The 104,006-nt window shown below is 42.0% G+C and overlaps 1 protein-coding gene across 1 annotated transcript; it reads right to left on the bottom strand.

Annotated features, from left to right (window-relative positions):
• Positions 1–4,100: 4,100 nt before the first annotated feature.
• SYDE2 (synapse defective Rho GTPase homolog 2) lies at positions 4,101–79,634 on the bottom strand. The gene is made up of 7 exons (XM_054981133.1): positions 78,014–79,634; positions 64,268–64,975; positions 41,944–43,040; positions 39,107–39,233; positions 19,082–19,263; positions 13,819–14,050; positions 4,101–8,086 (listed from the first exon to the last, which is right to left on the bottom strand). Exons 1-7 carry the CDS (start codon positions 79,476–79,478, stop codon positions 7,596–7,598), a joined length of 4,302 nt encoding a protein of 1,433 aa, XP_054837108.1. The 5' UTR covers positions 79,479–79,634; the 3' UTR covers positions 4,101–7,595.
• Positions 79,635–104,006: the final 24,372 nt, after the last annotated feature.

The following is a 104,006-nucleotide window of genomic DNA, read 5'->3' as shown; positions in this document are numbered from 1 at the left end:
TGTGTGTGTGTGTGTGTGTGTGTGAACGTCCCCTCCCTCCCTGAGGGGAGGCGGCTCATCGCCGCCTCCCTGTGCCTGCCGGGCCTGGTGGCCGCTGGCACCAACCACAATTCCTATATCGCTGGAAACAGCGGGGCGCCCTCCCGCTTTGGCCTCCCCGATTCCCGATTCTGGATCGGAAACAGGACTTGATCGGTTAGAATCGGTGACCTGGGTTTGGCAGCGGCCTGGATCCATGAACAGCTTGATCGGTATTTTTTGGATCGTGCCCACCTCTAGTCCAGACCTGCTCCCCAAACACACACACACACAGCAGTGCACTAAAGACTCAGGCACCACTACTAGCTATCTTAGGCAATGTAAGTGAATATCCCAGAAGTTTCCACAGTGTCTTGTTGATCAACGCAATGCAGTAGGAGTCATGGGGAGAGTTTTTATTAAGATTACATGGATCAAAGGTGCTTCATTTAGATACCAAGAATCTGCCCTTAAAAAAGAAAAATCCTAGACTTGTCTATTCAAAGATATGCTCATTTTCTTTTTACTCAAGCAAGCTTATTTATTTTGGGCAAATTCTAATCCTATTCTTTAAGAACCTGCCACAAAACTATGCCAGATTTCAGGACGTATATACAATAGATCCTATTATATAAACTGTTACATAAAACAACATAGCACACACGCGTGCACATATATTAGAGACATGACCCTCACACTGACTGGAGGTATAGATACTTTTTAAAGCTTTTCTAAAACCAAAAGAAACTACAAGCTATCGACACACAGTCCATTGCTACAAAAGGAAGTGGAACATTCAGGAATGTGGCCATTTGACATTTAACTATGGAAACCAGTCATAGATTGGTAAAAGGTTGCAGTGCCAGCCGGCTATGGCTGCAGAATGGAAGCTGTGCTATAGCATACACATACTTTTCTGTTGTTCCAAAGTGCAGGTTAATTTTACATGGGATGGAAGATTGTAAGAAGCAAATGAAAACAAAACTGTGTCATCTAAATTTCTCCGCATATAAGTGGCAAGCATGAAGGCATGCCGACAGGATACCTCTAAGTAAGGAAGTAATTAAGCAACTTGGCTAAAATATTTTTGAAGTAGTTTAACACAAGCTACCAAGGTGACTGCATTTTAATGTAACTGATACCTCAGGTAGTGTTTCCTAACCAGGGTTTTGCGAAACCCTGGGGTTCCTCAGGACATTGGTGGGGGTTCCACAAGACACCGTGGAATAAATAAATAAAATGTTTTAAATACCTTGAAAAATTCCAAATATCCCTTGAAATATTGTGGTTACTAAATTTATGTAAGCTGACCATATATATTAATTCCTTTTTGGAATATAGGTACTCATATACACAATTCATAGCTGGATTAAAATTTGTTCATTCCAGCCTTCATATCAAAACACTACAGACTGTATCCAAAAAGAAAAAAGAGAACCGCTCATGAAATAGAATTTTTTTGCCTCCTCTACCTGTGCTGCAGTTCACCTTGCCTCCCTGAATGTTGCCCCAGGGGTTCAGAAACAGTGCGGGGCATGATATTCAGGTCCACAGCAGGAGAAAGGCATTAGCAAAAATCACTTCGTCCTCTGCTGGTAGAGGTACCCTATATAAACAACAAACTTAATGCACTCTGGTTCCACAAAAATGTATAAAAACTTCTAGCATTTAATATCCTAACAGAAGAGTTTTTAAAATTCAGAAATACAGTGAAGTATGCCAACAACAGTAGACAAAAATACTGAGTCATAATAGAGGGAATTCTTGAATCTCTTCATTAAAATGAGCACCAGGAAGGCCCAGTTTAATAATGTGATCCTGCCCCCTCCACATGAAGAAAAGGGAAGACTGTACAAAGAATGCCATCATTTGTGGGTAGCTCATCAAGCTGCTGAAGAAATTACAAAAAAATGTTCATTTGTCTTGGAATTTACTTGGAATTCACATAAGACCAAACTGTCAATTTTTTTATTGTATACTAAAGGACAGTGTAACCCCTATGAGCTAACTGATTTAGCCCAGTAGGGTGGTCAGTAGCTACAGACTGGCAGCTGAGGAAAAAGCTGGTTGCTGGGGAGCTTTATAATAATTAATGTGCTCATCACCTTGAATAAGGTAATCAGAAATGTTGTATGTGAACAATAGTGACTAAAAATGATGTATGCATATTCTGTTTGGTTGGTGTTATTATTGGGACTGTATGGTTCTTGCAGGGCTGTAATTCCCCAAGAAGAGGACAGAAGCCTGGCTTCCAGTTGTTTCATAATTGGAAAGATTGTGACAAAGGACTTTATTAATTGGTGGGATCCAACAAAACATACTTACCTTGAGTTGTTTTCAAAGACGTTGGCTGAAAGTTTCTGTTTTTGTAGCACTTAGGAATTTGGTTAAAGAAAAGACAAAAAAAACCCAGTTGTATTGTTCCCCCCTGCCAGCTGATAATTTAAAGGGGCCTGCCACTTGCAAGCCGCATGAAAAGTTTATATGGCCATTTCCCTGGGGAAATGGCCATTTAAACTGCCCCTTTACGACCCAAACGAACTAGTAGACAAGTTCGTGGAAGTTCGTGGAAATGAGTTTCCATGAACCGGCCTGGTTCGTGTGGTTTTTTGGGTTGTAATTCGATTCGCGTCCATCTCTATTCGTGAGTGGACAGCCATTCTGGGAGTTACTACTACTATTGTACTGGGCATTTTACTATAATATTGTTATCAATCACTGAAAGCCAGTTTGAGTACAGATAAAATCAATGTAGAAAGCTTTTAGACAAATAAATGGTGCAATGGCAACAGATATTGCATTATGTCTTAAAGATGTTGGCTGTCTTGTATTCCCCTGGCTGGATGGGAATCATGATGTAAGTTTCCAAATCTCAACCATATATACATATTCTTATCCTCTCTTCCTCCTTTGATTCTCATTTTGTTAACTGCTGTCAAATATTCGATCATACTCCATTTTGTTAGCAGTCAGTTTATAGATACAAAACCATAAGCTCCCTTCCTCATAAAGGAAAAGTGCAAGGCACTGCTTGGAACAACATGGGTGCCAGCCAGGTAAAAAACTGGAAAAATACTTTAAAAGGAGAATCATAGCAGCTGTCTGACTAAACACCCCCTCCACACCCCGGAGAGATGCATAACTTAGGACAATGAGGCTCCCAGGAAACTCCTGACTCATCTTGTCAACGCCTGACCTCACTTCCCCTCATCCATTTACCCTAATCAAGCAACACCCAAGCTATTCAGCTTTTCCTATCCGGTACTCAAAGGATCATCGAGCATCATTTTCACCTATAGTTCACCTCAGGTAGACACATTAGGAAAGGCTTACTCTCCCAACTCCATTGTCCACCTCCACAGACAGCCATCAAGTTATTGTTTTGTGGCAAAGATATCAACTTGCCCCAGGGACCATTTTGCCCTATAACTGGACTCCCTAGCCATCAGTGTGTGTGTATTCTGGATATGTCTACATGCCCCCAAATTCATTTGGGCCTCTTCTCTTCTTTGTGAAACGCTGGTCATTTTGCTGCTGCCTTCTGCGAGCCCCTATCTTCGAGACTGGTAACTATCGTCTTCCCTGAAACTGCTTTCTCCCCTCTTCCTCCCTGATTTTCTTAGTTAGCCTTATACGTGTGCTGTGTGTGATTACTGTACATTTGCCCTTTTACTACTCTTTTAATTTTTAAAAAAAGTTTCCAGTTGAACATCTGCCTGCTTTATTTCGAGTGTTCTTTAAGAGAATAATCCTTGTAAACATAGGTGGAGAATTCCAGTTACCTCCTCTCACTTGTCTCCTTTAAGCTAATTCCCCCAACTAATTATGAGGCTGCCCATTTGACTAACAATTCAGGGCAGGTACCCCTGCACTCATGGTACTATATAACTGTCACATGCAGCTTTCTTTCTAGTTGTACACTATACTCGAAAAATCTGCAAATATGAAAACAAGCTTTCCAAACTACTTCAAAGCAGAAAGCCACAAGAATTTTGATAAGCCATCAGTACAGATTTTTACTTGCAAAAAGCAAGTGTTTAATATTTTTCAAACATTGGCAACCATTTACAAAATACAATCCATTTTTATTCTTAATTTGGGTTTTATTCAGAATTAACAGTTTAAAAATAATCCATAATTCCTGTACATATACTTTAAAAAACACGCTGATTTATGCATAAATGCTTCAGGTTAAAAGAGAGGTTTTCAAACAGTACCATAGTTATTGTATTGCTGTGATTGTACAGTGTATTTTCCACACTAGTGATAATAATAAATTAATAAAGGATGCTGGATATAATGCTGAGACATTTCTTTAGGGAGAAGAAAGGTGGCAAAAACGTGCACAAATATTCTGTCATCCTATTGTAAATAAATAGCTAAAAACAATCAGACAATATATAGCAGGGCAAGGACAAGTTAAATACCATTTACATCAGGTCCATGGAGGGGGGGCGGGGGAGCTGATAATGGACTAAAACAAGAGAAAATTCAGTCCCACATTATGGAGGCTGCTGAAATCCAGAACATCATTTAGAGATAACTAGCCCCTTCTACACTTAGATTTATAAACAAAAATCCTTTAAAAGTATGACTTGTGTACATTACAAACTTAGTCCTCATCTTTTACGAGGCATCTGACTGCATGACTTTTATTCTTGGACCTTATGGCTAGACAGGCAAGAAGTTCAGTTTTCACTGAGACTTGCATTAGAATAGTGTTTGCTTTGGTTAACTACTAATGTATGAAATGTTTGAGAGTAAATCTAAAGGGTTTATCACATTCACTCTTCTAAGGGCAGAACTGAAGAAGTTGCCATACTCTTTTAAGACAACTGCCAAGAAAAGCTTTAAAATGTATATACTCAACACACAGCTTTAATTTTTTGTGGCAATTAATGAAACAAAAATAAACATATTTGAACAAAAGCTTCAAATGTTCTCAAGCCTTTACATATACATTTTTTTTTAAAAAAAGGTATTCTCCTTGTTCACAGAATTGTCATATTTTTTCCTACACATTTTTTCTGTCTGTATTTCTCTGGACAAGATATAAAAATGGTATGCTATTTAGTACATCATGGAACCCAGCAAGAGACTGAATTGTGGGACACAACATTGCCCTCTTCTATAGACATTTTTATGCAGACCAAGGGACAGTTCAAATACCAACTGGACTGCAGAATCTACATTAATCAGGGCATGAGGGCCTGGGGTATACCTCTCCTCCCATCACCACATGAAGAATGTATGCTCTGATTGCCACTCATCTCTGATTGCACATCCATTTAAGGCATATGGACTGCTTGACTGGGATATGCACATGCAGGACCTTGGTCATTCTACTACATGGACATGGGATAAGAGGCACAAGTTAGGGATAACCTATTTGCACTGCCTATGTACCAAGCTGGTTTATGAGCCTGTCATAATATTCCAGATGACTTCAACCTTCAATATTCGTGTAGCTCTTACCAGCAGATTTGAACTCATGAAGGTAGGCTGCAAATAACCATAAATGTTAATACTACAGTCCTGAGCATACTTACTAAGGCATGGCACTGTATGAACAATGCTTACTTCTGAGTAAACATGCATAAGAGCATGCTGAAGGTAAGTTGCAGAATATGAACACAGTTCCCGCAGTAATGTGTCCTGCTGTTTTCTTCTAGATACAGTGCTTTTGTCTGATCAGGTCATTGCAGTGGTTTCCTTTCACACTCCCTGCAACTCAGTACCTAGTGGCTACTTCTTCCTCAGCAGACAAGAAGGCACTGACCACATTCGCAGTTAAGTCTGACCATCATGTGGTATGACAATACTTCTCCATACAGGAAAAAACATGTAAAGGCAAGATCCAAGTGATGATACTCAATAAGGGGCCTGAATATAGAGTAAACCAACATGTAGTCCCTACCAAACACAGTTTGGTATAGAAATATATGCCCTTGAATTAGCCCAATACATTGAGAATATGGCTTAAAATGCAAACAGACAGTAGCAAGTCAGTCTTTTTTTTTTACACCTTACTTTTGTATGTACATTTTACTATTTTGAACATTTGGCATTAGCAAAATCCCAGGCCCTTGATCATGCAAGAATTAGCACTTGGTCCCCTAACAGAATCTGGCTGATCTTTGGACAGGTTACAAGTATGTATATTTGGGGGAAACACACACTTTAAACAATATAAACACTGGTGAGCAATGTAAAACAACTACTTCTGATCAAGTGATCATTCTCCTCATCTCCAAAATGTGTCTAAAAATTCCTATTTGTGGTCTGTTAGCAGAAATTGCACAAATGGCAAAGTAGCGTGATAAGTATAGTGTGTTATCCAGGCAAGTTATGATTTTGCACATTTTTTAAAAAAGCAAGCTGTAGCCTTCAAGCTCCACAGATGTTCCCCCACTCCCCTCTACTCAGAGTCATCCACCTTTGCTTAGGTAGCCCCTTATTTTGGCATCACAAAAATATAAGCCTCTATTAGAAGTGATACCCTTATTCAAAGCTAATGTGCCACTTTTCAAAACAGCCACATAACAAAGGGCTTAATCCAGGTCTATCAAATGATTTAGTAGATATAGCACCTGTGTGTTGAGGGATTCCCATAGAGCATACAGTATCGAGAACCCTGTCCCCATGCAATGCTTGCATTCCCTGACCTAATGGAAAGAGAAGGCCAAACAGGCTTCCCATTTAACCTAACAGCCCGGCTCCACACCTATGCAATCTCACATCCATGCATCCTTCAGGGGGACGGGGGGGGGGGAAAGATTGCTATACCCTGAAGTGTATCTTCCAAGCATTGGTGTTGCACCTATAGGTGTTGCACCCATGGTGGACTTGATCAAGCCCCATGTTTAATATATAAATATGTACAAAAAAAGTTAGAAAAATATTTCATTTTTGCAGGTTTAAATAATTGCTGGAAAGTGTTAATACAGGAATACATTAATCATTGTACAAAACCTTTTTTCAAATATATATAATATATATAAAGCATTTTTCATAGCAGCTTTTGCATCGCAAGTAAAGAGGTGTCAAAATACGGTAGAACATGATCTACCTACAATTTGTGCTGCAAATTATCACATAAGCAGCAACATTAATCCTCCCTTCTAGGAGAACATCCATACCACGGTTAAAGTTTCAGGAACTTTAGGAACACTATTCCTGTGTAATGTAGACAGAGGGGATGCCTTACATATCTTCCATAAACTGTCCAAATTTCACAAGTGCATATAGTACCTTGAAGAAGGGGAAGGGAAATTTCTAAAGGCATTTTCTTAAATACATGATGACTTTAAACCCAGGAGGGTCAGGCCAATCCCATCTTCAAAACAAGAAGGGGGTGGATGGGAAGAAAAGGACAGAAAGTAACATTGTGTAATTGAAGGCACTAAGTCTATTTGAGGATCATAACCAACGCACAATGCAATTAAAATACCAGCACTCCAATCAAGGTCAGGATCATCCACCCCAAATCCTGGGAAATCTTGGGATGCAGACAAATCTTGGGAAAGAAACAAGGGAAAGGACATACCAACCAAAGTCCGCAGTGCAGGAGACTATTATTAGTAACGGATATTGAGCTTGTTTTTATTGAGTTCCCGTTCCAGGTTTCCTATCAGAGTGTCAATGCTTTCCTGCAGGTCTTTGAGGTTTACTCTGTGGTTTACTGTAGAATCCATTGTTTGCATTGCCAAATAGGCCTGAAATGTATGCTCTTTGGACATGCAATGAGGTTGTTCTATCAGCTTATCTGAACTGTCTACTCTGCTGCCATCATCTTCACTTTCTGCATCTTCTGAAGGAACATCATCATAGTCTGCTTCATTCAGAGACTCTTTGGGGTTTATGAAGTAGTTCTCCCCACAACCACTCCAATCTCCAGCATAGCGGTTACTTGAAGGACTATCCAGTCTGGCTGTTCTGGACCTCAGTATCCCTGATATTTCAGCACTGTTCAAGTTCAGCATTTGAGGTCGTTGCTTCTTCGGTCTCAGATAGTTCACCGAGGACTGCTGCTCAGGCAGTGCAGATTCTTTGGCAGCTGAACGTTGCACTAAAGGGCAGAGAACAGGGATGAACCATAAGACATGAAGAGAAACAAACATGGCAGTGCTGGCCATTATTTCTCTCCACTTTTATGCTTGAAACATGCATTAAAAAGACATGCATATTTGACAGCCAGTACATTCCACTATTTTGGTTTTACCATGGTCCAATAATCTTACATAGGCGGCAATAAGATCCCCATCTCAAAACTATCATGCCTTTAGTCTATGCACAATAGCAGAAGTCTATTAAAAATGAACTACCTTAATTAACTTTGCAAGTTAATCACAATCACAATACTGTTCAAATAAAAGCTGAAACACTTCTATCTTTCACACCTCCCTCACATTCAGCTAGGGAAGAGAAAGCAAGCACAGGAAGTGTTAAAATATTACCACCAATCCAGAAAGCTGCTTTTTGGGATCCAAATGTGTGCAATGCAAGCCAAAGCTTCTCCATTTTTTTCCTAAGCAGCCATTAACTCCAACTTGGAGGGGGGGGAAATACACTCCACACACATTTGGAATTTTTATTACCTGAACTCATGATTCTACAGCACAAGAAACTAAGAGTCTCCTCTTGTTACCGGCTTCCTATGGTAAATAGCACAAATGTTTTATTGACCAATGGTTGGTGTGCCCTTGGCTGAAAACTGGCTTATTTTTTCATGTTTCACTACACAATTTTAATTTCATTCTAACAATGTGCTGGCTGCTGCAGGTTATATGAAAAGAACACCATTCCTGTCCAGAAGGTTTATATCTCTATTTTTGTAGACAGATGAAAGGCAAAAGAAAGGGGCTGGATAAGGGATGGAGACAGGAAAGGACTGAATAGATGATATTGCATGGAATGTCACAGGCTATTTATACAGCTCAAGTGGGGTGGGGGGTACCAGAAAACCAGAGACCAGAAATGGACTTGTATAGCATGGGGACAACAAGAAGGATGCATCATTATTACAGATGGAGTTTGAAACAGAGAATGTGCTCACAGAAACAGACCAATGCAACTGAACCTCTTGAAAGGTATGTGGGCAGCATGTGGTTTGCTGTCAACATGCTAAGAATGCAGAAGGTAATGTAACTTAACAATCTAACCAATAAAGATTCCACTACCACATTACAGGAGGCAGCAGCTCAAAAAACCAAAAACCCTTGTAAAAATATCCTAAACTGTAAGGAATAGGAGGTTGTGAACAAATAGCAAAGTTACCATTAGGAACATATAAAGAGAAGAAAGAAATCTATCTTGGGCTGTAATTGTAAGGATAAAACATCCAAGCCTACAGAGTTCAAGCACTTTCACCTTACCATTGGACACAGGGGTAGAAAAGGGTAAAAGACCCGTATCTGCAGAATTCTATCCAGAAAAGATGCATGCATCCACAATCATGCACAGGAGTCTATTTCTGCAAACCATGGCAAATTCTTATTAAGTATACTTATTTGCTACTTCTCTAATGGAAGTATCCCAGAGCTGTATAATATGAGCAGTGAAATGTTAGAAATTCCAGACAGCACATGACAAATATGCATACCTTGCTTGTCATGAGGTGGGTGGGAGGCAATGCAGACAGGCACTTGCCATGGTTAACAGGTTCCCAGATGATGTGAATGAGCTCCCCAATGTTTCACCTCTCTACAGAAATGAGTCTTATTGTGAAGATGTGTGTCTTATTAACCTTAATGATTCTGCTTTTTTAAAGAACGCCCCCACCCCTGCACATCAACAAAAAGTCTTCTGTTTGGGCTGTGCTCTCTTAAGGCAAAGAGGTCATGGATTAAGCCTTAACTGCCAGCTTTGTTACACTTTTCAACTGAACAAGGACCATGTGTTTTCCATTTATTTAAAAAAATGAGAAGTTAAACTGTGGCATAAACATGGTTATCAAATTTTCCAAATCCATAGGAAGATTAATATTTGAGAGTCCATACTCTGATTTTGGCTACTTCCAAGAAACACAGCTCACTCCACAACATTTAATTAAATTCTTGAAGAGCCAAAGGACACTGCATGATACTGCCATAAACTTCTACCACAGGGTTTAAAATTCTCTTATTCAGTCCACAGTTTGCTGCCTTGTACAACCGTATATACTTTGCACAGAATTTTCTCTATACATTATTTGTAATTTGTCCAAATAATGAGCTATTTCAGCTTTCACTGTGAAAAACAACAGATGTAGAATTTATAGCTGTATTGCAAAACAAGTGTCCTACGCATGAAAGCCAGTATGTTTAAGGTTTCAGTCAAGAACCTGGGAAACAGGGTTCAAATTCCCACTCAGCCTTGAGTGCCCCTGGGCCAGTCATTCTTAATCAGCCTAATCAACTTCATAAAAACACTGCTCAGAAAACTCCTTTCAGCCTCTTCTGCAATGCTAGAATAAAAATAGCAGTAATTGCAACACCTCATGAAACAGCATGTAAAGATGGGATTGGTCAAAGCTTTCAGTAACAAAGATAAAGTATAGTGAAAGGTCCAAAGAACCACTGAGAGATGCTTTCTGATTTGGGTGTACTATTGTTACAAGAAGCACAGTTATGGTATAATATTAACAACCTATCGTTAAATGTGGGCTTCTAGGTGTTTTGAACCTCTCAAGTTTTTCCTTTTTCTGGTATAGCTACACCACCACATTTCTTGGTCAACCAATTCAGTGAAGCTGAATTACAGACCCACACAGCTTCTTGCTTTCTTTGTTAACACACACACATCCAGATAGCTTACACTCACAAAGCAAGTTAAGATCTAGCTACAGCCACATGTGGATCGAGAATCATACATATGAATTGGCAATAGAGGTGCTGTCATTTCATATACTTCACTGTCAGGCAGGCAGTGGAATATCAAGCACCAGTATACCATATTCATGCAATACTAGCTCAAAGACTAGGCTGGCTTCCTGAGTATGATGGATTTCCAACGACAGATGTAGTGTACGGAAATTTTCCAACTTATAATTCTGTTCTCCACACCCCAATTCTACTATTAATGCCAACAGTCTAGTGTGGAATGGGTGGAAGATGAGGAACCTTTCAAAAGGTGGTTCCAGAACTCAACAGAACATGAAGAATCATAGAATCATAGGGTTGGAAGGAACCTCTAAGGTCATCTAGTCTGACCTCCTGCACAGTGCAGGAAATTCATAAATACCTCCCCCTCCCCCCAATTGCCCCAGTGACCCTTGCTCCATGCCCAGAAGATGGAAAAACACCTCCAGGATCCTTAGCCAAACTGGCCTGTGGAAAACTGCCACCTGACCGCAAGGTGGCAATCGGCACCACCCTGGGCATGTAAGAAGGGCCACGAAAACAAAGACCTGTACAATTCAGCCTGTACAAATATTCCATTCACTCTACAAAGCATATCATTGTTTAGAATGCAGCAAACAGGTAGTATAATGGCACTCACCATCTGACCTCAGGAGGATTCAAATAGATAACCTGACCTAGCAACTGATGTGGCAAAGATACCATACAATGCATATGTTTGGTAACATAACTGGGTGTGTGAATGCTTAGATATACAGCAAGTTCTGCTATTTAGTATGTCATGGTTTAGATTTTCCAAGACTTGCCAAACTCCTAGCCTTGACCTGGATAGCCTAGGTGAGTCTGATCTTGCCAGATCTCAGAAGCTAAGCAGGGTCAGCCTTGGTTAGTAATTGAATGGGAAACCTCCAACAAAAACCAGGATTGCAGAGGCAGGCAATGGCAAACCACCTTTGTTAGTCTCTTGCCATGAAAACCCCACCAGGGGTCATCATAAGTCAACTCTGACACAAGGGCACTCTCTACTGCCACCACCACCAAATTCCAAACTTGCCACATTAAGAAATTTGAACTGTAAGAAATTTTGCCCTCCCCTCTCATCCTGCTAAGTCATTAGTGACAGTTTCATCAAATGAGTTACAATATCAGGCTGTTTACATCCACTCCTTGTAGAGTTTTGAGAATGGATTCCCTATTCTCATTGCTATTCTCTGCTGAACTGAAAACAAAGCTGTGAATCTAGAGCTGTTTTTATCTTACACAGAGCCCCAAGGATTTGCTTCAGCAGTCCGGAACAGTTGCTGAGAGAAAGGTACACTGAAGAAAGCAAAGACAAAAGAATGGGCTGAAGACAGTGACAATTACATTTGCCTACTGATTTAAAAAATCTGTTTTAAATAAATATGTTGCCTGCAAAAGGGTATTTAGTACCGATCACACTGCTTCTCTTCGGGTAAAGGTGTTTTAAGATGTTTCAAAATCACCAAAAGTATGTTTGTATAATTTAATACTTTTAAAATAAGAACTATGGGTCAGTTCAGATGATTCACCAGTAGAGGCAGGCACAAAGCAAAATATGAACCAAAGTTTATCATGAACTGGGCTGGTTCGTGGTTCGCAAACCAGTGGTTTGTGGGAGCTCATTTTTCATGAACTGTGGCGAATTTTAGCCCAGCTCATTTGGTTCATATTTTCGGTTTGTCACTGCAGACAGCCTGGCGCCAATCAATTATGTTCATAGGCAATGGGGTGGGTGGGCTCTCTGTAGACCTTCTGCTGACCTGGAACTGACATTTTCACAAACTGAACAAACTGGTTTGCGAACTGGGGCAAGTTCGTGGTTCGTGAAATGTGACGAACCACGAACTGCACGGTTCAGAATTTTCCCGGTTCATGCCCATCTCTATTCACCAGCCCTATACATTATGGGGAAGGGGAATGTGTCTCCACTACTTCCTTATCCATCACACTGATCCCACGTTTGATGCCGTAAGTATCCATGTATGTTGCTGTCCTGTCTGATTCACTGCATGCAACTTCCATACATATAGTTAAACCATAATTTAAATGTACTTTTCAGTGCCACATATGGAACTATGCCAAATTAGTCATACTGATTTGTATACTGTACCGAAACCCATTGGTGTTGGAGGAAGGGTCAGTGCACTGGGTGAGTAAGCCGTATTTCCCACTTTCTTTCTTCACGTGCATAGTATAGCCAGCTTGCTGTCTGAACCAGCTCTAGCAATTGTATTACAATGCCATTTTTTTCCAAAACTGAACAACAGCTCAGTCACATTAAACTAAACAATCTTTTGCCGTAAACCAAGCAAAATACTGCTGGAAGCAGACCTGCTTCTGTGTGGCTCCTTCAGAATATTTCTCAATACAAAAGCCAAAAAATCCTCCACATTTACAAAAATGACCCAGGAAGCAGATAGATTTCCCAGAGTCAATGATTGATTGGCTTTGACAGAAAGAGTAAAGTTGATGATTACAGTTGAACAAGTCCTACAAAGCTGAGCAATTGCCCTTGAAAAGGTACTGGGTTCTCAGTGCCAAATTCTTTGGCTGTGGCTGCCATTCTAATATTTCTCCAAGGGAGCACATTCTTTGTTGAGTAGTAGGTGCAGGGAGAAAAGACAACAAAGCCTCCTCTTGCCTCTGACAATTTTTTTCTGGTGATCAGTGTTTGGAAGTAAGCAAGGGCTGTAGAGGTAATTCCACAATTACATTTTTGCTGGCTTACTTCTCAAAAAGTGACCAGTAGAAAACATCTGAGATCTCCCTGACTAATCCACTACTGTCGTTGCATTCAATATATTGTTAACTTAGCAAATTTTCTAGGTAAATTAACTTTATACCTTTTATTCAGAATATGTTTACCCTACTTTCCCCACAGTAGGTTAGAATAAACTACAAAATGATGGCAGATTTTCTCCCACCTCCTCCAAGACTTTACCTGGCCATAGCTGAAGTAGGTAATGTAGAACTTCTATATGCTTCTTGAAATCCAAGGCACTAGCAAGCTCTTCAGAATCAGTGAATACTCTGTTGTTATGGTTGGTGGTTTCCTGCCGCTGGCTCAACAATACAGGTCCAAAACACACAGCTAGGTTCTGGCATGTCATTCTATTTACTTCATGGTATGAAGCCACCAATTTCAGATGGTCCAACAGCATCCTTAGAGTGGCCTAAATTTTTTTTAAAGAAAGGATAAATTTTGGTTAGCTATGTGCACGAAGATACAGAAGTTATCATCCGGGAGTACTAGTTTTCTTTTTAATGTAGCTACAAAATTGTCATCTATGCATAATGCCAAAAGTCAACAGAAGACAACCTTCTAAAAGAATCCTTTGAGTGTTAAGCATAATAATACAAAGATTTGGTGTTTCTGCAGCTGATTTCTGTTCTTGTAACTCCTCTCTTAAGAAAGCCTGCCAAAGGGCATTATGATATATTGGGTAAATACTCATTGGTAGGCAAGGGATGATTGTAGGTACAGATTCAGAATACTTTAGTCACATGGGTATCTTTAAAATGGCCTGTTTGGACCATTTTGGGCCAGTTTGGTCCCAGATCGGGGCTGAAATGGCCAGGATCAGGCTGGTGCCAGGTGGAGGAGGGTTCCTCCACCCTGCACCAGCCCGATCCTGGCCATTTTGGCCCCAATCCAGGCCGTTTTAGCGCCATTTGGGGCCCAAAATGGACCAGATCGGGGCCGAAATGGCCAGGATCAGGCCGGTGCCGGATGGGAGAGGGCTCCCCTGCCTGGCAGCAGCCTGTTCCAGGTTGTTTGGGCTGCAATCTGGGCTGTTTAGTCACCATTTTGGCCATTTTGGGCCCATCTAGGCGCCCAAACGGCCTGGATCGGGCCAGTGCTGGGCATGGGAGGGTTCCTCCACCTGGCACCAGCCTAATCCTGGCCATTTTGGCCCCAATCTGGGCTGTTTCGGGGCCGTTTTGGCCATTTTGGGCCTCGACTGTCTGTGCGCCTTCTGTGATTGGCCCTGCCAAAGCAAAAGATGGAGCCCACCCTGAACAATGTGCTCTTACTGCCAGATGGCATCACACTCAGAACTGGTACTGCAGCAGGAGGTTGAACAGCTGCTAGAGAAGTTAGTTTCTTCAGAAATGGAAACTGCAGCAAGAAAAACTAGAGGAAACATAGCTTTATCTGTATGCCTGGCTTCCACATGTGCATGGGTTTCTGAACCTTGCTGAAGCTGTAACCAGTTTCTGTTGTGTTAATAATTGCCAGCACATGCAAATGTTTCAGAAGCAAACTTGCAGTCCCACTCATACCAGGCCACCCAATAGCACGTTGCCACTTTTCATGCAGTCGCTTACAAAAATCACAGCATAAGAATATAAGAAGAGCCTGCTGGTTTGGATCATCTAGTCCACCATCCTGCCTAACACACACAGTGCCCAACGAGTTACTCTGGAGGGCCAAGCAAGCTAGGCACAGAGGCCAAGCCCCCCACCCCTTGCTGCCTCCTAGCATTGGTATTTAGAAGTTTGCTTCTTCTGGATATGGAGGCTCCCTTCAGTCACCATGGCTAGTAAATATTGATGAACCTCACCTCCATGAATCTGTCTAACCCACTTTTAAAGCTACCTATACTCGTGGCCATCACTACTTACCCTGGCAGTGAGTTCAACAGTTTAATTACTTGTTGAATAAAGAAGTATTTCCTTTTGTCTGTTCTGAACCTCTTTTCCCAAGTCCTAGTACTATGGAAGAGGGGGAAAAACACTCCTCTCCACTCTTGCCATCACATGCATAATTTAATAAATCTCTATAATCTCCAAGCCCTCTTTTTTCTAGACTGAAAAGTCCCAGTCATCTGGCATAGAAGTCAATTTTAGTGACAAGTTACACAGAAGACCAACAATTTCATATATGTTCTTTAAGACACCTTTGGATGTATGCTATCTGGGCTTGCAGGTTTTAAGTTTGCCTAGTAATCCTAGAACTTCCATTCTTGTCTCCTCAATTTGACTCAGTTCTTCGGACACCTTCCCAAAAACAGTGGCTCGAGTGGGTATGAGCTCAACATTTTCCACAGTAGAAACAGATGCAAAGAATTCGTTCAGTTTCTCTGACATCTCCCCATCTTCCTTTAGCAATCCTTTCATTTCTTTGTCATCCAAAGGCCTAACTGCCTCCCTGGCTGGTTTCCTGTTTCTGGACATTCTTGAATAATTTTTTTGTTTTCTTCAAATTCACTTTTTGCTTGTTTTATTGTCAACTTACATTTATTTTGCCAGAATGTGTACTCCGTTTTGCTTTTTATGATTTCCTTGACAGCCCAAATATAATTCTATACTTTTTTTCTTGAATTCACCCATCTTGGTAGTTCAGTGCAAATTTTAAAATAGATAAATTTAAGTCCAGATTATATCTCAGTTCTAAAGCAATGTGAATAAACTTGGTATTGGTTAAGCCAAGTTAGTCTGGTTCTACAATATATATGTTCAACTCAAAAGTAATATTTTATTCACTTTTACTCAGAAGTCACTCCCACTGACTCCAGTAAAATTTGCTGCCAAGGATGCATGCTTAAGCTTGAAATGAAAGCAACGGAAAAAGGAAAGGGTAAAACATGGAAGAAAAATAAATAGTCCTTTTTGTAAGGCTTCAGTGTTAAGCTTGGAAAAAAGCTACCTCTGTATAGCTGACTGCCTATAAAATAGAACAGTTATTTCATTTCACTGAAGTGCTCTTGGACAGAAGGAGAGAACTCCACATCAGAGTTTAATATGTACCAATTGTATGTGACATTAAGTAAAGCAGTAGTTTTTAGTTATAGGAGCTCAAAAATTATAGTTGTATATAGGTCACTATATACTGGCTTATTAAAAGCAACATAATTATTTATCTAAGACATTCAGAATAAACAACAATTGTTGACTGATTAAATATTCACTGTGTTCTCCTTTGATCTAAAAACAAGCAAAAAAATCAATGGACTTCCATCGGCAAGCCTCTCTTTTACTTTTAGTGACAGACATTTTACAGCTATTGTACCATCTCATCAATTTCACAAGCCTGACTAACATCTTAGCATTTATTACTTGCTATTCAAAATGACAACACAGTATTGGTCAAAGCCTATCTGCCTGACAGGGGCTCAAAAAAGAATGTGCATGCATAGGAGAGATCTGCTCAAACAGCTGGAATTTTGTTTCCTGATTTCAAATGAAAAAGAGCTATGGTTCAGATTAAAATCAGCTTCGCTTGGGAAGTGAGAACAATCATACATTTTCTAAAAGGATCACTAACTGGACAAGGATTGGTGAACTCAGAGAGAGCAGAGATTGCTAACTAGTTTTTGTGAGTGGTTTACTGTAAGTCGGCATTCCTGGCTGGTGGCAATAGCTGTCTTGGCCGGGGGGGGCCGTTATTTGCTCCCCCGGCAGGATGGGAGCAGAATGTGCCTTTCCCAGGCATCTGGGTACGTGTTGGGGGTGGAGCCAGAGGCTTTATATGCTGGCTCTGCCCCTGACCCTTCAATATGCCTCGTGCTCAGCCCACCCACCTGACTCCAATTTAGTGCAAGTCTAGCCGGCTGTCTTTTGCAGGGCCAAGTAGGAATTTTTTCTTCTTTCCCATAATTGGCTTCTTGGGGAGGGAATTTTTCACCTACCTTGCACTGTCACATGGGGAGGTAATTGGCTTGGTGGGTCTTTTTTCACTCTTGGGGACAGGTCGGAAGTTAGGGGAAAATCAGCGTGCCAGTAAGCACCCTTGGCATCTCCCCATTGGTAGGGAATTGGGGTCTGTCAGGAGCGGCTGGCTGCTGTATGGCCCAGTTGCAAAGACAGATGCCCTGGTGGGGAACTCCTGGACAAGCCAGTCTCCCCCCGCAGCTTTACAGCTGGGAGGGGGAGCTTTAAAGGGGTGAACCACTTAGCCTGGCCAGGCCAGGCCCCAGCCATAAGATGGATAGCTCACACCCGGGGCAGCAGGTGATTTGCCCAGACAGGTCAGGGCAGAGGTCCAAGAGTGACCCCAGGGCCTGACCTGTACTTAGGCCCTGGCTGTTGGTGTTGATGTTGTTAATTAAATAAAGTGGCCCTTTAGTCCCAACTCGCATGTCTGCCTCTTCATTCCAACTGGGGGAGCAAATTATCTGTTGCTACTTACTGCTACAGTGACTGTAGATACAGTTTTATTCTGAAATGGGCACCCTGTATTACACTTCATTTATACTATTATCTAGATTTTGTCATTGCCTGCCTCTGTATAGTGATCCTGGACTTCCTTTGTGGTCTCCCATCCAAGTACTTACCAGGGCCGACCTGCTTAGCTTCCAAAGTCAGATGAGATCGGGGTAGCCTACACCACCCAGATCAGAAGATTACAGACAATTAAATGATAACTTCTATACTTGCACTTAACATCAGCATTTGAGGCCATCCAACAAAACTGACTGGCAACAGAAGAAACAGGTCTTCAAGCAACAAGCATATGATTGATAATACTACCTGGGATTTCTGCAGCTTGTTTCCTAGTATGCAAAATGATTGGAACACATCAGCTCTGTAATCATTACAACTACCTGAAAGATAGGCAAGTATTATCAAGCTTGTGGTACCAATAAGGGGGTTGGGATTGAGAAGTGGCTTGCTCATGGCAACTCGGTTTGTAGTTGAACCAATATCTGAACCGGAGACTTCAGCCCATTGCACTTGCTCTTTAACAGCAACAATGCAACAAAGCTAGCCTACCCTACTCTTTGCCACAGACTGTGATGATGGCCACCAGTGTACACAGGATTTAAAAATGATCAGACCTATATTCTAAATGGAATTCTAATAGTTGAAATCATACTCCTGTGTTTAACAGATGCTTGAGACAGCCAGGAACTGACTCCATCATACCAAGCTGTAGCATTTTACTGGCTAAGTATTGCTGCTGTACACACCTCCATCATGGTAATGATGATGTTCTTACGGGAAATACTTTCAAACTAGCACTTTACATGAGATAACATAAATGTGTAGGATAAGGATGTCAGCGAATAACATCTTAGAGAAACTCAGCAACACAGAGATGAAAACAGTATCGAATAAGTCACTGGGCCACTTACATCCCCACCATGCAGCAACTTTTGTAGTCATCCTGGGATGAGAAGATTCATGCACAATTTAATGCCAACTTGCAATTTAAAAAGCCCAAGACATAGTAACTATCCACAGGGGCTAACAGGGCTTACCTTTTCAATGTCTGGCAGGCAATCTAAGAGGGATACTGTATGCTCAGAATCACTAGGGTCATTATCACATCCATTTGCTGCCATTTTCAATGGGTTTTTCACCATGGCATCCAATACTGCATCATAGAGTTGTTTGGTTATCAAGGGGGAAGGCAGTTCTCTTAAATAATCCTTGAGGACACCTTAAAGAGATGCAGAAGAGGTACAATGGATGAACTGCAGAGTTAGCAGACAACTCAGGGTGTACACTGGGGAATATATGTTCAAAGCAGAAAGTCTTCAAATTGTTGAATATACGAACAACCATTTAACACCTCATATCTTAAGCATAATGCTGTTTCTCAAATCTGAAAACAATTCCTCATTCTGATCCTAATCATGTTTCTGAGCATTATATTCAATGTGATCGCCAACATTAAAAATTCATAATTAATGAATTAGGAGCAGTTGTCACAACATTATGACACATTTGGTCTTCAATGCTCATGTTTTATTAGGGTAAACAGCCTACTATATCAATTACCACTACTAATGGGTACAAATTTTCCTTTTCAACAGTTCAAATTTCTCCACCATAAATATCCAGCAAAATTGATTTATTTACTATATTTATAGTCCAATTGTCTCGCTGAGATTCAAAGCAGATTATACAGAGACACCTAATTACCACATTGTAGGTCAATACAACTAATATGAGACATCAAATAGGCAATATACTAAAACTAGGATTGCCAAAATCTGAATGGGTATTGTATATTAGGCATTATGCAAAGTGTGGATATAATGAATGTTATGCCAATAAAAGTATATGATGATGATGATGATGATGATGATGATGATGATGATGATGATGATGATGATGATGATGATGATGATGGATATAATGAAAGAAAACAGTTTTCTATCAGTACAACAGTACAACCATGAACTGCAACAGGGTTATACATGCAGCAAACTGATAATATGTCCTATTATACTGTGTATTTATAGTGGTATAATCTACAGTCCTTTCCCTCTATAATACATCTTCCTGAACTATTCTATTTTAGTACATTCATATTACCTTTACAGAAAAGTTCTCCTGAACAACTCCATTTTGCATAATTTGTGGAATGACAGGAACATGGGAGCCTTCCTGACCTCCTTAGGGAAGCCATTCCACAGGTGGGGGCCACAACAAAGAAAGCACATGTATGGGCAGTGGATAACACCGGCAGAAGGCCTTGAACAGATGAGCAAAGCTGTCATGGTGGAACACAGAAGAGGCAGTCCTGCAGATATGAGGGTCCAAGGGCACGCAGCTTTGTATGTGATAAATCCATACCTTGAATTGAAAACTGTAGCTGATGAGCAGCCAATGGAGTAACTGAGGAAACGTGCATGCCCTGATAATAACTGAGGTGCAGCATTCTGTACCAACTGGAGTCTCCAGGTTGATTTCAAGGGCAGACCCATGTATAGTGCATTACCAGTCTGACCTCAATATTACCATGGCATGGATCCAAGTGGTTAGATTAGCTGAGTCAAGGTAGGGGGCTAAATCATATTCAGTCTAACATATTCAGTCTATTGAATTAAATTACATAGTGACAGAATTCTAGTTACTTTAGAAGTGAACTAGAGTAGAATGCAATTGTTAGGACAACATGCTCTTTTCACATCTCTGCTGATCCTTTCCTCTCTTCTATTATTTGCTGTCTCCTAAACTTTTTGATAATGCAGGACAGATTTCACTCTTATGTCAGGCTTGCCATTCTCCACATTAACAGATCCAGATAGCAAATTTATTGTGCAAATTTCTAGACTCCTTTCAGAAGTAAAAGCACTGGACAACATTATCCAAAGTCACAGAACTCACACCACAAGGAATGAATTCTCTGTAGGTGAAAATAGCTTCTTCATACTATGCTTTAACCCAATAGTTCCTGACCTTTTCGGTATGGCGACTCACAAGTCCAAATTTTCTTGGCATGATGACACACTTAACAAAACAGGGTATGTCCAAATCAGTAAAATTGCAAACACATGCGAACACTTTCACAGGCTTCACAATCAACTTCTGAGTTGGCACCCACAGGTTGAGAACTGCTGCTCAAACCTACAAATTATAGTGAATGCCCCAGGATGTATCCAGGCAAAATATTCCTTGTCAGTGTGAAGAAAGGTTTGGTAACTTGTAGATTAAAAGGGTTTTTAACGGAGGGAGGAGAACAGGAAGAACTGAATCAAGGAGCCATCACTTTCTCCATAGACCATTTCCTCACTAATTGAAAGAACAAGGATAAAGTAATGCTAATTTCTGCTCTACTCAAACTGCATTGTACCATTGAGCCATTACATCCTGGTGTCTTCCTTTGCTACACCCCTCCCATTGTATCTTTACATTCTGGTGGTCTTCCTTGTATCATCTACCCACTTTTGGCTGGGATATGAAGATTCAAGGATCTCTATTCCTACTTGCATCTGAAGAAGGGAGCTCTGACTCGCAAAAGCTCATACTCTGAAAGTCTTGGTCTCCAACATGCCATGGAACTCAAATCCTGCTAGGATAGAGTAAGTAACCCTTGACACGTGTCAGGCCATTTGGCTCAGAACATAGGGCAAATTCTTCACCCAAGCAATAGAAGCAAGCCCCTGAGATGCTGGCAGCCCTGCCGGGGCTATTTGCATAGGGCAATGGCTGTGCATGTCTCTGCCTCCCATTACCTATATTGATACCAGCTGGGTCCATGGCAAAACCCGGAGGTGCTGGCATAGCAGCTGGAGCGCTTCTTGATCCTTATGTGTCTAACCAAGCACAACCCATGTCTCTGCCCCACATCCGCTCCTCATTTTCTTTAGCAGCATGCCAGTATCTTCAAAAGTAGATGGTTTTACACTGCTTCATTTTAGACTGAAGAACCACCTAAATCGGTGCTTCTGAAGTCAACTTTGTTAATAGTCCACCAGTCTGGGTTTTCTGTCTTTTCTAGCATAAAGACAAAACAGCAAATGCATAATAATGACAATACATGCTTATTTCAACACAGTCCATAAAAAATTCCATCAGGATAGATGTATTACAAAACAGGGTCACATGCTTATGAAAGTCTAAGTTAATCACAAATGCTGCCTTTCTTGTTTAACAGTGATTGCAATCTTATCCATTTCAGGCCCAGTAATAGCACACTTGTTTGAAGAAGTTCACATCAAACATCCAAGATGAAAGAAAATAACATATGTCAAGTGCATTGAATAAAGTTTGAAAGTAGCCTGGTTGCAAAAGACTCCATCCTACTAGTTGTAGACTGATTAATTGATTTGATAGACTTATTAGATTTTTAGCCCGCCCTCCCCACAAGCAGGCTCAGGGCGGGTTACAATCATAAATAAATTACACAACGGATAAAAACAATAAAATGAGATTTCAGTATTCCAGATGGGGCACCCTTCCCCCTTTCTCTGCCCACCATACACAAAGGAAAAAAGGGAAGAAAAGGGTGGAGATGTGGGTTGGTGAAACTCTAACTCCCCAAGCATAGAGGGGGGCAGATGGACCATATGGTCCCCCCACTGGTAGGAGGCCAGCAGGGAGGCTAATTAGATGGATCCCGTGCTGGCCTCAACCATACGCCTGGTGGAACAACTCTGTCTTACAGGCCCACTGAAAAGATATGAGATCTTGGTGGGCCCAAGTGTCTTCCGACAGAGAGTTCCACCAGGTTGGGGCCAGGACAGAAAATGCCCTGGCCCTGGTCGAGGTCAGCCGAGCCTCCCTGGGGCCAGGGACCATCAGTAGGTGTTTACTTACAGATCTGAGGTACATACAGGGAGAGGCAGTCCTTCAGGTATGCTGGTTCCAGTCCGTTTAGGGCTTTATAGGTCAGAACCAAAACCTTGAACCTGATCTGGAACTCCACGGGGAGCCAATGCAGCTGCTGCAGAGTTGAAGTCACATGTGCCCTGAAAGAAATTCCTGTCAGGACACAAGCAGCTGCATTTTGGACCCACTGTAGTTTCCGGGTCAGACCCAAGGGAAGCCCTGCATAAAGTGAGTTACAGTAGTCTAATTTGGAAGTGACTGTTGCATGGATCACTGTCATTAGGTCATGGGTTGAGAGATAGGGGGCAAGCTGCTTGGCCTGCCGGAGATGGAAAAAGGCAGTTCGGGCAGCTGCCTTGACCTGGGCCTCCATTGACAAGGAAGAGTCCAGCATCACACCAAGGCTCCTGACTGATGGAGCGGGCACAAGTGGTGCCCCATCAAAGGCCGGGAGCTGGATCCGCAAATCTACCCCCCACGGCCCAAGTACAGGACCTCCGTCTTTGTGGGGTTCAGTCTGCTCTGCTTCACCCATTCAGACACGGCTCCCAATGCTCTAATTAGGGCATCGGGAGCAGAGCCAGGCCAGCCGTCCATCAACAGGTATAACTGGGTGTCATCCACATATTGATGGCAACCCAGTCTGAAACTCCATGCCAGCTGGGCAAGAGGGGGCATGTAGAGATTAAACAACAACGGGGAGAGTAACGTGCCCTGCGGGACTCCGCACACCAATGATTGGTGCGCTGATAACCTCTCTCCCAGTGCCACTCTCTTTCCCCGACCGTGGAGAAAGCCACTGCAAGACAGTCCTTTGAATCCCCACATCAGCAAAGCAGTGGGTCAACAAATCATGGTCGACCATGTTGAAAGCTGCTGAGAGGTCTAGCAACACCAGCAACGCTGACCCACCTCGATCCAGTTGCCTATGGAGATTATCTGTGAGGATGACCAACACTGTCTCAGTTCCGTGGCCCATGCAGAAACCGGACTGGAATGGGTCCTGGATCGATGCATCTTCCAGGAAACCCTGCAGCTACTCCACCACCGCTCGCTCAATCACCTTACCCAGAAATGGGAGATTCAAGACTGGGCAGTAACTGGATGGATTGGTGGGGTCCAAAGTTAACTTTTTCAGGAGAGGCCTCACTACAGCATCCCCTTCCAAACATACTCTCAAATATTTACCAATATTTATACAAAAATACACAAGCTCAAAAATCCAAGCATCTAATTTATAAAACTACTGAAGTCCCAGCTCAGTTAACAATTTTAAAAGCCCGATATTGTTTATGAGCCATTAACCAACTAGATAAGCATGGCCTGCTCTTTAATAAATAGCACCATTTAATGTAGGATGAAAACAAAGAGAGCTGAAAGTATGAAAGCCGAGTTACCAGTTGAAGTATCTGCCAAATAAAGGCCCTGTTAATCCCCGAACCATGACAGAAATACCACTGCTGAGTGTTCTTTAACAAAGCAAGACTTGTTGCAAGACTCAGTGTGCCTACCACAAATCCTGCCCTATGACCCAACTGTAATGTGAACTGTGTTAATTGAAGACTTTGTTAAGAGCAAAATCCTTAAAAGTATTGAGAAGGATTCCATCTTCACTGTTCAATGAAAGGGGGGGGCAGAATGCCCTAAAGACTACATAATTTCAGTGTCAATGAATATTGCAACCAATCAGAATTCAAAGACTTATTATATAAGCATAATGTGCCACTAAAAAGCTCTTAAATGAATTTAAAGAGTAAAAAATACACAGCTACTAAGAGACACAGGAGCCTGTCCAATATTGAATCTGACAATAGTACTGGTACATTAGAAAAATCTGCAGGACAATGACTGGCATTTTGCACACATATTTAGAGTCAAGGGATATTTATAGACCATACATTAACAACCTCAATGAACCAAACTGGCAGAAATTGGTCCCTACATATTATGGGTTTGGGAATATAATGTTGGCAAACAAATGACCTTGGGAAGACTTATTTCACTTTGATGGTTAGAACTGGTTTTAAAGACTAACACCAAATATACAAGTGAGAGGCTTGATATACCTATGACCTATATTTTAAAACATGCAATTCAGAGGCACCACTTGGGACTTCTATTAATAGCATCGGCAACGCAGTCACCTGGCATTTCCTTCTCAAAACACTTTCTCATGCTTAATTCCTGAATGAAATCACTTGCAAGCCCTCTGACCCTTCCCCCCTTTCACTAAACGTAAGAGGTGGCATCTATTTTTATGGACTTGCCTCTCCCAGCAGCTGCATTTTCCTTGACACAACCACTGTGCCCACACAGAATTAACACAGGCAACAAGCAGAAAACACATACTTCCCCCAATGCACTCCATTAATTTCTCATTTTTCTGAGCCACTGAACTGTTAACTCTATGACATGCTTTAGTCCAAGATGATAATTCACAAGGCTGGAAGCAGAAACGATGCAGCAGTATTAGACTAGCCAGCTTTCAAGTCTAGCAGGGCACATTATTCTGAAACACAAACGCACTGAGAGCAGAACCACAAGTGACAAAAGGCACAGATTGGACACTTGTCTGCTTCCCTCAAGTTTTGATGGGAAATGTAGGCATCCTGGTCTTGCAGCTTCGCTCTCTGACTGCTGTCCAATGGACTTTTCAACTGTCACTTGTCCAACATTCCGCCAAGCTGCCTACATTTCCCATCAAAACTTGAGGGAAGCTGACAAGTGTCCAATCTGTGCCTTTTGTCACTTGTGGTTCTGCTCTCATTGCATGTAAGCCAGTGCCAGGCCCTAGGAGCATTTCTAAGTCAAGGTTTAATGATTAAATGCTCATTCTTTGACCAGCCAGAGAGCCTGCCAAGAAGAAAATGCCTTGCGAGTCTCTTGGGGGAAAAAGCAGAGGACAATTCACATTTTTTTTTAAAACCGCCAGCATCAAATAAGTTGCTGTTTTTGAAGAGAGCTCAGATTTATGTTGAGGATTCAGCAAAAATATTTTAAACAAGAAATATGATTATTATACCAGCTTCAGCATTATAAATGCTAAACCCTAAACTGCCCCCCAACACTCACAAAAGAATAGTTGAACAACATTAATTTTACCTCTCTAGCAAGGGTGATTCCTCTCCAAACCAGCAGATGACTGTATCAAATGAGAATTCAGTATTTGATGTCAAATATGACATTCTGGGTGCCACAGTGTTTATTATTTTTCAAGTCTAGCTTTACTTTCATGGATATAACAAATAATTTCAAGCTATTGGTGAAAGCCCCAATATTAAGTTAGAGGGCCTTGTGGAAGTCATAGGTTAGACTTTATTGAGATGTAGAAGTCTTATTTCCATTTTACGACTACTATTCCTTATAGTAGCTTCATCTCCCACTGCCCTCCCCTACAATTAATATATTTTTTATTTTCATGCCTTTGCTAAATTTTTCTTTTTGTCACCCTGGAAGTAGAATCACTGGCATTTCTTCTGAGCGCTAACTTTTGTTCTTTTTTAATTAACTTAGTATTTTTAATGCAGAATTCAACCCCCACCCATGCTGGGAACCTCAACTGACTTGTTTTTTTCTTTAGGTGCTATGTTTTGCCGGGAAGGCTGAAGATCCTTATATGTGGACACAGCATGGTTTTTGGGTGGCCCACCAAGTCAAGAGGATGGCCATCAGGTCCCAGCTTGGGCTAAGTGAGTGGGCCACAGTTGAGTGGCAGGGCTGACAAGGCCTAAGGTAGCCAGGGCTGCTGCCTTTGCTGTTTGAGGGGAGGAGTGGTCCTCCGCCTGACATATTGGTAATGACCTGGGCTTGTAAAGGGTATGGCCCCTTGCTTTGCAGGCGCAGGCTGACTTGCAGTGGATTAGCAAGCAGCGGCCTGGCGTCTTAACTATTTGGTTGGAGATAGTTCAGTTAGCTTGGGGGAATGGGATGGACATTTATCTTCCCCATCTCAGGATTAAGGCCTGCTTGGCCAACCTCTGCCAAGGCAATGGGGGCTACCTTTCGGTGGCGGGCAACAACACACACACATATATATTTAGATGACCTGAGGCAAGGGCTATGGCTTACAGTAAGTCACCTGTGGGGCATGAAGGCCTGAGCAGAGGCTCGGCCTTAGCATTGGCAGGATTTAGTTGGGGGGATGTGAGCAGGACGATGAGTACCCTTGGCACATCCCCATTGGTGGGGATATTAGGGGCCTGTCAGGATTGGCTGGCATGCTTGGTGGTGGCCAGTTGAGAGGGCAGGCTGCCTTGCCGGATCTCCTGGACAAGTCCTTCCCTCATGCTCTGCGGCGGAGGTGCTTGGAGCTTTAAGGGGGAAACCATCCACCAGGCCGTCCGGATCCCAGCCATACATGTGAATGGCTCGCATCTGGGGCAGCAGGTCTCGCCCAGACAGGTCAAGGCGGGGTCCAGGGGAGTGACCCCAGGGCTTGACCTGTGCCGCTGGTTAGGCCCTTGCCAGGGTTTTTTAGTTGTTGCAGTTCATGTTGTTGCCTAAATAAAAGTGGCCCTTTATTACCCAAGCCTTGTGTCTGCCTTTTATTCCGACTGGGGGGGGCGCAATTGCACATAGTATTACTGTGGGATTAGCAAATTTATATTAATCATATAGCTGTGATATTAAGATAGCAAGAAGCTTAGGATGGATTCTTTATGTTTTAAGTAACTGGTCTCTGTCTTTTAGCCACCCCCCCTTTCTCCCTGGTTGCACATGAGAAGAGAAAATCTGGCCTTGGACAGATAACTGAACATTCTTGGGATGCAGAGGCAGAGACAAAGGGAGAATTATAAGTTTCCCCTCCCTCCTTTTGGAGGGAGAGAGTGTGTGTGAAAGTAACGAGTAACTACCATGGAGACAAGGAGGGTAATAAAGCTGTCGCGAGAGTGAGAAATGGAGAATAGCTTATCCATAGGTGTAAAGAGATCAGGTGTCTTATTTTGAATGTGACTTTCGTTTCTCCAAAATGATGTCATGAGCCCTTAAAAGAAGCATGTGCTCCTTTGTTCTCTGGTACATTCTGAGCTCATTATGTAGCTGGTACCCTATATTTGCAAATATACTCTGTTACAACAGCCCTTGTCTGTCTCATCTCTCTTTTGCTCAGAAGACTGGAAGGGGCAAAGGGGAAGAGCACTTTTTTTGTGCAACAAAACTGACAGAAGTTATAGGTAGTCATATTGATTGGTAGCAAAAATCCAACCAAACAAATACTTTATTGGGTCCACTCAACCAGGCCAATCTCTAGCACAAAGAACTCCAAAGCTGGAGCTCACTCTTTTATTATATATTAGTTGGTTTTAAAAAAAACTACTATTATTATTGACAGAGCACTTAGTACTTATTGATTTCATCAAACAACCATGGCCTTATCAAAAGTGCTGCAGAAATCCATTTTTAAAAACTTCTTCAATAGCTGTGTGTGGCCTGATTTCTTTTAATAAAACTTTTAAAAGCTTTGTAGTTCTGTGCCAAGAAAACCCAAGTTATGCACAGAGAATAAATTATGCAAATTTAGTCACACAAAGAGGTAAAGTGCTAAACAGGATGATACAAAACAGTTCTATCTTCTGACCACCAGAAGTCTAGAAGTGTATGAAGCTACCTTACACTGAGCCATACCCAGGGCTTTTTTTCTGAGGAAAGAGGTGGTGGAACTCAGTGGGTTGCCCTTGGAGAAAATGGTCACATGGTTGGTGGCCCCGCCCCCTGATCTCCAGACAGAGGGGAGTTTAGATTGCCCTCCGCGCCGCTGAGCGGTGCAGAGGGCAATCTCAACTCCCCTCTGTCTGGAAATCAGGGGGCGAGGCCACCAACCATGTGACCATTTTCAAGAGGTTCCGGAACTCTATTCCACCGCGTTCCTGCTGGAAAAAAGCCCTGGCCATACCAGTCTACTCTGACTGATCATGGCTTTCCCAGATCTCAGGATGAATCTTTCCCAGTTCTTCTTATCTAACATTCTTTTTATACAGGAGGTGTCAGAAACGGAATTATGATATTTTGCTTACAAAGAATGTGCTTAAGATCTCAGTACTTTCAGTGGTACTACTTAGGTAAATTCACTCCATTATTTGGATGTTTAGAGCTTAAAACTGGTTTTTAAAAGTTGTCATTTCGACAAATAGCAGGCAATGGAGAGGAGTCAATTGCTCCCCTATCTAGTTAATTGCTTTCAAGTGAGGCACTTCATATTTAGTCATGTAAATGCCTCCAGCAAGCTGAGAACAATGGAGCTGGCCAGCAAGTCTGTAGCAATCCCCACCACAATCTAAAGTGACAACATATACCCCAAAATCTCATAAACATTTCTACAAAAAAGCATAGTAAAGAGCACTGGATATCAACGCACAGGTACATCTTATATAGAGAGATTTTCAGGTAGGTAGCTATGTTGGTCTGCAGTAGAACAGCAAGATTTGATTCCAGTCGTACCTTAAACACTTACAAGCTTTCTAGAGTCAAACTCCCTTTGTCAGATACCAAAGAGATATAGAGATATATCACTATCATGCAGCATTTTTTTTTAAAAAATCAAAGACATTCTACAGACTTACTTATATCTTTCTTTCTGTGAGGAGGAAGGGGGAGGTCAAGGTATATCAAGAGAGCAAAGCACAAAGGCAAACAGTGAAAACTGAATGGCTGGAAAGAGCAATAAGTGATCCTGCACTTCCCAAAAAGTGCAAGAAAGCAAACAACCATAGCCAAAAAAAAAAAAAAATCTTTCAGGGCAGAGAAAGAAAAAGGTACCAATGGCTACAAATACATAGAAGAAGCAATGATTGCTCCTTGCCTTCTTAAAGTGACATATCGCTATCAAGTTAAGTATTTTACAAAAAAAAAAACACCTTGAAACTTGAAACTTGACCAACGCAAAGGATAAAAATTCCTTATTACCATGGTGGGGAAAGACTGCAGAGAGTAGAGTTGTCCCACAGCCACAGTCCAGTCCGTGGGAAGAACCAACAAAAGCACGGGAAATGTTTCACACGTGAACAAATGCAACACAAATTCAGTCACTAGAGAAAGATTGAAGCAAAAGTGGTCCCATAAGAATCAGAAAAAAAAACAAGGAAAGGTGTGAGTCAAAAACAAATGGCTCTAGAGAACGTGCAGAAAGCTGGGGATAATTTGAAGCAGTATGGGGCCAGAACCATTACAATAATGATGTGGAGAAAACCCCTAAATTAATAAAACATGCTCTTCAATGTCTGGTGAAGTTATGAAGACCATTTCAGTGACTAATATCTGCATGTTCATTTAAATAAATTCATTCAATATCTGCATGTGGGTGCACACATGCATGCAAACCAAACCACAAAGCTATACTTTAATGTAATATATAATCCATATTACGTCCATTAGCCTAGGTCACTCAAGGATCTTGCCAGCTGATAATTTAAACAGCCCAACCCCCACCCCCAAGCAACCCGAAGCAAGAAACCCGAATATTTTTGGGCTGCGCACCCCTACATTGCACATCTGAGTGTTTGGGTTGGTTCTGCATTAGTTCTAGTGGTTGTTCTATGAAAGCTTCTGTTCTTAACTGTAGTAGCTGTTTTTAAGATCTGTGCTGGAAGTTGTGCTGGAGACCACTTAGAAACCTTTGATTAAAGATTTTTCCTTGGCAAATGTGTTACATATTCTATCAGCTTTTCCTGAGACAGCAGAGCTCCATTTTGGCATAGAAAAGGCTATGACACTCATTTAACCAAAAGCCACATAGAAGGATAGCTAAAGCAAGAAAGGGAAATGGAAGAAATAACTGAAAATGTGGTAGGATTCAAGCCAGTATTCTATCAGCTTTGTCTTACCTATCAACTAAATACCCTTCTAGGACTTGGCCTTTGTGATGCATACCTTAAAGTAATCTCTTTTTTGGACTACTACACTGCACTTCTATTTGGGCCTGACCTGAAGGTGGTTCACAAACTACACTTGTTCAGAATGTGGCAGCTTTATTTGTTTGCTGTGAGTTGCAGAGAACACATTCTAACAGTTCCCTTTACCCTTCACTGGGTGCCCATATGTGTTCAGGTCAGATTCAAGGTGCCAATAAATATGTATGAAATCCTTCATAGCATAGGTCCAAGGTATCTGAAGGACGGCCTTCTCCCATGCATCACTGACCCACACACTAAGATCTGCAGGAGATAACTTGCGGATTCTTCCATCTTGTTGCTGGAGGTCTCCTAGCAGACTGTCAGTTGTGATCCCCCCAGATACAGAACTGACTGCTTATGGGATCAGCTAATTTGGGGACCTTGTATATAAGAGTACCTTGCAGACTCATCTGTTTATTGAGACCTTTTGTATTTAATACATCTACTGCTGATCATGAATGAAATGCAAATGATTTTAAAAATTAAATATAAACTTCTCCTAGGGAAGGAGGTCTTGAGCTGGAGATGGATACTGGCAACAATGGAGGGGGAACCTGGTTGCTTTCCTACCCTCCATCTGATGAACATATCAGCAGTAGCAGCAGATATAAGCTAGAGAGTGGAGGCTCAGAGCTGAGCCTGCAACTGGATCCAGAAAGGGAAGATAAATAAACATTTATTGTTTTATCTGCATACTGTTACAACTCATTGTGCGATAGGCAAATCATAAATATTCTAAAAACAAACACCTCTTCTTTAAAGCCAATCACCAGCATGCATGCCAAACAGTAACGCACCACCATTTTGTTCAGAAGGGCAACTCACTTGATCTACCTGCAAAACAAGGCTGTACTCCAGCTGTGATGGGCTTAGGTTACAACTGATAAGACAAATGGCAAGCTAGAAGCCAGCAGGATCCTGAGAGGTGATCCCTCCTACAGAGCAGCAAGTACTGAGTTAGGATATAGAGTGTGATAGCTCTGAGAGTGGAAGTTGGAGTGTGTAGCCATTCCCCCACTGGTGTCGTGTCCATTAGGATCCTGTTCCCAAAGCATCCTTTAGGACACTACACAGATGCTATCTTCATCCATGGCAATCACATTCCTAAATATGTGTATCACAAGCAAAACCATTGAAGTTTCATACTGATATTTCCAAAAATGAAATATTTTAGTTGCTTGCTTCTATGCAGGAAAAAACCCTCATCTATATGTGCAAAACTACACCTATACAACTATTATTTCCCTCTCACACACAATCCTCCCTTTTGTTTGCTGGCATACCAACGTCTCCATATGTAGACAATGTTTTGGCACTCAGGCCCAAAAGGATTAGGCAAATTCATAAATAATAAGCCTATAGATGGCTATTAGCCATAATAGTTAAAGTTCAGAGATAGCGTACTTCTGAACATCCAATGCTGGGGCCAAACAAAGAAGAGCTGTTGCCCCATGCTTGGGTATTATCGAAGGCATCTGGTTGGCCACTGAGGGAAACAGACTGCTGGACGAGACAGTATAATCCAGCAAGACTCTTCTTAAATTTATTGCATATGCTAAAAAAGCAAAGCCTAAACACACAAATAAAAGCAGCTGCAGCAGCTCAAATTAAGAGGAAAGATTAAAGGAGACATCCAACTCTCAAAACAGCCATAATTCAAATGGTGTTGCTTGAAAATATCCATCCCACAGGAAATTCCACTCTTGAGATTTGTTGTCATCCAAAAATGAAAAAGGAGAGGCAAACAGGAATTTTCTATAAAAAGAAAGCTATGAATGTTTTTATTCAACTGACTGAAAACTGAATCAGAACAAAATGTATCAGATGAATCAAACCAATGCCTCAAAAATCCAGTTTGTATACACCAGAGGTAATTCTCAGATTGCTATCCCTCAGCTTCATATTTTACACTGAGTTAAGAATGTGAGTTTTCTTGGTGTGTATGCGCTGTTAATCTGACTTGGTGAGTAACACCAAAGTCTTCAGAAGGGCCCTCAAAAATACAATGTGAGCCTTGTGAAGAAGAAGAGGGGAAGAAGCTGCCAGGTGGTACCATGGAATAGGGAAATATGAGTAGGGGAAAGGATGGAAGAGGGTCCCCTCCCCACGGCAAAGTTTTAAAGGCATTTGAAAACTGTTGTACATATTGGAAGAAGTGCATAAATTGGCAAGGCGTGTGTGCAGAAGGGTAGTGGCCAATGCCTTTGTGATCTGCTGCTATTAGAAGGCCACAGAAGGGCCATGATGATTCCCTTACAGCTCAGTCTCAGCACAATAACCAAGTAACAGCATGGAAACCCTATAAAATACCTTATAGAAAACTATGCACCAGACAGATGATCTGGCAGTCAGGAAATATCCCAGAGAAATGTATTGTACTAAGCAAACCATTATATACATTAAGTTTATTATACTAAATGTCATTCAATATGTGGTTAGTCTTAAGTTTTTGAACTGGATCCAGAGTATTTACACCAATCAACAAGCTGCAATTTTAGTGACCGCTTCATTTACGAAGAAAATTGAAACAACAAAAGGAACATGTCAGGGATTTCTAATGGGTTCAGGTAGCCGGTTCAAGGTTGACTCAGCCTCCCATCCTTCCGAGGTCGGTAAAATGAGTACCCAGGTTCCTGGGGGTAAAGTGTAGATGACTGCAGAAGGCAATGGCAAACCACCCTGTAAAAAGTCTGCCAAGAAAACGTTGTGATGCGACGTCCCCCCATGGGTCAATGATTCAGTGCTTGCACCTTTACCTTTTACCTACCCAAACTGAACTTCTTATTTCAAATGATCCCAATTTATATCGAACAAAAGGTTCTAAGTGGCAGAAAGTAATAAACGACTTCCTATGGAAAGGGAAGAAACCAAGGATAAGATTTAAAGTATTACAGGACAACAAAAATTTAGGACGACTGGCAGTGCCGAACATAAAACTTCATCACCAAGCAGTGGTGCTAGTTTGGATAACAGACTGGATTATAAATCCAAGTAGTAGGCATATAAAATTGGAGACAGCATATGCCAAAGAAGGCATTCATAATTACTTATGGATAAAGAAATCATGGAAACTCATTCATAAACAGGATGGGACCCATATATTAAGGGAAGGATTGCTTAAAATATGGTTTCAGTGCAGAAATAGATTGAGTCCACTAATCTCCCTACTGATGTCACCAATTAATGCTTACTATGACACACCTATGAGAAATAGAATTGATCAGCTCATGAATCAATAATTCATGAGCCAGACACAACTGGAATCTAGATACAATAAGATAAAATAGTGGGCTTTTACGAAAAGGATGAAAACATTGATGTGATACTATGTGGTACCAATGTTAAAATGATAAAGAAAATATATGCTATACTTATAGAGGCAAAATTACAGGGGGAGGAGGTCAAAGATACTATGATAAAATGGGCCGAGAATGTGGGACACACAATAGATTTAGAGCCATGGTCACAAATGTGGAAAAGTAATTTAAAGATGACAAAATCAGCCTCAATGAAGGAAAATGTATATAAAATGTTTTATAGGTGGCACCTAACCCCAGTTAGGCTAGCTAAATCTTGCCTAAATATGTCAAATAATTGCTGGAAGTGTGTAAAGACACCGGGATCTTATTACCATATGTGGTGGACATGCATTAAAGCAGTGGAGTTCTGGAAGATGGTGCATCCAATGTTACAACAGATACTCATGACTCCACTACCTTTGAAACCAGAACTTTTTTTATTAAACCACATATCGGTCCCGGTCAATAAAGAGCAAAAGCATTTGATGTTGAATATAATTACAACAGCTAGGATTGCATATGCGAGACTTTGGAAGATGACAACTATCCCAACACAAGAAAACCTGGTCGAAAAAATACTTGAGACGGCTGAAATGGACAAATTGTCGAGTTTATTGAAAGAATCGGACATTACAACCTATAACGACATTTGGGAGCCTTTTTACAAATGGATTTAAGATAAGTTTGGAGAAATTTAATTTTCAACCAAGATGTGGTCCTTTATGGACATTATAGAAGATAAATGGAAAAATTTGCAAATAGAGAGCTGATTAGCAGAATACTAAGACATGTATTAGAGTGAATGGTGCAATGTAATAGATATGTAACTTCTTTTTTTTGTTCTTTCTTTTCCTTCCACCCCACCCCTCTACTTCTTATTTCCTATTTTCTATCTTAAAAAAAATAAAATAATAATAATAATAATTGATAAAAAGGAAATGTTAAAACTTGGCAAGAAATCCAAGCTCAAGGCAAAAATATCCTGATATATCACCAAATAGTATCAAGACTAAAGGAACAAACTCTTAAAGAAGGTGGTAGATTGAGAGAAAAAACACAATTTGAACTGGAGATCTGAAGCATCTCTTGGGGAAGATCTATAAAATCTTACTGCAATACCCCACAGAAACAGAGCAAGTAAAAACCTGTATGATAAAATGGACAAAAATTTTGGAGAAACTTTAAGGGAAAATTTATGGACTAAGGACATAACATTTACAGACTGCCAGTTATTGAGAGAGAACTGGTGTAAAATGTTATTCAAAGATATTACAAGAATTCAAAAGATATTACAAGAATTACATGGTGACAGCAGCAAGAGTATTATATACAGCAAAATGGAAAACAGATACTTGTCCTGATGTGTCATAGTGGAGAGATAAGAATGCATCAATGGCTAAATTAACTACTTATCTGCATAATAGACACTTTCTCTATTAAGGCAGAAATTAACACCAATTAAGGTAACTTAGCATAAAGACAAGAAGATAAAACAGAGAATTAAGGAAAGAGAAATAGAAGCTGACAGTGTAGTTTATATAAGTAAAATTAACCAAGGAGAGAGAAGGAGAGTTGTTACACGATTATGTTTAGCTATGGCAAATTTTGAATGTATTCTTTTATTAGTTCAGTGTAATTTTAAATGCAGTGTTTGTATGTTTCAAACTAATTCCAAATGTTCTGTTTATATAAGATTGTATAAGTCTGTAGTTAGTCTTGACTAGAGATGGGCACGATCTGAATTACAATTTCAAAAAAACCCCGATTTTGGCGTTTTCGCCATCGTGACTCAGCTAATCGATTCTGTCCATGGCAACCGATCCAGCTGTCGGGAGTTTGCTTGTTCGGAACTTGATCAGATGGGTCAGTTTCTGTTTGGAACTGCAGACACTCTGGCACTAGTAATTTATTCCCGGAGCAACGGAGTCAGGGGAATGAGCTGTGTTTGCCCTCCTTCTGTCGCCCTCGAAACACGAATGGAAGCCCAGCTTTCTTTGATTAGCAGGCTTCCTTCCCAACCACAGAGCAGCAACCCAGGGGAGGGAGGGGGAAGGGGTGGGCACAAAGGAAAGGCAAAAGGCAGCGTGGGAGGCTGGGAGGCCGCCTGCACCGTTTGCCTTTCCCCAGGACAAGGGGCGTGTGGGCAAGCCGGCCGCCCCTTGTCCTGGGGAAAGGCAAAAGGCAGTGTGGGTGGCTGGGAGGCCGCCTGCGCCATTTGCCTTTCCCCAGGACAAGGGGCGCGTGGGCAAGCCGGCCGCCCCTTGTCCTGGGGAAAGGCAAAAGGCAAAAGACAGTGTGGGTGGCTGGAAGGCCGCCTGCGCTGTTCGCCTTTCCCCAGGACAAGGGGCACGTGGGCAAGCTGGCCGCCCCTTGTCCTGGGGAAAGGCAAAAGGCAAAAGGCAGTACGGGTGGCTGGGAGGCCGCCTGCGCTGTTCGCCTTTCCCAGGACAAGGGGCGCGTGGGCAAGCCGGCCGCCCCTTGTCCTGGGGAAAGGCAAAAGGCAGTGCGGGTGGCTGGGAGGCCACCTGCGCCATTCGCCTTTCCCCAGGACAAGGGGCAGGTGTCTTGCGGGGCAGGTGAATGAAGCGGGCAGCCTCTGAGCCACTCGCGCTCCCGCCAGCTCTGCAGCACACCGGGACAGCCGGCTTGCTGCGTGGGCGGGGGCGACTCAGGAGCGCGCACACACGCGCAAGAGCCTGACTACGGTCGCCCTGAGTGCTGGCCTCCCCGATTCCCGATTGCGTACCGGAAATGAGAGTTGATCGTTTCGAATTGGTGGCCTGCGTTCGACAGCAGCCCAGATCCACGAACGGCTGAATCGGAATTTTTTTTTGGATTGGGCCCATGTCTAGTCTTGACAACACAGTCAACCAGGAAAACACATAACGAACTTGCAACAAATACTTTTCACAAAATAAATTATTATAATAGACAGCTACATAATAAATTACTATTGACTTTTATCTGTCTTCTAAAGTCTTTTCATGTTAGTTCTTTTGTATAACACCCAAAATCTGAAGAAACTGAATACCTTGCAAAGACTATGTTAATTATAGACATAGGGGGATGAAGACTCAAGGACAAGTAAACTAGACATAAATTTTCTATTCTAAAACCCATCTGAAGACTTCCATAAATACATGGCCCCAGGAGCTATCTGGGAGAGTACAATTTTGGACGAATGAACTCCAAATCTGCATTTTTTTGCTTCACACAGAAGCAAGCTAATTCAGTAATACATCATGAGAACAATTCTGTGCTTTAAGTTATATTTTGTATATTGATTCCCTCAAAAAAAACTGTGGTGAAATAATCATAGTCATACCAGACAAATCTCCTAGTCGCTCCAGTGGCTACCCATCAGTTACCGTGTTCAGTTCAAGGTATTAATTATTACATACAAAGTTCTTCATGGCTTTGGTCCGGCATACCTATGGGACCACCTCCCTCCCTATGTTCCTCCATGGCAGCTTCGCACGTTTGAACAGGGTTTCCTGCAGGTGCCAGGCTGCACACAGGTGAAGTCAGCAGCAGCCCGTACACGGGCTTTCTCTGTGGTGGCCCCTATCCTGTGGAATGACCTGCCTGAGGAAGTCAGAACAGCCCCTACTCTCCTGGCTTTTTGTAAACGATGCAAAACTGAACTATTCAAAAAGGCCAAATGGGAGGGCTGTATTGTAGGGAAGAAGCGTCGCTAATGAGTTAGGGACCATAGACTTCATCACTATATTGCCTTACATATCTGCTGCTTTAAATATGTATTCCTATGTACTACCAGTGTTCCATGTTGTCTAATGTTAGTCCTAGAATTGATTATTTTCTGCTTCAGTATTTTTTCTACTCTGTATTGGATTCTTGCTAATACTATGTCTTTTAAACTTGTATCTATTTACCCTATGGTATTGTTTATGAAATGTCCTTGATACTGTATTGAAATGTACTTGATACTGATTGTACTAATCTCATACTGTGTAATCCGCCTTGAGTCTCAGTGACAAAGGCGGACTATAAATAAACAAATAAATAAATAAATAAATAAATAAACCCAAGTCTCACAAACCAACCAAACAATAAAATTCAGCCCTGAACTGAATTGAGATTGTTATTGCTCCCTACTCATCATGACACCAGACAGGAGCTACCTAAGTGGCGCAGCTGGCAGGTTCCTTCATGTTACTAGAATTGAACAGGAAAAGGCCACAAGGAAGCATTAACTGCACTACTGTAGAAAAATGTGAAGTACATGGAAGAGGAGGTCTTTAAGCAGATGAGCACAGATAAGACCACCTGAATTTCAAGAAAGCTCACTGTTTGGGCATTTAGTCAGGGAATCCAAAGTCTTTGTTGCCATCTATCAAGGTGGGAAAAAGCTATACAAAAATATAGAGCACTTGTCATGCTCACAAGAGTGAAAATCTTGTGAAATATCATACAATGAAATTGCATGAATACAACAAAGTCATCTCTTTGGGGAATATTATACACACGCAGAAGCACGCGTGTGCATGCACACTTATCCCCCACCCATGATGTCACAGGGAAGTTGTACTATTGATTTTAAAAGCCGAGGGGGAGACGCCCTAGATTTGCTGAAGAAGGAAGTTTATCATTGTACACAACTTTTAGCCAAAGGCTTGGATCCACTAGAGGATTTCTGTGGACAAAAAAGGGTGTATGAGATTTTTGCTGATTTTCCTCTCCCACTGCAGACCTCAAATCCCACTCCCCCTCTCCACACACACACATGCTCTTCAGGAAATCTGTCTCATAGGATTGTTTTGGGGCTGCAGCTATTAGGGGAGTCGTGCTGTGCAGATGGAAATCCCTTCCGTTGGTGAAAATTACCAGTGAATTCAAGCCAAAAATAGTAATTGTTCAGACTTTTATTTCCTAAGAAGTATTTTCAGGACTTGCCTTCACATTAAAACATCTACGCTCCATCTCAGCCAACCAAAATTAAAAATACTGTTTTTACAGAGACATTCTGTATATTTTAACCATATATTAACCTTTTTCTAAAAAGCAAGTTCATTACCTGTTATCACATTTATATCTGGGTACTGGGTTTCACAGAGAGCAACCGCTTTGCTATCCTTTTCAAAGGCTTCTCGGAGCTCTTTCTTGACAGCTGCTGAGCCACATAAACGGTACAGGCCTACAACCTAAAAGCAAAATCATAAACCTTACCACACAGCCTACAACCTAAAAGCATTTAAGGAGTTTCAAGAAGTTAAATATTACGCATCAATACAATAAGAAGGTCAGGATAGAAGAACAAAAATCCTAAGGAAGTGGGATATGAACAGCCTAGATGGGAAAAGTTTTCACCAGAAAAAAAATCTGTACTGCATTAAATATACTGCAGACACTAAAAGAAAAGTAAATTAAAATAAGATTATGGGTTGGATCCAACCAGCTTTTCTGCAGGTGAAAGGGGGAGCTGATATCTCCTTTAACAACTCAAAAATGTTTTGCTGGGGATCATGAGATGCACAAAAGCTATATGGAATGGGCCTGTAGTAAGCCGTTTCCCCACGTTCTAAAAATACCATGACACTCACCGAACATTGGTGGCTTCTTCGCACGATTTCTGATTTACAAAACAGATGCAGGCAGTTATGATTCCATTTTCATGTTCTGTAAATGGGTGACGTCAGAAATCACGTGAAGAAGCCATCAGCATTCGGTGAGTGTTGCGCTATTTTTAGAAATTGTTTATGAAATGTCCTTGATACTGTATTGAGGAATTTGATGAGATTGAATGAAAAAGCTGGCTAGATTCAGCCCAATATTTCTGTGTAGCTCTGAGTTTCAACAACATCAACTTGTTTCATTGAGGCAATGATAACTAGCCAATAAGTAACCCTCAAGAACACATCTTTAGGCTTTTTCTAGTTCTTCTGGGAAAAAGTCTGAAAGGCTCCTTTGGAACCCCCACCCCAAGGCTATATAAATCAAAGGAACATGTATCTGTGATCCATTGTAGACCAAGCTTATTTTAAAAATGTACAAAATTCTGAGACCTGGGGATGAAAATTTGTCATTATTTTCATAAAAGTAACACAATTCTACTATAAGAGCTTTTTGGATAGCAATGTTTCTTCAAATCTGATTCAGAGCTCTAGCTCTAATCCAAAAGTGGAAAAGAGACAGAGCAAGGAATTAGTATCAATTAGTCTGGAGGCTTCACACAGCAGTTGCACATCTGGATATACCAGTAGCAGGGAGAAAAAGTCTATCCTAGACCTTTGCATGCTGCTCTAGTTTTCTGTTTACAAGGAATTACTAACATAGTGGGACTTTGGAAAAATCTAACCCTTTGCTTGCAATCTGAAGGGGTACAGTCTATTCTACCACCTCAGTATTCTGGCATGTTATTACCACTCATTCTAATGTAGGTGTAGAACAGGCCACAGCCTGAGAATCTTCTACAAGATTCTTCTTTCTCTTTTTCCCTTTAACTTCTGCTAATATTTCACAGCCAAGGATTTAGGGACAGGTTGGAAAGAGCAGCATTAACCATTCTAATAGGCTTCAACATTGTAAACCATTTTAAGCCTTGAGAACAGAGCAAGCATAAATCAAATATAGGCATAGATTGAAGTGCTGGAATACAATAGACTCATTATGAGTGATAATGTAATGTGATAAGAGAAGTTAAACACTGAATTTATCATGTACTGACTAATTCCCACAGAAGCAATATAGCATGCACACTTACTTTATCTACGAACACTATTTACTACAATTTGAGCTTCAACATATAAGTTAGCTTGTTATGCTTCAAGCCAACTCTCCAAAAGCATGTCAACCTCCTCTTCCATTCTAGATGCCAAATCCTGAAGAACATCAAACACTTCATAAAACATAATAGACTTTGGTAACCTCCTGGAAGGTGTGGATTGCTTTCACTCTCCTTCCCTCACACTTTAAAAACATATCACATTCCCACAACAGTGCAATGTGTAAAAGTATGTGTTCACTGTGGTAAGACTCCCATTTCATTTTCTCTTCTTTCTTTATGCCTTCTATTGTTCTGCTCTCTCCTATTCTCTCATTGGTTATGATATGTTCCTTGTTCCTATTTCAATAGTCCTCTTTAGTTTTCACCCTTTCCTGCATCTATAAGTTATCCTTTCTTTCCCTCTGTACCACTTTAAAGGCACACAGCAGTCTTCCCAGGCATCAACCTGAAAACCCCAACTAAGTAAATAATATACAAGATGAAACTGACATGAATCCAATTCCACTCATGCATTCCAGAGAAGTGATTTAAACATGACATCAGGGATGCAGAAGAACCTACCTGTGTGATGATGCATATACCAGCATCTTGTTTAAACTTGACCCCTACACAACATGCAAAGCAATTGTATGTGGAATATTAACACATCAGCACAATGTCCACCAAGCCTACAGGTCTCTACCATGCAAATATTGCACATGTAGCAGCTGGTGGTCACGTTTAACCAGTGGGAGCATTTTTTAAAAAATGCAGCATATTTAAATCCAGCCCCACAGAGGGTACCTTAAGGGAGAAATCGAGATCTGTGTATATTTCAACCGTTTTTGTTGTTGTTGTGCTGCTTATTGTTGCTTTAAAAAATCCCATCTGGGAAAGCATTTACATTAACCCCATTAACCTTGGGCAAATTAGATCTACTGATTAGTCTGAATGTATTGTGTGGTCCTGTTCTTATTACAGGACAGGTGATGGCAAATGATTACCCAAACTAAGGATGCAAAGGGATCTCAGAAGTATTCAATGAAGATGCCACTATACTTTTCCCAGCAAAAAAAAGCCAGCTGCTCCCAGTGTTAAAAATGAAATACAGAAATATTGACACAGGTGAATTTAAAAAAATACTTTACCTGGAAGCCTCTCTTTTCAATCTCCACAATGCACTTCTTCATCAAGAGGGGTACCATCAAGCCTACATTTTCCTTCTCAACAACTTTCCGAACATCGACGCCAAACATTACTGGCTCTCTTTCTCCATCTAGCCCATTAAGAGAGTTCTCCCACTGTTCCATCAGAGTCAGCTTGACATAAATAAGACCTCTAGGTTCCAGCTTCACGGCCAACTGATGAGTCTTTGTCACGCGAAAAAGAGCAGGAAGAACCACTGTCCCATGGCAGCAGACCCGATTTTTCCTTGGCATGGGCTCCCAGCTGAAGACCACTAGTTTTAAGTGCTGGGCATTTTCAATTTCTATGTTGAAAGTGTGGTCCATGTCCAGGAAAGTTGTTCTGCATGTCAGTAAGGCAGTCCTTGCTTTATTAACTGAATCTACCTGAATTGCACAGAAGACATCTTTTGAGTCCATCCGTGGTGGTTTTAAATCCTCAGCTCCATAGAAGTGAATGCTCATGAGCCCAGATATATATTGGGAACATTTGGGCTGGTCAGAAAAGCTGTAATGTCTAAAAGCGTCAATGTCTATTTCTGCTTTACTACCATTATTGTTTGGGAACACTTCCTTTCCTTTCCCAGACCTGCTTTCAGCTGCATTTTTCCCTGATTTTGTTATAAGCTCAGGGGAGTCTCCATCACTGAGGTAGCCTCCTTTGCTGGAGGATTTGGAACTCCCGTTGCTTTTCTTTTTGTAGTTGTGTTGTGAGGACACACTGCTATCAAGGTGATATCGACTTATAACATTCCTGCTAGCTGCTGCTGTTATGTTCCCAGGAGAGGGCAATGATGCATGGCCTATATCCTGACAATTATTTTTAATCAAGGAAGAATTATCTGAGCTATTATGGCTTGAATTTCCTTTGACACTGAGTTTCCTACTGAGCTCTGGTAATTTTTTCATTTTAATGGAAAGCTTCCTTACAGTTCTTGGGGATTTTATTTTATCATGGAAAGACCAGTTTATTGAACTATTCTTTTTTGAAGGGTTAGGACTTGAAGGAGAACATTCGGCTGCTCCCATTTCAGTTTTGCTTGCAGTCAAGATCCCAGGTCCTTTGGGAGGAGGGGGGGGGAGAGAGGGATAAAAGAAAGAAGTTTTAGGAACTGTGCATTAAACAGTAATTTTCTAAATAAAATTTTTTTTAAATAAGAAACGACTACTGTGTTATTATATGGAAAAAGTATAGCACTACTCTGTAAGATGCTGAGCATCAACAGCACCCATGCAGACAAGCACACACCTGCATAGTGTACTTTTCTGGGTTGTTCTGCCAAGAATAAGTACAAAGAGATCAGGAAACCTGACTCATCCTTGTTTTAAGAAATTCCATACAAAAGAGAAAGGTAATAGATACAGCCTAGGAACACCTGTCACTCATGTACTATTCCATATGTACTGTCTTCTCATACACATCAAGTTAGCTCCTTTCAGAGGAGACCACTGAAGCAATCACTCTCTCTAAGGAAGTCTTTTGAACACAGAATAGGAATTTACTTCCTTCTGTCTTTTCTTGGCACCATGTCCCCCTCTGCTTGTTATGGCAGGGGAAATGAAGAATGCATTTGGGATTAATTTCTCCTCGTAGTTCCAACTTGCCCTATCTTCTCAAGCCCCAAAATGTAGGTCCTGAAAATCTGTCAGTCACCAGATGATTTCAGGAAAGCATGCAGAGGATTCAACAAAGTGGCACCAGATAAGTGAATTCATTCAGCAATAGAAAAAGGGAAACTAAGGGCATGAATGAAAACCCCTGCATGCAATGATTCAATAAAACCAAATTTATACATTATATGATAAGCCTCACAATGTCTATTTAGAGTAGTTTAATTGTTGAAAAGAGAAGCTCTATTCAGACATGTCACCGAATAACAGCTAAAGAAAGTGTAATTACAGTTTGTTATGATATCTTAATTCACAATCCGTAATCACATCTGTTGACCCTCCTCTGCATCACAACAGGATTACTGAACAGATAGAAAATGAAAGCAGATATGAAGCTCTAAACCATGGGAAGCTCAAATAATTATTTGGGTGCTGGACTAATGCAAATTAAGGTTTGGCAAAATATCTGAATTAAGCCACAGGGCATGGTTTTATTCTGACAGAAAACTGCAGGTAGTCATGTTGGTCCATTTAAAAAATCCTAGAGCAACACTTGGGTTAATATAGCTATTAGGGCCAAGTAAAATATCATAATGTAGTGAATAAGCTTTTTAATGAATCAGGCCGAATGATCTGTTATACAAACCAACCAACCTCATATGAACCTGTGTGTGTGTGTGTGTGTGTGTGTGTGAGAGAGAGAGAGAGAGAGAGAGAGAGAGAGAGAGAGAGAGAGAGAGAGAGAGAGAGAGAGAGATGTTGTTAGGCATGATGGAAAGACAAAGTCTGCAGTCTCTAACTGTTTTAAGATGTTATGTTAACCATTAGGCTAGACTGTGCTATATGCCAAAGTATCTTCAGTTATACCAAAAAGTGACTGGGTCAAAAACACAATGACTACTCTCCCTACGGAAATTGAAAGGCTGGCAGCAACTTGGATTTGTGGCGCATTGGAGATGGATCAAAATTACTGCTGGTTTTTATATGTTACACCTCTGTTAAACTCAAATGCTGTCAGCTGTTCTACAATAACTACAGAGGCTACCAAAGTCTCTTATCAACTTTAGCACTACAACTAATTACAGTAGTAGTGAGATATCCCCCTCTCAATTTGTTTCATCTGGGTTTTTTTAGTGCTAGAGATCTTCCCCTGCTTAACTAGACAATTTTAATGCAACATTATACAAATAAAAATATGGGTTTTTTTGACATCATACTATCAAATATTCCTACTAATCATTAAACAGCCTGGTCAGTTTCTTGGGAGTATCCAAACTGTTGCTTATTAACAAAATTAAGCAGACATGAGCTCACTCCCACATTAGTACTCAGCTATTTCATTTTTCTTGTCACTGTTTCAAGTTAGAACATTGACAGTCCCCTTCTAAGCAGAATTACACCCTTTTAAATTCTTTGAAGTTAATAGGCTTAAAAAGGTATAACTCTACTTAGGATCTCAAAACTTCAGAATCCTGAAGTTCCCGTTATTTGCCTTTTATTGTTAGCTGAATAGCTCTCTTCACATATACAAATTCACATGAGGTGGCTTCTTAAAAAACAACAACCCACCAACTCTCTAGTTGGAGAAGATAATACTGTACAGTCTGTTTTCCAGAATCGTCAATGAATTTTCTTGTTTCTCCCAGTTGCTACGTTTCTATTGAAGCTGTTTCCTTACAGGGAATAGACTATTTCTAGCACGCCTGCTGTGCTTTTCTGGCAAGCAGCTCGTAAGAAATGTGGTGTTTGATAAAACTGGACAAAGGCTTCTCTTGTACTGCAAATCACAGCATAGTCCCACTGGTGGGCTGCTCTGAAGCATTCTATAGTAATCAGTGCCATGCTTCAGCTTGCTAACATTAATCTTCCCTTTCTGTCAGAAGTCTCTGGCAAAGGCTTAGAGGAGCAAGCCAAGATATTAAAAACTTTCCTCAGCTTCATTACAGCTGAGAAGTCAATCTAACGTTCTTGACATTTCATTTTTCACTTCTGGTAGCTTCAGTACTTCTTTTTTTGTAAGAATGTTAAACATATGTTGAAAGGGCATTGGAATCATTCATGGCAGTCTGGCACCCTTCTCCTGTGTTATCTGAATGGTGAAGAGACACTCCTGCTAAACACTCAAAAGTATAATAGTTTCCCTATATATTTTTTGGGAGAACAGGGATTCTGAAACTACATCTTCTTTTAGCTCTAGGTAAATCAGGTTATGTCACATAAATTCACACACAGAACTCACAAACTCTGCATTTTTAAAACTAACTTTTTTCTTTCATTATTTTGATCTGCCATGATGTGTTACTTCCTTGTCTTCAAGCATTTTTCTCATTCTTCATCTCGTACTTTGTTATAAGAATTTAATATAAATCTTACTAAACATAAGATATAGAAATAAGAATGCTAAATGATAGTTGGATGAATACAACTTTCCAAACATATATGCAACGTTGTCTTGAGCTCCTCTTTCTGCTGTCACTTCCACCTTCAGGAAAGATTATTCCTCTGGTTTGCTGAACCTACCTGGGCAGAAGAGCAGCTATGCAGGTGAGGGGGCTGGACAAGGAAAAACAGGGGAATGAAACAGCTGACTCCGTTTGGGAGAGCTGTGCTTGTGGAAGAGAGAGAGGAGGAGAAGCAGCAATTTCATCCCCAGCCTCATCCCTCCTCACTCTAGCCCAACAAACAGCAGCTTTTCTGTAAAGTCTTGCAAACATACTAATAAGCTTTCCAGGAGTCAAAAGGAATTAAAAGGAATGTAGGAAAATTCTGTGTTTCATGCATGGATGGTTGGGTGTTGGCCAGAATCAGCATTTATTCAGTAAAATATTTTGTCCATGATTTGTAAAGTATATGGTTGTTCCCAGCCAAACCAGAAAATCTGCTCAAACGCAATTTTGAATGTAGTATGTCAAATCATTTTTAACAACTTTGTGAAATGTAGCTTCAGTCCAGGCCTCAAAAAAAACCCTTAGTATAACCCTTAGTATAAACTCTATTTGGATTGGGTATTTGACTGGGGAGGGGATAGTTAATCAGTCAGTCAAATGATCAAATGCTTTTAAAGAACAACTTTAATAAAACAGGATATTTTACATTAATCACAAAAACAAGGTCGTTTGTTTCTTATAAACATTGGAATTCATTTTTAATTGTAATGTTATTCAGCTTTATCATGGACAGTTCTTTGCAGTGACTTTTATTATTGTATAGCTGCTTGCTATACCTAAGGTTACCAACCTCCAGGTTGTGGCTGGAGAGATCTCCCAGAATTACAACCGATCTCCAGGGAACAGAGATCACTTTACCTGGAGAAAGTGGCTGCCATTGAAGTTGGACTCTGTGGCATTAAAGCCAGCTGAGGTCCTCCCCAAACCCCACCCTTTCCAGGCTCCACCCTCAAAATCTCCAGAAATTTCCCTATCTGGAACTGGCAACTCTATCTATACTGATAACTTGTCCCTTGACAGAGTAGGATTAGGACACAAATATCCTTCACTGCTGCCCTTGTACACAAATGACATCAAAATGCAACCACAACAACAAAAAGATAAGCTTCCACCTACAGAGAGGCATGCTAGTCTTCATGGAATATTTGAACATGGTCAACTAACAGGCAGACAAACTGATAATATTTGAACTACAAGTTTAATTTCTACACAGTTTAAAAGAGAGTTTACAGGTGCGAGGGATTTTGAAGATCAAACCCTCTCCCTACCCAAGAGAAATTGAGTACTATTAAGAGACAGATTATATTTATGTTAACAATGGAAGGCCTAGAAGGCCATTAAGCAATAGAGTTAGTTAGTTCTCCTGGTACATTATAGTGGGTAGATTTCAGAAATCTGTGTGATGGAAGACTGCATTTGGAAGTAGTGCAACAACTTTTTTCTAATACCAACTTTTAAAACACTTTGCACCTGCACTGCCCCCGCTACTGGGGAAGTGAAGGGGGGAAACACCTGAGCATAAGGCTCAAGGAAATTCTATTAAGCAGCCACCATTGAGGTGAATGAAAAAATTGTAGGCTTTGCTTGTACAATAAGCAAAAATTTCACAAAAATGAGCTATCAATAAGCACCACACAGAAATCACTGTACCTTGTAAATTTTAATCTCATTTCTTCCACATCAACTTCACCTGCTGCACATTTAATTCAGAAAACTAACCCTTTAACATATATCAATCCCGGCATATGCTATGAACTACTCAGAAATCAATATACAGCATCCTTTTGACAGGTTCCCCCATAATACTAGATTAATGCCTCTAGCACTGGGGAAGAGCCAGGGTAATGCAGTGGTTAGAGTGCTGACTAGGATCTGGAAGAACCAGGTTCAAATACCCACTGTGCTATGGAAGCTTGCTGGATGACCTTGAGTCAGTTACACTTTTAGCCTAACATACCTCACAGGGTTGTTGTTTTTAAAAGATTTTTATTGGGTGAGTAAATTTAATATTACAATTTTTTTAATTAATACGCTCATTTCCATATTCCCCCACCCTCTCCCCTCCCCCCTTTATCTCAGACTTCCAACAGTTTTCCAACCTGCTGTCTAAATCTACTACTTATATCTTTTTCTTTTCTTATCCATTCTAATATACTACTAAAATAGATATTATATGTTAAACTATAAAAGATCTAATATCAAATTAACAATTACAGTATGTTTCTAACTTATCATTTCTCCTCTTGTAAAGATCGCCCTCTCTTCCCTTCTGCCAAGTTAATAGTTATCTAGCACCACGTCCCACTTCTTTTCCAAATACTGTTTTAATTTCCCCCAGTCATTAAAGAATTCCTCTGGATTCTGTTCTCTCAGCTTTCTTGTTATTTTGTCCATTTCTGCCCTGTACAGCAATTTTTGTATCCAATTTTCAATAGTTGGTACTTCTTTTGTCTTCCACTTCTGAGCGTATAAAATTCTCGCCGCTGTTGTCATATAAAATAGAAATGTTCTATATTGCCTGGGAATCCCTTCCATGTTCAAATTCAACAACAGCAGTTCTGGGTTCTTATTTATTTGAATTTGTAAAATTGCCGTCATAGCTTCTACAATATCTCCCCAGAACTGCTTTGCTACCTCACAGGTCCACCACATATGATATAATGAACCTTCATGGTTTTTACATTTCCAGCACTTATCTGACATTTTGTTATTCCCATATGCTATTTTCTTCAGTGTTAAGTACCATCTATATATCATCTTGTAAACATTTTCTTTAATATTAGTACAAGTCGATATCTTCAATGTATTTTTCCATAAGTATTCCCATGCCTCCATTGTTATGTCTCTATTGCAGTTTATAGCCCACTTCACCATCTGGACTTAAACAGTTTCGTCTTCTATATACCATGTTAACAAGATCTTATAAACTTTAGAAATCTTTTTCTTGCCTTCTTGTAGTATACATTCGTCCAATTCTGAGTTTTTCCATTTAAATCCTGATTTTAAACTATCCGAATCATATACGTCTTTAATCTGCCTATATTGGAACCATCCGTAATAGGATACTTCATCTTCTGTTTTAAGCTTAATCATATTCTGCTCCATTTTCAACACCTCTTTATATGACAAACATTGTTCCCTACTATAAATTATCCTTGGGTCAATAGCTTCCATTGGCACCACCCACGTCAGGATACCTTCATCCAAATATTTTTTATATTTTTGCCAAACCGTGAAGAGACTTCGCCTAATACAATGATGCAGAAACATAGAGTCCGCTTTAATTTTATCATACCATAAGTACGCATGCCAACCAAAAAAATGTTTATATCCTTCGAGAGTTAAGAGTTTAAGATTCTCTAACAACATCCATTCTTTGAGCCACGCCAAACATATTGCTTCATGGTATAATCTTATATTTGGTAATTGTAGTCTCCCTCTTTCTTTGGCATCACATAAAACTTTCATCTTCACTCGCGGCTTCTTCCCTGCCCATACAAAGTCCAGTATTTTCCTTTGCCACTTGTCAAATTGCTTGTTGTCTCTTATTATTGGTATTGTTTGCAGTAAAAACATAATTCGTGGAAGTACATTCATTTTAATTACTGCTATTCTTCCCAGCCACGACAAATTCAACTTATTCCATTTGATTAAGTCTCTATCAATTTGTTGCCACAGCTTTTCATAATTGTTCTTGAATAAGTCAATATTTTTAGCAGTAAGCTCTATTCCTAAATATTTTACTTTATGTGTTACCTCACAGTTGGTAATTTCCGTTAATTCTTGTTGTCTTTGTTTTACCATACTCTTACATACTATCTTAGATTTTCTTTTAACATAAAATCCAGCCAAATCACCAAATTCTTTTATCTTATCCAACAATCTTGGCATATTTTGGATTGGATCTTCTATAATAACCATTACATCATCCGCAAAGGCTCTGACTTTGTATGTAAATCCCTTACTCTTCATACCTCTTATGGAGTCGTCTTCTCGTATCTGCATCAATAAAATTTCCAATATCAAGACAAACCACAGTGGAGACAATGGGCAACCTTGCCTTGTACCCTTACGTATTTCCAATCTCTTAGTTAATTCGTCATTTACTACAATTGCTGCACACTGGTCTTTATATATAGTTCTTACTATATATGAACTCTTTTCCCATCTGTAACTTCTCCAGTTTAAATTGTCAAAAGCCTTCTCTGCATCCACAAAAAAGAAACCAACTTCTTTTTCACAGTGTCTGTCATAGTATTCCTATGCATTTATTACAGTCCTTAGATTGTCTTTGATCTGTCTGTTTGGTAAAAATCCTGCTTGCTCTTCTGCAATGAATTCAGCCAGCCATTCCTTCAGCCTCTTCGCCAATATTTTCACAAAAATCTTGTAGTCATTATTTAACAGTGATATAGGTCGATATTTTTTTACATTACATGGGTCCTGCTCTTCTTTTGGAATCAATGATATATTAGCCTCATTCCAGGTTTCCGGAATCTTTTGACCCTTTAAGATCCTATTCATCACTTTTTTCAGGAAAGGCACCACCTCTCTTGCCATTACTTTATAAAATTTAACCGTTATTCCATCAGGTCCTGGTGCCTTCCCCAATTTAGTCGACTGTATTGCATCCATAATTTCTGTTTCTGTTATTTCAGCATTTAATTTTCGCTTCCACTTCTCAGATAGCTTTGGTAAATCAATTTTGCTCAAATATTGATCAATACTATCCTCATTTACCACTTTACTCGGATATAATTTGGCATAAAATTTGTAAAATGCTCTACATATGCCTGATTGATCCATTAACGTCCTATCTTCTATTATCTTAGTTATCACTCTTTTCCCCCTCCTCTTCTTTAATTGCCAAGCTAAATATTTCCCCGGCTTGTTGGCACCCTCAAATGTTTTTTTGTTTTAGTTTCTTCAATTCCCATTCCAATTCTTTGTTCTCCATTGCTTTTAATTGTTCTTGCAGAATCTTTATTTCCAGATGTAATTTCTTTTTCCCCGGTCTTTTCTTTAATTGAGTCTCTTTAGTTTTTATCTTTTCCTGAATTTCTTTCCTTTTTTCTTCTTTCCTTTTTTTGTCTCTCGCATTTAAATCCATTAAGACATGTCTCATAACAGCTTTGTACGTATCCCATACTTTATACGTTGGTACAGATTTATCCAAATTATATTGTATAAAAAAATCTGGTTTCTTTCTGTAACAGATCTAAATTGCCCTCCTGTTGCAGTAAATCTTCATTAATTCTCCATCTAAATTTTTTAATACATTTCCCAAATCTCCACATAACTGGATTGTGATCTGAGCTTACTTTGGGCATAATTTCAACCTCTTTAGTCCATATTGCCAATTCCTTAGAGGCCCAGATCATGTCAATTCTCGATAGCGATGAGTGCCTTGCCGAATAATAGGTAAATTGCTTGAATTTGGAGTTATTTCTTCGCCACACATCCTCCAAATTTTCCTGATTTTGTATTTCAAAAAAAGATTTTGGCAATAATCCCCATTTCTTTTGAATCCCCTTTGTTTTTTTGTCTTCCTGTAAATTTATCACTCCATTAAAATCCCCTGCCAGGATTATTTGTGAATAAGTCACTCCATCTAATTGCTTCTGTAATTCTTTTTAAAAAATTGTCTTTAGCTCCATTTGGTGCATAAATCCCTACTATTAGTGTCTTTTGGGAGTTCCAAATAATTTCGACTGCAAGATATCTGGCTTCAGAGTCACTAAATATCATTTTAGGTTGCAGCTCCTCCTTAATATATAACACAACTCCCCTTTTTTCTGTTTTGCTGTGGCGACAAAAAAATAACAAATTAGGAAAAGAATTTAAGTACTTTTGATCTTGTTTTTTTACATGGGTCTCTTGTAAACAAATTATATTACAACGTTGCTTGGATAGCCAATGAAAAATCGTTTTACGCTTGGAAGGTGAGTTAAGTCCGTTTACATTTCATGATACTACTTTACACTCCATAATCAAATTCTGGGTCTTTTAGGTAAGTCTTTATCATTGTCCAACAAGAACATCTCCATCTCATGCCGCGATCTGATAGTTCTCCTAGTTGCTTGAAATTCAAAACTCAGGCCCTCTGGAATCTCCCATCTGTATCTTATATTCAACTCTTTCAAAATCTGAGTCAGATCTCTATATTTTTTCCTTTCTATCAGGATTTTTTTAGGTAACTCCTTCATTATTCTCACCTTTTTCCTTCCATTACCAGTGGGTTTTGAAATTGCTTGCTCACAATATCTTCATTCATTTTTTTGGTAGTAAACTGCACAATCGTATCTCTAGGCAGATTTTTTTGAGCTGCATGAATTAATTCTGTATGCCACGCCCACGTCTTACGCTCTTCCATGGTTTTATTCAAGAATTCTACTAGTATTTCCGATATCTGTTCTTGGGCTACCTTCCCCTCCTCCTCCGGAACGCCACGAAATCTAAGTTGCCTCTCCATATATTTACATTCCATCACCGCCACTCTTTCATTCAAGCCTGTGGTTTCTGCTTTAAATGTAGTGGTTAGCTTCTCCGTCTTTTCTTCCACCTCGTTAACTTTTTGCTGCGTCGTCTGTAGTTCCTTCTTGACCTCGTCGATACTCTTTGTTAACTCCGCCACTTCAGATTTAATTGTCTCCTTGAGATCCTTCATCATCTCTTGTATTACATCTTTTAATTCTTTGTTGCCTTCAGCCACTTTCTTATCCAGATTATCAAATGCCGACTGCCAGTCCTTTTTCGACGTCGTGGGGCTTGATTTACTCTGCTCCCACGAGTCTGCTCTCTTTCGCAATTCTGTGGCTTAAATATTTAAGTTCCCAAATTAAATTTCTTGTTTTACTAGTATTTTGTCCAAAAGTTAGTGCTTTAACTGTCCAAAATGGTGGGCGTCTTTTCTCTATGGTTTTAAGTTGAAGCTTTGCCCTTACCCTTCTCCAAAATGGCCCACTTCCGGTTACAATGAGGCTTGCCCTTGCCCTCTTTCAAAATGGTGTACTTCCGCTTCCGCCTTTCCCTTCACAGTCGCTCTAACCTCACATCTCGATGTTTATGACGCACTTCCTGTTCCTTCCCCGTCGTCGCACCGCTACTTTCTCTCATGATGTTTCTCCGTTCCCACAGTTCGCTATCTCTTTAAACCACAGGTATGTAAATAATAATCCTTTCTTCGCCTCTAATTCTTTTCTAAAAGCTTCTTTTCATACAATTCTTTTACCGGGGTGAACTTAATTAGTCCTTTTAAACTTTCTACTCCAGTTTTCTGCTTGAATTTAAATCCTCTAATCCAATTACAGACTTGTAGAAGAGATAACGATCTTTACCTTGCCGGGTCTTTTCTGGGTTGTAAGCACTGTTTCAAATATTCAGATTAGTCCAAATTAGTTACTGAAGCTTGGGTACGGCGATCCTATGCCAACTCAATGACTCCAAAGCTGCTGCAGAGATTTCTGCCACCCTCAAGAGTGGGACCTCAAGGCTGGGAGGGAATCCTTTGCGCAGAACCCCCCTCAGCCAAGATCTACACGCCCTTGGGGTCTCAAGCGTTCTTGCCTGCTCTCCGCTTGAGAGCAGGGGGCCGTGGGTGATCTAGCACCCCACCAGCCCTGACAAACAGCAACTTGGACAGCTCAGCTCCCCGAGCTGCATCAGACCACCATGATTCCCAAGCTGGAAGTCCATACCTCACAGGGTTGTTGTGAGGATAAAATGGAGAAAAGAACAACATAAGGCACTTAGTATCCCCGCTGGGAAGAAAGGCAGGGTATAAATGTAGTAAACAGCCACAGCATCTGTGGCTGGCAAAACGTCAGGAACTACAACACCAAGACCACGGCTATACAGCCCGGAAAATCCACAACAGCCATCGTTCTCCGGCTGTGAAAGCCTTCGGCAATACATCAAATAAATTTTAACTTATCCTAAAAAGAAAGTCATGTAAAAAACTGCGGCCAAATTATCATCCCAATGTTTTAATATTAAGAGAGGTTTATGTGTGTCTAAATTTTAGCATTTTGTTTTCATGAAGCTTTGAACACTTAGGAACTATAATTTTCATTTTAAAAACTAAGATAAGAACAGTAAGGTGTTAATATTCCTTTTCAGTCTCCCCTAACTACAATTATTACTTTTCCTAATTTTTTAAGGAAGCCTTAAGAAAGCTAGGTATATTTCTGTAATTATTGTACCCAAATAGCTGAAACAAAACCACTTAAGATGAACATGCCTTTATCAACAAACAGCAGCTTATTTTCAGAAGAACTATGGTTGTTTAGACAAATTTTCCTTCAGTAAAGGCAGTTAATTTTTTTCTCCATTTAAATAAGCAGCCTGTTGCTTAACTCTAGAATGTCTGTAAGAAATGCAGTGTCCCATACAGAAGGGATCCATGCCAAGCAAGTGAAAGAGTGACTTTGAAATGTGAATGGTTTGCTACCTGCTGGGAACTGAACTCATGAAGAGTTTTTTACTGCCAGACAGTTCAAGACCTGGTTTTAAGTAGCTCTTCAGGAGGAATGGTTATGTTGCCAGGTTTAGAAATATGATGCAGAGTTGGAAGATAAAAGTTGCTTTCTCTGTAAAGAGCAGCCAGTGTGTTATTGGCCTCCTACTACTTTCAGAATTGAGGGAGGGAAGAAAGAGTAAAAAGCAAAGCTGCCTCCCAGCCACAGTCCCCATGACCCATTCTCCTTCCCTCCACATCATGTAGCAAACTTATCCCACATACCCCCATGCCAACACAGTGAAAGTTTCCTGGACTCCACCAATCAATGTTGTAGAGCTAGAGCAGGGATGACAAATGTTTCTTGCATGATAAAGTTTTACCCTTATTTACAAGGGATTCGTGGAATAACGCATACCCAGTGCTGTAAGAAAGTCTGTCAATTTGCTTCAACAGGTGGAGGACCTACTCCACAAGGACATGAGGGGCAGCATCTCATTACCCCTCCCTCACTATTTCTTCTTTCCCTTCTCTGAAAGCCCCCATACTCTCCCCCTTTCCTGCTCTCATTTCCATCTACTAGCCAATTTACCTTCATCTGCCTTCCTGTCTTCAGTTTTCCCTTCTTCCCTACCCTGGCAACCTCTACTATGGACCAGTGTGTGGAGGGAGTTGCCAGACTGGGCCCAGAAGTGCAGTGGGAAACCTGCAAGAACTCATGGAGGACACTTCATTTTTCCCATATGCATTTCCCTTCACTATTTCCTCTTTCCTACATCTGGCAACTCCTATATACTTACTTTCCTTTTTCCTTCTCTCCCAACCAACCAACCAACTTTTATTTGCTCCCCATCTTCTGCTATATTTATTATTTCAGTTTGACTTTCTCCAAAATGGAGACCAAAAGCAGGTCACACCATTCTTGTTACCGTTGCCAAGTCCCCTTACTCTCCTGGTGGGAAGGCAGGGTGGCACTTACCTTGTCTTTGCTCCTCACGTGCTCTCCTGCGCCTTTTTCAATGATGTCACTTCTGGGAAGGGATGTCATTGCGAAGGCACAGGAGCATGCATGTGCTTTGCAGTTGGCCCAAATTGGCTGTTGCAAGGTGTGGGAATGCTCTCAGTGGTGGCATGATGGCATCATTCTTGGGAAATGACCATCGTGAAGGTGTGGGAGTGCGTGCGTGCTTCGCGGTGGGCCAATCTGGGTCCCAAACTGGCCTGATTTGGCCTGTTTTGGGCACCAATCAGTTCACTGTGAAGCATGTGCGTGCTCAGGGCAGCATGATGACATCACTCCTGGGAATTAACATCGTTGTGCTGCCCAGGAGCATGCCCAGGAGGCCCATTCCTGCACCTTCCCTCCGCTGGCCAGGTGAGTGCTGGCGGCGGGCAGAGGGTGGAAGCAGGGATCCCCGCCAGCACCTGGGGACTGGCAACCCTTCCTTGCTTCCATTTTTATCCTCACAACAACCCTGTGAGGTAAATTAGGTTGTGAATTTTAAGTGATCCAAGGTCACCCAGCAAGCTTCCATAGCAGAGCAGGGATTTGAACCTGGGTATCTCTAAGATCCTAGTCTGAAGCTCTAACCATTACACCCTGGAGTGGTTGCTATTGAACAGTACCAAGCAGCTAGCTCTACATGAGTCATGCAAGTAATGTGGTATAAAGTTTCCCAGTGGTTGCTGCCAGGCTAAGCCTGGCCCCAATGAGTTCTCCTCCTCAGCAGACCTGAAAAGAGCCCTCACCCTTTCCTTTTCCTGAGAGAAACCAAGGCTTGAAGGCTAGCAATACTGTCATGGTGGCCTAGTAACCCCCACAATGGCCACTCCAGAGAGCATTCATTTTTTAAAGGTACAGGTGCTTTTTCTGTTATTTGGTGGGTCTCCACTCCAATTTATTTTTTTAAAGATTTCAAATTTCTCTGCCAACCTAGGGTTTTTTTTAGGTTTGTACAAAGATCTGACTTGTCTATTCATGGCTCTGATCTCTGGATTTAAGTATCCACCGGTTTGGCCATGATGAGAACTAGATATACTGATAAAAAGGTAATGTGCCAGTTAAAGCAATCTATGTATTGGGGTGTGTGGGGGGAGGGATGGCATTCAGGATTTTAAGCATCCTCCTCATTCACAATGGCTTCTGCCAGCTGGTGAAGAAAGTCACATATTCAGGGCTTTTTTTCAGCAGGAAAGCAGTGGAATGGAGTTCCGGCACCTCTCATGCCCAGTGGCCCCACCACCTGATCTCCAGACAGAGATCAGTTCTCCTGGAGGAAATGGCCATTTTGTAAGGGGGGGGGCGTATGTTTCTCCCTCATTTCCCTCTTGAGAGTTCCACCACCTCTTTTCCCAGAAAAAGCCCTGCATATATTTATCCTGGAGGTTCCTAAAAGAAATATAAAACAAGCCTAAATTTAAGGAGCTATCTGTCACAAGAATCTCATTTAATATATGCTTGAGATCTATGTACTGCATGCACTATAGCATAAATATACTTATGGCTGCTATTTTAACGTCCTAACTTTTTTCTTGTGACTAGGGGTAGACTTGCAATGATAATATTGTGTATTCAGAGCATGGTGGTGAATTAAAGGTTATGAACCACCACACTAAAATTTATCAAATGGCAAGTGAACCCAGAGGAATTTTACTCTATTTGGCAGCAGGGTGGATTTGATTTAAATCAAACTGATTTAAATCACGATTTAAATCACTAGTCATTAAGGCTTGATTTAAATCATAGTTTTCTACATAAAGACTAATTCTTGCTGGTATAACTTTAATATGCAAGTAGATGCCTGCCTTACCGATAGGTAAAGGAACTTCATTAAAGTATTCCCAAACTGGGTCTCTTTTACGGCCTGCTGCCATTATAGGTATTTTCCTCCAAGGAAAGAATGCGATAAACCTCAGGTCATACACACAAAAGATCCAAAGACTTGTGCAGTATTGTGCTCAAAAAGTTTCACTTTCATTTTGTACTGCTTGCCCCTCCCTCCTCACACTTAGGCCGTCGTCACACGGGCTTTTATTTAGCACTAAAATGGCGCTATTTACCGGCAAACACCCACCTTATTCCAACACTGTAGCGATTTTCTCTTCTGCTTTGTGCTTGATAGTCGCGCTATTTTGTGCCTCAGTGTGAATACCTCACATCGATGTATTTCGCCTCGCAACATCCTATGCCCTCCCTTCAATCCCAGAATCCATTTCTTCCTGCAAATCTTCTTTTTTTTATTTTATTATGTCCTTATAACGCCATAACACAATGCAAACTTTCTGCTGAAGTAAAAATGACTCAATCGCCATGGCAGAGTCTTCAGCAATGGGGATCACGTCAGACAGGGAGTTTTCTGCGGGCAAAGGGCTATTTATATAATTTCAAAGCTGGAAAAACAAAAGGGTCGTAATGTTTTGCTCTAACGGAATGTTTATATGCTGTTATTTTGTTATAGCGGAATTAAACACCAGAATAATTAAAAAAGGGGGGGAGGAGCTGCTTCTGTGCGGTTAGAGAGAACAGAACAGAGTGCTTCGGTGTGGACAGCTGGTGGCGCGAAGAGCCGTTAGATGACCCAAAGAAACATTACTGTGCCGACAACAGGTAGGACGCTATATGCTGTAAATTTAACGGAAGAGATGCCCGTGTGACGACGGCCTTAGTTTCTTCTTGTGCAGATCTATTCCACTCCAAACAATCAGAAAAATATGGTTTCTATTCACTGAACTTCTTGAAACTTAGCACTGGAGGGGATGATTCTGTCTTCATAGGTTTGTAGAACAATAGGATTAAGGTCTTTTTCTCAACTCTGTTCATGTTATAATATTTTTGCTGTGAAGAAGAGGCATGTGATCTCTGCTGAGCTGACACAAATTCAGTTTTGAGAACTGCAAAACCAAGCATCTGTGATAATATCTTGTAGGCAGAGAAACTGCCCAATAATCTTACAAAAACCTCTGGAGGAGCATGACATTGTGAATGGATTAATGGAATTTATTTACCAAAAAAATTAAACATATACAGCCTTATTCTACATAATTAAAAACTAATCTTTATTTCATGATGGAATAACCTTTGGATGGTAATATATTTTCCTCAAAAAGCATTTTATTTAAAAAAATCCAATTTAAATCAAAAAAATCCGATTTAAATTTAAAAAATCCGATTTAAATAAAAAAAATCTGATTTTTTTGATTTTTTTAAAAAAATCATTGATTTTTTTATCCACCCTGTTTGGCAGCCATTTATTAATATATTCACCTAGACCAATGATCCTCAATCTTGTTAAGCCTACAGTCACTTTTGGAATTTTGAGACAGGGTAGTGAATGCAATCACAAAATGGCTGCTACAGGAGAGGAGCCTATCACTAAATGTTAGGAACTTCCAAGCTAAGCATCCTCCAACAATGGACTGAGGCAGCTGCTTCTAATATAAAGGCAGTATCTCCTGGGCTCTCTTGAAGCACCTCCTGCACCAAGAAGGCAGAATAGGTCTTTGCCATGGCAAAAGAGATGCTATTTGGTTTCACTTCCTCACCTACCACCACCCCGAAAAGAAACAGGGTTTTGCTCTCTCAGCGGACACAGAGAGAACTTTCCAAGTCTCAGGTGGTTGCTGTATTGGTCTGCAGTAGAAGAGCAACATTTGAGTCCAGTAGTATGTTATAGACCAACAAGATTTTTCAGGGTATAAGCTTTCAAAAGCCAAGGTTCCATCATCATATACAATTAGGTCTGTGTCCAATGTAAGGGTACAGAGCTGTCCAAAATGAACTTCGTATTTGATTAATAAGCCAGTTGATAGGCAGTGGTGTGAAGTTTTTTTTACTGTTTTATTCAAAATTCTTTGCATTTTATTCCCAAGACTCAAGAAGCAAGTAGGTGCCAGAAAACACACTAGTAGTTGTCCTGCTATCTCTAGATACCATGCTGGAGTTCACTGACCTAGACAAAATTCAATCTCTTCCTCCAAAATAATCTTGGTAATTTTGGAAATATTCAGTAACTAAACAAAGAATACTGTTCTCCTTACATTGTTATTCTCTTGCTGATATGTAATTTTAAACTCTCAGTATATTTGAATCATTTTGCTAAGTCAAATTGTTTATTTTATTGTTTCTGTTAGCAAGTCAGCCTTGTTTCTGTTAGCAAGTTAGCAGTTAAGGTTTTGGTACTAACCTATAAAGCCCTATGCAGACTGGGACCTGCGTATCTTCGGGACTGCCTCTCCCCATATGTGCCCCAGAGGACACTTCGATTTAGCAATAGACAGCTGTTAATGGTCCCTGGCCCCAGGGAGGCCTGCCAAGTGTCAACCAGAGCCAGGGTCCAACCTGGTGGAACACTCTGTCTAATGAGACCAGGGCCCAGCAGGATCCGTTATCTTTCCATCGGGCCTGTAAGACGGAGCTGTTCCACCAGGCATTTGGTTGATGCTGGGTAGGGTCCCCGCCAGACAAATAGAGTAGAATGGGGCCCTCCCTACCAGAACATCCACCTCCAAAAAGAAATTTCTCTCTTTTGAATTATCTCTAGTGACAGTTGGAAATGGATTAATTGAACTATTTTGTGCTTCTTTGTATTTGTATTTTAAATATTTATATTGTATTTATTGTGTTTTAAACTATGGTCCGCAAGTTTTTAACATGTACTAATGTACTCCACCCTGAGCCTGCCAGTATGGGGAGAGCTGAATAGGAATTGAAACAAACAAACAAATAAATACTGAATAGTTACTTCTGAGTAAACAAACTGGATCCCCCTGCATGACATATGGGTTCATCAACAACAGTTAAGAAAGATCAAGGATTATGAAAGCATAAACATTTGAAATATTCATTAGTTCACTGCCAGTGATGGCATAAAGGCTTCTGTTAACTAGAGGTGCACATAAAAACTGTTTTCTTACAGTAAGGCATCCATGCTCAATAGGCTAATATGAAAGGAAGTGAACAGAATATTTCAGATTCATAGACACACAGCATAAAAGCTTTTTCATAACCATCTTCTCCAATTCAGAATTTTTTTTAATGATAACTGATTGGTAAACAGGAATTATTTCCTGTGATTTAAACCTATGAAGACTTACAGATGCTGCTTCATAGCAACAGAATATGCTATCCAGTATTCCACATTAGTACAAAACAGAGCCTATTTGCCCCGCTGTCCTTTATGCAGTAAATTTGTCTTGAGTTGTCATTTCAACTTTGACTGAAATTAACTGTAGACACTTTAAAAGGATTAAAAGAATCACTAAGCTCTCCACAGCAATAAAGCCAATTACTTAACAGCAGGGACTCACTTAATCAATTAATGCATTCAATGTGATCACTATTCAACACACAAGCTGCATTTAAAATAGCTTCATTAACTGAATACACAGGAAACTGTAATGGACTAATTTGCAATCAATTCCATCATGGTTCGTTACAGGTACACATAATCAAAGGTTAATCTTAATTTAGTTAAGCAACAGATTTTCTTCTAAAATAGAAAAGCCTGTACTAAGCTTTCTCCCTAATAAAAAAGAATCTTACATACCATAGGACATTTATTAATATTAACAATGGCTATGTATGTTTTAAGAAATTTATTGCTGAATACATTTCTAAAGAAAATCTGTATCTTCCCAATAAAATATACCAAACAATCCTGAATCTATAATCCAAAATATATCAGTTCATTCAACTTGAATTTGTCTTTCCATGTTTTACCTTTCTCTGTTATGTAGTTTTTAACAATTTACCCATGTTGTATTTCATATTGTAAACAGTTTTGTTAATAATTGAAATAAAAATAATGTTTTTAAAAAAGAAATTTATTGCTGAAAGAATGCACCATTTCTGCAACAATCATACTTTCATTTTGAAATTGGCAAAGTAATTACTATTACCAAATTAATAGAAGCTACTGACTAGCATTCCTTGATTTCTCAAGAAATCCATACTGCTGCAGCGTATCTTTCAGGCCCATCAAAAAAATGCATGTAGGATCTCTTACCCATTCCCTAAGTAGCTAAAGTTGATTTTAGATCCAGAGGAGTTAGCCGTGTTAGTCTGTAGTAGCAAAATCAAAAAGAGTCCAGTAGCACCTTTAAGACTAACCAATTTTATTGTAGCATAAGCTTTCGAGAATCAAGTTCTCTTCGTCAGATGCATAGTACAGAAACTGGTCAATTTAGAACCTTCTTAATGTGTTCAATGCATTGACAGCTCCATTAAGAAATATATTCAGTTATACAGCCTGTTCTAAGAAATGTGTAGATAAAACACAGTAAATGTCACTTAAACAAAAATAAAAAAGACAACTGATCTTGTTTTGTAAGTCATGGTCAGTTCTGAAATATAAGCCGGAATTTCAGTAAAAGCAACTACTGGAGAGATTTTTCTACATGAGCAAGTTAAAATCAGAAGTCTTCTCTAAAAACAACTGGGAGACATGTAAACCAAAGTTTAAATATGAAGATACAAAATGAAACTAGAAATGGTAACACAGAAACACTAACATGTGACACACAAAAGGAGGCTCATCTTCACCTATGTTGTGACAGGTTTATAGCCTATATGTGTGCACCGTGCAGCAGTGAGATAAAATAGTTTGGCATGGTTTAGCGCACTGTACTTGGAGACCGTGGTTTAAGACCCCATTCAGTTTCAAAGCAAGTCATTTTCTCTCTCTTTTTCATTACAACTCATTTAATGGCGAGGATTACCTATCCCTGTACTTAAAATGGAAGGATTAAGCATTTATATACAAATCTTCTATTTTTCTACTACAAAAATTACAGTTAGGTACATTGGTACAACTCATGCTATAAGCCATCAGGACCTATGAGGAAGGCTCTTTCATGGATATTTTCCATTGATCTTTACTGGGACTGTACTTCCTTTTCTGAGGATGAGCTATAATTTCAAACGTGGGTTAACCATTTACCTCTTCTAGAAGGGATATAAAATTAATCTGAAGTGGATTTTCATTTCACTACCAGTTTCACTCATATAAGAGCTAACTGGCATGCAATGCCCCCATAACCACCACCACTCTGCAATTAAAACTTAGGGCCAAGCTACAAGTGACGAATGACACAGGTTGGACACTTGTCAGCTTCCCTCAAGTTTTGATGGGAAATGTAGGCATCCTGGTCTTGCAGTTTGGCTCTCCGACTGCTATCCACTGGACTTTTCAACTGTCACTTCGCCAAGCTGCCTACATTTCCCATCAAAACTTGAGGGAAGCTGACAAGTGTCTAACCTGTGTCATTTGTCACTTGTAGCTTGGTCCTTAGTCATTTAAAAATCGCTGTGCCACCTATAACCTGCATCTCCCTCTTATGCATATTCTGAAACAATTTTCCAAGTCTAATACTAATCTTAGAACCCTTTTCTACAGCAACAGAGGCTGAGAACTTGATTTATACAAAATAATCTTTTAAATGTCAAGTCAGTGACACCCTTATAATTAATTGTAAATGTAGTTAATTGTAACTGCTATGCCTTGTGACCCAAATGGAAAGACATGGCATCCACAGCGCATCTAACTTATAGCACACAGAATACTGGATGGGTAGGAAAATGGTAGGAAAATTGGAAGGCATGAGGTTGGATCCAGGCTAAATATTCTAACAGCAAAATGGAACTTTCCTGCCTCCCTCCTCCTTCTGCAGCCCACTGTTCTTTGAAAACTAAGGAAGAGGGGACACTGTGGAATGACATGGAGGGTGGTATGCTGTAGGAAAGGGGAATAAATGGAAACTGCCAATTTAGTCTCGATTTGAGCCATACAATGCCATTCTTCAATGGACTTAGAGAAGGGTGTAACTCTGCTTAGGATGACCATGTGAGAACAAACACTTTCAGAATATCAAGCCCAATTCTGATGGCAGTATGTTCAGACTAAACATACTTTTGCTCTACAGCATTAAATTCTAAAAACAAAATTATGCAAGTTTGCAGTGGAAGCCAGTTGGGCATAACACTACCCTCTGACATCAGAGACCTTCTACTCTTACTATTCCCAGAGCAACTTTATGGGTTTACATTATTAATCAAGTGGCAAAACAATGCACAAATGTACACTTGGTGCTTAAAACAAAGTGGGCAGGCTACCTGAAGCATGAGAAGTGCCAATGTGACAGACATCCATTTTTGATTAGCTAGTACACAGTCTGTTATCCAAAGGGTAAAAGTAGGGCACAGCTAGGTTCACTCCAGAGCTCCAGGATGTACTAAGGACTGTCTTTATACATTTAGCTTACCTTTACCCTAAGGACTGGATTTTAGGCACTGTTACTTAGTAAGCATCATAGAAATTTGTAGACTCTGGACACGCAAAGATCATGCTGTATCAGCTGACTCATACATTAGTACTATATGTACAAACATCTGCCTGTGCAAGTGCTCTACTTGCATTAGTCATCATTTCCACAAATACTGTATGAACTCAACTTTCAGGACAACAGATTCCACACACCCTAATAACATAACTACCCCTTTAAGCAGGAACATGTACATACATACAGGCTGTCAAATCGCAACCGACTTATTGCGACTCTAGCAAGGGGCTTTCAAGGCAAGTGAGAAGCAGAGATGGTTTACTATTGCCTTCCTCTTTAGAGTCTTCCTTGGTGGTCCTCCATCCAAGTACTGACCCTGATTAGCACCCAAGATCTAACAAGATTGGGCTGTATCATACTGCACCCCTTCTCTAAGCGGGAATACTAAATGCAGTATTTATAAGCTCGGCAGAAAGTTAGACATTAACATGTCTCTTACCTCCTGAAGGACCTTTTAATGTAGAATTATCCTCCATGACAAATCCACTCAGAGTAGAGCATGCAGGCTTTGGCTTCTGTACTTGCAAAAGTTCCATGGAATGGACACAATTGACTTGACTAATTTCCCTGGGCTGAGCATCTCCAATACAGTTGAAAGACTGTGGAAAACCTTCATTATGTGCTGCATCTTTAATCGAGTAATTTGCAGAGGAAGTCTTGCAATTCATGGCTTGGGAATCTGAATTGCCAGCATTGTTATGAACAAAACAAGAGAAGTCAGGCTCATCATCTTCAGGGATGGGATTGTACCATATTTCTCCTTCATCATCTGCATCATTCTCATCACCAAATTCTAGAGTATGGTTTTGTAGTGCCAAAGGGCTTGCTTCATTCACAGCAACATGTGCAGAACCAACTCTTCTGTTAGGGCATTCATACCCTAGAAGTTTGGGGAAAGTCTGAGGCATTTTGGGCTCGAGCAAAGGACTGGGAGATTTGAATAGCTGGTGAGTTTCTCCTGAAATTTTCTTATAAGAATTTCCTTTCTCCAGATTAGGTACTCTTGGGGAACTCTGATGTAACCAATTTCGTTTCTTAGATACCGTGATGCTAGCAATTTGAGGCTTACACTCAGCAATTTCACTAGATTTAAAGTTCTTAAGTTCTCTTCTGTTCATGGAAGGTATGTAAACATTTTCAATCAAATCTGGTATGGAAAAAAAGAAGCAATTATTTAGAACATTTGTCATGTTTTGAGTACATCATTGCAATCATGTTTGTATTAACTGTTATGGAAGCTATCATGTACACAATGCAATCAACTTTCCCTGATCAAACTCCTGGGAAGTTGAGTTGAAAAATGAAAAGTCAAACTGTGCATTCATGGCAAGCAAGCTTATATATATTTTACGGGAAGAAGTTACGAGGATAAGTGAGGAGGGATTTTGTCCGTTCATGACAGCCTCCTAAAGTCTGGCTTCACAACAGAGTTAAAAACACTATTTGGGGTTAGTACTTTTGGTAACATCTGCAACCAGAAACTTTTCCCTCCTTCCTTATACCAATGGGGTAAAGAAGTTGGTTTCCCTTGCTCTGGAGAATTCAAGCATTAATGTACTTTACTTGCAGCACATGGAGAAAGTACACAGCTATTTCTATCAGAAAGCATAATTAGGCATAACACTACCCTTGGGCTTACCATATAAACCAACTCAATCATGTGGAATGTCCCTGCAGCACCACCGTACCCCACAAGAAATAGCTGCTGGCAGTGGCGGAAAAGGTTCTGTGTGATTGGCCTGACGGATACTGTCAACTGAACACAAATACTGTGTGGCATATTAATGGAACCATCACCCAATGGCCAACATTTGATTGTGCCCCCAGACTGCCAAAATTATAAAATATAACATAAGTATAGTATAATGGAGTACTTAAAAACTTCGTACAGATATTGATATCCAATTTTTCTTTTATAAAGGACATTTCTGAAAGCATTAAACACTACACTATGCTATTTTTTGCTTAGATGTAATACCTCAACTAAAATATCACCAAATAATGAATAAACTTTTTTAGCTTCCCAGAACTCTTCATTAGGCTACTACAACTTTACATGCAGAGTCATCATTTTTGTCCCATCAAGGCTACAGTCTTAAGCATCTTTACAAGAAGTATTTGAACTGGCTCTCAAACACTGGCTGAATCCACACTTACTGGCATAGCGCTAAACAGTTGGAATGATAGTGTCTTCCTGGCATTTTTTCTGACGTCATCGCACCATGAGAGCGGCATCATGGCGCGATGATGTCAGAAAAAGCACCAGGAAGATGCTATCATTCCGACTGTTTAGCACTATGCTGGTAAGTGTGGATTCAGCCATTAGTTAATTTACTAGTACAGCCACTCTAAGCAGATTTACACTCTTCTGAGCTCAATGATTTTAATGGACTTAGAAGGATGTAAGATAGCAGTGTAGGACTTACCTTTGAATGAACATAAATAAGTTTGCAAATATCTTTAATGCTTTCATGCATTTTCAGTCCAATCCTAAGCAACTATCAGAACTAATGATTTAATTGGAACTTATGCCAAAGATTATAGCCACATAGCCTTAACCCTAAACACATTTACTGAATGTAAGCTCCACTGTGTATAGTGGGTCTGACTCCCAAGAAAGTATGCTTAGGAATGACAACCTTAGTTTTACAGAAAGCCTAGTTCAGGTTAAGTTGAAAATCCAAAGGGAAAGAATAGGGCACACACTGGCATTCAATGGATATTGGGATCAACACTTCATGACCTCACAGTGTGTTTGGCATTTTTAATGGAAAATATTCCATTACCCCTGAGGTCACTATGTACACAGTCCAAATCAGTGGAGTACTTTAGGCTTCAAAATAATTGCCACTGAATTGATGAGCAGGCAAGGCAGAGTGAATTAAAGTATTTTTGGAGGGGAGGTGGAGACCCCAAAGGACTAGAGCAGCACACTGCAACTGGCTAGAAGGCCTGAAAGGAGCTACTGTTTCCACCTAAAGCTAAAAACCCTGACCAAAACAGCACTCCAGAGTCAACAGAAGAACTCCTTTGCTGCTTTAACTTTATTAAAGGCCTATAAACATCGTATGGCACTCAAATTTCACCATGTAGCATTCCACACATGCAGCATTCAAAATAATCAGAGGAAAAAGGGTGAAAAAGGGCAGACAGGATGACATATTTGGATGGTTAAATACTCAAATCTGACCAGACACAAAAGAGCAAAAAAAAAAAAAGTCTCGATAGAATGACGAGCGATACTAGGATCATGTCAGAACTTGCATCAGATTCCAAGTCAGTGTATATACACTGCAAAAAGAGAATTTGCCTCCCCACATATCAACAGTTAATGACATCTCTTAACATCTCTGTTCATTTAGTGAGCACACTGCAGTGTAGTTTTCATGGTCTAACAAGAAATAAAGAGGCTAGCTTTCATCCAGCACAATACTGGGTACCTTGTAGGAGAAGAGCATTCACAGTTAAGACTGATGGATCAGGCCTATTTAAGATGAACGTTTCAAAAGATCTGCTCCTTTCACACCTAAAAAAATGTTTAACCCCCCCCCACACACACACACACCTTACACCCTACAATATTCTATACCTAAGGCATAATGGCCAAGAAAACTAACACACTTATATAATCATGGACATTCACTCCATTCAGTTGTCATATCCAACACACGGGGGGGGGGGGGGGGGAATTAGCAAAGCAGTTAAATTGTGCTAAAATTTAGCATGTCTACTTAAACACTGCTCTTTTCTCTAGGTCAGTTACTTGAACCATCCCTAGACCTTCCTTCAATGATCAGTTAATAAACGGTTGGTTGCCTTATTTATTGTGCCTCTAAAGGATATTTAACATTCTTATTTATTTATTATTTATAAATTATGTTAATTTAAAAACAATAAAACAGAATACTTCCCAACAGTCAAAGTTAAGATGAAGAATGATAACAAAAATGTAATTCAATTCATTTAACATTACCAGTATTATGTGTTTATAAGTACACATAGCAACTAGACAACACATAATGCACACATTTAAATAAGGATTAAATCTTTTACAATACCATCCACCAAATACAGTAAGTGTAGTATGTTGTTTATAAAGATGACTGCTCAGGGCATTGGTTTTTGTGTTCTGTTATTACTTAACCACAGCAACAAGCCACTATTATATGAGGCAAATGATATTTTCTATATAACAATCCTTACTTCTGAAACAAGCTTATTTATTTTGCCATGACAACTCAAGCCTATACAATTAACAGATAGCTTGTAATTATACTCATTTTAACCTTCCTATGCCTGTAAAACAATACACAGAATGTAATATTGTTGCACAACTGGTGATTAGAAGCTATTGCTAATTATATTTTTCTGAAGAAATGTTAGGCAATAAATCTAAAAGGTTTTCGGACAATGAAATCTTAAACCCAGGCATAATCCTAAAACAGAACTTAAAACAAAAAAAGGAGGGAGAGGTAACCCTAAAGAATAGTTTCCAATGCATCTATTCAGTATGCACTTATACTGAGAAGTTGAAACATGAAAGAAAATATGTTATAAAGTAACTACATCTGATAGTTTACAAGAGACCACACACTATTTAAGGGTAAAACAAGGAGTATATGAATTCTTCTTAACACAGCTTAAAGCAGGTTCATGCATTACAAAAATGTGCCAGTCTGTTCATGAGTGATGGGAAGAGGGGACTTAAATTAGATCAATTTTATGTAGGACTCTGCAACTTGTGAACCAAATGTGACTCAGTACAGACCTGAATAAGGCTATTAATAACTAGTATGTTAAGGGAATGCAGATAAAGATTTTTATGGCACTAAAGGGCTCCTTAAGAGATGCTTTACAGAAAGGGGAATAGTTGCTAATAAGTCCAAGCACCAATCATGCAGTTTTATGCCAGGTCAGAAAAACCATAGCGCAGGGTGCTCATGTACATTTATTATTTATTGAGTCCTTGTCTGTGCCCCTTTCTAAAAAAGGACTCACAACAACAAGTTTTGGGGCTGCAGAAACTTTATGGATTAATCATCAACATGTTAATTATCTGTAATGCTAAATTACTACTAAGTTAAGCTTTAGTTAGGCAAATGGGTTTTCTTATATCGGCTTTTTGTTGATCTCTTACTCTGAATTTTACAATTAAAGAGCCAAACTACTTCAAAAGACTTTAGATCGATGACTTATAGTCTTCCCATAAGATCTATGGTGTCCAAGATCAAAGGACAAAACTTAACTTTAAAAGTCCTGTAAAAGAAAGGATTTTGACAGGAAGGGAGGGGTCAAAATCGGAGGTTGCTGCATCTGCTGAAATGCCCTTTACTAAACAAGGAATAATTTTTATCTTCTGTTGCATCTGATTGTCCGGGGTCAGCAGCCCAGCCCCCGGACTTGCTGGCAGACAGCGGCAGGGGGCAGCCGGGAGACAGCAGTTCAGCTGCTCTGTCTGGCAAACAGAGCCAGACCCTGCCTACTCCAGGGGGAAGGGGCAAAAGGCCAAAGCCTCAGAAGGCTGGAGGGAGCAGGGAGAAGCCAGCTAGTCCCACCCACCATGGGGGAGAAAGGGGGCTAAGCAGGCTAGAGGAAAAGGGCCAAGGCAAGGGGAACAGGGACACAGCAACAGCCCAGACAGAGCCCTTACCTTCCAAGGAGGAGAAGCAGCCACCACAGCCCAGAGCCACACCCTGGCTAGAGGACCGCAGCCTGGCTCAGGAGGTGCTAGGAGCCAAGCCCCTCCAGGTGGAGCTGCCACAGGCATTCTGGGGGAGGAGATGGGTAGCCCCTCCCAGCATCAGTGAACAGGCAGCACAGAAGCTGGCCAGGGCAGCTCCTCGCGAGCAAGGCCAGACAGGCTCAGCAGCACAAAAGCTGGCCAGGGCAGCTCCTCGCGAGCAAGGCCAGGCAGGCTCAGCAGCACGGAAGCCGGCTGGGGCAGCTCCTCGTGAGCAAGGCCAAGGAGACCTCAGCTGGGGATGGCTCGCATTCAACCCCACCCTGCCAGCAAGGCAAGGAAGCCAAGAAGGGATTAGTGGTAGGAGGGAAACACCTGAGGGAAGGCACAGCTGGGCCAAGTCAGGAGAGGGAACAAGCCTAGAAGGAGGGCGGGGCGGGGAAAGGAAGCCCTATATAAGGTGGCTAGGAAGAGCTCTGAGGTGGTGGGTGTGAGTGAGGAGTGATGATGTGGAGTGAGAGCAGTAGGATGCAAGGGTGGAGGCTTGGAGGAGAGTTCTGGAAGGAGGAGATGGAGGACACAGAGGGTAAGCAGGCCAGGTTGAGCAGGCCAGCGAGTGGACTGAGAGGGAGTCTGGGTGAGGTATACCGCCCCTCCTTCCACAGAGCAGGGTCCTGCAGAGTCCCTGGCCCCCCTGTGACGTCAGGAGCAGACTGCCCAGTGCCACGCCCAGTGGCAGCCGCAGCAAGCCCTGACAAGTTGGTGGCCCGTACGGGGAAGGTTGTTCCAACGCAGGCGCCAGGCGAGGGGATGCATCCCAATGCCACTGCAGAGCTCAGACCATGGCTAGAGGCACACCTGGACGAGGTGTGGAGGAAGCTGGAGGCAACCTTCCAAGCAGCTCAGGTGAAGCTAGCACAGGCGGTGGAACACCAGATACAAGCCTGCACCCCCACAGCCACTCCACCAGTGGTATGCGCATTCGCGTGGGAAATTAACCCACCAGCCGGCAAGGCGGTGCAGGGGCTGTGCGCCACCGTGAGAATAGGACGGCAGACCCTACAAGCCCTATTGGACTCAGGGAGCGCAGTATCAGCAATTCGTTCCCAACGTATCCCAGCTGACACCCCAGTGCATCGCTGGGTCCCGGTGACAGACGTGATGGGCCGCACCCAGCCGTACCCTATGGTCTGGATCACAGTGGAATACCTGGGAGCGCTCCGCCGCCTGGAAGTGGCCAAGGTAGCCCACTTACCGCTCCCTATGCTGCTGGGGAGAGATGCCCCGGGGTTCTCCAGGCTACTTAGGGAGGCAGCCGAGGGACTGGCAAACCCACAGGTTGCCCCAGCGCTGCAAGTGGAGGAGGCCCCCGACCCGGATGAGGGTCCCTCTACCAGACCAGGAGCAGGCCCGCAGGCCAAGGAACCAGCGGAACCCCTGGCCGACCGCCCCTTCTGCGAGGCCCAAGGGGCAGATGAGTCCTTACAGCGCTTGCGGGAGACAGCAGTTCGTGAAGAGGACCGAGTGCAGGATGAGCGGAGGTCCCAATGGCTTCCCCGCATTGAGAAGCAAGGAGGGGTGTGGGTCCGCCTAGCCCGTGCCCCAAACGGCCAGGGAGAGATCCGCCAGCTACTGGTGCCGGCAGCTTACCGGGCAGAAGTCCTCCGCACGGCCCATGAACACGCTTGGGCCGGGCATCTGGGGCACCACAAGACCCTGAAGAAGATCCTCGAGCAGTTCTTCTGGCCCTCTGTGAACGCGGACGTGAAGGCCCACTGCCGCTCGTGCCCCACCTGTCAGCGGGTGGCAGCCCAGCGCCCACCAAAGGCCCCCCTCTCCCCGCTGCCCGTCATGGAGACGCCCTTCCAGCGCATCGCGATGGACTTTATCGGCCCATTGCCACGCACGCCCCGGGGCCACCGCTTTGCCCTGGTGATTGTGGACTATGCTACACGATTCCCTGAGGTCATCCCGCTTAAGACGATGCAGACCCCGGGGATGATACGAGCCCTGTCCAAGCTTTTTGCCATGGTGGGACTGCCTGATGAAATCTTGACAGACCGGGGGGGGCCGTTCCGGGCCAAAGCCATGCGTCAACTCTGCCAGAATTTGGGGATCCGGCAGGTGTTCACCTCGGCATATCACCCTCAGACTGACGGTTTGGCAGAGCGTCTGAACCAGACCGTCAAGGAAGCCTTGAGGAAGATGACACGGGACAAGCCTCGACAGTGGGACCTATACATCGACCCCCTCATGTTCGCCCTTAGGGAGACCCCGCAGGCGTCCACTGGCTTTAGCCCCTTTGAACTGCTGTACGGGCGCAAGCCGCGGGGGATGCTCTCTCGGCTGGCAGAACAGTGGGGTCCCCGCACCAGCAGCCCTGCTCCCCCCATACCGGAGTACATGAGCCAGCTCCGTGGGCGGGTGCAGCAGTCCCAGGCTGAGGCCAACCGCCAGCTGACCCACGCCCAGACAAAGCAGAAGGCGGCCTATGACCGGGGCGCAAGGATGAGGACCTTCCAAGTCGGAGAGAAGGTCCTGGTACACCACTCGGTGTTCCCACGGGAGGAGGGGGACCCATGGAGGGGCCCTTACCAAATTCGGAGGGTGCTGGGCCCCACCACCTATGAGCTGCAGTGCGGGCCAGGCCGACGCCGACGGAGAACCCTGCACGTGAACCTGCTCAAGCGGTGGCATGAGCGGCCAGAGGATGGGTGCGCCTTGGCCGAAGACCCCTTAGACCTCCCAGACAGCGAGCTGCCATGGACCGCTGACGCCCCGGAGTTCGAGGAGCCGAAGGTGGATCCACAGCTCAACCCTGCACAGAAGGCCCATCTACAGGCCCTGTGGGAGCAAGCGCCCGGGGTCTTTTCAAGACGCCCCGGGGTCACGAACCTGGTGCACCATGCCATCCCCACCCAGCCAGGGCAATCTGCAAGGGCAACCTGGCGACCCATCCCCCGGAAGCAGTGGGAGGCGGTGGATCGGGAGACGGAGGAAATGCTGCGCCTGGGGGTGATTGAACCGTCCCGAAGTGAATGGCGCAGCCCCATCGTGTTGGTGCCAAAGCCAGACGGGTCGACTCGCTTCTGCATCGACTACCGGGAACTGAACAAAGTGGCCAAGTTCGACGCATACCCCATGCCGCGGGCGGACGTCCTAGTGGGGCAACTGGGGCCGGCCCGGTACTTGTCCGCCCTCGACCTGACGAAAGGGTACTGGCAGGTACCAGTGCGCCTGGAGGACCGGGAGAAGACGGCCTTCGCCACCCCCCGGGGCCTCTTCCAGTTCCGCCGCATGCCCTTTGGCCTCCACGGGGCAGCGGCTACCTTCCAGCGGCTGGTGGATCAAGTCCTGGGGGACTGTCGGGACTTTGCAATGGCTTACATTGATGACATCGTTATCTTCAGTCCCGACTGGCCCTCCCACCTACAGCACCTGGAGAAAGTCCTCACCGCACTCCAAAAGGCAGGGCTGAAGGCCAACCCCAAGAAGAGCCACTTGGGATTCCAGGAGCTCAAGTACCTGGGATTTGTCATCGGAGGTGGACAGATCCGACCCCCGCCTGAAAAGGTGGCCTCCATAGGGGATGTGCCCCAACCACAGACCAAGCGTCAGCTCAGGAGGTTTCTGGGGCTTCTTGGCTACTACGGGCGCTTCATCCCCCATTTTGCGACCCGCTCAGCCCCCCTGACGGACTGTCTGAAGAAGGGCAGCCCTAGTCGCCTCAGCTGGACGCCGGAGCGGGAGGCTGCCTTCCAGGACTTACGCACTGCACTATCGGACACCACCAAGCTCTGGAATCCGGACTTTGAGAAACCCTTCGTACTGGCAACTGACGCATCGGCCTCAGGCCTGGGGGCGGTCCTGATGCAGGAGCAAGATGGAGGGAGGGTGCCCGTCTTGTTCCTGAGCCGCAAGCTCCAGCCAGCGGAGCAGAAGTATGCCACCATTGAGAGGGAGGCCCTTGCCATCAAATGGGCCGTGGGGGCTTTGCGGTATTATCTGGCGAATAACCCCTTTACATTGGTGACAGACCATGCACCCCTCCAATGGATGCACCGGATGAAAGAGCACAACCCTCGCATCCTGAGGTGGTACCTGTCTCTACTGCCATACCGGTTCACCATTACCTACCGCCGGGGGACCAGCCATAGGGATGCGGACTTTATGTCACGGCTCTTCGAGCCAGACCCCCCCGAGCCAGCGTCCAGGCTAAGAGGGGGGGTGTGTCCGGGGTCAGCAGCCCAGCCCCCGGACTTGCTGGCAGACAGCGGCAGGGGGCAGCCGGGAGACAGCAGTTCAGCTGCTCTGTCTGGCAAACAGAGCCAGACCCTGCCTACTCCAGGGGGAAGGGGCAAAAGGCCAAAGCCTCAGAAGGCTGGAGGGAGCAGGGAGAAGCCAGCTAGTCCCACCCACCATGGGGGAGAAAGGGGGCTAAGCAGGCTAGAGGAAAAGGGCCAAGGCAAGGGGAACAGGGACACAGCAACAGCCCAGACAGAGCCCTTACCTTCCAAGGAGGAGAAGCAGCCACCACAGCCCAGAGCCACACCCTGGCTAGAGGACCGCAGCCTGGCTCAGGAGGTGCTAGGAGCCAAGCCCCTCCAGGTGGAGCTGCCACAGGCATTCTGGGGGAGGAGATGGGTAGCCCCTCCCAGCATCAGTGAACAGGCAGCACAGAAGCTGGCCAGGGCAGCTCCTCGCGAGCAAGGCCAGACAGGCTCAGCAGCACAAAAGCTGGCCAGGGCAGCTCCTCGCGAGCAAGGCCAGGCAGGCTCAGCAGCACGGAAGCCGGCTGGGGCAGCTCCTCGTGAGCAAGGCCAAGGAGACCTCAGCTGGGGATGGCTCGCATTCAACCCCACCCTGCCAGCAAGGCAAGGAAGCCAAGAAGGGATTAGTGGTAGGAGGGAAACACCTGAGGGAAGGCACAGCTGGGCCAAGTCAGGAGAGGGAACAAGCCTAGAAGGAGGGCGGGGCGGGGAAAGGAAGCCCTATATAAGGTGGCTAGGAAGAGCTCTGAGGTGGTGGGTGTGAGTGAGGAGTGATGATGTGGAGTGAGAGCAGTAGGATGCAAGGGTGGAGGCTTGGAGGAGAGTTCTGGAAGGAGGAGATGGAGGACACAGAGGGTAAGCAGGCCAGGTTGAGCAGGCCAGCGAGTGGACTGAGAGGGAGTCTGGGTGAGGTATACCGCCCCTCCTTCCACAGAGCAGGGTCCTGCAGAGTCCCTGGCCCCCCTGTGACGTCAGGAGCAGACTGCCCAGTGCCACGCCCAGTGGCAGCCGCAGCAAGCCCTGACACTGATCACCTTAGTAAGATCCTGAAGAACTATTTCCAAGCATAATGATGTCGCTTTATGTACTGGCAACAGTTCCACGGAGTTTGGCTCTTCAGTTGCAATCCTAAACACCCTTACTTAGAGTTCTTACGTATCAATTCACAAGTGTTATTTCCTCCATGAAAAATAGAAAGCGTTTTCCCCAGTCACTTGGCCCTATAGGGGCATGTTAGGAAAATGTACAGTGCTAAATTCTGAACATATAACTCATATCCAGTTATTAATAATAATCATCCTTTTGTAACCCCAACCTAAGACTCTTTCTAATCTAAAAGAAAAGCAGCAGAAGCACAAAGTAAGCACTACAACTATCCTGTGGATGTTTCAAGCATCCCAATTAGAAATAATTTGGGTGAAAGAAATGCTTATCAAGGTATGATGAAAACATATGTTCTTAATTTTTTGTTTAGGCTTCCACAAATCAATTTGTGCCAAAATATTAAAATGTTTTTCTGCTTCCAGAAGGATAGTCACATCAGTATGTTGCAGCAAGTAAAAAGAGAAAAGAGTTTTGTGGAACATTAAAAATAAGCAGATTATGGCAACGACTTCCATGGAAGAGTGCTTACTTCATTAGATGCAAAAAACTGTTTTCACTCTAAAACAAACAGGTATGAATCCCACAACTTAAATTCTCTGGCAAAGCTACAATGAGGACTTTCAGGCAGCCCGTCCATAAAGTTCATTTTTGGTCTTCTTATGTACTAGACCATGGGTTCAGAGCATCAGCCTGAAAAATTCTCTCTTCATAAATGCTAGGTGCGAGCATACTTGGGCAATTTAAATATCTAAGGTTTGATACAGCAAATAATCTGAAATTTATGCTTGTTCACTCAAACTTGTCAAACATTTCTCCTGAACAAAAGATCCTCTGCCCAGTCTTTATTGGAAGTGTGAACATACCAGTTCTGGAGTACTTGAAAAGCCAAGCTGAAGTTAAGTACTCTTAAGACCCATTAATTGCACTGGAAGTGATAAACACATGGTTTAGCTTCTCCCACTGAAAGCAAAAGGAACATAAAACTGCTTAACTTTGGTTGGTTCATAGTCTTTACTCTTACTATATAAAATATGGGAACAATTATTATAGTGGTTGCAATGTCAAGCAGGATTTAAGCTGTGAACTTAAACTCCCCCACCTTTTGATAAACAGATAAATCTAAATTTATTTCTCATAGTCACATCTTTAGGAAGTGGATATGGGAGGGGGGATGTTATATTTGTCCACAGCCCAAAGGATGATTCTTTTTAACTGTGTAATCTCTTGATTTTATGCAGAATCTGATCAAGCAAAGTTTTCTGGAATGCACTGGACAATGCAAATAAATGGTCATTAGGTGTAACAAGCTCCAGGCTCTGTTGAAAGTTGCAGACTTTCCAAGATAAACTTATTATGTATAATAGGCTTGCCCCGTAAAACAGTTTATTTTGACAGGAAGTAACTTGAATTTGAATATATCCTCATTTTTGTTCAGTCTATAGCAAAGGATAATACTGGAATAATTCCAATTATTTAAGCTTTGGGGAAATAGAGAAGTTGGAAAGTGAAGGGTGTTTCACATACTAGTTCAGTACTTAAATAAGTGAGTTATTAACTCAATTAAGCAACACAAGAGAGATTAATATATAAAGAAAGGCATTCTCTGGCTATACCCACGTTGATTTAGCAGTCTTGCTTGGACTGGTTTACCCTTTATAGTCCATATAAGTAAAAGAAGCAGCAGTGAGTAACAGACTTTTATTCCCTTCCTTTTACCAACTTGCTTCTTTTGTGAACAGTTATTAAGAGCACACACCTGAAGCTAGCTAGTATATACTGAAAGGTACACACTAAAAAAAGAGTAACCTCCTCTTTTGTTACTGTAATGGTTAACAAATACAATACTGGTCAACTTTTGTGCAAATTTTAATGGAAATATAACCAAAGATTAACATTTTTAGAAGTGAAAGGGTTCAATCAGTTTTTTAAAAAGGTTCAGGAACAAGAGCGCCTTCTCACATTACATTTGCAACACAGTGGGTTCTTCCTGTAACTTGAGAAGCCACATGGGAGAATCCCACACGGTAACTCCTCCCCTTACCACTGCTAGTTATCTGGCTTGGGGGAAACTGTAGCAGGAATTACTCATCTTACCTAAGCATCAGAGAAAGGCTCAACACTGCAGCAGCTCTTAGTAGAGTATGAGATACATGTGATTCTTTTCCCAAGTAAAGAAATCCCCGCACACAGAAAACTAGAATATTGTTAAGTTAGAATCCTTCTCCATGACATACTAGCTTTTCTACATTTTACTCCAAGAAGGGACATTTGAATATCTCCCCCCTTCCCACCACACATGCATCTTGAAACAGTAGTTGTCCCTGGAGAATTTTTGTGCTTCTTAATATGTAGTTTAGTCTTTTAAAATAGAGGGAACAATTCAACCAGAGGCACTTTTAAACACTACTGAGTCAGTGTAAGAGATAAGGACAGCAACCCTAAACAGTTCTACTCAGATTCAGGTTCAAGTCTAATTGCCAGGACTCACTGTTCTTAAGATGGCCCTGTAGGTAACTTCCATTGAAGTCAGCAAAATATAAACGTGCTGCTTAAATTATTAAATGGCACTACACATTAGGGAGAAATTTCTTTGTAACTAAGGAATACCTCCTTTCTTTCAACAACCCTACTATACTTGGTTTGCATTAGCATTTCTTTCTTGACATATGTACACACACCCATTTACAACTTAGGATCTGGGATGAAAACTCTGCAATAGCTCAGTTAGGTAAAACGGTGTGTGTGTTGTAAAGCATATACCATGAAAGCACTGTACTGAGCTAGCAAGTGGTGCCATTACTTGGGTAACACAGACAGCTTTCACTCATGTTGAATTATGCATTTTCAATGCATGTTAACAGTGATTTACAACTGCATTTGAAAATCAGTTGCAAAGGCCTGCTAAAATGCATTATCCAATGTGTGTGAGCAGAGCACACACACAGCATTTTAATGTTACCACCTTTCTATGGGGAAATCTTGGCATGTGCCTTACAGAAATTCAACACTTACCTCCTCCCCCAGCATGGACAGCCAAGATGGGCTGGTAATGCAAAGAAACGGCAGCCCCTTAAAAGTTGGCGGGCAAGAGCCCCACCAAAGCGAAGAGAGGGCCCACCAAAGCCATTACCTGTCAGCAAAATTCTTTGGTCGGAAGGAGACACAAGAGCTCTGCTGCCTGGTCCCCTCATGTGGGCGGGAGAAGGAACAGCCGGTCCCTCTTCTCTGCCCAGCAGCATCCCGCAGGTCCCGGTGGCCTTGGAGGGGGAAGCGGAGGCAGGCCCGGCTGTACCGCCTCGCCCTTTCATGCCCAGCGAGAGCAGGCGGCCTTTGTACATCCACTTCTGGAGCTTCCTCACGGTCACCGCAGGCGGCTTGAAGGGGCCTTCGTGGGCGCCTGCCAGAGGGTGCCTCTGGCTGCTTTCGCTGCCCGCAGCTGCCGGCTCTACCTCGGCACTTCCCAGCACCACAGCCTCGTCCAAGGTGCTGCCCAGCTCGGGGGCAAACTGCGGGAGCAGCAGCTGCGCTGACGGAAGCCCCTCACGAGCGCTTCGGTCGCTCGGGCACCTTTCGCAGCTGTTGCGGCTGGGCCGTGCGGCGGCAGCTGAGAGGAAAGTGGCTTCCCGCCTCGTGCCCGGCTCCTGCGGCAGGTGGCCCCGGGGCGTCGGCGACTCTCGGAGCTCGCCGTCGCTCAAGCACCTCGGCAAGAGCAGCGGCTTGGCCGAGGGCCGGAGACTTTCCAGGCTCTTGCTAATGCCCTGGCGCCAGGCAGGGCCCCTGGCCGAGGGTGGAGAGCCGGGATGGGTCACCTGCAGCCGGGAGCAGCCGTCCCCGCTAGAAGCATCCCTGCTCTCCCCAAGACCAGAGGGAGAGCCAGCCGGCGGCTGAGGCGAGCGGGCCCCGCCGGTGGGGCTGGCCGGGGGCAAATCGTGCATGGCGTGGATGAGGAGGTAATAGGCCTCCTGCAGCTGGCTTCGCAGCCTGCCTGTACTCTCCCGCGCCCCGGCCCTGAGGCTGCCGGCCTCGCCACCGTCCTTGTTTCCCCGCGCTGCTTCCTGCGCTCCAGGCGCTCCTTGGCAGCCCCAACCGGGCAGGCTCTGGTTGTCGTAGTAATCGTCCTCCTCGCTGCCACCGCCCCTCTCCAGGGGAGATCCGGAGTTCGCACCCGCCGGGAAAACGGGGGCGGAGAAGCAGAGCTTGGTCGGAGGAGGAGGGGGCGCACGGAGCCCCGGGGGGCTAGGTGGCTGCAGCGCCCTCCCTTCCCGAACGAATCCAGTGGGGCAAGGGCAGGCGATGGTGGCTCCCGGCAGTCCTTCCCCCGGCATCGCCGCCGTCTTCCCCCGCGTTTCCGACAGCCCCAGCTCTTCCGAGGACGGCGCGAGGACCGTGGGGCAACCCGCCGGCCTCCCGAGAAGAGCGCACGGCACTCCTGCCGCTCCGTTGCCCGGGGGCCGCAGAGCCTGCTGGGCTTTACAGTGGAGGGCGCCGCCGCTGGCGCAGTTCGGGTGCCCAGAGGCTTCCCCCGCGCTTGCCGCCCCTCGCTGCGACCGTCTGCCCCGCAACTTGGAAAGGGTCCTGCGCAGAGGGTCAGCCATGCCTGGTTGTCTCCTCGCCTGCTTCAGTCAGTCGCTGCTCTCGAGCAGGCTGACGTTGCTGGGGGGGCCTCCAGAGAAGGCGGCGAGACCCGCAGCCCGTCAATCAGCTGGTGAGAGCGCCCCATGGTCCGGCTGCCTCGAGTGCGCGAGTCCTCCTTTCCTCTTCTGCGGCTGTGGCTGTTGCTGCTGCTCACATACTTGGCATAGCTGAGCGGGGTGAGAGGGCGCCCTGCAATGCGCATGTCCTGCTGCCAGCAGCTGGGGCTCAGCACTCTCACAGGAGCGCACACGGCCTTGCCTCCTCCCCGTCCAGCCCCGAGGCTGCCCGGGCTGGAATAGGACGTAGTTGAGCGCAGGAGAGACAAGGTTGAAGCCACCCCCCCACCCCTCCGCAAAGCACGCGCAGGGGCGGGACGGGGGGCGCGGTGCTTCTCTAGCCTCTCCGTTCGGCTTTGGAAAATTAACCCTTTAGTTGGCTGCCTCGACATCAGCTGCTTCCGTGACTTTAGCTGCCTGGAGGGAGGAAATTCGGCAGGTGAAGCACGTCACTACACACACCCCGCTGTGTCTCAGTGGAAACCAGAATCAAGCCGACTGGATTTTTGCCTGTCATGGTACAGGAAAAAGGTGGCCTTTCAGGTTAGATGAGGAGAAGGGCACCTTCAAAGCCTACATTTCTGAAGGTGAGGTCAATACCGCCAATACCTCTGCTGTCCTCTTCAATACCTCTGAAGAGGACAGCAGAGTCATAAATAACACGGAAAGTCAGACATGTATTACAGGTAGATTCCAAATGTCCTTTCCCCAAGGGTACCAAGGGAATCTGAGCTCTGTGTTTTAAACATGTTTTACTCCAATGGAACATAAAATATATGTAAGTTCTCTTATGGATTGTACCAATGTCTTTGTAGCCCATCTGGTTTGCACAATTACTCCCACCCCCATGTGCTAGTTTATTATTTATTATTTGTACATGGAAGAAGCATTCAGAAAATAGCATCCCTCATCTGCAGTCCAAAATGATACAGCTCAATCTTTCACCTCAAGCTCCTACCTTTTTGCTGCATGTGTAACAAACATGGCTTCTCCTTTCAACAGAAAAGGCAAAAGTTTGATTCCTTAGGGTCACACAGCCACTAACAAAGCACATGAGCTTGTGTGGAGAAGAGAAGATTCCCAGTCTGGCTTAGAAGTGGCATCCCCTTTAGCTCTGGAGACATGGTAACTTACTCCCAAAAGGGCTCCTGTTCCACTAGGTGAACACCTCTGCATTCCCAAGAAGCAAAGACAAATTAGGGACGCTTGGACAAAATAGGTGTTCTTTGGTAGTGGCAGCTGCTTGAGCTTCTGCTGCCAGTTCCTTCTGGCATCTGTCTGCAATCTGTTAGCCTGTTGGAGCTTTCCAGGCCAGCTGCTGCTTCCTGAGCATGACAAGGTTAGGTAAGGACACTGCAGTGTAGAGGTTAGGGCCCTCTCCAAAGGGAACTTACTCAATAAGTTCAGATACCATTCTTCAACTTACTCTGAAATGCATAAGTAAAAGAATTAGGACCTCACTCAGGAAGCTATGAAACCCCTGGAATAAAGCAGCTGTTTTGATAATCATAAGGTTTATAATTGTGGGGATTTTTTACCTCATCGGAAAATTTTTGAGTGGAGGAGCAACAGAGCTGATATTACTGAGGGTGATAAAGGTAACAAGCACAATTTCCAAGGATGAACACATTGATTGGTATTCTAATAGTCTTTATAATTGTCCTTTGTTAACCAGCGCTACTAAAGCAAGGAGATGAGGGTATTAAATTCTTTATGATGAACAGCCATAAATACATATTAAGATACATTTTAAACCTGGTTTAAAGAAATCCTTCAGTGCAAATGTTTAATGTGTATACATTAAACAAACACCTTGATCTGTCCGTATATTCTTCAACTAACATACACACACACACACACGCACACACACATATATATTCTTCATCTAATATTTTAGAAAAATAATACTAAAGCAGTAGGTTGCCAGACCTATTTTTTTCTTGTTTGCTTTTGTGCAAGGATAGGAAGGCTGAAGACAAACAAGGGCAACAGCTGGCCTTGTACAACAGTAAATGTGCCGTGGAATTGGTCACAAAGTGGTGGTGGGTTTTTGTTTTGTTTTTGAGGAAGAGCCTTTTGATCAAGCTTCATGAGCTAGTCTTAAAAACTGCATCAGAGTTCTGCCACTGACACATGTCATCTGGGTCCGGAGTTCAGTTGACTGAAGACTTTGAAACAGGGATACCAGATGTCTCTTGTTAAAAATGAGGAGCCTTTATTTCAGAGTATTACCATTCCAAGGACTCAGTGGAAGCCTTTTGTTGCTGAATGAATTCTATCCCCACAGAATTTCCTATGACACTCTGATTTATTATAAGCTGGTGGAAACTTCTGATGTTATTTAAGATGTCAGCTATACAGTAAATAGTGTTTTACTCTATTTTAGTGTTTTACTCAAAAGACCAGATTGTATATCACCATGGGGCAATAATTCAGTCTTAGGCTTGCTTTTTGAGATGTAGGAGTCACTATAAAGTAAAGTAGCAGAGACACCTTTTAAAAATTAAAGCACTTACAGTTTTTTGGTTTGGTTATTATAATGTATATGTTATGTATTAAGAATTTTTCTGGTAAGAAAAGAATATTTTAGACACTGAATAAATGCTGGTTTTTGTTACTGCAACCACATTTCTTTTTAAAAATTCCAAACTATTTTTCACAGCCAGAAAGACTATTGATCTTTTTCTGAGATAAGTAATACCTTCAGCCTATCTTCCCCACAATAATACACTTGAAGGGAGGGAACTATTGCTACAGGTCTTAGGTGTGTGTGTTAGGGTAAGTGTAATAGCATGTTTAATGGCACCATTATCACCTATGAACAAGGGGCTACTAATTCATCTAGCTTTCACAAGACATTCTACACTTTTATAAGGTATATATTGCGGGTGTACTAGAAGGAAAACAGACACTTCTATTGACATTCTCATATTATACAAATTCTGATGTGATTATGATAGTCTTCTACAGTGCTATCAGTGCTTATGGTAACATGCATAGTAGCACAGGAAAAGAAGTCCCTGTCTCCAGAAGCTTACAATTTAAACTTTGCCTTGAAGGGGCAAAGACAAAAGAACAAAAATAAGAGAAAAAGACAGATAATAGGCTAGAAGGGAGTGGAAGAGCTCAGCAGAAGAAAGGATGAACAAACCCTATATCAGCATAAACTACAAACTTACTTGGGAGAGTGTCGCATTTTATTCAGTAGGGTGTATGACTGAGTAGCCAATACTTTTATCAGGACCAATTGATATTCACTGTGTGGCACAGAAACTTTTAATTTAACTAGTTCAGAAATAATAGCATTACAACTGGCATTACATGAATGGGACTATCTAATAGAAGCCATACCAAACAAGAATATTACATACTATTTAAGATGTAGGTTTTGTGAGTTGGTGTTAGATTGCCCTCTATGGGATAAGAAAAAGACTACATGCTGACCCTGAACATTTTTAATAGAACAATAAAATCACCCAAAAAAGTGGAAATTGAAAAATGTAAAGGACAAGGACAACTTGATCCCAGAGTGGTTTTCAACAAAGTGCCTCTGAGCATATGCATAATATCCCTTTACACTGAAGCTGTTGGAAGAAGCCCTTATACCACCTGTTTCTTTGGTGTGTTATTTGTGTGTATGGAGATTATTGGGACTCAATAAATGAGTACGGAGCATGAGCGTCAAAGAGAAAAATTAAAACCTGAAATTACTGACTTTTAATTAAAAGGAAAAGCAATATGATGAGAGATGCTGTAGCACAGTGGTTAAGTAGTTGAGCTACAAACCATCACTCTGCTGGTTTGAATCCCACTACTGCCATGAGCTCAGCAGGTGACGTTGAGTAAGCTGCTGCTGCTGCTCCTCTTTATTGGGATAATAATAACACTGACTTTGTTCACTGTTCTGAGCAGGGCACTAATCTGTCTAGAAGAGTGGCACATAAGCACAGTTGTTATTGCTGTTGTTCTATACTAAAGAAATAAAAGTTGCCCCTTTCTTCATCTGGTGGCACAATTGCTGCAAAACATAGTCCTATGCAGTTGTTTTACATCTGCTTTGCATTTGTATGCTTCAGAAAACAGCATTTCTAAATGTTCAAATTCCCTTATTGTTTACTTCACACATTTCAGGTATGAGCTTGGATTAGTCTCACCTGCAAGCACTTTGAATGGTGATCATCTGTTTTAAAGTAGAAAATGCATGGAGAGAAATGAGCAAATGTTCTTTTATCAGTCTATCATTAAATTATCAAGATATCATTTTAGGATGGCTTTGTACTAAATGCAATCCTAAACAGAGTTACACCAGTCTGAGCACATTGATTTCAATGGGCTTAGATTGGAGTGACTCTGCTTAGGATTGCACCTAAGTTTCAAAGTTTGCAAATGTTGCTTTGTGCAAGTTGGTGGCACAAATAAAGAAGTACTCTGAATTAAAATGGTTATTATCAAATTATCTCATGTTAATAATAAGTATTTTGTGAACAAGGTTTAACTGGACAAGATAAAGATTTCATGTTGACCAACAAAAACTCAAGAGGTAGCTGCAATCTGTTAACATAATACTACACCTCATTTCTCCAAATGGTGAAAAGTCCAGGGGCATCAATTCACTTCCTTGGATTGGTTCCTGTTCAAAGAGAGTAATCAAGACATATGACATTTTTGAGTATGTGCTTTATTTACAAATAAACAAGTAGAACACAGATGAAGGTACAGTGGCACTCCTGTAGGGGAGGAGATCTACTGGCCACAGATCTCTAGAGAAAGAGATTCGGCGCACCCCCCCCCAGTTGCTTCAACCAACTCCCAGAAGCTTCTGTTCTTTGTCACTCCCAGCATTCAATCTGTGCATTCACACAGCCAAGAGGGGGTGTCACTCACTCCCCCAAGTCCTGATACCTGCTTGATCAGAGCCATTAAGGTCCACTGAGCGGTTCCTTGCAGTCATTAAGAAGCCCATATACCTCTTGTCATGATGAGCATGCCACTTCAGGGAAAGACCAAACCATTTGCAAATTACAAACTCCTCACAATAGCTCATTCTGTATGAGCAGATCCAGACAAAATTAAGCACTCTTAAGCCCCGTTGATGTCAATGGGAGAATTAAAGGTATGTTTAACCTGCTCTGGCTGGAACCCATGGGACTTAAAAGGCTTAACTTCAGTTGGAGCACTCCCTGAATCAGCATATTGTTCCATTTCAGGTGCTGATTGCCAAAAAAAAAAAAAATTCAATTGTTGGCAGATCTTGAAAAAAACTATTGTCTCTTAAAGATATTGGTACAGAGCTTAGTGACCCCATCTCTCCAAAAACCCATATCTTATTAAGGATATGTCTTGAACATAAGCAAAGCACTCTGGCACCTTGAACTTAAGTCACCCTGTTCAGTATTCTGGCTCACCCATTTGTGTTTAACAAAAGAAAAAATTATGCAGAAGTGATTCTGGGAAAGAATGTCTGTCTGAAGCCTGAAACTCCCCTCAGGAGTCTGCATGTCTTGGCTCATTTATACATTAGATATATCGCTGGTGAACACTCAAAATGACAAAACACATTCCATGTATGTATATTTTCAATCACAGATTTCTCTGATAAGGTGCAGGCGGAATGTTGCCATTTTCAGGTTTTCTTATTCAGTCCATGCTTGCATTTTTGTTTGGCTCAGCTATCAGATATGGCACCAAGAAAGTGAGAATACCAATGACTGCCATAGGCATGAAATTTAAGTCCCATATAGTGATAAAATTCTTTGGTAAAGCAAATTTCAGCAGCATGGGAACAACTGCTTGAGGCTTGCTTTAAAACTTCTCCATTTCCACCTACTCCAAACCCTGCAGTCAATATTTAAGAATTAAGAACAAGAATATTGGCAGAAAGACAGCGAGATAGCATTTTGACAAGCCAAAATATAAGCCTAGGATTCCTGCAATAATCTCCCCATTATATATGGAAAGATTAATACCATATTAAAAAAAAAAAGAACTGACAAGTTTGAAAAACTTTGCTACAGTTCTCAGTTTCCATCCTTTTTCAGCATATCACTTTTACAAATGGAGTCTGGTTGAGCTGGTTCATCTTAAGTCTATCAAAAATAAATTAAGTGACACTAGATTAAAAATTTATGTAGCATTTTATAATTATCAGTTGTATTTTATTCAGCTATTTCAAAGAATGTTGTATTTTTAAAAAACTCATCCTGCAAACTATTAAACTGGAACAGATTGTAGTCTGTTCTACTGCTTGTTGCATGTATAATCTTGCTCTTACAGCGTTGTTTTCTACTTATGTAATTCCAGTTTTTGACATCTTCTGTCTGATACCTTTTTTGCATTGTTTGTAAGTTTTTTTGTCCTAGTCCTATTGCACTGTTTGTTAGATGTCTCAAGCTGCTTGACTACATTGTCTTACACTGCGTAATCTTGTCAGCAAGAAAGGCAGGGTATAAATGAATAAATATATTTAGTCAGATTATAGTTAATATTAAACACTGGGTCAATTGGTGAGTGAGTAGCCACTGAAGGCTGGTTCATATATTGGCTTACTCATGTATGTGAGAATGTGAGGGTAGTTGGCTGGCTGATTATTAGTTGAGGATCACTTTTCAAGGCTGTAAACTGCTTTGTGCTCTTCATTTTTTGCACCTATGGAACAAGATTCTCTAACACAGTAGCACCTTAAGGACCAACTAGATTTCCAGGCATGAGCTTTGGAAAGTCGAAGTTCTCGTCTTTGGAAGCGATGGCTGCTCATTTTTTTCTGGCTGACCGTGTGTGCTTTTAATAGCTTCACCACACACAGAAATTCAAAAGTGCCACTTTTCTCAATATGATGTAGCAATTAGAAAAGAGCAAAACCAAATTTTTGTGCATTGCACAACTGTCAGAGACACCATAGTCTTGTCAGAAAACAGGAGATAAGCAAACCTGACAATGGCCCAAGCATCTTAAGTTCCCCCTGCTACCCTGATACAACCATCTTGTGTTATTTAAGGCTGGAATACAGAACACCTTGGCTGTTTAATAGCCCCCCAATCACAACAGAAAATACAGCTAAAGCTAATAGCCACAGAGACAACACAGGAAGAAGTATGCAGGGTACCACCTGACTGTTTTTTTGCTGTCAGCTAGCCCTCCTACTAATTACCTTAAGCTTGTTTTCAGCTATGTGCCACAATACCTGCAAAAGAAAGTACTCCTGCTGGTATACACTACACTTTTAAAAAAAGGTTTTAATGTTCATTGCCTTGGGAAGAAAGGCAACATGCAAATATTTTAAAATAAATAATAAATACACTAGGTCCTACAGTTGTGAACATGTACAACGCTGCAACCTCTCAGGAATACATTGAAGACTGTCTTGAGTAAACCAAGTGTAATTTTATTTAGAACAAAGAAAGAAAGGAACCCAAGCACTAGCCAGCTTAAACAGAACCATAAGTAAAAAAAACTGGCTGGAATTACTCCACACTCAGGGCAGCGTTATTCATAAGGCTGACAAGGCTGAAGCCTAGGGGCCCATCAATTTTTTTTGCTGAGGCACTGTTACCTGCGCCCTAGGGCTGCAATGGTTAAAGGCACTTTACACATAGCAATACATATACATACATCCATATATATACTCTCATAAGTATATATGAATAGAATTCTTCAAGAGACCCTCAAAATGAATATAGGGCTATATACTGCAGTCTAGTACCTACCATGCCAGGGTCAGGCTGTCAGCTGTAGTGGGGTGAAAGACTGAAGTTCTGGAGGGGTCCCAAAATACCAGAAAGCCTAGGGGCCCAGCCACGGGTTAATATGGCTCTGTCCAGACTCTGCTATACTGTAACTAATATAAAACATGAAATGGACATGAATATTACAGAAGGCTACTTCTTTAGTGATGAAGCTACCCCACTGTATAATGGGACATCTAGTGTGCCATTAAAAGGGGCTGAAATAGGTCTTGAAAAATTGCCACCCTATTGGATGCATCCACTTCTCTATGTCTATGAAAATGAGGATGTCTTATGCTCTCCTGATTCTTCTTCTCCTCCCCTTGTCTACCAATATATAAGTAAAGGCATTACTGGGGTAGATGCATAATTTGTAAACTTTGCACCATTATGCTTGACAGACACCCCATCTAAGTTAATAGAAGACTTCATAGCTGCTTTGACAACCACCAACTATCTAGTGAAATCATGGTCTCCCACATACATTGTGCATCACATTCTGGATCAGGTGTTCTGCATAGGGTTGCCAGCTTCCAGGTAGTGGCTGGAGATCTCCTGGAATTACAACTGGTCTCTAGGCCATAGAGATTGGTTCACATCGAGAAAATGGCTACTTTGGGGGTGTATGGAATTATGCCATGCCAAGGTCCTTTCCCTCCCCAAACTCCAGTTTCTCCAGGTTTCACCCCCCAGATCTACAGGAATTTCCCAACTTGGAGCTGGCAACCCTAGTTCTGCGCCAAACAACTGGCCGGTGATTTTGGAGAGGGGGTATATCTGTTACAGTTGTCATGGTCAGAATATTACCTGTTGAAGTTTAGACTATCATCAACTCTAGTACTCTGCAGAGGTGGAGGATCTCTCTGGTTAGCCCACCTTCGGAGACTGATATATCTGCTTATTTCCAGAAAGCTCTGAGGGTGTTTCCAGCTGATGTGGATGATGGATTGGTTGATGCTCCAACTGTTCTTTAGAATAAAGAGATGGCCAAAACCACTTCCGTATGTCCTCTCATACTAGTACAGCCAGATCAGTTTCATGATATTCAAGGCAGGGTCAATTAGTAGAACACATGAAGGAAAACTCAAAATAAATGCAACAAAATACATTTTTTAATTTTAATTTTTAAGCTTCATTATATCCCACTTTTCTCCCCAATGAGGATCCAAAGCAGCTTACATTTTTCTTCTCTCCTACATTTCCCCTCATAACAGCCCTGTGAAGTAGGTTAGGCCGAGTGTGTGTGACTGGCTCAAGGTCACCCAGCAAGGTTTCATGGTGGAATGGGGATTTGAACGCAGGTCTCCCAGATCCTAGTAGTCCAACACTCGTAGACGCTACGTCATACTGGCTGTCTAAGAGCCTATTTGTAAGTTTATTGTGTGGCAGCAGTGAAGAAAAATTACTTCACCATGACTACCACATCTGTTCTGTAGTCCAGCAGCACTTCTTCAGTTGAAAAGGGGGCTGTTCAATGTAAAGTGATCATTCTGAACCATTGGTTACCTTCTGTGATACAGCTTTGTGGGTAATCTAAGTCCTGGACATAATACAAATGCAAAGCATTCCATTTACATCTTCTTGTCCTTTTCCTATTGTTGCAGCCTAACTATGAAGGCAGAATTTCTGGCGAGAGATATCCTATATAACATCTATGCTCAGCCCTTGGCTACCTTGGCTGGTATCAAGTAACCAAGGGGGAACAGGTAAATTGGGTAAAAGCGGTTGTGAGTTCCTTGTTGATAAGAGTGGCCCAATCTTGAAAGAGTCAATTGTAAAGTAATTTATAAAAAAGGACAGTTGTGAAATTAACCCTCAAAAGAAAAACACCCTGGACCCTTAGAACATTTTGATCTATTGGGAAGTTGCGAGACAAAATTGTTTCAGATTAGGTAGCCAGTTCTCATATTAAGTGTATTGCCTTATGGACTCCAGATCTGAAACTTGCAGATAAACTTTTCTTTTGACATTCATACAGCTGTAATGGATCTCGTCCAACTGATCTGGCCAGATGACAGTTCTATACTCTTAACTCTGTAGGTTGCCAACATCCAGGTTGGCCTGGGGATCTCTCAGAATTACAACTGATCTCCAGGGATCCGTTCTCCTGGAGAACATTAGCTGCTTTGGAGGATGGACTCAATGGCATTTCACCCCAATGATCTCCCTTCCCTCCCCAGGCTCCACCCCCAAAACTACAACTTTCTTAAATTGGCAACCTTACTAAAAAATCAGCACAATGACTAACTAAAATACCAGTTTATCAATAGTTTTGGGCTCATTTCCTGCAGAAAGATTCTCAACGCTCCCTGTCTTTTGTCAGAGTGGGAGATGCCTCAAGCTGGAATCTTATTTCTGTAACAAAATTACAGACAAAACAAAATGACACTAGAGCTCTGTACTACTGGAGGCCTGGAAGAAAGAATTAGTCACTTAGTGTTGAGGGTAGGTGGAAGGCCATGCTTCAACTCACTGAAATCTCTTTACTGCACCTTAATTTCAGGTTGATCCAGAAAATATTCTTGCAAACGTAACTATTTCATAAGAATATGAGACACAAGATCAAGGTGCCTTGCTGTGTATGAGATAGGACTGCCCAGTAAGATATTCATTTCGGATTGGAATTAATTCAAGAAAACATGTTGCATTGCAGTGTCCTCCTCCATCATTTTATTTTGGCCACCTAGGATTTTCTAGGTGACAATGGAGCTTGGACTACAAGGGCAGCACTGATTGCTAAAATACTAATTCTACATGGATGGAGATATTTACCTTTCTGATAGTCAGGCATGAAAGCTCTCACAAATGTAGTGTTCCATAGATTAGAGAGAGAGAGAGAGAGAGAGAGAGAGAGAGAGAGAGAATGTATGTGTATGTGTAAGAACCAAGCCAAACTACTTACTTTACAATTTGGAACTCATTTACTGGCTTTCAATTAAAACCTACTATATTCATTCCTCCATTGTCTCATTGGAATGGGAAAAACACATTAATTTAGCAATTCTGTATCCCATTCCCATTCCCCTCCACCAACCCATCTACATTGATAATTATTTTGTGTGTTTTATTAAGTGGTATGACATCAGTTTTGCATCAAGTGTTATTATAGATGAGCATAACTCCATTGAGTGCAAGAATAACATAAAAAAAACATTTGTCTGGAATTTGGTTCTGTTTATTGCTTTCATTAAAAATATAAGCTAAAGAAAAAAGAAAATGCAGCTGTGGAGAGTCATCATGGTGGATTTATACACCTTAAAACCATATGTTGCTCTTTGTTTGGGTTGATCAAAATTGTTACATTATTCACAAAATGCAGTAGCCCTCCCATTCCACAGTTTCTAAACATAATGTATACAATGGTAGAAAAGATGGTGAATTTTTATTTGGAACTTCATATGACAACCTAAGCCTCCAAGTTGATATTTCCCTACTTTATTGTTTTTCTAATTAGTGAGTATTTTCACTTAGGACGTAGTAAACTTTAGTAATACGTATGCCAGGACTGTAAAGACAAAAAAAATCCCAAAACAAAACCCCACCCAAATACAAAGCTAGCAAGCAAAGTCCAAAGCTTAAAAACTCTGGCTGCTCGGGGGCATGTGGAATTTATCTGATTACTCTGCTATGCAATTAAACAAATGAAATATTTCACATGTGAGTCATGGCTATGTTAGACATATTTGCACGGGATGGTTTTTCTGATTTTGTTTTAAAAACATGAGTAAGTCCTTTGCTGAAATCTTAAGGGGGAGAAACATTTTAGTTCCTTGAAAACAAGCACAATTGCTTCTAAGCAACAGCAACTACCTACAAAAGCATTCTTGATATTGCAGTGTAGATTACTGCATAAAGGTCATACTAATCTAATTCACACCAGGTTATTGGTTCCTCTAGCCTAGTATTATCTCCTTTGACTAACAGGGCTCTCCAGGATCTCAGGCAAGGAAAGGTTTTCCTATTGCCCGCTGAAATCCTTTTTCACTTGGAAATGCCAGGGACTGACTGTCTGCATGCAAAAGTGATATTTTACCTTGGAGTCATGATGACTGTTATCTCTCTTTTACGTGTTCTGGAATGTAACTTTGGAAGGGAAGCATTAACAAGTAATACGAGTGCTTAGCATTGCTACATATACTTTGGAAATGTTCCAAGTGCTTCACATACATTCTCTCAGAAACCCATGCAACAGTCCAAGAAGATGGGTCAGAATTAGGAAGGTGGATCAGTATCAGTATATTGAAGATGAAGCTGTGGTTTGCTGAAGACTACCTAGAGGCAGAGGAGATTCAAACCAAGGCTTCACAAGATGTAGGGTTAAGAGTTGGCTTAGAAGACAACAGAGGTGTCCTTGATTAGATTGGGACCTGTAGTTTATATGTGTTGACTTGCAAGTGGCTTTCTAAGACCATATTTTATGCCACATAGGACTAAGTGCCAGACTAAGTACTAGTGTGCCCATAATAGCTGCAAACAGTAGAATGCAGAACAGCAATGCCTCTCTAAGGACAAGGTCGCAGTGCTCCAGGAAGCAGTACCAGTCAAAATTCCCCCTTCCTAGCATTAAGCCTTCATTAAGCATGAAGCTTTTTACTGAATAGCTAGCTATGTTAACAATACACCATTTATTTATTAAATAATTTAATATCACAGATTATAGCCCTGTGGGCCTTTTAAAGCAGCTGACATGAATCACTACAGTATAAAAATACCCCAACATCATTATCTGTCATCTTTCAGGAAAAGCCTGCTATGTCTTGGCATTTTTACTCTAACAGAACTCTCTGTAAAGCACATTCCAAAGTCAGGGAACAGCCATTGAGAATGCCTTATTCTTTCTGGTTGCAAGCAGCTAGGAAGAGAACCTCCTGTCCCTTTAATAGAGGCTTGGTGTGTGGAAATAAATATTTTCATGGCATGGAGGTAAATAAAATGACATAATAAATAACATCATTCTAGCTCTATTAAAGGGACAGGACATTTTTTCTAGGCATTTGACAAGCATAGTTAACTGTCTGAATTCCAAAGGTAAGGGCATTCTTCAGACAGTATTAGCCTTGTAGATGTTTTAAGCTTAAAAGCATACATAAGATGCTCTGAACAGGGAAGTTCTCCTGCACAAGCTCCATAAAAATGAATTATGCAATGGTACTAGTTTGAGTTTGCAGAACTCCCATTAATTTCAAAGACCTGACCATGAGAATGAGGGTAGCATTTGGAGTTCCCACTTTAGGCAGCAATGTGGCCCTGAATCAAGTGTCTAAAGTGTTTTCTGCGTTCACCCACAGCATCCTCACAGGAAACAGGCTCTTCATATAAGAACTACTGTTGAGGTTTGGGAGGGCGAAAATATCCAAAATATTTGCATTCCTCTGATGGATAAAAGCCCTGTTTTTTCTCTTCTCAACTTGTTTGATTTTCCAGACATCTCATAGCATACTGTTTCCTCTTCATTGCTAGGGAAACTGCAATATTTTAGTATAACGTTTTAAAAGAAGAAAATACCATGTAACTGGGGACATTCAGTAATATTTGTTTATAAATTCATGTGCAATTTTATAGATTAAGGGTGCAGTCTAGAAACCACTGACTCACAAAAAGTCACAAATCTGGCATCACTGGTGAATAGTTTGTTTCAGGTTGGTGAGAGATTAAAGATTTTTAGAAACACTATTGGTCCTCATAATTAAAAGCTGTCTCCTAAGTAAAATGTTCTCCTTTTCTGGATTATTTTGGATGGGTTGGGGGGACATACTATATAGATTTAAAATGGTCATTATCTATGGTACATTATGTATGATTGCTTAGCATTCCTGTCTTTCAGCAGGCACAGTTCACCACAGTGTGTTCCAACACTGTTCCACAGAGCTATCTGATGCCTACTCCTATGGGGAGAAGCTCCGCTTGTTTACGAAACAAGCAAACAAAAAGTTTATTGCTGGCTGCAATATGGCTGATGACAATGTCTCACATTTCTCCAAGAAGTAACTGCCCCAGCCATCAACTGTATTGACTTGCACTGTGCAATCCGTCTTGAGTCTCAGTGAGAAAGGCAGACTGTAAATAACATTAAAAAATTAAAGAAATAGGGTGTGAGTAGAGTGGCCAGCTAAGGCTTCCTACCCACCAAGTGCATACACAGCCGTATATACAGGTGAACAATCAGTTGTGACCAATAATGTAGGTTTCATGGATGAGTGTTCCACAAAGAATATGAGTAAGTTGTTGTGAAGCAGTACATATACAAAGGCTCAGGACTTTTTTTCTGGGGAAAGAGGTGGTGGAACTCAGTGGGTTGCCCTTGGAGAAAATGGTCACATGGCTGGTGGCCCCGCCCCCTGATCTCCAGACAGAGTTTAGATTGCCCTCAACTAAGGCAATCTCAACTCCCCTCTGGCTGGAGATCAGGGGGCGGGGCCACCAGCCATGTGACCATTTTCAAGAGGTTCTGGAACTCCGTTCCCCTGCGTTCCCCCCTGAAAAAAAGCCCTGCACAGGCTCATTTTTTAAAACATGCTTTAAGAATTAAACACACCAATATATTAATACAAACACCTCTTTGTAAACAACAGATTTCAGCAAATTAATTTCCCACACTACATTTTTCCTTCTAATCCTAATTTCTAGTGTCCTTGACTGCCAGCTGAAGCTGGCTCGAAATGTATCCTTCTTGAGATCCAAAGATAAGTTCATCTTTCTCACTGTTTACTCTAAAACAATGTCAGTCACTGGCAGTTAGATCCTCAAGTTCTCCACAGTTAACACACAGGTGTTCCAGTTGAAGTAACTTTATTAGAGTTCCATTCAGTTCAAGGTGTTCAGACAGTGGAATTGGCAGAAGTGACGTATGTAGGGCGAGCAGTGTTAGTTATAGGGGATATTCCCGCCTTTGGGAAAGAAGACCATTAATGGGGGTTGGGGGTTGGAGTAAGACATTGTTTTAGAGTAGACAGTGAGAAAGATGAACTTATCTTTGGTTCTCAAGAAGGACACATTTCTAGCCAGTTTCAGCTGGCAATCAAGGACATTGGCTCAGTGGAGCGAGAAAGAGAAAGTAAACATTTGCTGGATAAACTACTGGCATTGCAGCAATCAAGAACTTCCCATACTCTCAGAGGACCAGAGGCAGAGCTCACATACATTCATGGTAGATATGCAGGAGGCATATATGAAACCAACCATTGTACTATAGCAGTAAGGAAAGCCATACCTGTAACATCACAATGCACCACAGGCATGTCCATTGGAAATATCCTTCCCTAATCCTCCTAATCAAATTATTCACCTTAAACTTTCTATTTTTGTGTCCCTCAGGCAGATGCAATCAGCAGCCTTAGAGGTCAGTTTTGGAAAGAGGATATCTCCATTGCCCCATCAATTAAAGATAAAGCAAGCATATAAATACTCCTGCATTAAGAGCAAGCTGTTAAAATATTGGATGCTATATATTTATTAAGTAATCATTGTACTGAGGGTAATGAAGGAGACAGAGGCAGTAGAAATTAGGATTAGAAGGAAAAATGTAGTGTGGGAAATTAATTTGCTGAAATCTGTTGTTTACAAAGAGGTGTTTGTATTAATATATTGGTGTGTTTAATTCTTAAAGCATGTTTTAAAAAATGAGCCTGTGCAGGGCTCATTAAAGATCCATTCAGTTCAAGGTGTTCAGACAGTGGAATTGGCAGAAGTGACGTATGTAGGGCGAGCAGTGTTAGTTATAGGGGATATTCCCGCCTTTGGAAAATAAGACCATTAATGGGGGTTGGGGGTTGGAGTAAGACATTGTTTTAGAGTAGACAGTGAGAAAGATGAACTTATCTTTGGTTCTCAAGAAGGACACATTTCTAGCCAGTTTCAGCTGGCAATCAAGGACATTGGCTCAGTGGAGCGAGAAACAGAAAGTAAACATTTGCTGGATAAACTACTGGCATTGCAGCAATAAAAAACTTCCCATACTCTCAGAGGACCAGAGGCAGAGCTCACATACATTCATGGCAGATATGCAGGAGGCATATATGACAGTTGGTCTCTGGGAAGGGTGGTAATGGGGGTAGAGGTGAAAGCACAGGCATAAGGTGGGCAAACGAGCAGCTATTTGGTTCTCTGAGAATAACAACCACAGCCAGATATATGACCTCTAATGTCAGTGCCTGGAATAAAACTGTCATTACCTGACATCTGAAGACTAAACATAAAAACCAAAACCAGCTTTGGTGCAGTTTGAAGCCACAGAAGTTAGCACGGGCTAAGCTTTTCCTGTGGCTCTTTCTAGGAGCTAAAAGAAGTCATGTACACTGAGCCCTGCTTATGGCTGATAATAACAACATAAAGTTGGAGGGGGAAAGGCCTGATCAATCATCTGAAAGAGCAGAGTGTGCTCTTCGCAGTATGGTAATTGGGTTCCAACTATGACAGCAGCAGGGCACAAACTCTGCTCTGGAATCTGGCAAAATGTTGCAATTTTTGCCCTAAGAAAAGTGCTCAGCTTATATTGCAGGCCTGCCAGCTTTCATTTCCTTTTGAGGTTCACACCTCTAAGCATTCTAATCATACTCCAGTTATATCTCTTGGTTATTGAGCACCACTATGCGATAAAAGATCATTACTGCATAGCAGTCTCTCTGCCTTAATGTTGCTGCATACTTGTGTGACAGATGGGTCCCTGTTTGGGCACCTATTCACAGGTCAAAGCCTGCAGGCCTTGAAAGGAAAAATCTTGGAGACAAACAGATACGCATGCACATGCGCAAGTACAGACAGAGTGTCTCAGGCAGCTGTAACCCACTCAGCCTGTTCGGTTGCTTGCCTCTAACTAACTGTTCAGAGCAGACAACTGACTCCTAGAGAGAAAGCTGTGTCAATAAAAGCTGCAATAGTAAGTGTCGCTTTTGAAAATTTAGTTGAGTAATTTTGTAATGTGTTCTAAACAAATTCCTGAAGTATTTTGTCAGGAAATAGTTTTCCTACACCATCTGAGAAAAAAAATATAATTTGTTATAAAATGGGGAAGAATTCAAATAGGTGATCATCATGTTTACAATTACATTAAATTGTATTTGGAAAGAACGGATTGGGACGGTAAATGACCTCTGTGAGGATACAAGATTCTGTGCAAGTTCATAGCTCACTAACACAAAGCATGTTTTCTGAAATTAACTGAGCTTAAGATAACAAAAATAATATTGGTGTTAATCCAAATATTTATATATAAGAATATAGGCTTGGATCATTCACAGGAATGACCCCACATCTGCAAAATGCAAAGTATGAGTTTGTTCCTACTGTCAAAAAACACCTCTAAGGCAGGACCCTCTCTGCAATAACCCATAGTTACATTACAGAAGAAACTATCTATACATATGCACAAACATATAAAGATTAAACTCATCAAAATATAGTATGCCATATACAGAAAGCAGAAAAGTTAGTAACATGCCTCAGGCCAAAATAGTGTGTACGTCATTAAAAAAATAGTTTAGCCAAATGAACCAGATGGCTTAAATCGACAGCACAGGCATATGCTCTAGGGGAAGACAAAATCATTCAGGGTTGCTACACAATCAAACCAATGGAAATTTCCTCTATGACCTTCTAACATGATGAATTTGATCAGAATGTGAAGCGCTAGGAACGGTGATGAATAAAAGTTCAAGTACCCATTCTATCATTTTTTTAAATTTTTTTAAAAAAAAATTTATTACCTACATTAACTAACAATACAGAGGGAAAGAAGGGGAGCAGGGGAAGGAAAGAAAAAAAAACAGCAACATATAACAACACTACACTACAAATAATGCTTTCCCTTCATACAGCCATTATTAAAAAATTAAAACTTTGTAAGATATTGATGGAGTGTTTGACCTTGCAAAATACAGATTACAATCCAAATTAAGTCTTCCTCCCCCCCGATTCGGTTTCGTTTTCTCAGCCATGCCGGACGCTCCTCTCGGCTGGTCCGGGAGGAAACGACCGGGCACCCTGACCGGGCGGCTGATCTGCAAGGATTAGCCCCCAGGACTCCCAGGGAGGGAGCCAGGGTCCGGGACGCGGCGGGAAGAACTCCCTGAAACCAATGCGGGGGGGGGAATTGCCCGTTTGTCCCTATGGAGGCCGGCAGATGTGCGCGGCGCCTCGAGTGCCGCCGGGCAACGAGAAACGGCAAGTAAAAGAAACAGGCGGAAGCCTGTAAACAAGCGAATCCCTTCTGTTCTACAAGCGTTTGTGAAGGAGAGGTTGATCTGAAGAAGACTCGCTCTTCCCCTTCGTTGAGTTCCAGAATTTTGTCGGCGCCCCCCCCCCCCCAAATGGCAGCAAAGAAGCAAAGTCCCGCTCTCGGTAAGTCAATCTCGGCTACCTTGAAGGGGGAGTCGCTCGAAGAGTTGGTGCGCAGGGCGGTGGTGGAAGCCATAAAACCCTTTGTTGACAAGCTGAACGAAACTGATCAAAGGGTGGGCTTAATTGAAAGCGAGGTGAAAACCATTAAGGCAGCAGCGGGGGGGGGGCAGAAAAGTCTGCTCTGGAAAGTGCGTCACTTGTGAAGGCTACAAAAAAGGAGTTGAAGTTGGTGGAGAACCAGCTGATCGGGCTACAGGTGGAACGAACGCAGACAATTTTGCGTCTCCAAAACGTGAAAGAGGAGGAAAATGAGGATCTGTGGGATTTGGTCTCGGAACTACTGGCGACACCCGCGAGGACGACTAAAGAAGAGGTTAAAAGCGCCATTTTGGAGGTCCGTCGGGCTTCTTCAAAATATGCAACAAAGCGACAGTTGCCTCGTGAGATCATTATTGACTTTTCATCTAAAAAGATTCGGGACACCATCCTATATAACTCATACAATGCGGATTTGGACCTTATGGGTTTGAAAGTCAAGATTTTGAAGGACGTTCCATTTCTAGTCCGGAAACGGCGTTTTAAATATAAAAAGTTTGCAGCTCTTCTGAGGGACCATGGAATAAAGTACAAATGGTTATTCCCGGAAGGAATATGGTTTAGATATAAAGATCAGGCCTATAAGATATTATCAGAAGATCAACTAAAGGATTTTGAGAATAAAAACCCAGAACTCTGCTGCACCAAGAACGAAGAAAAGGAGGAGCCGGAGGGGGGGGAGGAGGAGGAGAGCATCGCAACAGCAGTTGCACAGAGAGAATTGCGTCCGGGACCTAGAAGGGGGAGGAAAGTTTAATCAGATTTTGAAATGTTTATTCTCTGTATGATTAACCACTCCATCATTATTCTATGGAGCTATTTTTGTATTATGACAGTAGGAAGGGAAACATTGAAGTGTAGTATTTAGTGTTTGTAGTTCATTCCTCCCCCTTTTTCTTTTTCCACCCCCCTTTGTCCCTTCCCTCTCCCCTTTCCTTGTGATAGTCTGTAGTGTTTTGTAGTTATGAAAAATAAAAAAAATAAAAAAAAAGTCTTCCTCCCCCCCCGGGCCTCGGACGCAGTTCTCTCTGAGCAACTGCAACCGCAGTGCTCGTTCCCTCCCCCCCCTTCAGACTTCAAATCCTTTTCTTCTTGCTTGGTGTCTTGCTGAAATTCTTGATTTTTGTCCTCAAAATCCCTTAGTTGATCTTCTGATGTTATCTTGTAAGCTTGATCTTTGTAACTAAACCAGATACCTTCCGGAAATAGCCATTTATACTTTATTCCACGTTCCCTCAGAAGAGCTACAAACTTTTTATACTTAAATCTTCTTTTCCGAACTAAAAATGGAACGTCCTTCAGTATCTTAACTTTATTACCCAGAAAGTCCAGATCCGCATTGTATGAGTTGTATAGGATAGTGTCTCGGATCCTCTTAGATGAAAAATCGATGATGATCTCGCGAGGCAGCTGACGCTTCGTTGCATATTTTGAAGAAGCCCGACGGACTTCCAAAATGGCGCTTTTTACCTCTTCTTTAGTTGCCCTCGCGGGTGTCGCCAATAGTTCCGAGGCCAGATCCCATAAATCCTCATTTTCCTCCTCTTTCACATTCTGGAGGCGCAAAATTGTCTGTGTTCGTTCCACTTGTAGCCCGATCAGCTGGTTCTCCACCAGCTTTAACTCTTTATTCGTTGCCCTCATGAGTGACGCATTTTCCCGAGCAGACTTCTCTGCCCCCCCCCCGCTGCTTCCTTAATGGTTTTCACTTCGCTCTCAATTAAGTCCACCCTTTGATCTGTTTCATTCAGCTTGTCAACAAAGGGTTTTATGGCTTCGATAAGCGACCTCTTCACCAAGTCCTCGAGCGACTCTCCTTTCCCCTGCAGGGCAGCCGAGATTGACTTGCCCAAAGCGGGACTCTGCTTTTTCACTGCCATTTTAGGGGGGGGGGACCGCCGACCAAATTCTGAAACTCAGCGAGGGGGAAGAACGAGCCTTCTTAGCTTCAGATCCCACCACTCCTTCGCGTGCGCTTGTAATAACAGAAGGGATTCGCTTACTTACAGGCTTCCGCCTAGTTCTGCTCTTTGCCGTTTTCCATGGCCCGGCAGCACTCGAGGTGCCGCGCACGTCTGCCGGCCTCCATAGGAACAAACGGGCAATTTACCCCCTGCATCGATTTCAGGGGGCTCTTCCTGCCGCGTTCCGGACCCTGCCTCCCTCACTGGGAGTTCTGGGGGCTAATCTTCGCAGATCAGCCGCCCGGTCAGGGCGCTTCCTCCCGGACCTGCGGAGAGGAGCATCCGACATGGCCGAGAAAACGAAACCGAATCAAGTACCCATTCTATCATGAAGGTAACTGGGCGACCTTGAACCAGTCTCCCTCAACTAGCCTCACCTACATTGTGGATGAGGTGTGAATAACTGAAGGGCAGAAGGAACTATGTACACTGCCATAAATTCCTTGGAGGAAGGAAGAGATAAAAATGTGATAGATACCTCATTTCTAGTTATGTCTATCTCTGATGCTCCAAAAATCGAGGAGCTCTCTTCCTAGAAAATTGAAGGGGAACTCTCCCTGAGTCAAATGAGACTTCATGTAGGCATTTGATTTAATCCTGTTTGGTAAATTTATCCAACAATATTTTGAATGTAGTGTGTTTCTTAGTAGGGGCGCTCAATCACCTGCCAGTTTGGCCTGATTTTTCCTTGGGTAGTTCGGCTGCTCTCCAGCAGCTTAAGCATTTCAGTGGGCTACTTTCTGTGTATATTCAAACAGTACAGAGTTCAGTGAGAGTGGCAGTATTTTAAGCGAGCACATTCTCACGTAGTCAAATGGGAATCTTAGTTCCCACACAGACGTGTTGTTGTTGTGTGCTACTTTAGTAAACATACCAGTCAGAGCAATTTACAAATAAACACTTAAAATTTTTACCATTTGATGTTCATTCAAGTCTGTAATTTTGATGTTATTTCACGTGTGCATTTCCATGCAGCCTTACAACAGTCATAGTTCCATGCCTGTGACATTTAATTATTTGATCCAGTCATCCATCACCTCCTGCAAGAGAAGTGATTTTACTTCTCTGCAGATTTAAAAGTGGCCACAAGGCAGAAAGAAATTGCACTCTACTATCAGAGCCATTTAACATCTGCAAAGCTATTCAGCAGCTGCCTGAGTCAGACAGAAGCAGGGAAAGGTGGAGTAAAGCCTACTGCCAATGTCCTAAATGCACAGCATCAGCAATTCCATTCATTTATTAAGTCTTGAAACGGTATGCTCCTTCTAATCCAAATGATTTATCCTGGTTGGAAGGACAGCTACAAATTCCCTTTAAGTTTGGGCAGCAGATGTCACAGCTTCCTCCTTCGGGAAGGGCTGTGGCTCAGCGGAAGAGTCTCTGCTTTGCATGCAGAAGATCCCAGGGTCAATTTCCAGTTAAGGCCAGGCAGTAGGTGATGTGAAAGACTGTTGCCCGAGACTCTGGACAAAGTATGTTCACTTGCTGAGCATATCCATGGCAAAGTTCATACTTCCTTTAAGTTCTTTGCTTCGGTAACTGTTCTAAAAAATTAAAGGGATTCCAGCATACATTCTAGGCTTTGAGAGGTGGAACATACATGGCTTTTTTCTATGTATGGAAAGCTGATATCAACGTGCACAAAAACAGCTCCTCAAAGGTGTAACTTAGTATGCATACTCCATTCAGAGCCAAGACACACTACATGATTTCTAGATATAGATTATTCCTACAAGCAATTAAATTAACAAAATATAAAAACAAGTTAACAGGAATGGCTTCTATAGATTAACTCCCTATTTATTCTGTAAACAGTTTCCCTTCAAAATACTATTAGGGTCAAACTAAACTAGATCACAAATCTTTTCCAAAGCTTCTAAAGAGTTCAGCTATTTCTGCATGAGACATGGGGTGAGGACAGAGAATTTAACACTTTCAGCCTTGTTTGATTTCACTAATCAAAAGTGTTCCTTATTCTGTTTTTAACCCTTTGAAGGCAAATGTAAGAGACAAGACTCCTTCCTTCTTCCTTTGCAGTGCCATCCTCAGCAGAGTTGCACTCCTCTAAGCCCGTTGCCTGCCACCACCACTGTAGCTCTGCTTAGGGCTGCACTGAAGGCTTTTCAACCTTAAAAATAATGCATCTTGAGTCAGATGGTCAGCTAAAAATACAACAATCTTAAGCCTGTTTAGGATTACACTGCTGAGAACAGTACACTGGGGAGAAAGGCATGTTTTTTTATTCGCAAAATTGTGGGAGAATTGGGGAGAGGGGACCAAGGGTTCAAAGTATGAATAAATGCAGAAAGTTCAGAAGACAAGCTAGAGCAAATATCTATAGACCAGCCCTCTTTTCTTGCACCAACAGAGATTTACACTTGCCATGTCTCAGTTCTTCAAGACTACCTCAACCGTTCTCCATTCTAGTGGAGCAGATGACCGAGTCTTCCCATATGTACACATTAACTTTATCTTCCATCCCACTACTGTCTTTTATTCCTTGGAGTGGCTCAGGTTTTCAGCAAGTATCAACATGGCTGTAGCAAGGATCCTAGTAATTCTTTCAACCTTCTCTCCCTTCCCAAGAACCTGTTCCATTAGTGTGGACAAGTAACTGGGGAATGACTACACTGCCTATAACAGGTTTTCTTGTAGTCTTACTGGGTTTTTTTCCTGCTCTGAGCATAGATGGTGCTTTCAGCACACAAACAGCAGCCTGAACAGTGTAAATGAGACTCCAAGGGGACAACTCACATTACTTATACATATAACCTGCTTATCTTATGTGATGCAGAGATTACTGAATTTCCCCCCAGTTAAATTACTCAAATCACACTTCTGCTTTCTGAACTGGAACAATAGTTAAACCGAAGGAGTAGGAGTTCTCTCCCAGCGTGTTCAAGTTCCCTCATTTTTGGTACTTCTCCCAAATTCCATTCCCTCAGACCTCCCACTACAGAAGATGGCTGAACTGCTTTCTGCTAAGTTTATCTTGTTCCAAGATTTCTGAAATAGCAAAACAGTGAATTATTTGGACATACTACAATAAAATAAGACAAAAGGGAGGTGGTAATTTGTTTACAAATTCAACCTCAAGACAGACACAAGGGATCCCTCTTTAACAATAATTACAGTCGAGCTTAAATGACCTGTTCAGGAATATGTAAATCATGTCTGAATCCAGCATCAAATTGTTTATATCACTTTATACTGAATTGTGTCATTACCATCTCCTATTGGTTATCATAATCATATTTGTTCTGTATTTTAGCAGTGAAGCATTGTCATTTGTTGACAGAACGTGTATGATATTCAGCAGCATGCCATTGCTCATGAATCAGAATACTGAGGCTAAATCTTGTGAGAGAAGGAAAAGTCTATAATTTGGCTGTGATTACAAACTAGCATACAAATTGCTTTGTGAGTAGGGAAGCTAAATACAGGAAAGTGGCAAGGGGACTGAAGGAAAGGTATTGAGTAAGCAATGGATTGAGGAACAGAAACTGAGAGAATGGCAGAAGAGACTGGGAATGGAGGCAAGAAGGGAATTACGAGAGGGGCTGCTGAAGAAATTTCATAGTTGTAAGATATAATTCGTTAAAGAGTCTGGGAAGGAAGAGAAGCCTATTGCTTCTTAAAGAAGTGGGACAAAGTAGACAATGGTTAGAAAAGCAGAGACTTAGGGGGGAAAGGTGGTAAACGAATGGAGCCAAAGAAACAAAGAAAGGACAGAGAAATTACCAGGCAAAGGCATTTGAGAGGCTCAGTTGCTCTGAAGGGGAATGGTACTCATTGTGGCTTTCTGCCCATTTTCTAAAAACACTTAGCTGGCACCAGGAAAGATGTCAAGGGGTGCCACAGCAACCACGGGCATCACACTGGGGACCCCTGAAATAATATAAATGCCTACCCATAGCATCACCAAGAGAAATGTAAGGGACAGAACCACTCTATTTCTGAAAATTAAGAACCTCTAGCTTTGTAGCTGGCTACTGTTATTTCCTCACTGCCATATTTAGGTTATGTTTCCATGTTATATTTTTGACTAGCTTCCCCTGACCCTTTGGGTTTGTCTATGTGGAGGTTGGGGATCTACACCATGTACTACTAATAAAACATGAAGTAATATTAAAAATCTGATTATACCACTCAGGTTTATCAATAATTACTATCTAAAGTTATGGACTTGTCAGGATTTAATTTTCAGTACTATGAAAGATCCAAGCTTCGTAACACAAATATGATCAAATGTCTACCAGGCTCATTGGAAGCTGTTCTGAGCCACAGAACAATGCCAGTCCAATGTTAATGATATT

Source organism: Eublepharis macularius, chromosome 5 (genome assembly GCF_028583425.1).
Source record: "Eublepharis macularius isolate TG4126 chromosome 5, MPM_Emac_v1.0, whole genome shotgun sequence".
Taxonomy (NCBI): Eukaryota; Metazoa; Chordata; class Lepidosauria; order Squamata; family Eublepharidae; genus Eublepharis; species Eublepharis macularius.
This window is presented reverse-complemented; position numbering and strand designations above follow the sequence as displayed.

Bases quoted from the DNA above. Each gene is read 5' to 3' on its own strand.
- SYDE2 (XM_054981133.1), bottom strand. From the start codon at position 79,478: ATGGCTGACCCTCTGCGCAGGACCCTTTCCAAGTTGCGGGGCAGACGG. The intron at 64,976-78,013 runs GTAATGGCTTTG...TTTCCATACCAG, and splicing joins CCAAAGAATTTTGCTGACAG to ATTTGATTGAAAATGTTTAC. The intron at 43,041-64,267 runs GTAAGAGACATG...CTCCTCCCAAAG, and splicing joins ATTAAAAGGTCCTTCAGGAG to GACCTGGGATCTTGACTGCA.